We start from the raw sequence: 138,034 nt of genomic DNA, 5'->3' as shown, positions 1-138,034 counted from the left end.
CATTCAATGAAAACGCAAACTCTTTTCGCGATATTTCCGATGAAGTCAGCGCAATTATTGGGAAGGCAGTGCCTGAAGACAGCAAAGATGATCTTCCGCCTCTTCTGCCTGTGAATGAATGGGAAGACGGAAAACAAAGCGGTCCTTCAGCGAAAGGTGAGGGCAAAGGCAAAGACAAAGGCATGGGGGCAGATTCACCTGTCATTCATTCATCCCGATCTGCACATTCAAAGAACGATGATGATGATGATGATGATGGAGATGACTACGATCCAGAAGACAGAAGGCAATACGAAGAGCATTTGGACTTTGATGTGCGGTCGAGTCTTGGCGAGGAAGTCGAAGAGGCAGAACGAAGAATGATGCAAAAGATTGCTTCAGAAGAAGAAGAAGAAGAAGAAAAGGAAGAAGCAGAGAATCCCACAAAAAGTGAGATGGATAATGAAAATGAAAAGAAAACAGATGAAAAATTCGACTCTGACGAAATGATTATCCGCAAAAGTGGTTCAAAAGAAACGAAAATCAATTCCATACAGAAATCTTCGCAGAAGTCTCTTTTCTCAAAGCCCAGCAATGTGTCATCATTTCAGATAAATTCTTCGTTTTTGAAAGGATCTCAAGTATCTGACAAGATCAACAAGGCTGATAAGTGCAATCCAACTGGATTTGAACCAGCCACATCGCAATCGACGTTATCTTCCTCGTTGGGCGAGTGGAAGTCGCAGAGCGAGCCGTCTTCTTCTTTCGCTCTCTCAAAATTTGATTCAACAGGCAAATGCACACCCTCCGGATCAGCCTCTGCTTTAGCAAAGAAATCTGAAACAGCTTCTGAAATAAGCTCGTACGACACTTCCTTTTCTTCCTTTCCAAATGGAACTTCTTCTCCAGCTGGACAATTTCCGAAGCTGCGTTCGTATAATTCTCTTCCTCGCTCTGATCATTCAGCGCCTGAGACTGCCCAGATATCTGAGCGCCAGTCATATCGCTCGTTTCAGGCTCCTCTTTCTTCCACAACGCTCTCCTCTTGCAGCTCGTCTGCATCAATCCCGCTTTCCAAAGCTTTCCCTTCTTCTTCCACGTTCTCACACACCCCAAATTCTCTTTACCGTTTCTCATCTGCAACAGATCGTAGCTATGCATCTTCTTGCTTTTCACCTGCAGGTTCAGACACCGAATCTTCATCAGCTTGCAGCACATCCGCATCTGATGACGACGAAGACGATTGGTCGCAATCTGCCAGCGGCAGTTCGTGGTCATCGTGCTCTTGTTCGTTCTATTCTCACAGCATAAGCTCAGCTGATGATGCAAAAAACAACAGACAAACAGGAAAAGAACGAGATGATGCAGAGGTTGAAAGCAATGCAACTGCAGAAGACTTTGACGATTCCTGCTGCAGACATCGCAAGCATCAGCTGCACCGCCATTATCATCCGCACCGAGCAGCCACTTGTGACTGCGCCCGCTGTCAGAAAAGGCGAATTCAGGAGGCCTTTCAGGAGGCCATCACGAAATGCTGCGACGGGACGCTCAGTTCGCGACGTCAAACAGACAGCGCGCTGTGCACATATCGCAGCGGAGCAACGATGGACAGATCTCGGTCTGCTTCTTCTTCCTCGCTGCTAATGACGCCTGCGTCAAATTTCTTTGGAAGAACAGCATCTCATCCATATTTCTCGCCACCACCTTCCATCACTTCGTTTGCTGACACTGCTGATTCTTCCTCGATGGCTGGTGGATTCTCATCCGCAACATCGCCCTCCAAAGAGTCTATTGGAGGTACTTATTTCTCTTCAAATGCCTCTGAGGCATCATTTTACACCTCAAACAATTCATCCAATGTTGTTTCTGGAGCCACCTCGTTGTCTCTTCAATCAACCGGCGGTGAATCGAAATCAAACAGCAACACGCAATCCAGTGAAGACGTCACAGCTCGCTACACCAGCCGGCATCGTTGCCACATTCACCACAAACCTTCGAAGTTTTTTTCAGACGAAAGCCGAGCGAACTTATATCAAGAGCAAAAACATGGGCAGACAGATAGGAAGAGGAGAAATTCATCATTTGACAATGAAGGCAAAAGAGCTCACAAGCACAAGCGAAAAGATGGGAAAGGGAGGAGTAGACAGAACAGCGTGCTATCGCTTGCTGGTTATGATGCATCTCTGGGACAACTGGCTTATGTGAGTGACTTGAATGGCAAAGATATACAAAATGCTTTCAATGATAAAGGAGAAAAAGATCCAAAAGCAAACGAAAATGATCTAAAGGTGAAAAACGGTAAGACTGCAGAAGCAATATTGCTTCGACGAAAGCAACAAAAGCAACCCAAATCTCCGAAATTATCAGCAAATGCAATCTTGTCTTCTCTGCTTGAAGGGAAAGGAGAGGCTTCTGCATTGACGCTCAGGCAGAATCAGCTAAGTCGAACTGGAAATGCGATGTTTCAACCAGGAAGCAAAAGGATAGCCAAGATGTCTTCAATAAAAGAAAAAGAAGGAGAAGAAGGGGAAGAAGGAGTCAATGAAGAAGAGAGTGCTGAAATAAGTGTATTCGATCCAATGCTCTTCCAGCCAGTTAACATTGCACAAATTCCGATGGAGCCATCAATGTCTTCCATTCCATTTTCTTCAAAGGGAACACGATGGAACGTGAAGCCTTCTCAGTCAAAGCTCACTCGGCACAAGAAAATCAAAGGGAATGATGAACAACAATTACATCAGCAGCAGTCAAATCTGCTTTCTCCAAATGTTTTGCCACATCCTTGCAGTTTTGGTGCTTTTCCTCCAGAGCCGACATTTAAGGCGTTGCCCAAGCAAAGAAACATACCAATTTCTTCAAAAGCCATTTCAGAAAGATCAACGTCAAACACACCTCAGAAACAGCTTCTGAAAGATGACAATGGCAGATTCAGTCTATTTGACACAAAGCGTTCTAAGACTGCCCTTCCATCACAGAGAAGGAGAATAAAGCCATTTGGTGCAAATGAGCCGAAGTCTCAATTCGGATTGCATCGTCTTCTTTATCCTTCAACTTTATTGTCACAAACTTCTCAGCCAACTCCAACGCAGCCTCGCATCGTTGCGACTTCTTCCATTCCTTCGGCATCTGCATCGTCTTCTCCAGTCATCACATCTACTTCCACACAAGCGATAAACGGTCTATCGCCTCATCTTTCTCCCATTTTGTCTGCAATCAACACACCAACAAACAATAAAAAATTGCAGAAGTCTCGAGATTCGAATAGCGATCCATTTGAAACAAGCCTTTCAATACAAAGCAAGTCGTTGAAATCGCCTGTTTTGACTGCCCTTTCATCCACAGCACCGCCTTCATCATCTGTATCTCTATTTTCTATACCTGGGAAAGCATCAAACGATGCTGCGAACTCTTTAAAAGAACAAGACGCCGATGATATCTTTTTGAATCTGCGATCTCTGTCATTTGCTCCTTCTGCACAGCCAAACATTTCAAGCTCACAAAACCATTCGCACTTGTTGTCTGTGCCTTCGAATCCTCCTCCTTCGCTAATCCCTCCACCGTCCCATCTTCTGGTCTCGCCCTCGCGCGCTCTTGATGTGCTTGGTGCATCTGCTTATAAACTGAAGCATTCGCATTCGCATTCACGCCAACATCATTTGAAGGATAAACAGGCACCCAGCGATAGCGATGAGAACGGCTTTGCATTTCGTACGCACCCACTGACTCCTCCTCCACTCACGCCAACAACTCCGATAAGATCGAGATTCAATTCAGCAACTGCTCAAATAATTGATCAAGAAACAGCTGCACCTTTAACAACTGAGGTTTCAAGCACTGAAGCACCTATTTCGCCAACTATTGACAAATCAATCAAGAAAGATACGATTTCTGAAGAAACCGCAAAAGAGTCAAAAAGCAGCGATGAAATTAACAAGGACATGAGTGATATGTTGTGCACTACGCTGGATAGTCACACATTAGAAGCAATCAATTCGAAATTAACAGAAAGTTGTGTTACTGTCAGCGTCGACGATTCACTGACTGAGCTGTCTATAACATGCGGATCAAACAATTTATCGGCAATGCAGATATCTGCGCCAAAACTTAAAACTGTTTCCTCCAGCCAGCTTCAGCAAAAGCAAAATTCGCAGACAAATCTGGGGAAAGATGAAGAGAAGGGAGACGGAATGAATTCTTCTCAAAAGCAGGATCGATTAGAAGATACGAAATTAACTGCAAAAGATACATCCAAATCGTCCTTAGAGAATATTGGCGCGAAAGAGAAGCGCCACCGGTTTATTTCTTACCATAGAGTCCATCCACCTTCATTAGATTTCACGAATCCTGAGAATGTGACTTCTCAGCAGCATCTTCCAATGGAATCATCAAGAACTATATCGGAGTATTTTATGGATTCTCCTTCGATTACTTCCTCTTCTTCAAACAGCTCGCTTTTGCAGAAGCCACATATGACTCGAGATTTCTCAAGTGGCATTTCGTTGGACAGAACAACGACTTCATCAACTCTCCTGTCAACATATTCGACATTTGGATCTCAGATGGATCTTGACTCAATGGATTTTTCAACTGAAAGATCGCTTTGCAGTACAACCTACTCATCTTCCTTTGATGATGATAAAGAATTTTTAATGACCCCTTCTCATTCTTCTCCAAAGCAGTCAAAAAGCAAATTGGCTGATCAATCTTCCAGTGCAAAGATTCAACTATTTTCTAAAAACGAAGCATCTCCAGAGCCTCAACAAATGCAAAACACAGGAATTTCTTCTCTTTCCCCTCAAAATCCGTTTATTTCTACTCCAGCAGAGCGCATTCAGCGTGTTCCACTGCTTCCTGTTCTTGTTCAACAGGGAATGATAAAAACAGAAACTGAGCTGCGAAAAGAAAGGCGCGAAAAATTGAGAGAAGAAGCTGAGAAGAGGAAATTTCAGAGGAATACCAGTCCTGATCACGGCAAACATGAGAGTAATAGATTTGCAAAAGAAGGCAATCAGATGCAATATCCGTATTCAGAAAGGCAAAAATCTCCTTCACGTGAAATTGCTACCAATACGTCCAAAATGGCTTCACAAGAAATTTCCTGTGTAGCAAATTATTCTCAATCCATTTTGTCAGCAAATGAGCAACTTGAAATGGATCAGCCAACATTAGAAGATTTTTCAAATGTTGAGTTGGAAGCAATTGATGAGAAAATATGTGATAATACTGCGATTGACATGGACGAAAAAGAAATTCAAAGAGATTTCGCTGTCAGTCCAATGAATAGTTTTCAACAGAAAAATACTTCACTTCCATCTCTTCAGGAACAAGAATTCACTCAAGAGAAGAAAGAGGAAATTGTATTTTCGCACAATAACAGCGTTGATGGAGTTGGTAGCACTGAAAATAGTGACATTTTTCAGTCGCATGTCAACATTTACAGAGATCAGAATGAAAGCGATGAAGACAGAGTGGAATTGGAGTCTGTTGGAGAAGATGGAAGAAGCATAGGAAAAGCAAAGATGAAAAACCGCTTTGTCGATTGTACAGGTTATAGCGATGAGCATATTTACAGAGATTATGAAGAGAAAGATGACTTTATTGACTCAATATCAAAAACTTCTGAAAGTGGAAAAAACAACGTTAATGAAAAAATTGATGAAGAGAAGTCCAAATTTTGCCAGATAGAATATCATGCTGAACAAAAAGAGCATCCATTTAACGACGAACTCGCTTCTGGCAATCCTGGAAATTTTTCTACGTCAACTTCAGCTCAATTTAAAGACGAAGAAAATCCATTCTCATCTCCGAAGATCGACATATCTTCTTTCTTGGAATCTTCACTCCCTCATTCGTCAGCAACTGTTAATAGTCCTAAAACATATAATACACACCCAACTTCTCCAAGTAGTATTCATTCAACTTCTTCAGACATTGACACAGAACCAATTCAACCAGCAAATGATTGGAGCGATAATCGCTCCAATTTATCTCCATCATCTTTCAACTATTCAACTCCAATTCAGAACTCACGTTCTTCTACTTCTGTTCCTTTTCATAAGCCAAAGCCAGCCAGCCTTATTTCTCCTACAGGAAACTCCTTAAAGAAGTCGTCCTTTGCATTTGACACTTCAGCTCATTCATTTTCTTCTAATATCACTTTTCCTTCAAATAATTTTCTATCTTCACCAAAATCGCCTCTTTCGCCTTTGCCTCCTCTTCCATCTCTTTCTATCATAAGAGGAACGTCTCCAATGCAAGACATCAGAACAACTCAGCCAAAGATTATATCATCGCTAAAGGAAGGTTCTAATTCGCTAACTTCCTCTTCTAGTTTTTCAGAAGTGAGTTCATTCAATACAGTTTTTTCTGATTCTTCTCAAAAACAAAATTCAGCAAAGGATGAGTTTTTCTCTGTTTCACCTTTTCTTTTGCCTCCAAAGCAGGATTCTCATTCCACTCAATCTCCATCATCAAAAGCATTAACTTCATCTCCAAGTGGCAATGAAACATTGGACTTTGACGAACCGAACAATGAGAATCCTCATCAAACAAAGAGGGCTGTCTCAGCTAACAGCATTTCTTCGTGGAATATTCCTCCATCAACTCCTTTTAACTCTGAGGTTCTTGCAGCTCCATTTTTTGGTTCAGAAGAGCTTTTTTCTTCGATGCCTCCGCTTCCTCCTCCTTCGTCTCCGGCATCTTCGTCTCCTCCGTCGCGTTTTCATACTCCTCCTCTTTCGCAGAATGAAATAAGTTTAGCTCCCTCATCTGATTTGTTAGCCGACAGTTTGCATTCAAAGATGGAACAGACAGGAAGTGATTTTCTGATTGCTGAAAATTCTGTTCCCGAGAAATCTTCCGTTCTTATTCCACAAAAAGAATCAGACCTTCAATTTTCGAACAACAATGTTGAGCAAGCAAGTGATGATAGCCGTAAAATTGGAGGAGATGGAAGTGTATCTTGTTCGAAATCTAAAGTTGGGAATCGAGAGTTTAGCAAACAACGAAAGAAAGATATGCCAAAGCCAAAATGGGTTGCGACAAAAAGAATTGGCCAGCTGAATCCACATGTGAATATTCAAACTTCTTCTCCTACTAAACCAAAATCTTCTGCAATTTCTCAAAAAATGCCCTTCGTTGGCAGTTGTAGCCCTCAAAGATTTTACAGAACAAAGCAGCAAACAAGTATTAGTTCTTCTCCAACTCCTCTTGTTTCAAAGAACTCTTCTGATATCACATCAACACCAATTAACTTATCAAATACTCACCATTCTTTAATTTCAGCTTCAATAAAGTCAGCTTCTTCTCAATCAAAAACTTATACTCCGACTCCTGAATCGATCTCATCATTGCACAATACCACATTTCATTCTTTGCCTCAACAAAATTTTTCTTTCACGGGGAAAAATAGCGATGCTCATTCTTTCAAAGTTCACATGCCTTCAGATGTTCGCGAAAAACAAAGCATCATTGACAAGCGATCTGAAACGAATACTCTTTCTCTAATACAAAAAGTTGTTAATCATTCTCCGTCAAAGCGTCATTCTCATGTTCAGCTTCGCGACATTCAGCCTTTGCAGATAATTGGAGATTCCATTGTTCACGCTTCATCTTTCTCAAAGAGAAAATGAACTCTGTTTTTGTGCGAGGTGGATAGTGAATGGCGCATCTGTTTCAATATTTCACAAATTATCTGTTTGAAAAAAATTCGATTAATACAAATCAACAAAAATTAAAGGCTTTAAGAAGCTTACAACTTCAAAAAATTGCCTACGTATTTTTTGTTAACTTTCATTTCGTCATGAAATGAAATTATGAAATGGAAGGATATCCAGTGTTCCTTAGAGTTATTCAAATTTCCGAATTACCCATTTGTGCAAATCAAATCCCAAAAAAATTGTTCAAATGAGAAGCAAATCCTTTATGTATTGCTTCAATATACTCTATTGAGTTTCATTGTTATATGTTCATTATTTAAAAAATTCAATATTTCTGTTAACAGTTTTTTAATAAGAAAAAATGATCCAGACTTGTATTTTTTTTAAAGATTAAAATAAAATGTTTCAAGCAAGTGAGAAAGCAAAATGTTACAAAAATATAAATATTCAACAAGCGATACATACAACAACTTGCTCCCTCTTATCTCATCAAAGAAAATTGCATCAAACAACAGATCAAATGTAGATTCAAATTTATTTTCTGATTTCGATTCTAATTTTAAATTCGAATCTGATTTTGATGAAGATGCAGATGTATGTGACAGACCACAGTAGGTATCATAGGCTACAATTCAATTGATCATCAGCTGATTATCTTTCCTTCAAGACGCTTCCTTCATTCCCACAAACGCTCTCGCCTTTGGAGCAGCTGATGCAAAAATCACTTTTGAAGATGGACTTATTCTCACTCTTGTGTGATTTCTACCATTTTCTGAAAATGAAATATTTATCTTTTTTCATTTGTTTCATTATTTAATACTCTATTATATGGGGGGAAATATGCAACTTCAAGCTTTTTTATTGAAATATTATTCACTTTCCATTGACTTTTTGAGATCAAAAAACACAATAATAATGACTCCATTTTTTGACAATTGAAAAAAGTTGGAAACTTTCTGTTTTGATTTCAACGACACCTGTGTGCAGATATGAACATCAAATTTATTATTTAATTTGAGTAAGTGAAATAAAGTTATGAGTGAAGCACTTTTTCAATGCCTTGTACAAAAAAAGCTTGAAAGTCCATATTTTCCCCCATTTCTTTCTCTCTCTCCATTCTCAGAGAGGATAGCCTCCAAACTCTTCCGCAGTGCACCGGCGCAATCTGTTCTAAGATTGAATCTAGTATTCTCGGTGCGACTATTTGCAATATCTCTGCAACTTTCTTCCCCCTCAGTGCATAGTCCGGCTTTCTCGTCATCCGGCTGAGTGCTTCTGCTTCCTTGTTCTGCTCTCCCGGGATGGGTTCCGTTTGTATTGTGATGTCCAGGCTGTTCAATTTCTTCTCCAATGCTCTCAGTGTTGGAATGAGCGATGGCGCTCCCCTCTTCTTCTGTATTGTCCATCTCGTGGACATGTTGTCTGTCCTCAGACGAATATGATCTATCTTCTGCTGTTGCAGCCATGCTCCCTTTCTCTCTGGTGTCATCAACACTGCTCTGGACTTTTTCTTGTTTATCGCTAACGCACTCTCCTGGTGTGTCCGACTTCCATGGACATATATCTTCTCCTCCCTGTTCTCTTTCGGTATTGTTAACGCTGCACCCCATCCCAGCTCTGACGCGTCCGTTATTAACTCTGATGGTCTCATCCTTCTCTTCAGACACCTTGGTCCATTCTCAGCAGGATTTACTTTCAATATGTTAATTCTCCCAACTTTGTTGGGTTGACTATCACCGTTCCATTCCAGCCCACCACGGGCTATCTCCTGCCTCAGCATGTATTGCATTCGCCTCATCCACAAGCTCGCTGGCGGGTGTTGTAACCTCACATAATTCAATCTCCAGAGGAGTGCTGCTAAATCCCTCTTCCTTTGTCTCCTCCTCTTCTTTGAATGTGCCATCCAGGTTCGCACATCCTCCAAGAGCAGCACTCCCTTCCTCTCTTGGAGTGTCGCCTCAATCTTCTCCGAGTTCCAAAGCCATTCAAGAAACTCCACGCTCCTTGCGGGTTCCAAATTCAGTTTCTCTTCTGACAGAATCCAGCCCAGATTTCTCAGGAACTGGGCTATCTCCTGTAAGATCGATCTCAATGCATCTCTGTCTGGATGCATGAGGAGAATGACGTCCAGATATATTATAAGCTTCACCTTCCGCTGTTCTCTGATATATGACGCAGCCCATCTCATTATCTTTGTAAATATTCTGGGCGCATCCTTTGCACCAAATGGCATCCCCACGAAAGCGTAGCATTGACTTTGAAAGCTGAAGCACAGATAGGGACTGAATTGCTCGTCTTCCTTGACATGCTGATATGCTCACGATATGTACAGAGTGGTCATCCAATCTTTCTCCTCCAGGAGTTCCACCACTGTCTCCTGGGTATCCATCTTGAAGTGCTTTCCCTGCACTTCCTCGTTTAGCGCCCTGCAATCCAAGATCTTTCTCCACTTTCCGTTCTTCTTTCGAATCCTGAATGTCGGGTTGAACCACTTCTCCTCCGAGTCTGATACGGGCTTCACCACTCCGTCCTTCAATTCCTCCTCCAAGAGGCGTATATGACTGTTCATCATTTCTGTCGTCCCCCGGAATTCCTTCTTAAGTTTTCTCTCCTGCGCGATTGGGAATTAGGCTTCATCCATCGAGCTCTTTTACCACGGCTCACTAGTTTGTCTCCCACAATCTTCTTCCACTTGTTCAGTCTGTTCACTAGTCTTCAAGGCAGCGATTCCCTCAGTGACCCAATCACTGTACTCCTCTTCACTTCTGGCGTCTTGTGGCCAGACTGTATCTGTGAATTATCTTCTCCTTTGAGAATATCTGCAGTAACTATCTTCAAGCTCTCCTCCAGGGTGCTCCCAATTGGGGACTCGATAGCAGTACCAAAAGCTCTCAAGACTCTCATCTCTTCCTCCTTCCCGGATTTCCGATCGTTCATCTGTTCTATCCTGCGGAGATATACGGAGTCTCCTTCTGTGTTCTCTCTCCCTGTTCCCATCTCATGGACTCTCGAGATACATTGATTTATCCTCTTCTCCCGATTGAATGGGCTCAGTGCCTCTTCGATAAACTCGCAAACTCTCACGGGTTCCATTCGTGACCATCTGTCGTTTGAATGGGACACCACGTGGTATTGTCACTTCCTCTAAATTCGAAAGCATTCTGTCCGTCTCCGTCTCGCGGAAAAGCGCGGCTCTCTCTTCTCTCTCTGCTTCTTCGAAGCGCATTGGCTCGATCCCGTAGCTGTTCCGGTTGCTGATCCTCCCTGTATCCTCTGGGGAGCAGGGGGAAGGGGAACTGTAATCGGGGGCAAGTCTCCCAACTGACGCTGGGGTATTTAGTAGTGGAGCTTGGGTTGACTTCCTCCTTTCTCTGAAATTCGTGAAGCTCCAATCGATGCCACGTTTCTGGAGCTGTCTGTTGGCAAAGTACTGGGCATTTCTGCCCAAACTGTATCTTCTCGGAAGTACACTTCTGGCCATGGTGAGGCAGATTGCTGTTGGAGAAATGGGGGATACTCCGTACCCTGGGTCATCCCCCTCTGATCGAAAAAAGCTAGTGCTCTCCACCAACCTTTTGAGGCTTTATGGGACGTCCCTAAACGTTCCCCCTTCAAGGAAACCTTTTACGTTCTCCCAGTTTAACTGGGGGATAACCTTCAACTGATTAATGTGGCTGATACAGTCTGCAATCAGGGCGTACGAGCAAAACAGCACTCTCAGTCGCTTTTTCTTTTCTTCTTCAATATGTGCTTTGCTTTTCTTCTTTGCTGTGATGGCTGCAATCGCCTAGGCAGTTTCAAACCCCGATTCGAGCGCGGGTTGGAGCAATTCAATAACCCGAACAGCTTCTGGTGAGTCCTTCCTTCCTTCAGATGTAACCACTGTCACAGCAAAGGTATTCCAGCTCGCATTCGAATGTCTGGTGAAAAAGTTCTTTTCTGTCTCCGGGATGAACGCATTTAAAATATCATCATTTATCCTAATTGATACAGCCTTTCTGAAGTCCATGAATCTTCTCAGCTCACCCGCCTGTCTCCTGGGCGTCAGCCATTCGTCTGGGAAATTTCCTCAAAAGTCTTGTGATCTTTCTTCTTCTTTCCGCTCTTCTGTTTTTTCAAAATCACTTTCGCTTACTTCTTCATCATTTTGTTTTTTCATCTGGTTACGTCTGCGTCTGCCCCTCTCCAACTGTCTGTGTTACTTCTTCGTGATCATTTCTGTAAGATCAGATTCCGACTCCGATTCGCTCGATCTCGACTGAGATCTCTTCCTTTGTCGTTCTCTCTAAACCTTTTTCATTGGCAACATTACCGTAGCTCCCGAACGGGTTGGCCATGTTTGGCTTCTCGTAATTTCTTCAATCATATTTTCTCCTCTTGAAAGTCTATATGCAAGATCAAATCCTCTCTCCTCGCTGTTGCTGTTTGCCATTCTAACAGGATCTTGTATCATTTCCACTGCGGACAATGGAACGTAAGGAAAGTTTATTTGTTAGCGAAGTTTAATCTTAAACCACCCATTCTTTATCACTAATACTCATTATCTCGGAGCAAACCTGCTCCTTGTGTTCACAGATTCGCTCTATTGCGAATTATGTTTTCAGTCAAAACCGGATATAATCTCATCGGGTTTTGCACAACTTTTTGTGACTTCATCCGATTGTGACAATATCCGATCCTTCTTTCCACAGAAAAAAATAAAAATAAATTAGTTAATTAATTATCTGAAATTGTGTTAATTTTTTTATTTTTGAAAATTCTACACAAATTCACTTTTTTCACTTGTTTGAACAATTTTGATCATAAATACACATTATTTTGACTTATTTGAGTTCATTTTTGAAAAATCAAAAAATTAAAATTTTTGATCAAAAAATCGATTTTTCAATGAAAAATCAACACATGATTTAACAAAATGAGATTATATGGGTAATTCTTTTTGAAAAGTCGCAAATGTTTAATTTTCATATGAATCAAAAATTTCATATTTTGTTCAAATTTCTGTTTCTGCTCACGAATATTCTTTGGAATGAATAAAATAGCATTATCCAGAAATAGATTCTACATAAGAGAAGTTTGTTGTATGTTTATAAAAATTTGAGCAATATATGAAATTTTTGATTTATTTGATAATTAAACATTTGCGACTTTTCAAAAATAATCACCCATATATATTTTGCCCTGTGATAATAGACGATGGAAATGAATAAAAAAAATTGGACAAAAATTGTCGGTGCATGGAAAAATGTGATAATAAACGAACGTGATTGTATTCGATGTGATTATCTCCGTATTGAACTGAATATTCTGTTTTTCAATCACACCATATCGGAATATATCTATAGATTCTGATATTTTCAAAATAATTTTATTTTTGAGAAACTGTTTTCCTAACCACAAAATTATATTAAAAATGAATTAAAAAAATAATTCAGTATGAAAGATGCAAAAAAGCAAGAATTTGTGTTGACCGATATAACGCAATTACAGATATCGCATTAAATACCGTACATCGCACAAAATACTGGACAAGATCGATTTCACAATAAGTGTAAGAGGAATAATTCTGACAAATTTCCTCAAAATATATCTCATCAATACAAACTCATTTGATATACAAAACTTTCATTATAGCTTCATTCGTACTCAGAAAAAAATGATAATTAAAATCTCAGAGAAACTTAAATCCAATTTCTCCGAGAATTATATAATTATTTTTTTTCTGAGCACAAATAAAGATGAAGTGAAGTCTTGTTTTTCAAATGAGTTTGTATTAATGAGATGTATTTTGAGGAAAATTAACAGAATTATTCCTCTTGCAGTTATTGTGAAATCGATCTTGTCCGGTATTTTGTGCGATGTCCGGTATTTAATACGATATCTGTATGCTTAAAACGCATTATCAAGCTCAACTCCGAACAATGATACCAGAACAACAGATACAAGCAAATACAATTTCAGTGTTAAAAATCAAATGAAGAACGTGTGATCCGAACATATAACCAACATTATGAAAAATTGATCAAAACTCAAAATAAATTTAAATTTGAAATTTAACATTGTTTTGTGCGGCAAAGAGAGAGCAGGAACCATGCTTTTCACGAGCATTAGTGTATCAATAATTATTTCTACTCTGTCATGCACAGAAGATATCTCTTGGAAAGGAGATGAATTTGTAAAGAACGATTTACAGGAATATGGCATTGGAGAGTTAGGAAACGTCAATGAGACATGCAAAAATGTATCTTCCATGCACAGTGTGGATGCAATCAATACGGTGAAGTCTAATGAGCTACAGGTTTTTAATTCATCTAGCTGGTCACCAAATACAGAAAAAAGCATAAATCAATTGCAGGAGGACTTTGAGAGGGCATTTAATCATAACTTTCTTGCTGGAACACTCAATAAATGCAAGAATAAGCGGAGTTGGATTTGCAGCAGGATGATGGTTCTGAACGCATCGTTGGCCGTTGAGCGAATAAAAATTGTTCAAAAAAATACATCTTCCATTTCTGTGAGAAATGAATTGTCCACATTATCTGTAAGCAATTGCATCATAAATGTGATGACAGAGACGGAATTATCTCCTTTTGACTGTGCTGGAGGAACGATAAGATTGACGAATATTTCTTTGCAAAGGACTTTTCAGCAACAGACATGGCCATCTCTTGTCTCAGCAAGCTCTCGCTCACAACCTTTGACGGGACGTGTTCATGTTTTGTGTTGCACATTTTTTTCGTTTTGTGCCTCGCTTGCGAATTCGTTCATTGGAGATGTCGATTTGTCATTTGCCTCAGCTTCTTTTTGCGGCTTCCACAACATTTCTGTTCAGAGCAGCAGCAAAAACTTGCTACAAAAGCATTCTTTGCAGGAGAGCAAAATGGAAGGCTGCATGGTCGCTGATTGTGTTTGTCCATTTTATGGGGTGATCATTTCTGGCTGCCGCGGATATGATTTCAGCTCCTTGAACACATCTTTTATTCGTTCGAGAAACATATATTCTCACCAGACCTATACAAACGCAGCACAAACATTTTCAGGGGGGGACATCACCTTTGAAGATTGCAGTTTTGCAGAATGTAGCGCTTTGCATGGGGGTGCAATTTCAGTTGGCGGAAGTGCCAAGCTCATTGTAGGAAAATGCACGTTTTCCGAATGCACCGATACATATAATGGTCAATATGGTTACGGGGGTGCAATTTTTACCAATGGAAGCGACTGCTTCATTGAAAATTCAATATTTAATAATTGCAGAGGAACGGGAGTACAATCTATCGGAGGAGCATTTGCTCATATTTTAAATAAATTTTCTATTGTTATTGGCTGCACTTTTGAAAATTGCTCAGCAGCTTATGGAGGAAGCGTTGGATGGTATATTGGAGGAAGTGGATCAATTTACAACACTATCTTCAAATGCAACAAAGCTTTTAATTTTTATGCTGGAACTGTATTTCTACAGAATCCTAAAGTTACTTTTGTGATGTCAAATAGCTATTTATTAAAAGGAGATTCACAACTGGGCTCAGGCGGCTTTGATGTTTCATTTAATGATTACAGTAAAATCGTCAACATTCAGTTTTGCTTATTTGAAAACAATACAGTGCAGAAAACGACACACGCAGCAGATATTTATATTGGAAAGGGATATAGCTTGTTAAATAACACAATTCAGATATTGCAAAGTTTTACGCTTTCAACTGCTCCAAGGAAAGTCGTGCAATGCATTACATATGCGTTGGACTGCGGAGATAGAGGTGCTTCATACGATTCATATTTACCAACAGCTCAGCCAGAAATACTCATCAGCAATTCTGGAAGCGACGAGGACACTTGCGGAGGAACAAATTCAGAATGCCAAACGGTGGAATATGGGGTGACGAGATGGAATTCATATTTGGGGCAGAATGTTTTTATGGACAGTGAAGAATTCAAAGAAGACATGATTGACATCGACTGGAGAAATATCGTTCTCATCGGAGCAGAGAACAACTCATCGGTAATAAAGAGTCGCGAAGCCTCGTCAAATGACTGCTTGATCTCTATAGGGAATGGCTCACTGAATGCAAAGAAGATTTCCTTTGCTTGCGTGTTCAACCGATCAGCAATTGCAATTGGCTCATCTGGTTCAATTAGGTTGGAGCTGTGCAGTTTCACCAAAAGCGCCCAATCGACTCAGGCCTCAACAAAATCCTTGATTCAAGTTGAAGAAGGTTCGTTGACGATCGAATTAGTAAATGTCTCTGGATTTGGATTTTCGCAAGGAAGTGCAATTGCTTTGTCGGATTGCAAAACTATTTCTCTTGCCAATGCTTCATTCTGGAATGTTGAGAGCGAGCAGAATGGCGGATGCCTGAATGCACTTTGGTGCGAAGGGTCAGTGAATGGTTGCGAAGCTTCAATAAGCGGATGCAACTTTGAGCATTGTATTATTTCTGGTGATGGAAATGGAGGCGGTGCACTGTTCCTCTCGCTGCCAAACACATGCTCTGCAACAATTTCTGGATGTTTCTTCGAAGAGTGCGAGGCGCCTTTCGATTCGCAGGTGGGATTTGGAGGAGGGATCTTTCTGAATCTTGAGCACTCGGATGCAGCATTTGCCATCACAAATCCTTCTTTTTCATCAGAAAAGCCGAATAAAGCGAAGCATGGAAAGGACTTGTTTGTTCAATCACCAGACCTCAAGAAATCGATCACGAACGAAACGCTTCCTTTTGCTTATGCTCTGGGGCATAGCTCCTTTGATGATTTGTGCGGGTTCACTGGGACTGATTATGAGCATTCGATCCCGTTGGTTCTGTTTCTGGATGAAGTTGGAAGCGCAATCCATGTTGGAAGAGAGGATAGCGCTGATACTGTGATGTGCGGGTTCTCTGATTATCCGTGTCAGTCAATTGATTATTGTGTGGGGAGACTGGAAGAGGAAAACGCAAAAACAATAGCTATCGTCAAATCAGCTATAATTGAGAGCGAACTGAATCATCCCGATTTGATCTTGAGATCATCAAACACTTCAAAAGCCGAAATGACTTGTGCAAAGTCGCTGAATGCTTTGAGTGGAAAAGTGATATCAGCCACGGGGAATGTGTCCATTGAATTAATCCACTTTTTGCTACCATCTTCGTTCGATGCTGAAATAGAAACGCTGATATTCTTGTCTTCTGAGAGCAACATGTCGCTGACAAAGTGCACATTTGGGGTGCAAATGGGAGAGCCCGGCCAGATAAGTTATTGGCTTTTTCAGATGTGCGGAGGAAGTCTCAATATGGACTACTGCCAATTGAGTTCAGCGAATCTTCAGCATACGCCGATTGCAGTGAGCGAGAACACAGCCAGCACCTCAACAACGATCATTTTTTTGAAAGTTAAGAACACAGACATTGGCGATCAGCCTCTCATCGGTGTGATTCCATCGTTAACATCCAAACAGCTGAACGACTATACAACGAGTGACGAGGTTATCTCTCTTTCACAATGCTCTTTTGAAGGGATAACAAATGGCAATGCAAACAGCGCTGCGTTGATTTCGTCCTCAATTTCGAGCCGGGTTGAGTGTTTGAATTGGAACGTCACGAATGCCAAAGGCGCTCAGAGCATCGATGGAGGCTCAATGAAAGTTGCTGTTGAAGCTCAAGGGCAATTTACGATGGAAAACGCCACGTTCACGAAATGCTGCGCGGAAAATGAAACAGATGGTAAAGGAGGAGGCATCTATTTCGACTGTTCGGCTTACAATGCATTCTCCTTCCAGCAGATAGCCTTCGATCAATGCTCTGCAAAGCACGGGAAAAACATGTTCTTTCTCTCGTCAGACCTGAACGTTTCCATCACAAAACAGACATTGGCATTTGAAGTGAGTGAGACAGCAAGCGATACAAACTTGTTCGTGGGGAATGACACCACAAAAACAAACTTCGATCTGTGCAGATTTCTGATTGGATTTGCTTCTCAGGAAATCCATCTCAGCAAGAACAGCGGGTGGGATGTCCTCCGGTGTGGGAGTGGAGAAGAGCCATGTGCAACAATGGAGTATGGGCAGAAGCATTTTCGTGCTTTGGAAGATCCAGCACAACCAAGCATGAACACTTTCGTAATCATCGAAGAAGCACAGGTGAACAGCGAGGTTGACATTTCAAACGTAACTGTGACTTCAGTTGATGTCAAGTCTCACCCTTCCCTGACTTTTGGAGCAGCCATTTCGCCTCAGGCAGGAAAGGAAGAAGAAAGCGATTCTGTGCTGGTGAACACCGGAACATGCACCCTTGTTAGCATTGAAATCTGCTGCGGGGATGGATCCGAATGGAAGCAGACGAAGCTGATAGGCACGACTGGCAACTCTTTTGCTGCTCAAGGTTGCTTGTTTGCCAGCGCTTCTGAAGCAGCCATTCCTTATTGCATTATTGCCTGCTTGTCGGGAACTTGCGAATTATCATTCTGCTCGTTCCAATCCATCAAATGCAAAAGTCACATTCTGATGGCATCGCATGGCAGCAGCATTGATTTGACAAATGTTTCAATGAACAACATGGAACTGATGGGTAAAAGCATAATATCAGCGTTTGCGCAGACTGAGTTGCGAGGCAACTCACATAGATTGAATGAAGGCAACAGTCCAACAGTTCAGCTGAAATGTTGCACACTTTTCTCGCTTCTCCAAAATGCTCCGTCTGAGCCGTCCATCATCAGCTGCACTGGCAGCGAGCCTTGCAGTGTGTCTGTGCAAAACACGTCGATGAAGAACTGTGGAAGCAGCCAAAGCGAGAAAGGTGGAGGAATGGTCATGAAATTGAACGAAGGAGGATATTTCGAGTGCAATTTTTCCACAATCTCTGGATGTTTCTGCTCGGCGACTGGAAGGGGAGGAGCAATATTTCTGGATTGCTCATCAATCAAAAGTGAAGGCTTGCTTCCTTTCCTGCTGAAAAACACTACGTTCATGGAGAACAAAGCATTTGTTGGAAGAGACGTGTATGTGAGATGCACAAATATCAAATCTCAAATCAGCATTGAGCTATTCCAGCTCGATTTCAGACCTCCCTTTGTCCGAGAATTTGCTATGTGGGGATGCACAGCACCAGACTATGGAGACGAGCAAGATCTGTTGCTGCTTGTGGTTGTATATCAGAGCGAGACGATATTTGCATCTTCTTCATCCGACAACACCTCAGATTCACGCCAGTGCGGAGCTATCAATGCGCCCTGCTCTTCCTTGAATATTGCATTGTCTCACATCATTCCTTCTGTTTACAGCAACTTGCTCGTTGACGAGATTTCTCTGGTATCTGGTGAAGCAAGCATCCATGATGTCTCGATCAAGTCGCTGGATGCAGAAGGCGTCAGAGGGACAATCCTCCTGAACAGGATCATTGAAAGAAAGAAGGGTAGTCTCGTTTCGTGCTGGTCGAGAGTGAAAATGGAATCTCTTTCGTTTTTGTTTGGAAGTGCTTTTTCTTCTTCTCATTCAAGTTTGTTATCGCTGACTGATGGCAACTTGTTGATTGCAGATACAGCATTTACTCAAGAAGATTCGAATGGAAACTCCAAATATAAATTGAACTGCTCAATAATTCTTGTGGAGAATGGCAGACTATCAATCAACGGATGCACTTTTGCCTCCCTTCGTCTCATTTCTTCGTGTGTGGAAGCAAGAGGCGGACAGTATTGTTCATTTATGGACTTGAACATTTCTGATATGAATTCTGGTGTGTTGTTGAACTTCCACAATCTGGTGAACCTTTCTATGCAGCAAGTGCTTGTTTCCAGCTGCATGTTTGATCGATCAGCTCTCATCCTTCGGAGCTGCAAAAACTCTCAGCTCCAGAAAATTCAAATCAAGAATGCAGAGAGCAAAGCAAGCTTGATTATGTTTTCCTCAGACAGTCCAGGAGTCCATTCAAACATCCAGTGCAGCCACCTGGAACTCGACAATACACGCGCTTCAAAAAAATCCTTGGTTTCTGTTGAATGCGAAGATGCAAATGTTGAGATGAATTTCTTGGCCATTTGCAGCGCGATGCTTGGAGAAGGATGTGCAGTGAGTGTGACATCAAACGCTACGACATTCCTGCTGAAGCAGTCTTCATTTCAAAACATAACGAGAGATTCGCTTGGTCCGTGCTGTTTGGCCACTTCATCTTCATCTTTGTTGGTGGAGTTGGAGAATTGCACCAACCAAAAATGCATTTCATCCTCAGAAAAGGGGAGAATTGCTGCTTTGATGAATTTATCGGATGTTTGCTTATCTTCGTGCGTGTTTGATGGAGCAGCAAGCACACAAGAGTTGAGAGCCAACAAAGAACCATTTGAAGAGCTATGTGAGTGGAATGGCTCCATGATCGATCTACAAAATTGTTCTGGGCTGATAAAGGATTCAACACTGGTAAATTCAGAAAATGGAGGGATTTCCTTGTCAGGAGGTAATATGGAGATATATGATGGGAAATTTGAGAGCAATAATCCATCAATAGCGAATTATGGATCGGTAAGACGGAATGTTTTGTGTGAAAGCTCCGCTAAATTGAAAGTTACGAGCTTGAAGGGAGGGGATGGAGTATTGCCAAATACATCGTTGTGGATATTGGATGAAGGATGTTCATTGGAAGGGATTGTAGGAGAAAGGGTGTCTGCATTTTTCATTCCAGTGTTAGAGAGTGTGGAAACAAAAGAAGAAGGAGCAGAAGTGGATATTGTGTTCAAAGGGAAGCTGCTGCTCCCTTGCAACTTATCGTTCATGGTTGTGAAACAAATAGGTGATGAAAAGCAGATCGAAAAATATGGGTTTGATGCAAGCGGTTTCATATCAGAGAAAGAGATACATGGGTCTGTTCCTGTCAAGACAATTGAAGGTGTACCAAGTGAAGCAGAAGTGAAAGTGTGCATTCTTTTTGGGGATATTAATAATCCATCTTCAACAGATTCTTTCAACCTGAAGAACAGAAGTGAACCCAAAACAAATGGAGATGAAAGGATTGCTGAAGGAAGAAAAGAAGGAAAATCGATATGGCCAATCATTGTGATTATTATGGCCTTTGTTCTTTTAATAATTCTAATGATTGCGGTGATTTCAACTGTTCGATGGAGAAAGCAAAAGAGAAGAACGGAAGAATTAGAAATAATTGTGGAAGATACAGTGAAGAAAGATCCGAAGGCGATTGAAATGGTGACGATGGAAATGTCGCCTGAGGAGCAGTGGAGGAGAGCAGAGAAGGAGGCGGAGAAGAAGAATGAAGAGAGGATAAAGAAGAGGGTGTATGCGAAAAGCTTGGGACACTCGGAATCATCGGAGCATCTTCTATCTGAGAGTGGATCGACTGAATATATCTTGGGAAGAGATTCAGACAAGATTCCAGAATGGGCATTGGAGAAGGTTGATGAGAAAGAAGAAGAGATAAGAAAGAGAACTCCGTCGCCATCCATTTCATCCACTTCAACCACAGACACTTCAGACACAGAATCCACTTTTGTTCGATCAGAGAGTCTGTGTCCAACCACTTCATCGATGTCGAATCTGGTGGATGCAATGGCCTGCTCTTCACCACATGAGAAACTGATTGTGGACTTGAGGGATTCGCTGTTCATGCTTTTGCATGGAAGAAATGAGAAAAAAGAGATGGCGATTGGCACCTTTCAGGAGAGAGAATATGCAGCTGTCCAAATCCTGTTCTGGGTGGCTAATCTGGCACTGCACTCCTTTGATGAAATGAACAATCCGCTCTCTTCCCTTGCCAATCTGAGTCCACATATTGTGTTGTTCTCAGAACATATGGTTATCTGCATTGTGATGCACTCAGATTTATTGTCCGATGATGATTCAGATTCATCATCCATCTCTTCGTCAACTGTTGTGACATCTGCAAGTGATTGTGATGATGATGATGATTCTCTTCCCTCGTCTGCGTTTGAGGATGAGGATGACTTCAAAAAAGAGTGCCTGAGGTGGAAGGCGCCTGAGCTGCTGATGAACAAGAAGATGGGGGCAACCAAGGAGTCGGTTTCATTCTCAATTGGGATGATGCTGTGGGAGTGCCTGACACTCAAGATCCCGTTTGGGGAGTATGAGGCAGAGGCAGCTGAGCAGAAGATTGTGAATGGAGAGAGGCCAGATATGAAGCTGGTGGAGAAGTGTGGAATGTCGCATGTTGTAAGAAAATGCTTTTCGCCAGATTCTTCGCAACGACCAACGCTGGGCAATCTGAAAAGAGAGTTCATCCAGCGCTTTCCGGCAGGGGCAGTGATGCTGACTGTGACAGATGCAATCGACTTGGAGGAGCCATCAAAAGAGGAGGAAGAAAGAACAGGAGAAGACATAGGAACCATGTTGTCTTGAGAGATAATGGAGAATAACAGTGAGCAAAAATGCCAGAAACTATTTTTAAGTTTCTCAAGAGAATGCATTCCGTCAACGTGGAAACCAGAAAATCAAGAATGACGAATTGTGTATGATGCAGAAGCCTTTCTGTTGCAATACATAATTTTTCATGAAAAATTCAATGAAACATTTTTTGCAGATGATTATTTCTTTTTTTCATTTTCAATTGGATATCCATTAACACCCCCTTGCAAAAGCACGCTTCAGGTTTTGGGCACTTTCACTTTTGAAAGATAGAACCCGAGCTCTCAACCGATTTTCCCCTCTTTTTTTTTTTTTTTTTTTTTTTTTTTTTTCCTTTTTCCTTTTTGTTGAAATTTTGTGTTTATGAAAATGTTTGTGATTTTAAAAGAGTTTTCAGTTAGTTGAGATTTATTTTTCGTTTGAAATATATGTTTTCAATTCATATTCATTTGTGATTCAATTGAAAGATTTTGAGTTTTTATCAAATCAACACCTTTTGAATTTCTTTTTATTTTCCCCTTTTCCGAATTATTTGTTGTAATTCATTTTTTCTTTAATTTCAGAAATGTGAATCTTATTTTGTTGATTTGGGCATGTGAAGTGCATCTTTCTTTTGAGAGAGAATTTGGTTTTAAATTGATATTAGCTGTTATCTTCTCAATTGGAAGATAACTCTTATATTTTTGAATGTTTTTGCTCTGTTAATAAAGCAAATTATTGTTCTAAACAGTTTATAAGACAAAAAATAAATAAATAAATAAAATAAAATAAAATAAAATTTAATAAAATAAAATAAAATAAAATAAAATAAAATAAAATAAAATAAAATAAAATTAAATAAAATTAAATAAATAAAATAAAAAATAAAAAATCATCATCATGCAATTCAATGAAAACAACGTTCAGTCAAAACAGGGTGCAACCTCACGGCATATAGTCGTATCCATTTTAGCGTCAACTTTTTAATGTGACTTTTTCCATTTTGGAACTTTTTTGTTTTTGACTGCCAACTTTCAACAAACATTGATTTACTTTTTCACTTTAATACAATGTTTTTACATATTTTAAACAATTCATTACTAGTTTGTTTTATTATTTTAGTTTGTTTCTCACTGAGTTATAGCGTTTTTGAATTTTTGAAAGACACTTTTCTCAGCGAACTAAGCTTTTCCAAAAATGTGAAACACAGTTTTGTAAACTGTTAACATTTATCTATTTATGCTTCAAATCTCAAGTTCTACATTTATTTATTTTGACACTTTTTTCTCATTTTATTTTTTCACAAACATGCAAACATAAAACTGATTATTTCTTTGAAAATATGATGAAACAATATAAATAAAATTATGATATAAATAGCATATACTTTTTCAATGAAGTGTTGTTAAAATGAAACATTAATTTTTTCTATTTATTTTTAAAGACAAATGGTGCAAACTTAAAATGATCAATGATCAAGTTTTTGAAACAAAGTTAAGTTCTTGACAAATAGAAAAAATTAATGTTTCATTTTAACAACACTTCATTGAAAAAGTATATGCTATTTATATCATAATTTTATTTATATTGTTTCATCATATTTTCAAAGAAATAATCAGTTTTATGTTTGCATGTTTGTGAAAAAATAAAATGAGAAAAAAGTGTCAAAATAAATAAATGTAGAACTTGAGATTTGAAGCATAAATAGATAAATGTTAACAGTTTACAAAACTGTGTTTCACATTTTTTGGAAAAGCTTAGTTCGCTGAGAAAAGTGTCTTTCAAAAATTCAAAAAAACGCTATAACTCAGTGAGAAACAAACTAAAATAATAAAACAAACTAGTAATGAATTGTTTAAAATATGTAAAAACATTGTATTAAAGTGAAAAAAGTAAATCAATGTTTGTTGAAAGTTGGCAGTCAAAAACAAAAAAAGTTCCAAAAATGGAAAAAGTCACATTAAAAAGTTGACGCTAAAATGGATACGACTATATGCCGTGAGGTTGCACCCTGTTTTGACTGAACGTTGTTTTCATTGAATTGCATGATGATGATTTTTTATTTTTTATTTTATTTATTTAATTTTATTTAATTTTATTTTATTTTATTTTATTTTATTTTATTTTATTTTATTTTATTTTATTAAATTTTATTTTATTTTATTTTATTTATTTATTTATTTTTTGTCTTATAAACTGTTTAGAACAATAATTTGCTTTATTAACAGAGCAAAAACATTCAAAAATATAAGAGTTATCTTCCAATTGAGAAGATAACAGCTAATATCAATTTAAAACCAAATTCTCTCTCAAAAGAAAGATGCACTTCACATGCCCAAATCAACAAAATAAGATTCACATTTCTGAAATTAAAGAAAAAATGAATTACAACAAATAATTCGGAAAAGGGGAAAATAAAAAGAAATTCAAAAGGTGTTGATTTGATAAAAACTCAAAATCTTTCAATTGAATCACAAATGAATATGAATTGAAAACATATATTTCAAACGAAAAATAAATCTCAACTAACTGAAAACTCTTTTAAAATCACAAACATTTTCATAAACACAAAATTTCAACAAAAAAGGAAAAAGGAAAAAAAAAAAAAAAAAAAAAAAAAAAAAAAAAAAAAAAAAAAAAAAAAAAAAAAAAGAGGGGAAAATCGGTTGAGAGCTCGGGTTCTATCTTTCAAAAGTGAAAGTGCCCAAAACCTGAAGCGTGCTTTTGCAAGGGGGTGTTAATGGATATCCAATTGAAAATGAAAAAAAGAAATAATCATCTGCAAAAAATGTTTCATTGAATTTTTCATGAAAAATTATGTATTGCAACAGAAAGGCTTCTGCATCATACACAATTCGTCATTCTTGATTTTCTGGTTTCCACGTTGACGGAATGCATTCTCTTGAGAAACTTAAAAATAGTTTCTGGCATTTTTGCTCACTGTTATTCTCCATTATCTCTCAAGACAACATGGTTCCTATGTCTTCTCCTGTTCTTTCTTCCTCCTCTTTTGATGGCTCCTCCAAGTCGATTGCATCTGTCACAGTCAGCATCACTGCCCCTGCCGGAAAGCGCTGGATGAACTCTCTTTTCAGATTGCCCAGCGTTGGTTGTTGCGAAGAATCTGGCGAAAAGCATTTTCTTACAACATGCGACATTCCACACTTCTCCACCAGCTTCATATCTGGCCTCTCTCCATTCACAATCTTCTGCTCAGCTGCCTCTGCCTCATACTCCCCAAACGGGATCTTGAGTGTCAGGCACTCCCACAGCATCATCCCAATTGAGAATGAAACCGACTCCTTGGTTGCCCCCATCTTCTTGTTCATCAGCAGCTCAGGCGCCTTCCACCTCAGGCACTCTTTTTTGAAGTCATCCTCATCCTCAAACGCAGACGAGGGAAGAGAATCATCATCATCATCACAATCACTTGCAGATGTCACAACAGTTGACGAAGAGATGGATGATGAATCTGAATCATCATCGGACAATAAATCTGAGTGCATCACAATGCAGATAACCATATGTTCTGAGAACAACACAATATGTGGACTCAGATTGGCAAGGGAAGAGAGCGGATTGTTCATTTCATCAAAGGAGTGCAGTGCCAGATTAGCCACCCAGAACAGGATTTGGACAGCTGCATATTCTCTCTCCTGAAAGGTGCCAATCGCCATCTCTTTTTTCTCATTTCTTCCATGCAAAAGCATGAACAGCGAATCCCTCAAGTCCACAATCAGTTTCTCATGTGGTGAAGAGCAGGCCATTGCATCCACCAGATTCGACATCGATGAAGTGGTTGGACACAGACTCTCTGATCGAACAAAAGTGGATTCTGTGTCTGAAGTGTCTGTGGTTGAAGTGGATGAAATGGATGGCGACGGAGTTCTCTTTCTTATCTCTTCTTCTTTCTCATCAACCTTCTCCAATGCCCATTCTGGAATCTTGTCTGAATCTCTTCCCAAGATATATTCAGTCGATCCACTCTCAGATAGAAGATGCTCCGATGATTCCGAGTGTCCCAAGCTTTTCGCATACACCCTCTTCTTTATCCTCTCTTCATTCTTCTTCTCCGCCTCCTTCTCTGCTCTCCTCCACTGCTCCTCAGGCGACATTTCCATCGTCACCATTTCAATCGCCTTCGGATCTTTCTTCACTGTATCTTCCACAATTATTTCTAATTCTTCCGTTCTTCTCTTTTGCTTTCTCCATCGAACAGTTGAAATCACCGCAATCATTAGAATTATTAAAAGAACAAAGGCCATAATAATCACAATGATTGGCCATATCGATTTTCCTTCTTTTCTTCCTTCAGCAATCCTTTCATCTCCATTTGTTTTGGGTTCACTTCTGTTCTTCAGGTTGAAAGAATCTGTTGAAGATGGATTATTAATATCCCCAAAAAGAATGCACACTTTCACTTCTGCTTCACTTGGTACACCTTCAATTGTCTTGACAGGAACAGACCCATGTATCTCTTTCTCTGATATGAAACCGCTTGCATCAAACCCATATTTTTCGATCTGCTTTTCATCACCTATTTGTTTCACAACCATGAACGATAAGTTGCAAGGGAGCAGCAGCTTCCCTTTGAACACAATATCCACTTCTGCTCCTTCTTCTTTTGTTTCCACACTCTCTAACACTGGAATGAAGAATGGAGATGCTCTTTCTGATGCAATCCCTTCAAAGAGGCATCCTTCATTCAAAAGCCAAAGTGATGTGTTTTTCTCAAAGCCATCTCCTCCTTTCAAACTGGAAATAGTCAGCGAAGCAGAATCAGAGCAAATAATGTTTCTTCGCACAGATGGGTAATTCTCAATCAAAGGGCTGTTGCTGCTGAAATTACCTGTCTCAATCGTCACGTACCCTCCACTCACACTCATTCCTCCTTTTGAGGAGTTGCAGATCATTGTGTCTTTCATCTCAATTTTGCTCTTTTTCAAATCCACAAGAGATCCATTCCACTTACACAGCTCCTTTTCACGGTTATTATTCAAATCTTTTCCGATTTCATTTAAAATTCCTCCAGCAAACAAGCAATTATCGAAGCAACCTTCTTCACAATTTTCCAAACACAAAATGCTCCCTTTCTCTTTTCCATTCGTATCTCGGCTAAAAGTGCAGTTTTCCATTTTAATAAAAAGTGAATTTGAGGAACTTTCTATAACACTTTCCGAAAAGAAATTTTCTGGAAAATTTTCATTCTTCAAATATAATTTGCATTTTGAATTGTTATCAAATCTTATTATTTTCATTGATGAAGATTTCATCACAAAGGCAGATTCAGATGAGCAATTCGTTGAAAACAACGACATTGTCGAATATAGGTTCACACATATTAATTCATTAATATAAGTTCTTGTGTCAATTAGTTTAAATCCTTTCCCATTTATTTTGACAGATGAAATTTTCAGCTGAGAAATGTCTAACTCACATTCTTCGCAATCAATTAATTTATCCACTTCCATCTCCTTTAGATCTCCTTTCTCAATTGTGATTGTACTTTCCATAGCTTTCAAAATTCCAGGAATCCTATATTCAAGACTTTTTTCGTTTCCAAAACAGCTGGTTATGATATTGTTGCCAAACGAACAAAATACAATCTTCAACGAGCCATTTTGAACTCCAAAAACAAATTGATGAGATTTGTTTTCCGTCACCGAAACAAAAAAAGATATTCCTTCAACAACAACATTTCCCGCAACATCAATAACCCATTCAAGTTCTGAGTTCATGCTTTCATCAATATCTATTCTTGCCTTTGTTTGTGTTCGCCCACGTAAAGTCATCTCTTCTAGCCTAATCTCCATTTCTATGATACTTGCTTCGTCCACAATCAACATTAAAAACATATCCCCATATAAATGTCCAAGGCCATATTCAACACTTCTGCATGGGAAATTGATTTTCCCGCACTGTCTTTCATCACTTCCTCCTTTCCCTTCAGAACTTGAAACAATAATCATGTTCTCTTGCAAATAGGTAATAAATCCAATCAAATCAACAGGTTCGTCTATGTATTTTGTGTTATCTATCCCAAAAATTGCATTAATTCTGTTATATTTCTCTTCATTCAAGTCCATCTGGAACTGTTGCTCGTGGATCTGCCTCTCGATATCTTCACATTCAACAAATATATCTCTTCCCTTCCAACCACTGTTCTCCGTAAATTTACATCTATCAAAAACAAAATCCAATTTTCCTGTCTCAAAACTCCTCAAATATATTCCTCCGCCTTTTCCTTTCGTTCGACTACACCCGCACTGATTCACAAATCCACCTTTCATTTGAAGCGACCCTTTTTCACTCAATTCAAAAAATCCCATTCCTCCTATCTCAGATTCTGCTGATTGACATAGAATGAAAGTTGTTTCATCGATCAATAGCTCAATATGTTTGCAAGAAGAAGGATAAAATGTGCATGCCCCATTCGACTCTCGAATAACATTTAAAAACCGACTTTCATTAATCTTCATTTCTGTCTTCTCTCCATCACTTCGATCTATAAAAGGAACCACTCGAAAAATACTTCCACTTACGATTTTCACAGATTCGATCTCCACTTCTTTAACGTGAACTTTGCATCCATCTGCAATATAAAATAAATTGTTTCTCACATTTATCTTCTCAATTACAGTACACTCAACACTAAGTTCACCTTTGACAATCCAGGCAATGCTGCAATCCATCGTTGCTTCTGTTAATCCTGTCCATCCGATCCTGCATCTTTCCAAATGTGTCTTTCCATTTTCGTTCGCAATAAGCCCTCTTTGCTCACTTCTCAGTGATTCTGAGCCCCACAATTTTAACAATGTCAATGTTAATTCTTCCTTGTTAATCATCTCTGGGTCCTCTTCTTGTTCTGTTTCTTTCAAGAAAGTTATTTCTCCATATCCTTCATCTTCTTCATCCCTCTGCCCAGATGAGATGCAAAATCCTGAAAGATCAAATCCATTTCGAAATGGAATACAACCCTCAATTGTCATCTTTTTGGTTATTTCTTCGACATTGAAATGCTTCATTCCCTCTATAAATGTTTGGCATGGATCTTTCTTGCTCCCACATCGCTTAACATCGAAACCTCGAGATGATATATGAACTATTGATGAACTGTATGTAACTAAAAATCGAAGCAGATCGGTATCAGTATGAAAAGCGTCTGTTCCACAATATAATGATTCATCATCTTCAAATCCTTCATTTCCAAACGCAAATGTCTCCGTGTTTACAGTTTTATTTAAGTCACTGCAAAGAACAAAAATGTTTTTCCCTTTCCATGCTTTATTGTTCCTAAATCTCACTCCTTCAAATATAAACGGTTTCTCTGATCTGGCTTCAACACAGCTCAAGAATAGACCCCCACCTCTCCCTTCATTTTCATTGCATTCGCATTCTTCCATCGTGGTATCGTTCACAAAAATTATTTCTTCTTCTTTTATAAATGCTTCCATAATTCCTCCTTGCTTGTGCTGCTGACTCAAAACATGTTCAAAAGTACATGTTTCAAGAACAGTTGAAGATTTTCCTTTTAAAGGAGCACTCAAATACATTCCTGTGCGTATTTCGCACTCCACTAAATGCAATACTCCACACAAATTTTCAACGACGGAAAACTCTTTGATTTCATTTGTCAAACTGTGAAACTTGCATTTCTTCATTTTTAATTCATTTCCTGTTGATTTAAAAACTATTTTATGAGGATCATTTAATTTTGATGGAAAGTTAATCACAATATTCTCCAATCGCAACACTTTGTCATTTTGAAAAACGTAATCTTGATCCTCACCTTCAATGCCTTCATTCACTTCGATAATTCCTGCTTCTTCCTCATCAAATGATACAATCACAAACTGAGATATGCAAAACTCATTTGTGACTGGAATCTTTCCCGAAATGATCATCTTCTTTTCGCTCACTGATGCATCAATATTCTCATATCCCTTTCCAAATGTTTCGCACGGATGTTCTCTTTTTCCACAGCCATACACGTCCAAGCCCGATTCTGACACAAGAACAGACTCAAATTGTCCTTTTATCAAAAATAATGTGAGTTCCACATCATCGTTTTTAAAGTTTGTTCTATCTTTTCCTTTCATATCTGTAATTAGAAATCCATTTTCATCAAAAATTTTTATTACAAATCGATTTTTGTTAACAGTATCATTCAAATTTCTGCATTCAATAAACATATCTTTTCCAGAAAATGCATTATTCTCTCTGAATGTTGGGTTTTCCATTGAAACATAATTTTTCGAATCATCGAACATGTATAAATACATCCCTCCTCCTTTCCCTGTATCTTCATTGACGTAGCATTCTTCCATTTCTGTTTCTTCCACTTCAACCTGCTCATCTGAAGAAATGCTGCATGATAATGCTCCTCCGTTTCCTTCTTCGTTTTTGCATCCCCTGAATGTGCATCTTTCTTTTATATCCACTATCTTTGCATTCTCAAGATTCAGCACTTGCCCTTTTTTCGTCAAACATCCATTACATGAACAATTTCTCAACACAACTTCCAATCCATCTCTTCCAATTATTAGTCCTCTTCCCTCCATTTCTATTTCTCCAACTGTAACATTTCTCAAGGTTAATTTGCCGCCGGTAACACTCGCTATTCCCGAATCTCCATTGAAGTTGATGCCATTCAGTACAACACTTGCAAACACTCCTTCGGATCCTTCAAATCGACAGAGTAACAAATCTGTATTGGAATTAACCTCTCCAGCACAAACTTCACACTGCTCCACGCTAACACGTCCAACACATGAATAAATGAGCTCATGTTTTTCAGATTTATGTGGTAAATCAATTATTAGTCTACTTAGCACAAGTTCTGTTGTGCTAATTCCTCTCGCAATACGGAAATGCCCTTGTATCCCAATTTCAAGTTTTGACTTATTTTCCTCTGTATGTCCGCGAACTGTCAGTCCAATTCCGTTTCGATCGATCTCTCCATCAAGGTTGTTGGAATTATTGAGATGAATTGTTGTCTGATTGTTCTTCATTTTTGAATATCCTTCAATCAAACTTGAACAAGGCAGATGGGCATACCCACAATCATTCTCTGATTTTATTCCACTCATCACATAAACAACAGCTGTTGACGGAGGATAAATAAACAAAATCAAAGAATTGCTGATTACCGGACTTACAGAGTCATCATAAACCCACTTCGAATTCAGCTCATCTTCTTCATTCACTGACCCTTTCCAACATGCTTCATTCACCATGAAGCTTGGAGATAGGCAAACGAGATATACATCCTTTCCAATATGAGCCTTATCCTCAGTATACTCTGTATTTCTAATCCAATACTCCAATGAAACATCGCTTAATCTAAGAAACATTCCTCCTCCAAGGCCTGACACTTCATCGCAAAACAGTCGTGCACGGTCCCTTTGTCCCAATGAAAAATTCCTCCTTTCTTCACCTCAATAAAAATTCCTCCTCCACGCATCTGTCCACTCTCCATGCACTTGCAACTTCGCAAAGTATTATTCTCCATTTCAAACGTTTTTCCTTCTCCAACAACCCCAACAACAGTTCCACCACTTCCTTTAAAGCGATCCTCGTTTTCGATTGTAACATTATGCATACTCAATGATGAATTTTCGTTTGAACATATCATCCCGCAATCAACAACTTTAACATTTTCAATCTCCACATTCCTCAACTCAAAAGTTGATCCAGATGCTGATAAAAGCATTCCAAAAGAAACGTTTCCTTCTAACAACCTCAAAGCACATTGTTCCATCACGCATGTTGTTCTGTTTCCCTTTGAATATATTAACCCTTCTCCACATGATAATTTCAGTGATTCAATTTGCATATTCTCTATTATCATCTCCCCGTTTGTAATCCATATAAATGATATCTTCATTACTCCATTTACGCACTCCAGACTACACTCATTTAAATGTGTTTTTGACCCACTGCAGTGAAGCAAGCAGGATATCTCTTCGTTCACAATCGAATCGACACTAATCCGAATTCCTGTGATAGTTACTTTGCTTTGCATTTCAATGATTCCATTTCCATTCAATTCTCCTTCATATCCAAACAGTATTGTTGTGTTTTTCTCTTCGACGTCCATCTGAATGGAATTTTCCCAAAATACAAGTCGATTCCGGATGCAAAATTGTGGAAGCAATCGAATTTGGGAAAGGTCTATTCCATCACATAAAGATATTCCATGCATAATTGTCTGGCATGCAAAGTCTTTAAACCCGCATCCTTTCACATCATTTCCGTCATTTCCCACGTAATAAGGAGGTACGAATTCTCGAAGAAATACCACTAGTGGCAAAGCATAACTTTGATCTCCATTCTCATATCCATTCATTTCTTCAAGGTCTGGAATATCACTCACATCAAGTTTAAAATCAAATGCAAAATGTTCTCTTATAACTATCCGAGAGAGAGACTCTCCGCACACAAATATATTCTTTCCTTTCCAAGCCTCGCAATCTTGAAACTGTAAGTCTGCAAGATTAATTCCTGATCTCCCTCCATTGCATTCAACATAGAATCCTCCACCAAGACCTTTATTATATTCCAGTCCTTGTCCAACTTTGCACCCCGAAAACGTGCAATTTTCGAAAGTCAACCATCCATCTCCTTCAACACTTGTCGCGATCGCTCCACCAACTCTATTCACTCCTCGGGATTCGCAATCACAAAATGAGCAGTTCTTCATGCTTGCTCCATCTATCTGACTCACTCTTTTCAAGTCAATGCACGAACCATTTCCGTCCTTCTGCACACAGCCGAAAAAGTTCCACTCCTCTAATTTCATTCTTCCGGAAACTGATATCAGATTATGTCCCGTTTCAACAACAGTTTCAAAGAGTTCAGAACCAATTATAACGCACTTTCCCTCAAGTGAACCTCCTTCAATTTCAATTAATGAATATCCTATCGTTGTCCCTTCTATCAATTCGAACATGCAATTTGTCAGCTCTAATTTCGAACTACTCCAGAATAATTGGTTAATTCCTTCCTTCATCACATTTGGAAGTTGAAAAAAAGTATTTTCGAAAGTTAACACAACATTTGAATATATAATTGATGTTTGCTGATCGACTCCAATTGCATTTTCAACAGAAATTGAAGTTAATTCTTGTTTTCCGATGATTCTATAAGCAGTTTCTGTTGAAGAAACTCTGAAACAAATGGCATTTTTAATAACAATTTCAGTTTCCATTAAAATTTGTAATTCATTTGATGGTGATAGATCGCACCATATTCCTACAGCCCAATCAACTGAAGAGCATGGTGCCACTTCATATCCACATCCGCTAAAATCGAAGCCTCGTTGTCCATTTACATGTACTGCTCCGCTGAGATTATGCCACAGATACACAACCAGTGGGATGACATACTCTTCTCCAGTTGTATCTCCTTCAAATCCATTAAGTTCGTCCAGTTTTCTTTTTTCTTCATCATTCATTATCCATCCAATGTTTGCCTCATTTACAATTCGCTTCAAATTTGCGCTTCTCAAAAATATTTTTTTTCCTGTCCATGCTTCACATCCTTCAAAAAACACATTTTTCAATTCAAATCCGCTCTGATCATCACCAACATCAATAAATATCCCTCCACCTTTTCTTTTTGCTTCCTCTTCTATTGACACCTTGCACTCTCTCATCTTGACATTTTGAACGTTTCCCATTCGCATCATTCCGCTTTTCTCCACACGCACATAAACGGCTCCTCCATTACCGTTCTCACACTGACAATTTTTCAAACTTATGTTATTCAATTCCCATATCTCCCCTTCTCCTATGATTGGATCAAATATTGCTCCATTTCCTTCCTTGCGGATGATGTTTGATATTTCTGTATCTTTAAGCAACACGTTTGTTGCTCCTTCAAAAAGCGCAACTCTTTTCAGCTGTAATCTGGTAATGCAACATTCAGAAAATTGTATCTGTCCATATGCTGCGTAGAAAGGAGATTCTTCAATAGCTGTCTGTGAAGATTCCTCCAAAAAACCAATTTGAACTCTTTTCAACATAATCACTCCTTGATCATCCCCAGTAACAAGAGTCCTCCCAGAACCATTACTACAATGAACAATCTCAATATCAGTTATCTCTAATGTGCATGAAGTTACAGTGAACATTGAACGCCCTGATTCTATCCCTGTATTTAGCAGTTGTGTGTGCTCACCTTTCAAATTCTGTCCAGTAATGGACATGTCTATAGCATTGAAGCTCATACCGTTCATATTAAACAAGTTGTAATTTCCAACAATTATCAATGCTTTCACATGACTTTCTCCAGTATTATTGAGCAAAGCATTTTCCAAAGTTTTGCACCCTTCTTCTATTGAAAACCCACACATTTCCATGCTTGATCCATTTTCTCCAACAACAAACTTTCGTATAAATCCATAAGGCAACCAACTAAGTTTGTTCCATCCATGATTGGAAAGAAATAAGTGGTTTCCACCTTCAGTAAGTGTGAAAGATTCCACAAATGGTGACTCAGTCAAACAGACATCACTATTTTCAAGATAAACATCCTTGCCATTACCGCTATTTCCTTTGAATGCACAAAAATAAAACAATTTTGGATTCAGTTCTGTTATTCCTGATAAAGATGCTGAAATCCCTCCTCCATTTCTAAAAGAACTGCATGATTCAAATGAGCAACTTCGAAGTGTGAAAAATTTCGATGTATATCCATATGCTTCAATTCCCCCACCTCCAAGTTTTCCTGTTTTGCATTTAATGAATGTGCAGTTGTGGTGCTGAAACATTCCACGATAAGAGTTGTCCGTAAACATGCATAATTCACTCTCAGAATCATCACGTTCCATCATAATACCTCCTCCATAAGTTTGACAAGAGCAATTATCGAATTTTATGCAACTCATAGAAAAGCATTCGCTTGTATGATATACACATATTCCTCCAGCTTCGTTTGTCAAAGCATTGCACAATGCAAAAGATGAATTAGTGATTATAAAGCTCCTGATGTACAAGCTCAAAATAGCTCCTCCATCTGTGCTTGTGTTGCAGTCCATAAATAGACACGAATCAATATTTAGTGAAGCAGACAGTTGTCCATTGATAAAAATTGCAGCTCCGCTTGAACTTGTTGTTTTACGATCATTTCCAGTTAAAGCAGTACATGAATGCCATTCGCATTCTTTGAAGATGTAGTTTTCATTTTCTTGAAGAATTTGTTGCTTCATAGTTTTATTATTTGACTCACCTATTTGTCCTGAGCGGAAGTCATTCAGGAATGTGGTATTAAAAGCACAAATAGAGTTTCCTTCGTCAATTGATGACATTATTCTTCCATACATTTCATCCTCTACGGTGTTGAAAGTGCAACAAGAAATAAAATTATCGCACTTTGGCTGTTCCCACTTTTCGTTTTCTTTGCAGCATGATCCAGAGATGTTTCTAAAGAAACAATTAAATAATAAAGCTCTTGACAACGAATTTGAACAAAGGAGTGGATCCTTTGAGATTGTTTGAAATGAACATAGTGAAGAAAATGCAATAGTGATGTATCCTTTTGCTCTAAAATTCGCGCAACTAACAGGAGAATCCACAAATGGACGAATCTTTGAGCATTTATTCATGACATTTGCAGAGACATTCAAAAGAAATAAACTACCAGAACTTAAGGAAAACGGTGAATTCTGCGAATCGTTTTGAATTTCAAATATGCAATCCTCAATGTTCAGATTTGAGCACTCGTCCATTAAATGCATTGAATTCTTCTTTATCAACAGTTTGCATTTTCTCCACGAAGCTGTCGAATTTGATATACGACATTGTATATGAACTGCGCCTGAGGAAAAAGGTATTGTCCATTAAAAAAATTTAAAAAACATAAATAATGACAGAAACAAATTTCGTTGAAAAGGAAAAGAATGTCACATAAAAAGGAATCATAAACATTAATGGTTTATTAAAGTTAAAAGAATGATTTGAGAATTCATATACTTCTTTTTTCAATCAAAGCTTGTTCATTTTTGTTTGCATTTTCAAATCTTTGATAATTCCGAAGAACTTTTGAAATGTGATTTATTTCAGAAGCTTTCCGTGTTGATGAAAATTTCTCTGGTTTGGATTCGATTTGTAAAAATTTACCCAATAATAATGCATAAAGTAAAATGAGTCTCCGAAATAATGCTGATGTTGTTTTCATCTTTTGAAAAAAAATCCCAAATTATTGCCTGATCTTTAAATTATATAATTATAAATGCTTGATGTGATATCTTCTAGAGATTTATTAATGGAATTATTCAAGAATAAATCATAATTGTTTGAGACAAATTTCTATCTGATTTTGATAAAAAAAAATCAGCTGTAACTTTTGAAGCCAAACTTAAAAAAAATTAATAAATTGAATAGGGAAATTTTTTAATCTGAAATGTCATACCATCAAATCAAAATATTGCTGTCAATCAATCAAAAGAAAGATATGTGAAGATCTAAATTCTTAAATAGGTGGAAAAAAACATCACATTGGAATATTCAATGTCTTCATAAACAAAGATCATGTAATCATGATAAAGCACATACACTGTGGTTCAGTTCTTGTTTTCGGCTTATTCCCCGTATTTTCCAACAAAAGTGTGATTCTCTTCTATTTGTCAATTTTTTATTTTTTAAGATGAAAATTCAATTTTTCTTCAAATGCAACAAATAATGAGTGTTTCCGTTGATTGCAAATTGTTGCTAGCATCGGTTGTTGTCATCTCTTCAGCATAATGAATTTTTATGAATAAATGGATTCTGGCGTTATTGTTCTTTTTCTTTTGTGAATATTAATAATAATCATACAACAGTTATATGCGCAGTATTTCCAGATTCTCTCTGAAGAATTTGAACTTTCATTACTTGTGAAAAAGCCTGACAAGAGAAAACAAATGATAATTTTTTTAATAATCAAAATCCAATCGATTATTCCATTTTTATCCTCAAAACATTTCTTAAATGAATGTACATTCACACAGAAGTCATTTTTCTTCGTTTTTTACTCAGAAATCTTGTGATTTAAAACAAAAAGTTTTTGGAACCCATTTTTTATTATTTCTTTTTTTGTTCTGCTCATTTTCCGTTTTGTTTATATAAATATATTTTATCAATAATAAAAATGTGGTCAATTGCAAACTCTGTAAAGTATCAATTAATTCGTCAAGTTTAAATAATTTTTTAAAAAAATATTATTTCCGGATAAAAATTTAAAATTTCTTGTTCAGAAAGGAAATATGTAAAAAAAATTTATCAAGTTTCAGTGATCCATAATTTCATTGAATCAAGACTATTAAAACACGATTTGAAAAAATTCCTTTTGTCAGACTGCGTGAATAATTATTTTTTGAAAGGTCCAATTATTGAATAAGTTTGAGTTTTTGTTGAAGCCAGTTTTAAACAAGCATCGAAAATTATTTTTGTCATCTTTATTTCGTTCAGGCATGCAAACCAGTAATAAAGCATGACTGAAATCAACAAACAAAAATGAAATTGTATTTCAAATATTTTTTACAAACAATCTGAGTCAAAAAATTCAAAATTTGTGACGAAAAAAATTTGATAAAGGTTTTCCTTGTGTTTTATTAACTGGTTGCAATTGTTTTTTTTTTTTTTTTTTTTTTTTTTTTTTTTTTTTTTTAAAAAAAAAAAAGAATTTTCTGAAACAACTTTATGTATTGGGTTTATCAATTGTTCATTTTTGTTTTGATCCAAAAATTATGTGAATTTTTGCATTATTCAGTTTTTTTAATATGGCTGATACTTTTTGAAATCATACTTTCGTTCGAGTTTTGATCAAAATTTGATTCTCAATGGGATTTTGGGAATAAATGAGTTGAAATAGTGAACACTTATTGTTTATGATATTGCGATTGGAAAAACAAAAATTAACAAAAATCCCATTGAGATTAAAATTTTGATCAAAACTCGAAAAAGAATAATAACAAAAAAAAATCAGCCTTATTATGATAAATTGAGCAAATGTTTTTGTATTGAAAAAAAAAGAAATAAAAATGAAAAAATTATTTTTTTATCATCTATTTTTAATAATTGTGAATGTGATTTATATGACATTTTTTCCATTATACAGAAGAACAAAAATCAAGCTTTATTAAAGAAGAATATTTAACTTTCCATTCAAAAAATGTCAATAACAAATCTTAAAGAATAGTTTTCAAAAAACATTTTTCAAATGGAATGCGGAAAATGGAGAATCAATCGATATTTATTTTGATTGCACTCATTATTTTTATATTATATTTTGTTTTTGTTTCTAAAATGAGCTCTGATTAGAATATTTTTCAGGGAAATGAAATTAATTATTTTCGCATAACAATTGCCAGTGGTTTGAAATGGTCAAAAAGTGATGGTTTCACTCCAAAAATTAATTGTTTGAGACAAAAAGAAAAAAATGAAGATAATTTTTCGTCTTTGCATATGGCTATTGTTCTCAAAAATTTTTGAACATGTTGAATATTTATCATTCACACGTTGCGAATTTGATTATCTTTTTCAATTCAAGGGTGTTTGTTGAGTCTCCTTTCACAGAACACACTTCGTTCGAATTGGTAAAATAAACAAGACAAGCACAAGATTTTCTCCGTTAACATACAAATTATGCCAAATTATTTTCTAACACAAAATTCTCTAAATGGGGCAAAATATTGTGCATCAGGCATTTTCATAGAAAAATTTTGCACTTTTCATTGACTTTTTTGATCAAAAAACACAATAAAAATTTGACCATTTTTTGACACTCGTAAAATGTTGGAAAACTTGATGTTCTGATTCCTACGATGCATGTTTACGGATATGAAAATCAAATTTATTTTGAAATCTGATAAAGTTATACAATGTAATGAGAGAAGCAATTTTTCAATGCTTTGTGCAAAAAAAGCTTGAAAGTCCGTATTTTTCCCCAAATGTTCAATTATGAATGATATGACTCTTCTTTTCAAAAAAAAAAAGTGAATGAAATAATAAAAGAAACTTCGAACAAAATTGAACATTTTTCAATGCATGTGTGGATATTTTTGAGTCCATATTATCTCCATCACAAAATTCTGATTGAGAATTCAGTTTGAGCATTGATAAATGAATTCTGAAACGTTGCAACACCTTTCTAAGATCATTTTTTAATAATAATAATCTTTATTATCATTCTTCAAAACAATTATTATTTTTTTTTTCTATTGAATGAAAAAATCTTCACATTCATTATTGAACATTCGAAAAATCAACACTGTGTGAACAGTAATGATTTCAAAAATTTTCACCATTGCCCTATTGTGATTAGATGCATTTTCACTTTTCGGTCAAAAAAAAACAAATAAAATAGAGAAATAAATAGAAATAACAATTATTTATTTATTTTCCTGTTTTGAATTTTATTGTTTTTTTTTTGTTGATTTCTATACAGCAGGAAAAAAAATTATATTAATTATATCATATGGGGGAAAATACTATCTTTCAAGCTTTTTTTGCACAAGGCATGAAAAAAATTGTTTTTCTTATAACACAATAAAACGTTATCAGATTACAAAATAAATTTGATTTTCATATCTGTAAGAAAACATCATTAATATAATAACATTATGTTTTGTGACCTCACATGTATTTCAAAAAATAAGCCCATTTTCTTCAAATTATTTGATCACAAAAAGATCATCCAAGATGCATAATTTTTCAAGGAAAATGCTTGAAGCCAAATATTTTGTCCCATATGAAAAATAATCGTTGAAAGGAGAAAAAACTTCACAATATTCCGTTATTTGCATTCTTTGAAAATTCTCAAATTGATATTTTTGATAGAGAAAACACGAATTCAAAAAAAAATCACGCATATAACTTATTTCAGTAAATATACACTTAATTTTCTATTCATTTTTTTATTCATTTTTTTGATTATTTTTCGATTCTTATTTGAAAAAAACCACATCTTGTAATAAGTGTGGTGTTATTTTTTTATTTGATCCTGTAATAACATTCAACAACTATGAAACATAAGTTTACGAAAAAACATCAGTGAGAAGAAACAATAAATGACATGGATTTCCAAAAACATGATTTTTCCAAGTTTTTGGAGTGTGTCTCTTCTTATGAAACATAAATCACTCATCAATAACAAAGTTAATAACTTTTTTCAATGATTGATAATAGTTTATATCTTTTTTCCTCTCTCCTTCGAACCTTTCTCTCTTCTCTTTTCTCCCTATTTGAATGGTTTTTTTCAAATTATAACTGCTCAATAAAAAAAAATATCGATCATCAAACTCACCAAATTTTTTCTTGAATTGGAATGTGAAATGAGTTACGATTCATAAATGTTTAGCTTATCACTATTTGTTGACTTCACATATTTGTTTGATAATAATTAAAGAAGCATTAAGAACAAAACGATTTCATTAATTATGATTTCAAAAAAAAATTTTTTTTTTAATCTATATTCCGAAAACACTTATTATATAAAAAATTATCTTCTATCTTTTTTCACCTCATTATCTGGTTTCTTTTTCTTTTTTTTGACTTTTCCTTTTCTTTTTTGGAATAATTAACAATTCCATTTTCTGATAACAATAGAAAGAAGCAATCTCAAATTAAAAACTTTAATGAAAATGTTTCAGATTGATTTCTGCTTTTACTTTTTCAATTTCTCTGATTAAAAGAAAACATTATTTCAATAAAAAATAACTAATAGTAAATTATAATTCCTTTGGAATTGATCAATCAGATGATATGATCAGTGATCTTTCATCATTATGAGAACAAATATTCGATGGTGCATCAAATTAAAAAAAAAAAAATAAATGATCAAAAATTGTTCCATAATTTCTGTTTTTTTCAATCACTTTAAAAAAGATGATTTTGATATTTTCTTTCTTGGTGCTTGGTGGCGTTTGCAGCAGCGAAAAGGCTGGATTTTGCACGGAAGATGAAGCATTGGATAAAATGGACTTTAAGAAAGGACGGATTACGAAGATGAGATTGGAACACCCTCTCGAGAAGGAAGGAACCAAAAACAAAGAATGGTTGTGCGCATTGGGAGAAACAGGTTCCAGGAAGCAGATGGAAGAGGATTGGAAAAATGATCTTTCTTGTTTGATGTCAGAGGTGGCAGGCACATGGAGGGCTCAAAATGCCTCAAATCTTCTGGTTGGTATGGTTTTCAAGCAGTTGAAGACAAGAAGCCTTTTCGTCATTGAAAAATGCTCGGCTGTTAGCATTTGCTCAAGTATTTTGGTGAGAGATGCAATTTCTCCAATTTCTTATGAAAATCGAGAATCTGTTCTCCACTTTACCAATTTGACACTTGAGCACGAATCGCAGAACGAAGCTGTGCAGTTCATTTGTTTTGCAGACGGGAAAGAGTCATCAATCTCAATGGATAATTGCTTGTTCAACGATTTAAGATTCTGCGGAAGTGGGTTGATTTGTGGGGTTGACAGCCACTCTTTTTCCATCAAAAATACAATCATACGCAACATCACCAGAGAAGGAAAGATATTACAAACGGACAAGCCCGGTGCCATTGGAAGAAAAACGGAGGAAAGCCGCATTGAAAACTGCCTGTTGATTTCAACAGAAAATGCATTTTTTGGCTCTGTTATTTTTGGTCTGAAAGGCACTGTCCGTTTTCATTGCAAAAATACATCTGTAATTAGAAATATTGATAACAATGACGGTTATGCAAGCCAAAGCAGGATCGACACTTCAGATTCAGTGTCATTGAGTAATTCTGAATGGATTGGTTGTAACTCAACAACTCATGGAGGCGCCATTTTAATAGCAGGGAACACTGCATCCACTCTCACTCTTTCAAATTGCTATTTTCAAGGAAATATTGCGCAAAACGGACGGGGAGGAGCAATATGCGCTACCTCAATTTCTCAGATTTCCATTTGTAACTCTGTTTTTTTGAACTGCCAAGCACAAGGAAGTTCCAACGAAGCTGGCGGTGCAGTTTGCATCACAAGACCTCAGACAACATACATCGTAAGAAATAATTCATTCAGAAATTGCTTTGCTGGCAATGATGGTGGGGGGATGTCAATTGATAGAAAAGCTTCTGTTTTAGCGGATGATATCATATCTGATTGCTTGTTTGAAAACTGCTCAACGTCAAACGTTTCATCGCCATTAGGAGGAGGGATTCAGATTTGGGATTTGAGCCTTATGCCTAACGTTTCTAATTGTCAATTTATAAAGAACAATGCTTTTTTGGGGGGTGGAGGTATTTCAATAAGTGGTTGTAAAAATATATCGATAAAGGTTATGTTTTTTTGTTTTTTCCATGAAAATACCGGAGGCACTGGAGGTTGTGATGCTGTTCTTGAAGGTCAGGTGTTCAATTTGTTTGATTCAAGCTGTTATTCAACTCGCCAGACTGGAATTCGCGTTGGCACAAACTCTGTTACCGTTGCTGATCATAGTGAATGGCTTAGGAATGATGGCGGAAGAGTCAGATTTGTCTCATCGAATGAAACCCAACCTCATGCGATTGACGCATTTGTATGTGGAATAAATGAATCTTATCCATGTAATACTATTAGCCATTGTTTAACTCAACTAATTCCAGAATTTGTGAAGGATATCAAAATACTCACAGGAACAATAATCGTAACAAAAAATGTGGATTGTGGAGCAGATGGTTTATCAATTTATGGCCAAAGCAATATGAGCACAGCAATCCAAACAGAATTAGAATCAGCTGGCTTGTCTCTTTTTTCAGTCTCAACAGGCACATTAACTGTAAGTGACCTTTCACTTGTGCATGATTCAATACATCCGAACAATCGTGATTCAAGGTTATTTGAGATAAGTGGAGCAGGAGAAATACATATTAGCAGACTGAACATATCTGCTGGAAGCGGATACTCGGTACAAACAGGATTTTCGACTGAACTGATAAATGTTCAGAATGGTATGCTGCAGATGGAAAATGTGAATTGGGCAAAGACTATTTCGACAATTTCGCTATTTTCGCTTTCTTCAACAAATGAGATTTCGTTGACACTTTCAGAATGCGCTTTTGATGGAATAGAAATAACAACGAGCGGAGCAGCTGTGATGTCATTTTCGAATGACAAGGCCAACATTGATCTGAATTCTTGTTCATTTTTGGGATGTGGAAGCACAAGTTCAGAGAATGGAGGATCGATGATGTTATGTGCAGGAGAAGCAAATGAAGTGAAAGTGGAAGGCGGGACGTTTGATGGATGCTTTTGCTCTTCATCCAACGGAATTGGGGGTGGAATCCTTCTTCGATTATTAACTGAAACTCCAGATTTCCTGATCTCCTCTTCATTCGAAACAAACACAGCCAAGTGGGGAAGTGATGTCTTTGTTATTTCACCAAATCTGGAAGAAATCGCAAAGTCACAAAAGATTACGTGTGTAACAAATTCGTTGGACTCATTTGACAAAGTGCTGGGATATGATAATGGAAATACAACTTTGGCTATACCCCTGTGCATATATCTCCTTCTCATCCCAACAGAAATCTATGTGAGCAATATTGAGGCATCTGATCATTCACATTGCGGAATTACTCAATTCCCTTGTTTGACAATGAAACACTCCCTCACACGTTTTACAGGTGAAAAGAAAGTTGTTGTGAAGGGAACAATTTCTGTTTGTAATGAATTTGTTTTATTCAACAAGAAGCATGAAATACGAGGAAATGATGAACAGAGTGGCTGGACAGTCTCTGATGCAAGCACAACATCAAACTCAGCTTTGATAACAGTAAGCGTTGAAACTGAATTGTCAAAACTTATCTTCTCTCTTCCATCTTCACTTCCTCTTCATTCCAATTTTATTTCTTCTTCTTCTTCTTCGTTGACTCTATCTCAGTGTTCTCTTTCGCTTCAAAGTCCATCATCAGAATTAGCATGTCTATTCTTATCTGTTGAGTCTGGCACCTTGTCCGTTGATTCGTTTTCAGCTTCATCAATCACTTTGAGTGGAAATCCTCTGATCTCTTTGTGTGGAAGTGGAACAAATATCGAGTTGATGAACACTCTATGGTTGAACATGACAAAAAGCAATTACACAAAAATCGAAAGAGAAGGTGGAAGTGGAGGCTGCATCAGCATTGACAACAGCAATGATGAAAATTCTAATGCAGAAATTAATATTGAAGAATGTGATTTTGACGGATGTTCTGTGCTTGCTGATGAAAGCAGAGGAGGGGCCATTGATGGTCAGTTGAAAGGGAGCATTCAAATGAATGTTATTTCAAGCACATTCATAGGATGCACAGCACCAGATGAAGAAGAGAAGACTGGCTTTGGTGGGGGAATGGCACTGAAGTTGATTGATGGTAATCCTTCGTTTGTAATCTTATCTCCCATTTTTGACGCAAACAAGCCAAATATTGCGAAATATGGAAATGATCTGTTTATTGAATCATCCAACTTGACAAAGAGCATCACAAACACCTCTCTTCCTTTTATATCTGATCATTTTGCTGATATTTCATTGAATTCTTTGAGTGGCTTTGATGGAAATGATTCAACGAATGCCATTCCATTGATCTATTTTTGGCGAACCTTTGGCTCAGAGATAGTTGTCAGTGATGATGGAAAAGATGTGTGCATTTGTGGTCTTTCAGATTATCCTTGTCTGTCAATTGATTATTCATTGGATCGATTGCCAGAAGGAAACGAGAGGATTATCAGCATCATTGGAAATGGAATTCTTCAGAAAAGTGTTGATGTGAGTGGAATATCAGTGAAATCTGATGAGAGCAGCATGTGCTCATTGGAATGTAACTCTTCGCTTGAAGGAGCAGAGGAAGCAGCAATGAAGATTCGGGGTATTACCAATTTCGAACTGATAAAGTTTGTGTTTCCATCGTCATTCACGAGCGGTGTTAATGCTTTGTTGAATGTTGACTCAAGCGAAGGATCGTTGACTCTGAAAGATTGCTCATTCACCAAAAAAGGAGAAGATAGAGAAGAAATCATAAACTTTGGGCTTATCAAAGCAAATGAAGGTGTTGTTTTGTTGAATTTTGTGTCCATCCAATCATTGCGCTTTTCACATGATGTTGTTTCTGTGTTGTCAACATCAACAATAAACATAAAAAACCTAACAATGAAGAATGTTCAGCTGCAAGGTGTGAGCGGATTGTATATTGAAAAGAGCTCAAGAAGAGAGAGAAATGAAGCTGAACAAGATGTTGTTATTGAGTGGAGCGTATTTGAAGAAGTCACCCAGAACACAACAGATAATATTCCAGTCATCCGAAATGACAATGATGATGAGCCATTGAAAATTGTGATTCGAAACACAACAATGAGGAGATGCGGCGGATCGAAATGTGAAAAGGGAGGCGCAATGTTTCATGCATTAAATGAAGGAGGAAGCTTTGACTGTTCGTTTTCAACAATTTCTGAGTGTTTCTGCTCCATCGCAGGAAGAGGTGGCTGGCTGTTTCTGGGATGTGCTCCAACAGTCGAACAACCGCTGCAGTTTGTACTATCGAACATCACATTCAGAGACAACTCTGCTTTGAGGGGGAGAGATGCGTATGTGAGATGCCACTCAATAGAAAATCAAATAGTTGATGAGCAATTCTTGCTGGATTTCAGAGCACCGTTTGTGAAGGAGCTCGCGATATGGGGCTGTACAACAGATACATTTCTTGATGAGGAGGATCTTCTGCTGAAGGTTGTGAAATATCAGAGCGAGACGATATTTGTGTCTTCAGTTGCAGATAATCATTCAGATAGCAAGCAATGTGGAGAGTTCAGTATGCCATGCAAATCATTGAACGATGGAGTTCCACACATCATTCCATCGCTATTCTCGCAGCTGTTGATCTTAGGGGAAACAGGCATCGTTGAGAAATGTGATGTGCATGATGTTATCGTACGCTCACTTGAATCTCCTTCAGCTGCTTTGATATATCTGAATTCAACAATAACCAACGAGGGAAGTCTTATCACAACCACAGGGAGAATTCGTATCGAGAGCGTAAAGTTCACCTTTGACCAATCGTTTTCTTATTCAGGAAATTCAGTCATTCTTGAATCAAGCGGGGAGCTTTCTTTATCATTTGTTGATTTTTCTTCGGTTGTAGAGCCAGAAAGCGTTGAAGCTGTCGTTCTCAATTCTTCATTACTGAGTATAGAAAATGGAATTCTTCATGTTGACAATTGCTCAATATCGTTCCTTTCATTCAATAAGCCTTCTTTTCTGTTGAGTGGAGATCATATTTCGTTGGTAAATGTGAAACTGGAACAGTTTGAAGCTTCAAAAAATGTATTTGAGCTTGGAGAGTGCAAAAATGTTATGTTTGATAGAGTATCTGTTGATGGAGCGAATCTATCTGAAGGTTGCATCTTATCAATAAACGATATAACTTCGGAAACAATATCTCTTGTAAGCGCTTCATTCAATAATTGCACTAGCAATTCGCAAAATGCCTCCATTCTTTCAGTGTACCATTCGTCTTTCACTCATGCAACGCTTTCAAATTGCTCTTGTGAATCTTGCATTTCCACAGCAGATAAAGGGAGCATTTTAAATATCTATGACTCGGAAAACATTTCGTTGAGCTCATGCAGTTTTTCAGGAGTGCTTGCAAATCAACAAGAGTTTGGAAATAATATTGCTGCTGATGGAATTTGTAAATGGAATGGATCTCTTGTACATATGGAAAATTCCAATCTTCAGGCAAAAGAAATAATGATAGAGAATTCATCGAAAGGAGGAATTTCGATTAAAGGAGGAAAAACATTTATCGAAATGGGGATGCTGGCAAATAATAATCCTTTCATTGAAAAATATCCCTCCCTTCGCCGAAACATCATCTGCTCTGGTGGTGCAGCTCTAACAATTTCGAGTTTGAAAGGCGGGGATGGTGTTATGCCCAATTCTTCTCTTTGGATCTTGAATGATGAATGCACACTTGATGGAATAGCAGGAGAGAGAGAATCATCTTTTTTCATACCAAAACTGGACTCTGTCCTGGTTGTGGGATCAGAAGCCTATGAATATTATATCATAAGGTTCAAAGGAACACTGCTTCTACCGTGTGGTCTGTCTTTCAGGCTGACATACACAACAGGTGATGAGGAGCTGATTGAGAAGTATGATTTTAATGAAGACGGATTTATCTCGGAAGGAGAAGTTGAAGGTGTAATTCATAACAGTAATTTGACGACAGTATTCGCAGAGACAGAAGTTCGTGTGAGCATTCTATTTGGTAATCCATCATTTCCATCAAGAACTGAATCGTTCATATTGAAGAATCGAAGCGAGTCTAAGCAAAAAATAGATGAAAAATCTGTTGAAAGTGGAAAAGAAGAAAAATCAATGTGGCCAATCGTTGTAATAGTGTTGATCGTGATATTGATTGCGGTGTTCGTTGGATTGGTGATATTCATTGTTCGATGGAGAAAATCAAAGGAAGAAACGAAAAAATACAAGGAGATTCTTGATGACAACATAAATAAGGATCCGAAAGCGTTTGAGATGGTGTCGATGGAGATGTCGCCTGAGAATCAGTGGCGAAGGGCAGAGAGGGAGGCAGAAAAGAAGATTGAAGGCAAGACAATGAAGAGGGTGTATGGAAAGAAGATGGTGCATTCTGAGTCTTCAGAGCATTTGTTGTCTGAAGGTGGCTCTACAGAAAATATTCTTGAACATGATTCGGATAAGAATGCAGAATGGGAAATGGATGATGTTGATGATGAGGAAGAGATTCAAAAGAGATCTCCGTCTCCGTCCATTTCATCCACTTCAACCACAGACACTTCAGATACAGAATCCACATTTGTTCAAGGGGAAGATCTATGTCCAACCACTTCATCGATGTCGAATCTGGTGGATGCAATGGCCTGCTCATCACCTCACGAGAAGCTGATTGTGGATCTGCGGGATTCATTGTTCATGTTGTTTCACGGAAGGAACGAGAAGAAGGAGATGGCGATTGGAAGTCTTCAAGAGAGGGAGATGACCGCTGCACAGATCCTGTTCTGGGTGGCAAATGGGGCACTCCACCCGTTTGAGGATGAGGAAGATGAACTTCCCTCTTTATCAAACTTGAGCCCTCATATTGTTCTCTTCTCAGAACACATGGTTATTTGCATTGCTCTGCACTCCGACTGTTCATCAGATTCGGATTCATCATCCATCTCTTCCACTTCGACAATTGTAACCTCTTCCTCAGATTACTTAACCATCAACAAGAATAGTAGAGGCTCACCACCTCCCTCGTCCGCCTTTGAGGATGATGATGATAATTTGAAAGAATGTTTGAGGTGGAAGGCGCCTGAGCTGCAGATTAATAAGAAGAAGAGAGCAACAAAGGAATCTGTTGCATTCTCCATCGGCATGATGCTGTGGGAGTGTCTGACGCTCCAGATCCCATTTGGCGAGTATGAAGCAGGAATAGCTGGAGATAAAATAACGAAAGGCGAAAGACCAAAATTGGAGGTTGTCCAATGTTCTGCTTTCTATAGCCTTGTGAAGAATTGCGTTTCGCAATCTCCGTCTGCTCGCCCCTCTCTTTTTCAGCTCAAAAAAGATTTTATTGCACATTTTCCGCCTGACGCTGCGGTCCTCACAGTAACAGATGCAATTGGATTTGAGAATGCCACAGACGATACCGATGGAAGTGATACGCTCATCGATTCGGAAATCATAAGCACTCAAACAGAAATGTAAATTCTATCTTTTGCGCTTTATTTATTTCTTCTGATAGCTTATTCAACCTTTTAACAGAAATTAAACTCATGTTTTCTTTCTTGCCTTCAATTTTTCGTGTATTAGTTGTCGTTTTCACTCATTTTCCGTTTGTTTTAATCTCAGAATCTCAGCTGTTCTCAACGATAGAGCTTCGCATATATCCTTGCTTTTAAATTTTATTATTGCGAGAAAAATCTTGCAATGAAGAAAAAAAATAACGATGGATTTTCAAAATGTACATTTTTCCGATTCCTTTTTGGCGTTTGGACGTGAGCATTCACATTCGTTCATCTAAATTTATTGATGATATGGAGCGAGCTGTCAGAAAATGAAATGCTTTTCCAAAGATAAATGAATGCGTTTTCCAATCAAGCAGCACAATCTTTTCGATTATCTCCTGCCTTTCTCATGAAAACAATAAATTTTTAGCAAATCCTTCTCGGATGTCTCTTCGTTTTTCATATTGTTCTTGTCGTGAACCCTGTAAATGCGCCAGTAAATCAAAGTTAACCTTGCTCTGCAAATCGTGTGTTTTGTTAATATCGAAATCGGATTTTTTTCTGATCCAATAAAAATCGAAACAGCAGCTCAGGTTCATTAAAGCGGATTATTTGCAATCTGCATTTCTTTTGATCCTCCGATTCTCCAACACTCACATGGAAAAGTGAACCAACACGGAGGAATAGTATCTTCCCTAACTTCATGGAATTCTTGCTCATTTCGTTCAAAATGCATTCCATCAAGCAAAATAATTCTAGTAAATTCAGCGCTGCGCATGATAGCACGATCTTGCTTCAAGCTCAAAAAAAGTGTCGAATATTTTGTTTATTGTTTCTTCACTTTTCCTCTCCAAAAAAAACAGCCTTAACGATGTTTCTAACCGAATAATACCTAAAATTTTCAGATCTTATCCGTGGTAACAGTAGATTGGATAATATTTGTCTAAACGTGCGCGGATTTAGCAGAATAAGAATATAATGATCAAAGAACTGAAAATTTTTTCAATCGAGAAAAATCTATCTAGTACAATCGCAAAATTTTTCGCTTCATCACCTCTGTAGCAAAGGAAATCTATTATTCATTCTCATTACATAAAGTATGGGCCTGCCAAAAACCAGACATCCATAATATCAATTACTCTTAGAATCATGAAACATTTCATTTATCATTCAAATGAAATGATGCATCGGAGTTATAAATACTTCTTTTTTCTGATCCACAATAAATATTTTTTGTTAATTATTAATTCAAAATGAATTTTTCAATATTTTTGCAACTCGAAAAGTGACAAAAGAAAATGTGAATCATAACGAAAATATTTTATGAAACTGATTGGTTTGAAGCAATTCTTTTATCCGGGAAATTAGATTTTTGGAAAAAGATTGAATGAGAAAACAACTTTCAATTCTCGAAACACAGAAAAAACACAAATAAAAAAAATAATGTCACTGATATTTGTTGTCGTCAATGAAAAAAAACAACATTTATTTCACAAGTTTGATTGAAGTTCTCTTTTTTCAACAGTTTTCACAATTTTCATTTCAAAACTCCATTTAAAACAAGTTATTACAAGTTAACAACAATGGCATGCTTGGGTTCATTTAATGGAATAGTTTGAAATGTTGTTGGGGTTATTGATTTGAAAATGAATAATTATTTATAAAATCATGACTTTTTTCATAATGTTTATTGTTTTGAAAATTCATTGTCATTTGGGGAAAATTTAGTGTTTTCAAGTTTTTTTTGCATAAAGAAATTTATTTTTTTTCCTCTTATTTCTTTTGCAAACAACCACAGATATCAAAAGAAATTTAATTTTCATATCTGAAAGCGAACATAATTGATATGTCTAAATTTTTTTGAAAAGTTCCTTTTGTTTAATTTTCATATAAAAATAAGAATTTTAAATTTCGATTAAATTTCTGTTCCTACTCCCCAAATTTCGCTGTCATGAAAATAAAATCTTAACAATGTTATTATTTCCATTTTTGTGAAGTTTCGAAAGAATGAACAGAAATTTGATCGAAATAAGAATATTTATTCCATTTGATAATTAAACAAAAGGAACTTTTCAAAAAAATATAGATATATAATTACAAAAAGTTTTGTGATCTCACATGTATTTCAAAAAACGAACCAAATTTTTTTACGTTTTTTGTTCACCATTAGTTTATCAAAAGTGCATAATTTTTTAATGAAAATTCATGGAAAAAAAATTTTTGTCCCATTTGTTAAATAATTCACATTCAAATGGGCGATTATTTTTGAAATCTTATTTAAACATTCAAATTTTTCGGTTCGAAGATTTCACTTGAACATTAACAAAATGGCATTGATAAGTGTAAATATCAATTACAGATATCTTAATGTTTATTTCAGCATTAACATTTGTTTTTGAAATGGCTTTGATAAATTTTATTATAAAAATTAAAAATCTCTTCCAAACATCAAACAACCTTAGAGAAATCAACACGCCGAAATAAAATATGAATTCAAAGATAATTCCACAAATGTGAAATGTTTATCAATCATTACGAAAGCGATTGTTTGACTTGAAAAAAAGAAGAAGCATCACAAATGGATCTATCACTTTTTTGTGTTCATTTATGAATATTCATATCAAACATACAAACCGAAAATTTCTACAGAAAAAATTTGATTTAAAAAACAATTACTCAAATGAGATAATCAGTTTAAAATTGAAAATGAAACTTTTTCGTCTTTTTGAAATAAATTACACGTTTGAAAACCAATCATTGGAATCAAAGCTTCATCTTTTCAATCATCTTTCATCTTTCACATTTGAAAATGATTCTTTTCATTTTTTTTTTTTTTTTTTTTTTTTTTTTTTTTTTTTTTTTTTTTTTTTTTTTTTTTTTTTTTTGTTTGTTTGTTTGATAAATATGTTCATCCATTGTGCTTGTTTTTCACTTTGGATAGCCAAATACAAGAAAGGAAATCAGGCACTCTGCATTTTCTTCTCGAAATAATGACGAAAACACTTCTGGACATTTTCATCATCTGCTAAAATCTTTTAAACGTTATGATAATGAACATTTTCATCTTCAGATCACTTTTTTGCCCTCTAAATTGAAATATGATTTTTCGAATTTGAATTATTTTAGATGTTTTAGTGAAAATTTGAAATTGTTCGAATCCATCAAAGAAAATTCTTTCATTTTCATTCACAAAAAGGAATATTTCACATAATGAATGGGAAATGCTCCACAGAGGATAGTTGAATGAATAACTATATTAAAAACAAATTTCATACTCAAACAAAGTGCATCACAGAAATTGACAAAAACACTTCCACAATACAACAAGGAAATATCTAAAAGCAAAATACAGTTTTTGTTTCAAATTAGAAAAGACATAATAATTTGAAGCAAATTTTAAATGCAAAAAGCATATGAGAATCGTAAATAAACAAATAAACAAATATTCTAACAGCGAAAATTCCAAAAACGACGAAACATATTGAATTAGAAGTTGTTTTGGATGAAACTGAAATGAATCCAGCTAAAAATAAAAAGAGGAGGGTGAAAAATACACCATAAAAATTTAATATCATTTTGCGCAGATGAGATGACTGATGCATAAATATTTCTCTTTTTCAAAATTTTGAAATATTGATCAAAACCCATAACCAAAATGTCAACACAACCTGTATCAAAATCTCACATTAAAAAACCGGCTGTTTGTTGCAATTATTGCAATAGAAACATTACGGACAGTACAAGAATTTTGTGTACTGTATGTAAGGAATTTGGTTTGATTGCTCTAATTTTTAATCATTAACATTTCCATTCAGAATTATGTGTTGAGTGTTTTCTTGCTGGAGCTGTTTTAGATCATCATACGCTGAACCATCCATATCGAGTCATAGAAAATTTGAATTTCCCGATACTTGAAGAAAGTTGGACAGCTGAAGAGGAGCTTATTTTGCTTGACGCAATTGAATCAAATGGTGTTGATAATTGGTCAAAGATTCAAGAAGTTGTTGCTTCAAAAACTGAACAAGAATGCAGGCGCCATTATCATGAATATTATTGCGCAACAACAGATCTTGTACCAACTCGGTTTCTCCCAGAAGAAAGAATGATGGTTGGCTTTCTTCGGCTTGATCCAACTATAAAGCATGAATTCGTAGACAAGGACGGTGAAAAAATAGATCTGACTCACTATAAAAGATATAGAAGTACAAAACATGAAAATTGCTTGTTAGGTCATGATGAAAAAGATGATGATTCAGAGTTATTTAACGAAGATTCATCTTCTGCAATTTCTTCTTCAAAAAGCGGACAATCATCAAGACTATCAAAAGCGGAATCAAATCGTAAGCACGAAACAAAAGCGAGCGAAGAGAAAACCAAACACAAAGCGAATGAGCGCTCCGACAGTCATCGGTCGCACAACGAAACATTCAACCCGTTGTCTGCCGGATACCGAGAGAAGCGAGGAGAGATGGATGTCGAATACGATCAGGAGGCAGAGCGGTTTATTGCTGATATGACCATTCTCCCGACAGACGCACCGGATGCGCTCCAACTGAAGATACATACACTCCACGGATACAACAGAACAATTGACGAGCGCATAAGAAGGAAAAACTTCATATTGGATCATGGGCTTTTGGATTATGTCAGGGTTTGTGATATTCATTCAATTTTTTTTATTAACTTAAATTTAATCTTCATTTTTATTCGAATTATCTGCGGATGTCTCGGATATGTTGCATTTACCATTCTTTGATGAATATTTGCTTGCCGTGAATATAATTATTGAAATGGTAAAAAAAAAAAAAAAAAAAAAAAAAAAAAAAAAAAAAACGAAATAAAACAAACAAACAAACAAACAAACAAAACGCCTCAGATTCTGAAAGAAGAGCAGCTGATGGGCCGTTTTGAGCGTCTTGTGCTGCGGCGGCTGAAGCCCTTTGCACGGTTTCTGACACCCGGCGAGTGGTTTGGGCTGCAGCAAGGGATCGTCAGCGAGGCGAAGATACGAAGTCAGATAGCGTTTTGGCAGCGGATGAAGATGAACGGCATAACGACGATCGAAGAGGCTGCGCTATTTGTTGTCGCACTGAAGAGAGAAGAGGTGAGTGGCTTTGCATGAATATATGTATTTTTCTATTGGATTTTAAGATGTGAAAGATGAAGAGGAAGAAAAAAGGAAGAGGAAAAGAAATGAGAATGTGATGAGGAAAATAATTGAAAAGAATTCATATTTTTTATTTATTGCACTAATGTTGCTTGCATAAACACATTTCTATTTACATGTTTCATTTATTTATCTTCATTTTTCTTCATTTTTTTTCCCCTTCCCACTTTTTTTTAATATGTATAATTAAAACCGCATTTTATTACAAACAGAATGAAGCCCCACAGCGCGCTGTAGCAAACCCGTTGTTGCCTGGCTGGAAGCCTTACTCCAAAGTCCTCCCTCCTCCTCCTCACTCTGCTTCTTCTTCCTCCTCCTCATCCCCCCGCAAAGCTTCTACCAGCGGTTCTATCAATACTCGTCTAAAACTAACATCATCATCATCTTCTTCCTCCTCCTCCTCTTCCACTTCTTCAACCACTTCCTTGTCTTCTATTCGCACCACAAAAAGCACTCCAACAAGTCCTGCACCAAAACCATTCACTCTGCCACTTCCTCTCACATCCACCCACTTCACCGACGCGCACACAACCGAAGTCGTTTCACTGACACCACACACTTTGTCTGCCCAGCGCAACCAGTCCTTCATCTTCACTGCACCCCCGATGCCCCAGTTCAAAATGACCTCCAGTAAAGCGGCTGCGAAAGCAGCAGCAAAAGCAGAAGAAAAGAAAATTACAACCACATCACTTTCTTTTCCTGCTTCACCGTTTTCACAATCTTCGCTTTCGCCTTCGGCTTCTGTTTCGACTTCTACCTCTCCCTCAGCTGCTTCTCCTTCATCTGCTTCTTCTTCTGTTTCTTCTTCCATTTCCCCCTCTCTCTCATCATCTGTCTCTTTCCCTCCTCCCACGCCCATCCAGCCGCCAAGCAAAAATGACAGTGCAGCCAAAGCAGACAAAGCAGACCTTACAACAACACCCATCGATCCCAAAGAGCCTGTCACCCGATTAGTGAAAGAGCCGCTTCCAGTTGCACAGCTGCCGTTCTTGTCAGACACAGAAGCCGACGCTGACCAGCGGTTTCCGGACATTCACGAGATGGATGTGACAGACCCCACACTCACACGGGCGTATCGTCTCAGTGCGAGGAGCAACTACAGAGAAGCACTGGACTCGTCGCTGGGAGGGCAGGGAGGGACGGGGATGCTTCCGCAGGGAGAAGATGAAAGGAGGCATGCAACACGGGGACTGCGCAGTGGAAGTGGGAGTAGATATGGCAGTGGAGGTGGTGGAGGAGGAGGTGGAGGAGAAAGGAGCAGGGGAATGGAATCAGGCTATGGTGCGGCGGATTCGGTGCAGAATGTGAAGCAGAGGTCTTTGAGAAGCAGGAACAGGGGGCAGAAGGATGAGTATCCGTGGACGAGTAATGGATTGTGAAAGGAATAATTGAAGACATTTGGAAGTTCTTTTTCTTTTTTTTTCGTTTTTTGAAACATTTATTTCTCTTTCTCTTTCTCAATCTTTTTATTGTTATATGTAATTTAAAGAATAAAATGATGTAAATGCGATATGAAAAGGTTCAGAATGAAAAAATATGCAATAGAATTTAAAAGAAACAAAATATAAAACGAGAAAATTTGTTAATAAAAAGGAAAATCTCAAATTATCATTCCACAAAACAAAAGATAGAGCATATTTGTTAAAACAATAAAAGAAATCATAACAATAAACACTTTCGCATAACTCATTCATATTTATAAACAAAACAATTAAAACCCAATTTACAAAAAATATTTTTTTATTTTAATTTTTTATTCAATTTTGGAATGTTTCTTTGACAACTTCCAACCGAAGAAATAGAAGACAAGACCGAAGCAGCTTAAGACAGCCACAAAGGGAAAAGCAAAATAGATGGCAGCATACAGCGCACACGACACCAAAAAGAAGGCAGCAGCCAATATCAGAAGAGACAAATGGATAACGAAGGAAAGAGTGGACAAACGAAGAGGCGTGACAGAGACAGGCGGAAGATGACGATATTTCAAATGGCTTGAAGAAGCATGCGATGGAGAAACAGATGAATTGAAATCTGCACACAACTGAATTTGTGTGTTGAGCCAGGAAATAAGTGGCTTGTCTTTGTCTGTTTGATTTGATTGTATTGTTGAATAAGATTGAGCAGATGAGGCATTATACGATAATGGCGGAGGTGGCGCGGTTGCTGGGAATTGTGGTGGTTCAGCAGGAAAAGATAACATTGAAGAAGAAGAAGAAGATGATGATGATGACGAGTCAGATGTTGGTATGGACGATAAAGGCGATGAAGAAGAAGATGAAGCAGATTGAGGTACTTCTGTTTCCTGTTCATTTGATTTTGTATTCTCAACAGGAACAAAAGATGCATTCTCCATCTGCAATGGTTCCATTTTCATTTTTTGCCTTTTCTTATTGCAACAGCAAAAAGACAAGCAATTTCTGAAGTCGAAAGGCGCAAAGAGGAAAGTGTAAAGCAGCGGGAGATAAAAAATGATGAAGATTGGCAGAGCAATCGTCGTTGTCCACACGCCAGACACAACAGTCGTGCCTTTGGCTGCAACATACTCTCCAAAGCCAAAGATGGAATAAGGTGAATCATCCAGCAGACGCAGCAGATGAACAGGGCCTGCACTGCAGAATAAACAGACGAAGAGCAGAAAGAATCTGAACAATTAACATTAAAAAAAACAAAAATGAGTATATAAGAAGAAAAAGAAGACGTTTAAAATTAAAAAACATTACAAATAGAATTAATAAAGCAACAACAAAAAATAGCATCATTCACAAACTTAATCCATAGAGGCGCACAGTACATTGGATAGAACTCCACCAGAAAAGCTCTGCAGCAACCAGCAAGAAAATGAGCGAACGAGCGGCAGCAGCTGCCCGCACAGCACATGCAGCAATTGTAATAACCACAACAGCATTTTTGATTCTCATTGAAAGGAAACGACAAAGAATACCTGCCAATGCCAAACACACAGCAGAAGTGGTTTCGCACAGTCTGGAAGAACTGAGTAAATGGCGAAAGAATAGATTTGCATTTGGCTGAAGAAGAAGAAGAAGAGGAGGAGGAAGAAGAAGAAGATATAGCAGAATTTGTACTGAGTTCATTGGAATTTTTTGGTAAGAACATCTCCATCAATACCTTTTTCTCTGTCTTGTCTGCAAAGAACTCCAACATTGCCATTTCCCAGTCTGATACAGAAAGCGCCCAATGACTAATCGTATTCGTCTCATCAACGCCTTTTCTTCGGTCAAGCATCATATCCCAGAAATCACTTGACAGCGCTTCATAATCCCCATCTCCTCTGTTACTCTCTGCGCTTCCACCTTCATAGCCAGCCATCACAAACTCTCTTGTGCATCTCGTTTCTACACTCACTCCATTCTGTGAAGTTTCTGCAGCTGGCACGCTCTCATTTCCAACTTCCACTTTTTCTGCAATCCTTTTCGCACTCCAGTTGCTCCGTTCAGAGCGCATCAGGCAGATGTAGCACTTCCCACAAACTGGATGCAGGCATCCAAAGCCAAGCAGCAAATAGAGCAAAACCAAAGCCCATCCGAAGTAGAAGCACGCAGTGAATACAGTCTGCAGTGGAAAGACGCAGTTGTACAGAGAAGACGAATATGGTGGCATTGTTGTTTCACCACCAAGAGTGAACAGATGTGGGGTGAGTGTGCAGATAACCGAGTCATCATTGGACAGCTTATTATTTGTTGAAGAAGAAGAAGAATATGATGAAGAGGAGGAGGGATCATTTGATGAAGCATTTACACAGACACGCACATAAAACACATGCAGGCCTCTGAAAGAACTCAAAGGCGGCAGATTATCTTCATCGCGCTGTGTATTTGGAGATAGCCATTTTGGATCCCATGGCGCTGTCCACAACGCTTCAGCAGCTTTGCTTCTGTCGCTGTTCTTTTGCTTGGAATCAAATTTGCTCTCATTCTCCAAATTGTTTGTTTGAATGTCAGGTTCATTCGAAAGAGATTTTGAGTAATCAACTTTGTACTGATTTCGATTTTCTTTATTAGCCTTTAAATTCGCCGTTGGTGAATAACTTTGAGATAACTGGACGCAAATGCTTTTTCCATCATTACATTCAACACCCTGAGATCCAAACAGCTTTACAATTCTTTCTTTAGTGTGAACTTTGTTTGCTGCTTCTTTTTCTGTCTCATTTCTCTCTTCCCATCCATTGAGCATCCCACTTTCTCTCGCCTTTGACTCTTCTGCTTCCTGGTCAAGCGGCCACTCGATGGAAGCATTGACAATCCTATCGTATCCTTCAGTGCTGAACACCAGCACACGAATGTGCGTCGACTTAGCAGCATTCCACCATGGCACTCGCGATGAGATCTGCGAAGAAGACATCGGGTTAGTCACAAGAGCAAAGACACGCTCGTGGTTCTCGATAGTTTCACCCTTTTTCTGATGCTTCCATGTGCGGTGTATTGATGGAAGATGTGAAGAAGAAACAGAAGTCTCTGTGCTATCCTCAGAGTTAGATGATTCAGTCAATTGATGAAAATTTGCAGAAAGCGATTCATTTTTCTGCTCTATTGGCTGAAATCCAAATTCTCTATTAGCAGCATTAACAACATCCGGTCTATAGATGGTATTGCTGCTGCTCTGCTGTTTGAACTGCGATGCGCTCATATTCACGCAGACTTCTCTCCACACCACGTTTCTGTTGTCCACAGCCATAACATTCATGCATCCCTGATCCCTCCAACTTGCCGCAGAGATCTCAAACCACGAACGCTCTTCAGTGATATTCAGCGCTTTGTTTGCAGTGGTGCTTCCACTGTCTGAATTATCTGTTGAAGAGTCAGTTGGTTCATAGCTGGTTGTATGGCCAACGGTTATGTTGTGGAAGTGCAGATGGCCAGCTAAAACGCCTAATAACGAGTAAGCGTTGTTGCCGGTCGATGGAGATGTCTTGGAAGCCAAGTTATGAATGTACTTTTCTGTACGGATTGAAAGAGAGCGGAGAGGGAAATGGTTTAGCAAGAAAAGCATTTGAGGCTGAGAAGCTTGCCCTTGATCAAAAGAACCCATTGGAACAAATTTCTTTGAAGATGTGGCTGAGACTGAAAAAGTCTGCTTAGAAGAAGAAGTTGCATCACATTTGGCTTTCCCATTAAAAGAAGAAGGTGCACGAACAGAAGGCAATACTTTTGTTTGTTCAATTAATTTTTTATTATTACTAACTGAACTCAAAAAAGAAGATGAGGCAGTTTCGTTTTCACTGAGAATACGATTAATTGCATCAATTCTCGAGGCTTCTCCTTTGGGCTCCGATAAAAGATCTCCAATTCCACCAAATGGAGAATAAAGTCCAGGTTTTGGAGTTGAATCAACAAAAAGAAAGGCAACTGTATCATTTTCTGAAACATTTGTTGATGGGACTGTGAACTTTCGTAACAAAACACCTTCTGGATAACTGTTAGCACAAGATGCATATTTGTTGTAGTGGTCTTGAGCGTTTCCTGGAAATGTTACACCATATTCTGATTATTACCAATGATAAGCAACAAGAAAAATGATAATTTCAAACGATCATGATTTCCTCTCATATCGATATAGTCATTGCACCCAAGCAAATTGAACGATTTCAAATAGTTGTTATATTGCTCCCATTCGCTTTTTTCTTGTGAATGATGAAACCATCCGTAACTAAAAAAAAATTATTAAAAACACTTTTTCAAAAGATTGATCAAAATAAAATTGCAAATACGTTGATGTACTTGCGCGAGTTAAATCCCCTGTAGCAAATGTTAGATCTGGCTTTATTTTATCCTTTATGAATCGAAACAGAGCACTTTTTTTCAATGAATTAGAAATAATCGAAATCAAAAACAACCTTGCATCTTCTGTTACAAATCCAGTTTTTCCTATATGCAAATCAGAAATATGTGTGAATACCGCAAGTCCATTAGTGGACGCTCCAACTGAAGGTGCTTTTAAGAACTCTTGGTCTGATGGAAATGAAAGTTGAGGCGCGTAATTTGACTTCAGCATGGAAAGCGGAGGTAAAAATGTGCATAATAAGATGACAATAATCCCAAACAAATAAACAGAACGTAACATTGTGAAAAAAAGAAAAAATACGAAAAAACGATATTATTTTGGGTTTGTTTGATATCTGAAATGATGATTTTAAGGAAGACAGGAAAACAATTACGAGATCTAAAAATGCTATAACGAAAAGAAAAGATAGGATAAAAGAAATGAAACAAAATTAAAAAGAGGTTTTTTTCAAGACTATGAGAATAAAGACACTTCATGAACAATTTTTAAATTCAAAAATAACTCATACAAAAAATGTGAAATGTCATGTGAATTGAAGTACAAAGATAAAATTTCAAAAAAAATAAGTTTCGAAATCTTTTTCTAATGAAATGCTCCCCCCTAATAAACACAAAATAATTGGATGTGGTCCATAATAAAAGCAAAAATAGGTGTTGTTGAAAACAAGTTTTGCATAGGTCAACATTTTATCGCTATTAATTTACTCCAAAGAATATAGCACAACTGGAGCCTGTATGGTCCAAATAAAAGCCAGAAAGTCGACATGATCCAGAAACGCCACACCCAATTCAATGAGATATCTTCCTTTTGTTCTTCTCTCTTCTTTCTCCTTTGCACTTTCTTTTTTCCTCTCCTCTGCGCTTCGCGTGATCTTCCCTTTCAGCAAGCCAGACCCCGCAGAAAACCCAGCATGATAGCATTCGTCAGGAGTGCCAAAGTTAGAGTCAAGTGTGGATGGGAAGCGATGGGCATAATTTCTGTTCGAATGCTCTGTCGACTCAAACAGCGGCTTATCCTTCGCAGTCGTCCCGTTTTTCAGTGTGAGCCGCTTCATCAGCTTCTTCGCCACAGAACAGAACCCGTCTTTCGCTTTGTCCTCGTCATCCGCTCCTTCTCCGCTCTCCTTCTCAACAGCGCCAAGCTCAAACACTTTGAAGTACGGGTTGTACAGCAGCAGCTCCGACGTCTTGAACAGGAACTGGATGTAGACTTCAGTGTTCCCCTCCGCTTCGAGAATAAAGTATCTCCTCTTGATCTGCATCGGGTTCTGCTTCTGCCCGTCGATTTTGCCGGCAACGCCAAACCAGCTCAGCTGATATGCAGCATACAGCCATGGTGACAAGATCTGCTCCACTTTTGCTGTGTAACCAGGGGGTGGCACAACAGTCAAGGTGAATTCGTCGTTGCTTTCCAGGTCGTTCAGAGGAGACGGTGTGGCAATCCGCAGATATCGAGGCGATTCCTTGTCAGATGGGGTAGAAGAGGAAGAGGAAGAGGAGGAAGAGGAAGAAGCAGAGGAAGGAGAAGAAGCCTGAGATGATTCAAATGAGAAGATCATTTGTGCCGCTGCCTTGCTGAACAGAAAGTGGAGTGAAGAAGGCGCATAGCGTCGCTCAGTCATCGACATATTGAATGGCGAAGACGACGGAAGAAACGGACAAGGCGCTGCTTTCAGCTCTTCAGCATCGATGTAGAACTGTGTGTTTGACTGGCTGTCCACCACAATTGAGACATCACCAGGCAGATTTGAAGAAGAACTGGGTGAAGAAGAAGAAGAAGATGATGATGATGATGATGCTTGATCTGAAGAAGTACTTCCTTCATTAGGAGTTAGTGTGAGGTTAAACTGTGGAGCAAACATCACTTGTGCAATGCGGATGTAAGGGAGATAAGGCGATTGGTCTGTGAGTGAGGCAAGAAATGACCCATCTCCAGGCTTATCGCAGACAATCGGGAAAAGAGTGTCAGGAGCTGCAGAAGCACGCTGCATGGCTGCGCCTGCTGTGGACGGGGGAGATAAAGGTGTTGTGGGAGAAGAAGAAGAAGAAGAGGAGGAGGAGGAGGGTGATGATGATGAAGAAGCAGAAGATGTCAATTCTTTTAAGTTTATTGACGTTCTCTTCACAACATCCACACCTTCACGCGGTGTAAGTGGTCGAATCAAAGGATACGGCCTTGTCTTCGTGCGGAGCTTGCACTGGTTCTTTTGGATGATCGGGATTCGCGAGACCGCCACTGGCCTGTTTGAGTAGCACGACACGGTGAATCTCAAGTCCCTCTTGCGTTTTGGTGCCTTCATCAGCGACACAACCATTGTGTAGTAACCTTCGAAGTCGTCCTCGATCTTCTCCAGCGCATACATCCAAGTCGAATATATCGTCGGATCGACTCTGTTCTCCACGTTTGCCACGCGGCAGACCGTCGGCACACTCGAAATGGGCCGCGTCCTCTTCTGCAGCATGCCGTCTGGCCCAGTCACAGACACCGTGTGCACGTGAAAGCGCAGCGCAATCAGCGGGTCAATCGGCTCGTCCAGCTCTTCCTCTTCCAGGTCCTCCCAGTGCCGCTGCAGCAGGAACCAGTAGCGCTGCCCGCGCTGCTTCCGCACCAGAAACTGCGGGGAATAATACGTCCGCTGCAGCTCTTCATCGAACTGGTGGTGCGCTGCAAACAGGCAGTGTGACATGCGCTGATAGGGAAATAGGAGAGGCGACCAGGACACAGTCATTGTTGTGAAGTAGCGTCGGAGATCCTCAAAACACAGGAAGAAGACACCGTTGTCTGGACGCTTCTTCACTTCTTCTGGATCGAAGTGCAGTCGCTGCTTCATCGCATCGCTCCATGAGCCGGAATCCTCCAATGAAAATTTGCCTTTCCAGCCTCGCTCCATAAATGGGTTTCTCAGTTTCACCATCCGATGTCCATCGACTTCTTTTGCATCCAGCACAGCATAGCAATGATCGCGAATAAGCCCTGTGCTTTCGACAACTCCGTCCAACATGTCTGGATCTGACCCCACAGTTGCCAAAGTGGTGGCAGTCGCATATCCTTCCTTCAGCTGCTCCCAGAAACTTTCCATTTGCTGCTCTTTTTTCTTATCCTCTTCGCTCATATTCTCTGTGTCATTATCGCCCTCAGATGGATATAGTCTCCAGATGTCCGGAATCCAGCTTGCCATGAAATGAATCGTCTCTCCGCTTTGTATATCGCCTGTACCATAACTCTCTCCTCGAAGTTTCAAATACGCCTTTTCATAAAGAGAAAGCCAAATTTCTTTTTTTCCTGCAATGTGTCCACAAAGAAGCCGTTTAGTTTTTTCTGGACGCACATAAGACGATGGATGACGAGGCAGACGATCATCTATTTCTACCATGCGCCATGCTCCGTTGAAATAAAATCTAACATAATATCTACCGGATGGATTGGGAACGCATCCTACATCTGGAAGTTGAGGATATACATTACTGGTTAAAAATGCAAGCTTAAGACGTTCTTCTGCATAGCCAAGAAGTAACAGTGAAGCAATTACGGAACAATCATCAACAACAGATTGTCTGGCATTCCTCCAACTGAAAGCCCCGAATATACTAACGTCAGTTGGCTTGCACTCAAACACATCACTGGGTCTCGCGAGTACTGCTCCGTAATTCACTTGCTTTGAGTTGTAACGAACAGGGACAGAATCTTCAAATAATTTACTGTCAGGTGGAGCTGGCCCAATTTGATGAAGTGAAGGATTCCAAATTGGAAAAGTTTGACCATTAAGATGAGATGACGCTTCTAAAACTTCTTTTTCTTCTTTTGAAAAATCATCAAATTTTGGCAAAGGAGGGAACTGTCTTTTCGTTTTTGGTCCTGTTTTAAGATTTGAAGAAGATTGCTTTCTTTGCAAATCCGTTCCATGATTTAATGCTGGCACTTTTTTAGTTGATGAAGAACGATTTAAGTTTGTTTGCATGAGAAATTTACACAATTACGATTGAACCGTTCTTCTTTGTTTTTCATTATGGTAAAACTTCTAAATTCAATAAATATCATTAAAATCGATTTGAGAAAAAGATACAAACAAATGAACAACTGTTCATGAGATAAAATCTTTGGTTTCATTTATTTAATGAAGGGTCGCTTCGATCAAATTTCTGCGAAAGCTCTTAGGTTGTATCTATCATGGCACAATCAAGGGCATTCACAGGCAATATTTTAAAAACCAACAGCTCAGCAGATTTTAATCAAAAAGAGGCTGAACAGCAACTCAATCAAATGAATTTATTAACTTTTGACGATAGACAGCCTTATTACTCTATGATGAATGATCGAGTCAACAGAGTTCTATTTGTTGGTGGCTTATATGACTTTTTTCAGATTGATTCTTGCTTTCTAAATTGGGGTTTCAGCTCCTGCCCCAATTTTCAATATTGCAAGCCAGAAAACGCTTTGAATGCTCTTAAGACATCTGTGAATTATGATATCATTATTTCTATGCATTCAACAAATGATATCGCAACGTGGTCATTTGTACTTGAAATGAGAAAACTTAGACCGAACACACCAATTTTCCCAATTGTGCTAGAACTTGATTCGAGGATGCCTATTTTTTCCAAAAGTCGCAATATTAGATTCTTTTTGTGGAACGGAGATCCTATGCTGTTTTTGGCATTGATAAAATTGATAGAAGACAAATGGAATCTCAAATGTGACGTAATTGAAGGATTTTGTGGCATTATTCTTTTTGTGGAAGACACTTGTCAATATTACAGTGAATATCTTCCTCACATTTACACGGAGATTTTCAGAAGGACAATGGTTGCTCCAGGCCTATCGGCTAAACACTCTCTTGCACGAAAAAGATCACGTCCAAAACTTGTTTTTGCAACCTCTTTCGAAGAAGCATTATCAATCATTCATATCTATGAATACAGAGTTCATGGTGTGATCACAGACATTGAATATCCTCTCTCACATCATCAACGTGGTCCGCGAAGTCAGCCCACTCGGCACCTTCTCGAAAAGAATATTATTCAAACATCACAATTTCCTGAAATGGCTGGTCTTGTTTTGAGAGATCTTGTTCCCCAAACAAAATATCTGTCAAAACCTTTGCCACGAATCCCATTCCTGTTTCTGTCTACAGCCACATCCAACAAGGAAATCGCAGAGAAATACAGCAACTGCCTATTTGCGCGTAAGAACAGTGCAGATGTCTTGTCTTCCATTCAGCACTTTCTCGACACCTTCATCTGCCTCTCTCCTCTCTTCTTCGCTCTTTCCCCTACCGACTGCAAGCCCATCCCGGAGCTCCCACCAGCATCCACGCACACCGAGCTGCTGCAGCTACTGTCGCACATCCCAAATGAGTCTCTCTTGTTCCACGCACAGTGCAACCACTTCTCCCACTGGCTGTATGCGCGCGGTGACTTTGGCGTGTCGATGTTCCTCCACCGCTTCCGTGTGACCCACTTCGGAGGCGACGTGGAGCGTGTGCGTCAGTTTCTGAAGAAATGCCTCAAAAAGTACTCCTTCGCCCACACACAAGGCTTGTCGCTGGACTACGACGTGAGCCTGCTGGGCGAGCGGCACTTCTTCATGACGGTTGGCTCTGGCAGCGTCGGAGGCAAAGCGCATGGCTTACTTTTTCTCGACCGCCTGGTGAACGACGTGAACAACTCGATGATGGTCGACACAGACTTCGACGAGAACGCGCTGCTGATCCGCATCCCCCGCACCGTCACTTTGTCCACGTCGGTTTTCCTGCAGTTTCTGGAAGACCACCACTTGCATGTCTTCTCATCGCCGGAGCTCGACTCCGACCACATCACCGACGCCTGCATCGCTGCCACATTCGTTTCCTTTCCTTTGCCCCCGCACATTATGCAGATTCTGACTGAAATCACCGTCGCGTTCGGGAAGCACCCGGTTGCGGTGCGCTCGTCGTCGCTTCTGGAGGACTCGCGCCGGCAGCCTGTGACAGGCATCTATGCCTCGTTCTTCCTGGGCAACAACGACGAGTCACTTGCGGTGCGTGTAGAGCAGCTGAGCAACGCCATCAAGCTCGTCTACGCGTCCACGTTCTTCCGCAAAGCCCGCGCCTTCCGCCGCTCGCTGGGGCTGTCGTGTTCATCCGAAGCAATGGCAGTGATGGTGCAGGAGGTGCCTGGCACACGATTTAAAGAGACGGGGTTGTTCTACCCACACATCTCGTGCTCGTGTCAGAGCTTGAATTTCTACCCAATCAAAATCGGATCGTCGGGAGGAAGGGATGCAAACGCGATGAGCGCAGCTGACGGCGATGCGGCGATGAATGTGGGGCTGGGGACGCACACACAGGATTTTGAGAGGATCATCACACTGCTGCAGGCGAATCCAGACAAAGGAAGTAATTCGAATTCAAATTCAAATTCGTCTGCTTCTTCATTGTCTTCATCCTCCTCCTCCTCCTCTTCTTCTTCTTCCTTCTCTGCTTCATCCGTTGCCCGCTCCTCTCTCTCTTCCCTGGCAAAGAACCCTTCTTTGGCCATTCGGCAGTTCCGCTTCTGCCCATCAAAGCCCTCAATGAGCTATCTTTTGGAGCAAAATGACTACATGTCAAGAACACAGCGCTATTTCATTGCCCTCAACTTGGATGTGGATCAAAAGTGCACAATGCAGGTGAAGCAGATGATTAAAGAGAAAGAAAGTGAGAGGAAGTTCATCGAGCTGTCGAAGGAGAGGAAAGAAGACGAGGAAAGGAGGAGGAGGAGGAAGAGCGAGATGATGGGAAGGTTTAGAGGAAGAGTGGGATTGGGGAGGCAGATGATGGAGGTGAGTGAAGAAGAGGAGGAGGAGAAGGAGAAAGAGAAGGAAGAGGAAGAGGATGATGAAAATGATAAAAACCAAAAAAATAAAGAAAGCAAAGGAAAAAGAGAGAAAACGAAAGGAAAAGCAAAAGAAAAGGGGAAAGCAAGAGAGAAAGAAATGGGAGCTGATAATAAAAACGAAATCGATATTGACATCGACAAAGAGGAAGAAGAAGAGAAAGAAGAAGAAGAAGAAGAAGAAGAGGTGGAGGAAGAGGAGGAAGGAAGAGAGATAAAAATGAAGGAGATTATTCGAATTCAGCGGGAGAAAGAAGAAATGCTCCTGAAGAACGGGAAGAGGGGAATTGACAGCAGCAGCTTCGTAACAGCAGTCACTAATTCTCCGGACGAATGTATTTTCTCCGATCCCATTCCATCTGACACAAAGACACCTCAACTCCTGTCTCCGTTCCAAGGTCAGGCTGGATATTCTTCCCTTTCTGGTGTTTCTGGTGTTTCTGCTGTTCCAGCTATTTCATCTCATTCTTCTCATTCTGAAGCAACAGGAGCAGCGTCAGTAGCCATCGGCGATCTTCAGTTCGTGTCATCGCCTGAAATAACTGCACTTAGTAAGACACTCAACCAAACACACCTTAGTTCAAATGCTCCTCAAATTCCCTCTCAAATTCCATGTCAAAATCCCTGTCAAATAATCTCTCATCCTTCTTCTGCTCTTCCTTCGCCGTTGAGTGTGCCCCCGCTCTATGCAGACACCAGCTGCGCCATCACCTCCACCCCTCTTTCAGTCACCCCCATTTCATCTCCTGTCCTCCTCACAACACAACCGCCCCCTTCGAACTCTGCTTCTTCCTCTTCCTCCTCTTCCTCCTCTTCTCCAGTTCATTCTTCTCTTTTTATTCCATCTCAGCTCCCCGGTCTCTCATTCACCCCGTCCATTTCGTCCTCTCCAACTCACCCTGCCTCCCTCGTCACCATCCAGCCATACAACATTCCTCCTTCTCTTCCTGCCTCTTCTATACAACACCAGAATTCGCATGCTTATGATTCTTTGCCTTCTTCTTCTTCTTCTTCCTCATCCTCCTCTCACTCTGTATTCACTTCAGATTCCTCTATCCACGTCACCGACCCTTCCAACTTCTGTGCCAAAATGCAAACTCAGCCGCTTCTTCCACTTCCCCTTCCCCTTCCTCATCCTCTTCCTTATCCTTCGTCTAATTCTGTTTCTATTACTTCTTCTTTGCGACCAAAGCAATCTTCATTTGCTTCATCATCATCATCTTCTTCTTCTTCTTCTTCTTTTTCTCCCTCCTCTTCCTCTTATGTTGCCTGCTCACCCATCCCGTCCCCTTCTCCTTCACTTTCCCCTTCTCCTTTCTCCTCTCCAGTTCTTTCCTTGGTCCAACCTCCCCTCTTCTCTCAAACTGACTCTTCTCTTTCTGCTCTGCCTCCATTTCAGCATTCTCCCTCAGCCACTCTCTCTTTTCCTCCTCAATATGCTGAGCCCACACTGCAAGAGGTGTCGCAAATGCCCATCCCATCCATCGTCCACACAGCATCCCAGTGCTCTTCTGTGCTTCCTTCTTCTATTGCTTCAACATTGCAATCATCATCATCATCATATGCTTCTACTCCTTCTCCTTCTTCTCCTTCTTCTTCATTGTCTTTTTCCTCTTCTTCTTCAATTCCAAATTCAACCCCAACAATCTCCTCAATCAACACGTCGGCGCTACCAGGACTCGAACCCGCGCGCAAGCCGCCGCTGTCCCCCGCCCACCACTTCCTCCACCAGCACCGCGTGCACCATCCGCACTGCTTCCGCCCTTCGGCCACGCCTTATCCAGTCGACCCTTCCCTCGACCCGCTCATCCACACAGAAGCTTTTGGCATTCCGCAGTTTCTGACTGTCGCGTCTATCGAAGAGATGGAGAAAGACGGCTTGCTTTCATTACTTGGAGCACAGTGCTTGAACTTTGAAGATAATCGATTGGTTCCCTTTTATCCTGGCATAGACGAGCTGGCGATCCGCTGCCTGACCTACGACAAGCTGATGAAGGAGACGAAGCAGTTCAACTTCGCAAAGACGGTTGACCACATTTTGAAAGTGGCAGCAAAGGCGATGGGGTCCCCAGTGAATGTGTCACTTTCAGTGAATTTGGCTACAAATCCTGTGGAAATCGTGCTGTTGAAGCTGCGCCCGCTCATCGTGGACGACTCGGCAGACTTCACGGTCCCTGCAACTTTCCTATCGGAGGGACTGGAGGAGGAAGAAGAAAAAGAAAAAGAAGAAGATAGTGGAAGTGAAAGAGAAAGAGAAGAAGGGAGAGAAGGAAGAGTTAGAGGAGAAGTAGGAAAAGCAGGATCAGGTGCCATAAGGAGGATTTCATCGACTTCCTTTTTCACTGCAAAGCTATCATCTGACCAGCTGCCTTCGTCTGCCTCTTCTTCTCTCAATTCAACTGCCTTTTCACGTGCCAATGTACCCAAAAGCATCTCCGTTTTCTCTCTTCCTTCTTCTGCGTTGCTCTGCCGCTCTGTAAAAGTGCTGGGCCCTCCTCTGTTTTCACCCCCGATTGCTGACATAGTCTACTGCGACCCCGACGCCTTTGTCAGCACGGACACACACACAGCAGCGAGCGAAATGGCGTTTCTGAACAGCACATTGCACAGCCAGCATATTCCCTTTGTGGCAGTTGGATTGGGCCGATGGGGCACGAAATCAGCGAGTCTTGGTATTCCAGTGAAGTGGAACGACATCAAGTATACGTCAGCAGTGGTGGAGACTGGGTTGTATCCGCAGTATGTGATCGAGCCGTCGGATGCGTCGCATTTCATCCACCAGTTTGTGGAGGCGAAGCTGCCGTTTCTATATGTACACCCGAAGAACGACTGGTTTAACTGGGAGTGGCTGAAAGGGAAGAGCAAGTATTGCACGCGATGGAGGGGGAAGTACTTTGTGCATTTGTGTTTGGATAGGAAGAAGAGGAGGAAGAGGAGGAAGAGAGAGAAAGAGGAGGAGGAGGAGGAAAAGAAGAAGAGAAGGAAGGAAAGTACAAAGGGAAATGCAAATGATAATGCCAATGTTAATGATAAGATTAAGAATGGAGGAATGGATGTGGAAGAAGAAGAAGAAAGTAATAATAATAATAATACTGGTGATAATGATGATGATGATGAAGATACAGATGAGCACTGCTATCTGCGTGTTGTGGTGGATCCAGTGAATGAAAGAGGGTTAATTCTGATTGACGCCAAGAAGAAACAGAAAGTTTCATCGTCATTGTCTTCTTCTTCTTCTTCTTTGCAAAATGAATTTTCGTGCTATTCGAACAGACTTCATCTGAATCCACCTCTCATGCCTTCTAACAAAATGGATAGTCAATCAAGGAACTTTGATTATTCTTCCTCTTCTTCTTCCTCTTCCTCTTCCTCTAATTCCAATTCCAATACTAATATCAATTCAAGCAATCTATTGAATCTTCCAATCGCACAACCATCCACCCAATCATATCCTTTGCCTCTTCCTCCCTCTCTTCCTCCCTCCATGCCTCCTTCCCTTCCTCTTCAGCACCCCTTGCATTCACCAGACTCCATTTCCCCTTCTTCTCATTCTTCTCGTTCTTCTCCTGCCTCTTTGTTTCCTGTCACCACACTCACACCCACAACCTCTGTTGGCCCTGCTCCGACTCGTCTTGTTCCTTCTGAGTCTGGCAAATCCCCTTGTTACAATCATGAATCTCTTTCTTCTTTGGCTTCATCATCATCGTTATTATCTTCCTCTTCCTCTTCTTCTTCACCTTCTTCTTCTTCCTCCTCCTCCTCTTCTTCTTCCTCTTCTTCCTCTTCTTCCACTTCTCCGTTCAACCCCTCCTCAACCCCTTCCTTCCATAATCGACCAAGCTCCTTCATCTCCACTCACTCAAACAAGCAGCCGTCACAGCAGACCACCCCAATTATGATCATTGCGCCCACAAATCATTCACATTTAGCTCTTTCCAGCGATTCTTCGTCGAATTCTGCGCCAACACGAATTGTTTCTGAGGACACAGGCCATTCGATGGAGTGTGGGCACAGCATTTCTCTCTGTCAGGCAAGTGACGATGATCATAACACTACAAGTAAAACAGCAGCTGCAATATCAAATAGAAATACAAATACAAATACAATGAAGGCTTATGATGCTTCGAATGCTGATGCTGATGCTACTACTGCAATCACATCGGAATCTTCTGGTTCCTCCTTTTCATCGTCTGTTTTTCCGTCTTCTTCTTCCTCCTCTGGTTCTTCTTCCAGTTCTTCTTCCAGTTCTTCTTCTTCTTCTTTCTCGTCTTCTCTTTATTCCTCTCCTCATTTCGGCATATCCCCCCAAACTCCTCCTTCATTCATGTCTTCCTCTGCACCTTCTGTCTTCATTCAACCGCAGCAGCAGCAGCAATACCCTCCTCAACAATATCAGCTGCATCCTCAATATCAACCACAATTGCAATCGCAATCACAATCACAACAGCAGCAGCAACAGCTGAGCCTTTCAACCTCTGCCCCACACAACTTAGCTGGCTCTGACGATTTTTCCTCGCCTTCCTCTGTCCGTTCACGTTGTTTGTCTTGTCAGAACAAAAATGCGCCTTCTCCTTCTTCCTATTCTTCTTCTGGCTTGTCTTCTTCTTCTTCCTCATTAGGCTCTTCTTCTTTGAGTTCTGTCTCATCTCCTCAGATGGCTGTTAACTGGCCTCCTGATTCACCTTGTGCAATTGAGCCTTCTTGCATCACTGCAAACATTGGATCGGGTATAAGCTCGTCCCATCCGTTGTCCTCTTTCCCCTCCTCTTCTTTCAACTCTCGCCTCCTTTCCTCCCCTGAAAAAGTAACAAAACAGCTGATTTGTCCAGTAAAGCCGTTCTCCAGTGCTTACAGCCTAGCCATGTCTGCTCCTTCTACGCCAGCTTCGTTTCTGTTTGCGGGGAATTCATATTCAGGTGGCAAACGTATTCAAAATGGAAAAGTGGAAGTTGGAAGGGTTCAAGCGAATCTATCACAGGATAGGATTTCTTCTTCGTTCTCTTCCTCTCCTTCATCATCATCATCTTCATCTTCTTCTTCTTCTTCTTCTTCTTCTTCTTCCTTCTCGTCATCTCAACTTCCATTCAACAAACAGTCCAATCAAAATGACCAACAAAGTTACATCAATTGGAGTGAAGAGTCTTCTTCAAAGGCAGACACAGGCGAAACAGAAGTCAGCGAAGACACACAACACATGTTTGACGAGCTGTTTGGGCGGGTGGGCAATAAAAAATTCCATTTTTCTCCAAACAGAGAAGGGTATGGTGGGAAAGGGAGAGGGAGATGGGTGAGAGAGAAAGAAGGAAAAAAGATGGATGGAGAAGAAGACGATAGTGATGATGAGTACAAAAGCAGTGACCGGATTTCGAGGAGCTGCAGAACGAAAGGGAAACTGAGCGATTCGCGGAGTAGGATGGAAGAGCGGATGATTATGAGGCCGTTTGCGATGCAGACGTCGTTTGGACCGCCTGCATCAACAGCATCAACAGAAGCAGTAACAACAAACAGAAAGAATTCAGATATTACACAGCAATTGATATTACAACCACAACAACAAGAGCAGCAATATCAACAATATCAACAATATCAGCCCCAACAGCCTCTCAACATGACTCCATCTTTCCTTCAGCCAGATTATGCAACGGAAGCATTGAACACTCATTCTTCACGCCATTCGCGCACACCAAGCAGCATTCCCTTTGGCAACAGTGTCGTCACCATCCACAGCGACGAGTGCGAAGGCGAAGAAGAGCTGGACTCGTCAGATATGACTGATTCATCTGGTTCTTCTGATAGTTCTGATAATTCTGATACTTCTGACTCAACTATCTCTTCTGTTACTTCCATCTCTTCAGCCTCTTCTGATCAAACTGAACTGACGGGGTCTGAAAGCAGAGACGGCTGCTTCGGCCAGCGTGTGGATGCGCTGCAGAACCGCAGCGCTTCTGACAGCTGCCGAAACAACAGCGACAGCTCAGAAGGAGCGAGTGACGAGAGCAACGCGATGGAGAACGGGATGGAGAATGCGACAGATTCGAATGAGATGAATGAAGGAGAAGGGGAAGGGGAAGGAGAAGAAGGGTTGGGAGAAGAGAGCGAGAATGACAGCAGAAAGGGGATGTTTGTGGGGGACGTGAGGAAAGAGGGAAGAGGGGCGATGCTGCTGTCTTCCTCGAGTGTTGTGCCGAATACGCTGCACTCTCCTTTTCTCGCAACTGGCGCTTCGATGGAAATTGATCCAGACTTTAAGCCTTCTTCTTCATCTTCCTCATCTTCTTCATCTTCCTCAACTTTCCCCTCCTCCTCCTCTTCTACTTCTTCTTCATCTTCTTCTTCAACCTCCTCTTTCTATGGTTCTCAGATTCCCTCTGCCTCTTCCTTTTTACCAGTGGCAAATGCTCCGCCTGTTGTGAATGAAATGCCTTCTGCAAACATTTCTCTGGAGCCTTCTTATTCATCTGATCATTTCGAAGCTCCCATGAAAAAATCCAGTCAATATTCAAAATATCAAAATTCCAGACAAGAATCTGTGCTTTCCCAGCAGTCGCCGTCTTATCAGACTGCCATCAATGTCAGCCCTTTGCATTCATACAGCACACTTTTGCCTTCTCCTCCAAAGGAATCTTCTTCCAATCCATTTGATTCATTCTCTTTGTCTTCCAAGCAATCACCTCCTTCTACAACGTTTTCTTCTTCAACGTTTCTTCCAACACCAACGAGCCAAGGTGGCTTTGTGCAGAGAACCTTAAATAAGAGTTCTCCACAAAAATCATCACCTTCAACATTTTTGCCAAATGCAGCCACGTTTCAACAGTCTCCTCCTGTGCCTTCGCTTAATGACTTTGTTGAAATGTCTTCACTCATTGCAGATAATTCATATTATCTCGAGTAAATTTACATTTTTCTTTACGTTGCTTTTAAGTAAAATATAGTTTTTTGTCAAATTTTTTCGTTTCATGGAGTTTTTTTAATTGATCGTTTTTTCCAACATTTTTTGTTTGTTTTATGTGTTTTCAGGAAACGCAATAGATTTTCCTGCTTATATTTTTCTTTGGCATCCGATATGTTTATAAAAAAGGATGAAAAAGTCATTTGTATACACATTTTGTTCTTTTAAGTTGAGATTCAAATGTTGAATCGTCTTTTAATTTTTATTTCAATTTTCATTTTCATCTAATAGATGGTGTTATAAAGGAATTAGAACATCTCTCTTTATGTACAAATGCACTGGTTGAAAATGTTAATTCAAAAAGCCGATTTTTTATGCAAACTTTTCCAAAAGCTGGCGCTTTAAAAGATCCAAAAGTAATTGAGATTTGGCATCAGCATATGAATATTTGGAAAAACATTTCAACACCATACTTGGAGTCATTATATGAATGCTTTGAGGATAAAGAAAATTATTATGTTGTGTTGTGGATTTATGAGAACAAGCCACTCAAACTCTATCTTGACCAAGATAAAGTTTCACGAAATTTGACAGAATTTGTATGTGTTATTATTCAACTGGCATTTTCAAAGGTATAAAGTTTCTTTGGAGTTTAGTTTCTGAAATTTCGAGTGGCTTGAATGCGCTTCATCAAAATGGTTTATTTCTTCCACATCTGCAAATGGACTCGATATCTGTTTTTGGACGAACACACTTTAAAATTCGTATGAAGACAAAATATAAACGTTCACTAGACTTTTTGTTGTGATTAATTTCTTGTTTCAATTTTATATTTTTTTCAAAGGGAATATTGCTTATCTTTTGTTGGAGCATGCCATCTCTTCTGCAAATAAGCAATCGTTTAGTCCTCGATGTGATACGTTTGCGCTTGGAAATATAATAAAGAGTCTGATTGAGGAACCCATTTCTTCCTGTACACCGTGTAGTCCTGAGTCATCTTCGCAGCCTTCTTTTGGTTTGTCTCCATCTGCTTCTTCTTCCTCCTCTTTCCTTATTTTTTCCTCCCCATTTTCTTTCTCTTCTTCCTCCTCTGCTTCTTCTGCTTCTTCTTCCTCTTCCTCTTCCTCTTTCTCTTCTTCCCCCATTTCTTCTCCAACAGCATCAGCAAAGCGCAGCATTCCCTTTCCACATGGAAAGTTCTCTGCTTCCTTTGAGTCGCTGATTGAGCGGTGTGTCAGCCCAGACGAAGAAGAGAGGCCGACAGCAGCTGAAATCCTTCAGCTGGACGAGTGCTCGTTTCATCTGGAACAGTCAGACGCATTTTTCGCATTGCTTCAGAAGACTGCGGGAGATAGAGATGCTCCAGGTGATGTAACGCTGCATTCGCTTCAGGTGGAATCAAAGAAGTCAGTGAGAGAAGATGAGAAAGAAGAGAAAGAAGAGAAAGAGGGAGAAAAGAAGAAAGAAATAGGAAGTGACAAGGACGATGAAGGAAAAGGAAAGAAGGTGATGGGTTTGCAAATTTTTTAAAAAAAATAATCTTTCTTCACTTCTCTTCTTTTTCTTTTTATCATCATTTGTATATTTTATGTATTTGGTACGAACAACTTCATTCTTTATTCTTTCCTTATTTAACACATTCATACATACACACATACACACACACATTCACAATTTCCCTTCACGAAAAATTTTACCTTCTTTTTTTTTTTTCAAATAAGCTGATACATCCGATCTTTCAACGCTTCCAGTGTCTTTTATCAGTCCGAATTTAATTTCGTGTCGAGGAAACAGCATTTATCACTGTGGGCGCACGGGCGACTGGGGAACTGTTTTGATTGGCTCTCCGCTGCCGACTGGAGTTCATGAATTGTTTGTGGTGTTGAGGAATGAATGAGTGAATGAATGAATGAATGATTGATTGATTGATTGATTGGATTATCTTTATTTGACTGTTTATTCGATTAATATATGAACTTATTTATTTATTTATTTATTTATTTTTTATTTATTTATTTTATTCACTTGTTGGCTTGTGTTCTTTCGATTTATTAATATCTTCTTTTATTATTTCTTCTTCTTTTTCTTCTTCTTTTTCTTCTTCTTCTTCTTTTTTTTTTTTTTTTTCTTTGTGAATCTTTTCTGTTATCAGCACGTTTGAGTTGGAGCAATTAAGTGGGGAGTTCAGTTTGCTCATTCTTAATCTTTTTTCATTAAAAAAATAATTTTTTTTCCTGTTTTTGTGTAATGAAATTTTGAATAATTTTTTAGTTATTGGGCTTATTGAACCAACAGACGCGTCGCTTTCCTGCATTGACAGTCATTTCTTTTTGGGGAAGACGGGTCATCCAAGTTGTGGATATGACATCTTCAGGTTTTTTTTTTTTGTTTGTTTGTTTGTTTGTTTGAGAGATTAATATGTTTACTCGATGTATTTGTTTGATGTTATTGCTTCGCGTTTCTTTCTTTTATGAAATCTTTTTGCTTCTTTTTTTTTTTTTTTTCATTATTTTTTTCTCAAAAATATATTTATTTTTCCTTTTTTTTTTTTTTGATTGTGAAATGCATCCATTTCCATTCTCAAAGCGCTGAGTTTTCTCATCGTGGGCGCGATAATAACTTTAACGAAAGAAGAAAGAGAAACGATGTGATGGTCTTTGAAATCGCGATTTTTTCCCACAAGCGCTCATTCTGTATGTTTGTGAACGGAAAGCAGCAGCTTGTGTATATGTTGGACTTGCCAACATCGGTTCAATTTGCGGTGTGATATTTCTGTGATATTATTTTTTATTTTTGTTTTTGTTTTGTCTTTTTAAGAAAATTGCTTTTATTGAAAATTTTGCAGAATTTGTTGTCTTTGAAGATAATTTGAATAGCCTTTCATTAACATATTTATGAATTAATTTGATAAATTGATATTTGTAATTGTTTTATTATGTTATGTTAGATTTCAATGAAAAACAGGAACGATTCTCTGCGCTTTGTATCATATTGTGTTAAAAAAGAGAGCAATCTCAAAAATATCATTCATGAGACTATCAGATATTGGGAATATTAATTTTTCAGTTTATGTTCATTGAAAATGTTTTGGTTTTATTTTGTAACTATGTAATTCCTTCTATTTTAAAGTCTTTCTTGGCCTCCAAATATTTGAGCTTATGTGACGTAAGTTCTAATTTTTTTTTTCAATATTTATCATAAATTTTCTAATTGTTCTTTTTCATTAATAAAGATCACAAAAAAATTGGTTTTTTTTTAATGCGGATTATAATTTTTGAAAAATCTGAAGATGAAAGATGATATTATAATACTTCAAAAACTCTGTTCAGATCTGAAATGATCATGTCACCCATGATAACTGACTGAAAATAATCCGCAGTTGAGTAAAAAATACCTCTCCTCTGAAAATGGATTCTAAACCAACAAAGAGCGTCGAGAAGTCTGTTAAAAAACCAGCACAGAGCGTTAATAAAATTAGAGTTACTCTCACTGGACGCAACCACAAGGATCTTGAAAAAGGTATTGATTGTTCTTTACTCTTTTTAAATATTTTTTTATTTCCTTTATTTAAAGTTTCATCTGATTTGTTGGAAAGAGCAAAACACAACCCAGCAAAGCCAAAGGTTAAGGGACCAGTGAGAATGCCAACTAAAGTCCTTCGCATCACCACAAGAAAGACCCCATGCGGAGAAGGTTTGTTTTAACTGATGCTAATAACATAGAGGCATTAATCTTTGTGTTTACAATAATTTGAATTTCTGACGTGAATAGGTTCAAAGACATGGGATCGTTTTGAGATGAGAATTCACAAGCGTGTTATTGAATTATATACTGATGTTGATACTGTGAAGCAAATTATCAATGTTAACATCGAGCCAGGTGTTGATGTCGATGTTGCTTTGATTAAATTCCAGACAAAAGCACCTGCAAAGAAGAACTAAATACTTTGAACTTTGTTCACATTTTTTCTTCTCTAATTTTGAATCTCAACGCTCAACTTCACTAATGTTTTTTTCAGAGTCTTAAAAAATAAATTCTGAAACTAACAATTTCTTCTAGTATTTGCAGTTGTATTTTAGTGTCTTGATTCAAAATAAAAGATGGGGGAAGTCAGAAGAGGGGTATGTGAGATTATTCATATAAAAGGTGAAAAAAAACAGAATTTTTCAGAAATTTTTTGTAAATAATCAAACAACAAAAAAGTGCTGCAAGTATAAGTACAATTGTGCAAGTGGAAAAAAATTAATGAAGGATCTGATATATTTTCAAGATAAAAACTCAAAATCACTTTCTTCTGAGAAAGATCAAAGTTAAATGTTAAATTGTTTGATAAAAATTCTGCAATCTTCATCAAGTCAATTGCAACAACAAAAGGGAGACTATTATAACAAAAATGCTTTTAATAAAGATTGTGAACTGTGTGAAATGATATGAGTCTAATTTTCATAAAGTTATTAGTGCCTTATTATGATATCAGAGACGTTATGTTTGTTCAACTTGAGATGACGAAGACGATGAAGAAAGATCTGAAGTGGATGGAATGAATGTTTTCTGAGAATGGTTATCGTCTGTGTGTGAAGAAGGACTATCCGTTTCACTAACAGAAAGATGAGATGGCTGAGATGGTAAAGAGGATGAAGAAGATAAAACTGCATTTTTCTCTTTGGAGCAAAATGTGTGTTTGCCTTCAAGAGAAATTGTGGAACTTTCTGTTTTTGAATCCGAAGTTGAAAGTGAACAATTTTGTTGATCTTTATGTTCCGCCTTCGATAAATCTGAAATGTTTGATTGCTTTAACTGTTCGTTGATGTGTTTGTTTTTTCTTCTTAATGATAATCCAAGTGATGGTCCATCTCTTTGATCGACTTCGAATATAGCTTGATCAAAACGATATGAAGAATGCCTTTCACACGGCATTATACGATACAAAAATGAATTCAGCTGTTGAGGATCAAAAAACAAAGAGTAATCAATTTCTGCGAAAAAAGCTGCTTCAAGATCATAAAGATCTTTTGTATCAACTCCACTTTGTGTTGCATAATATTCATTGGAATAATACATGTCATCAATATACTTTATTGCAAGAATAAGACTGAAAACAATCATCAAAAAACGTAAAAATATAAAAATGTTACAAACCTGGCTAAATACAATCTATGTCGGGAATCTTCTGTCAGCCTTATTCTTTCTTTTGCAATTACTTTAAATACATAATATGCTGCAACGAAATACGCATTATATGAGCAGCAAAATGTCAATACCAATCTAAATTTTCGAAATAGCATTGCAAAAAATAGTTATCGATTTCCGTATATACAAACCGTTTTATAAAACGATTGAAATCGCTTCCTTTTGCTATTTCAGCCAAGTCAAAAAGTTGTTGAATAGAAGAAGCTTTTCTTGGTTTTGGAGAAGTGGTCATTTGCGATTGAAAAAATAACAACAAAAATTGCTCTATATTTTGACTTTCTTTATTTGTCAAAAGCCAATGGGGCTGCAGTCGCTTTTCTCCAGTTGCTTCCGCATTTCTGGCCATTATGAATTAATCAAAAAAATAATATGGTCAAAAATCAGATCAGTTTGTTGTTCTTTTCAATTGACCAACAAATATAAAGGGAATCTATCAATTTGGAAGGTTTGTACGAACTATTTTTGCTAAATTTCAGAGCAAAAAATTGATTGTTTTGTATTTTCATTTTAGTGCGTTTAAAATGCAGTACGATTTACACGAAAAGCATCAAGATGCTTGCGATCTTGAAGATATGCCAATGTTTTGTTATCAATGCGAGCAAACCATTAGGCCAACGGGTTGCGTCAGAGTAGGTGTTTGTTCAAAGGCGTGCATTAGTTGACTGTAAATTTTTGAGATGAGAATCTTTAATGTTTTCTATGAAAATTAATGTTATAGAATCCTTTGATTGCAAAGAAGCAGGATTGCATAATTGAAGGAATCAAATGCCTATCACTATTCTATATGAGAGCAACTGAACTTGGACTTAATCCCCCAATTGGTATTCCAGAGCATATTGCTTTCTCACTTTTCCTCACATTGACAAATACTAACTTTGATCCTGGGCAGCATGATCAATGCATCATAGGCATTGAGACTCTTCTTCAGGAATGCAAAAATCTCATTGCCAGAAAAGCTGGAACGGATGCTTCTCATGTTGTTATAGAAAATGGTAAGATTCGATTTATTCATCCTTCATTGTTCATTTCTTTTGTTTCTTTTTTCTTCTTAAGAACACGCTTTTTGGACTCCTTCGTGGCCAGAAAAAAAGTGCCGAATTGATGCTCGTCGTTTGAAATATGGAACAACTGTTGTTGGATTGCAAGAGATGATTGTTTATGGTCTAAAAGGTCTATCTGCTTATGCCTACCATGCAATTCGTTTGGGAAATCCACCGACAGAAGTTCTGAATGAATTGCCTTCAGTATTGGCTTTTATTGCAAATGATCCAACAGATGTTGATGAATTGCTGAAAGAAGCAATTCATGTTGGAATGCTGTCTCATAGAACAATGGAAGTGCTTGATCATGCACACACCAAGACATTTGGAGCTCCTGTGCCAACAAAAATCAAATGGGGTCCGCAACCAGGAAAATGCATTCTTGTTTCAGGGCATGATCTTTTGAACTTGAAAGAATTGCTGGAGCAAACAGAAGGGAAAGGAATAAATGTTTACACACACGGAGAAATGATGCCGTGTCATGGGTATCCTGAGCTGAACAAATACAAGCATCTTGTTGGGCACTATGGAAGCGCCTGGCAGAACCAAAAGAAAGAGTTTGCAGACTTCCCAGGGCCGATTCTGATGACGACAAACTGCATTGTCCCGCCCACTGACGCCTATCGCCACAGAATCTGGGCGACGGGGCCTGTTGGATTCCCTGGTGTGGAGAAGATTGTTCCGGACAGAGAAAAAAGCGCTCCGTCAGCGATGGGCCACGAAGCAGAAAAGAGGGTGTGTGAGGAGAGAAAAGTGGAAAAGGAGATTGAGCACCAAAAGGAAATGCAAAGAATAGCGGAAGGAAAAGCCGACAAGTCAGAGACTGTGGAAGATGTTGCTGCAAAAGCGCGTTCTTCTCCTTCAATTGCATCTTCTTCCGCTGCTCCTTTGACTACATTTTCGTCGCTGCCCCACACAAATTTCAGAAAGATCATCGAACAAGCGCTTTCACTTCCAGGCTTTCCAGACACTGTCAATCAAACAGTAGCCCCGGCTCATTCTGAGGCTGATATTTCTGACCTGTCGCACGAGATACCTTCTGTTCCAAACCACACAGAGCTTCATGAGGTGACTGTAGGGTTTGCACACGAGAGCGTTGTGGGGATGCTGCCTGAAATTGTGAATGCAATCAAAGAGAAGAAACTGAGAAGGATATTTGTTGTCGGAGGATGCGACGGGTACGAGGTGAACCGCAGTTATTTCACTGAGCTTGTGCGTCGAATACCTTCAGACTGTGCTGTTTTCACGTTGGCGTGTGGCAGATTCCGGTTCAATCATCTTGGCTTGGACCAGCACTTTGTGCCGGGCACCAAGATACCCCGCCTGATGGACTGTGGGCAGTGCAACGATTCTTATTCGGCTGTTGCGATTGCTGCGGCGCTTGCTAAGGAGTTCGGGGTGGATGTGGTCAGCCTCCCACTTTCTGTGTGTCTGAGCTGGTTTGAGCAGAAGGCTGTGGCTGACTTGCTTGCGTTGTTGGCAGTGGGCGTGCGGAACATCAAGATTGGTCCGAGACCGCCTGCGTTTTTGACAGAAGAGTCGATTAAGCTGCTGAATGAGAAGACAGGTTTAACTTTGACATCAGATTCGCCTGAGAATGATCTGAAAGAGATGATGGTAGCTGCATAGGCATGCTATTTTTTTTGGATGAAATGGGTTTTTGAGCGATGAAATTAGCCCCCGCATTGGCATGAAAGCGTAGGTGCTTGTGTGGTTCTTGTCGTTATTTAATTTTTAGAAAAAGAATGTATTAGTCTTAATTACAAGCAAAATATTATGTTAGGTTTCGGTATTCTGTATTTCTTTGTGTTGTTTTATTTTTTATAATTACAATTATTATTATTATTATTATTATCGGATAATATTTTGTTTGGCATAGCATTTTGATAGTTGTTAGATCTTGTACGATATGCATATGAATTTTATATATATATTATTTTCGTTTTAGAAAAAATAACATGTATACATTTATTCCTCGAAAATAAGATTTTTTCTTATTTTTTTTTTTCGCTGTTCAATAGATAATATGAATGCACAAAGAGACCTCCAATAACAGCGAAGTGCATCAATAAATAAAATTCAAACAAAAGAAATCTTTAAAAAACATAAGGAAAAAGGAAAACTATCAAATTGCAGAAAAGTTTATAAAAATTAAAAATATTGGTCAAAACTTTGAAATCTGTGCAAACAGCAAAATAAATCCATACAATTATTATGATAAATTGATACTTTCAGTTCAATCATACAACACGTGTCCAATGAACGATAATTTCAAAATAAGCAGGCAAGAAAGAAAAAAACATGAGTACATAATTAAAAAATTTAAACACTCGCCTATAAAACATATGAGACACAATTCATCCTCAAATAAACTTCAAGTAATACACTCCAAATTCATTGAATTTGTATATTTAGTGAGTAATGATGCCAAGAAGTGCACTTAAGAACTCCTGGGTCGCTAAAATGGTCACGTGATCAGCATTCTGTATTTGTTTGAAGTCGATTGGCTGACTTTGTTCCGACACCCAGCGCTTTGGAGACAGAAGAGAATCTGCTGTCACTGTTCCATCACCATCCTTGTAGATGGTCTTTGTCGGCTCCTGCTGCCACCACGGCTGCTTTGTAGACTCGTATCTGAATGAAGCAGCAGTTTCGTGACCAAGTGAGTACAACACATGCATCGGAACTCTTGGGGCTTTGAATTCATTGTTGCGCTGCAATGTGCGGGTGATCGCTTGATACATCGAATCTCTATTTGTCAATCTCCACACCTCTGTCTGATTTCGAACAGTAAATCTCATTCCTGTTGTCGTTACAAATCCAAGTGTCTCATCAGGTGGATTAGCTGCAGGCTGTGGCAACAACCAATGTAACTGGGCAAAGAATCTTGCCAAGTTGTATGTATCCTTTGCTCCAACTGTTGGCAAAACCCATTTAGAATAAGTGGCAAGCATCCTAAATGCCAAGGCCGAACCAGCAAATGGACCGCCGACTGCGATAAATGATTGAACATAACGATCTTTCCATTCCTGGTTTACATAATTGACTAAGAAATGTCTTAAAAATGGTGCACCCGCACTGTGTCCCAAAATGTGGACTTTCTTCCCTCCGTTAAGAGATGAAGCCTTTTCAATAAGTCCCTTCAATCGTGAAAACATTCCGTTTGTAAGAACCTGATTTACACCGGCAATTCGAAAATCATACTAAATAATTTTCAAAATATCAATTTTTTCAAAAAAATAAAAAGCAATAATCAAATAAAATCAAACTGGAGCAGCAAATAAATCAACTCCTTCTTTGTATCCGACTTTTTTAAGTGCTTCAAAAGCTGTTGCAAATACAGCAGTCTTTGAGCATACTTGAGGATCAATGCATAACACCGCCTAAATAAAAGGTTCGAACATCACTTATTTAAAACATATAAACAACACACAGTCATTTTTCCGAATTCTACAGGTTGGACAGTTAATCCAGGCTTTGAAGCATAGGTATCATTCTCAGGATAATAGCGAGGACTCACTTCATCAATATATGTTCCAAGCCAACCAGGGATAGTTCTTCTAATAACCATCCATAAATTTGAAAAAGATTTATCATTTTGCTTTTTGTACTCGAGTCTTGAACTTGTAACTCCAGGAACAATTACAAGTGGATCATGATTTGGGTTTGCAGTAAGTTTCTCAATAAAATCAAGTGTTTCATCAGGTGGAGGAGTGCTCATATAAAATTGTTGAGCAGCCACACTAGAAATAAACAAAAGCAAAAGCTGCATTGTTTATTTGATGGAGTTAAAAATTTTTATAAACTATGGTTAGACGTATAATAAAAAATATTTTTTTAATAATAATTTTTTGCTTTAAATATGGTTTCGTTGAAAGGCTTTCTTTTCTGTCAGCAACTATCGGATTAATTAATTTATAAAATATATGCGATTCCCCAATAAAAAGTTCCTTTGTGAAATGACAAACTTGAACAAAATAAATTTTTTATCAAAATCCATTTTTCAAAAAGAAATATTTTTTTTTTTTTTTTTTTTTTTGCTTTATTGTTATTTTTTTTTTCTAATTGAAAAAATTGGGAAATTATATGTATATGGGGTAAAATTCTAGCAATCATGAAAAAAATAACAATATGTTTTAATTAGTTCCACAATCAAGTCATAATAAATCTATCATAATAATAAAAAAGAAATAGAAAATTTTTTGTATAACAAAAAGAAAGTCAAAAATGTTGGATGAAACAAAGTTCAGAAAGATTAAAATCATGTCCCATATGGAAATGCAATCGGATCTTTTAAATTTTTGCCTCTTTTTGATTGAAATTTCACAAAGTAAAATAAATGGAATATCAAGTTTTCTTTATAAAACCATCAGAAAAAAGTCAACGCACTCTTGTGGAATCATACATAATTAGACCTCCATTGCAGACATTATGCCGAAATGAGAAAAGAAACAGAAAAAAATGTTATTTAAAATATGAAAGAAAAAAAAAAAAGAATAAGAAAAAAGAAAGAAAGAAAGAAAAATATCAAGAAAAAACAAACAAAAAATTCAGAACAAAGAATAAAAAACTTAACTGTACACCAAATTAAAATCATCAAAATCTGTTTGTAAATAAAATCAGCATTCCTTCAATACATTTGGTTTAGCAACTGCAAAATACACAAATAACAGATATTTTTTTTTCGCCATCTTAACTATCATCAAAGAAAAATCGTAAATTAAAGCAAGAAAATACATATAAATATCACAGGGAAAAAAAGGCTTTTATTTGGCATTAAATAAAACATTCTTATCAAAATTTCTCTTATGTTTGCAGGCATGATAGATATCACAAGCATATACAACAGAAGTGAATTTGCGCTTTCAAGAGAATAAATGAAGTTACAATGAATATCCGACCATGTCTTGATTCACATCATCACTTTCCATCTGAATCCTTTTTCTCTCCTCATCCAGAAGAGGTTCTCTTGCCACAATGCTTTGAAAACGCGACTTTTTCCACTTGTTTTTGAAGCGTCCACAACATATTTTCCCGCTAAATATAAATTCCATCACTGGAATCAGCTTCCCAATGTAATTCAAGTACACAAATGTGCCTCCTAATGCAGTTATCAACCCAACCGCTGATGTCTTAAATGACCTCGTCGTTACAACCACCGTCTGCGACAGCTCCACAACCACATCCACTCCCACGCTCAGCGCAAGACTTATTCCGCTGTTCTTCACTTGAGAGCCAGGTCTGATTGAAATCCTGCTTGCTTCGTGGCCCATCTGCACAATGTGCTTCCACTTGTTTTCCTCATATTTACTAACCATCAGCTCAGCAACAACTTGCGTTTGATCTCCACCTTTGAAGACATGTGCTGGATCTCCATCTAAATGACTTTCTGCTTGAGATTTGTATGTTGTATCAAGGAAGAAGTAGCCTTTTTGTTGTGTTATTCCAGAATCTACAGAGATAAATGCATCTATTCCATAGAATAATGCATCTTTCTCTTTTGAATAGAACGAAAGAAGTTTTACACGTCTATCAACTGCATCAATGCCGATATTCTCTGCGGAAATTGAAATTGTGCAGTCTGTTGTTTGTGTGAATAATTTGTTTGGAGACGGCGATTGATGACATCTTGGCTCTATAGCAGCCGGTTCAGTAGGATAAAAATCTGAATGTTTTATTTTGAAACGAACAAAAAGACAGATCAAGTTTCAAGAAATATGAAAAAAGAAAAACAATAAAATAAAATAAAATAAAATAAACAAAAATTGAAGTTTAAAATAGAAAGCAAACTTAATGGGTCATATGAACTTTTTCCAATTCCAAGAAGCGGAGAGCATTCTCCTTGTGCTTCAACAGACTTGTCTTTCACACCCTTTACACATTCGCCTGAATAATCTCTTAATCTTACTTGAAATTCCATCTTTTTGTTGATGAATTTATCCAGCGTTATGTTCTGAATTTTTGAGTCAATATAAATTCGATTCTCGAGTGTGTTTATCTAAAAGAATAGCACAATCACAGCAGCTGCTGCACCAACCACAAAACAAAAGCCAATAATCGAAATGCACCCGCCATAACTCGTTTTCCTCACAATCTTCACTGCCTTGTGTGTTTTCTCATCAAGATCATCTTTGTATGTATTTGAGAATTGATCCAATTTGTACAATCTTTCGCGAGTTGGCAGGCAAAAACACACAACAGCCACAATCAAGCCTAGTGCCAACGAAACTCCATAAAACAACACTGTGAACATTGTTTCTTTGTTCGAATTAGGATCATACGATTTTGGCTGCTCTGTGCACTCAAATTGCTTTCTCTGCAAAGTGTTGTTGTCAGCAGCTGATCCAACAATACAACTGCTATTCGATTCGCAGTCAATGCAATAAAAATGGTTTATTTCTGACATGAATGTGCCTTCTTTGCAGGGAACACATGAATAAATCGATGTTCCAGATTTCCATGAATGTGAGCCAATAGGGCATTTTTCACATTTTGTTTGATTCAAGTGCGAAGAATATGTTGCTTCCATACAATAATCGCATTGCTTTTTGCTTTCATTGAAGAACGATCCTGGTGAGCAGCCAGAAAGATGATTCTTTAATTTGATTCTGGTTAGTTTATTTGTTGCAATGGGCAATGGAGTCATTCCTTCACTCACCGCATATCCACCGAAGCAATAAAGCGAATCGGTAAGAAAAGTGCAGCTTCCATGAGCCAAAGGGAAATCTGTTTCCTCTCTGCCTTCATCAAATTTGTGGGTGATAATATCCGCCTTTCCGTATTCATCAAAGGTAAACATGGCTAAATACGATTTCTTGGCAATTCCGCATTCTTCTCCTCCAACAACAAATCCAACTTCTCCCTCTCCAATAACAACTCTTGAGCTGCCAATTGGGAATTCAAGTTTCATTAAATCAAGCCATTCTCCATAAATTTTTGCAATAGTGATTGGATATGCAAAGCAATGGTCTATTGAACTTTCTCCGTCATCTCCTCCACAAACAATTAAATGAGGAACTGACTGCTGACTATCTGCTACTTCCTTTTCTTTCACAGCTTTTAACTTGTCCATTTCATTGTTCAAATATTTGCTTTTGCTTTTTTTATGATTTATTAAATTTTTTCTTGGAATAATGCTTTTCACAAAAACAGTTGGCCTCTGAAGTGAGGAGAGAGCGAACATAATTTTGTGCCATTCTGATGTAGCAAAATTGAATGTCCATACTTCATCACGTATATTATTGTCGATATCACAACCTCCAACAATGTACAGTATTGATTCATATATTGTTGCACCAGAACGGCACATTTTCGGTGGTTTTTCCTCTCCTTTCACTTTTATCTTCTGCCAAGACTGCGTGGCTCCATTGTATTCAAAAAGATCATTGCTCATTGATGCAAATCCTCCATTGCTATTGTAAGTTGCACCACCAAATACAAAAATTCTTCCGTTCGACTCAGCAATTGCAGCTTCGCCAACGAAAGGCACTCCATCGGAATAATGACTTGTTTCAATAAGTTGATACCAGGCACCTTCTCTTGGTTTAAACACTCTGCTTGTTTCCATCATCATTTTTAATTCTGGGTTGTATCCCCCAATAACAGCTATAGATCCGCTTAGCCGAGCAAGTTGGTGCTTTGTCACAGGAAGTGGAACTTCAATAGCATCTTTTGTCAGTTCAGAAAAAAAATTTCTTTCATTATTTTGTGGAAAATTTAAGGCTACAGATTCACCGGCAGTATATGAACATATATTGTTTCGACTTTGTGAATCTAACCAATTTTCTTTTGACATATGAAAAATTCTGTTTGATGTGGAATATTTGTCTTTTCCTCCAAATGCATAAATAGTTCCTTCTTCATCCATCGTGCATGATGGTCCAAATTTTCCAATGTTCATATATATAAGATTTTCATCATCCATCGTTGCATTTTTAACGTCAGAGTCAAATCCAGCAGCTGTTAGATTCAAGATAAAAACATAATTTATTGGAGTTTTCATCAAACCTTCCTTTCCGCCCCACATAATTCCGTAGCACTCCGTTTCTGAAACATAACTCATAAATCCAGAGTGAAAAACAGCTCCAAAAAAACGAAAAGAAGAAATTAATTCAATGAACTGGCAATCATCAGGATTTGTCAAGTTTATTCTGTAAGTACATGGTTCTTCTTTAATATTACTTGTCAATCCTCCATAAACAAATAAATAACCTTTGAACACGCATGCTCCCCCATCGCGTAGCGGGGGTGGATTTTTTGAAGCATTATTTTCTCGAATGCAACGCCACAAAAATGTCTGTTTGTTTAGTTCCCATATGTCATTTAATAGTCCATGAGATCCTTGTCCGCCAAAAATATAAACATGAGTTGATGTTTCTGCCTTGCAAGGAGCATATCTTTTGCAAGGTATTCTTCCTGATTGTGGAATAGCTTCCCACGAAGCCCTTTCAAAATCATATGAAAGTAACTCTTTTGTCAACCCACAACAACTGAGGCCTCCCCAAATATATATAACATCTTCTGCACAAAATGATATACACATATATCGATCAGGAAGAACATCAAGAGAATAGGTTGGAACAATATTCCATAATTTTTTGTTTAAATCAAAAAAATATGCATCTTTCATGACATTTCCATCATAATCCATCCCTCCTCCTATGAATAATCCTTTTCTTTTGGAATTGTTAATGTACTGGATGAATGAACCTTCGCGTGGATATGGAGGAGATCCTGTTTTTTGAGCACTTTCGACTGCTTCCACTAAATCCATATCTTCTGAGCAAATGTTGTGGATGCAATAAAAAATAATTAATAAAAATTTTTTGATTTGTCAAAGAGTCACAAAATTTCCAAAACTCATCTTTAATTGAATTTAGAGATTTTTATTAAATTTTTATGGGAAATATGATCGGATTTCCGAATAAATAACTTTGTTGTTGTTGTTGTTGTTGTAGTTAAGACAAAATAAGGCAAATTGTAAATATAGCGGAATTCAAAATATAGCAATAAAACACAAAAAATCACAATACAGCAAAAAATATATTGGAAATGATATTATAGAAGCATTTTGAAATAAAAACTCTATTAAAGGATTTTGAAAAAACTTTGCTGAATGAATTTATCATTTTTAATGAGTGATCATTTCCCTTTATAATTAAATATTTATTTGTTTTTTGTTTTATTTATTAAGTTTTAGGGTTTCGATTAGTGAAACAAGCTTGGAATGGATTAAATATTGATTTAGGGTTTGATGGAGCAATATTTGGGTTAGGGTTATCCATGGAAGCAAAATTAAAAACGAAAATTTTTTATGAAATATATCTGGTCTCCTTGTGTTTAGGATATTCTCCACTTTCCAAAACATGATATTATTATACTCTTTTTCTGATTACACAATTGTCATAATATAATCTTTTGAAAATGTGGAAAATTTTTTCATTCCGCTATTCTTATAATTTACCCAAAATTATTCATTAATAAAAAATACAACAATTTGTTCCAAACTTTTTGAGCATAGCCTCATTCAAAGTCCAACATTCCAATGCATAATTTTGAAGAAAAATTACAATTGATTGTGTAAATTATAGATATTGCATAAAATACCGGACAAGATCGATTTCACAATAAGTGTAAGAGAAATAATTCTGACAATTTTCCTCAAAATATATCCCATTAATACAAACTCATTTGATATGCAAATCTTTCAAAGCAGCTTCATTTGTACTCAGAAAAAATGATATTTGAAGTCTCGGAAAAATTCAAAATCCTATTTCTCCGAGAATTCAAATATCATTTTTTCTGAGCACAAATGAAGCTGTCCTGAAAGTCTTGTACATCAATTGAGTTTGTGTTGATGAGATGTATTTTGAGGAAAATTGTCAGAATTATTCCTCTTACACTTATTGTGAAATCGATCTTGTCCGGTATTTTGTGCTATGTCCAGTATTTTTTGCACAAACTGTACAAAAAAAACATATTTTTTTTGTATATGTTCTAAAATATCGTTTTTTTTTAACAATTTTTCTTTTCCAACAAAAAAATAATTCATCTTCCAAGAAATAATAATTTGATATAAATTTACACCCAGAAAAAAGTTATGATTTCAAAAATAATCACACATACACAGGTTTTCCATATCAAAAAGCAGGAATCATAGATATGACAACAAAATGTCTTATGACCTCACTCATATTTCAAAAAATGAACCTATTTAATAAAAATTTATTAATCACAAAAAGTCTTCAAAAAGTGCATAATTTTTATTGAAAAAGTTTCAAGTGACATCTTTTTCTCCATGTGTCAATTTTTTATTGAAAAGCTCCTTTATAAAAATATCGGATTGTTATTTCAATTTCATATTTTGATCAAATGTCTATTCCCAGTCACCAAATTTCACTGTTATGAAATCAAAATCTTGGCTATGTTAACATTTCCATTAAAGTGATTTTTCGTGATTGTGTCAAAAAATTTGATCGAAATTCGAAATTTTTATTTTATTTGAAAATTAAACAAAAGGTAGTTTTTCAAATAATAACAGTCATATGTTCGGATAAATGTTACATTCGTTGCTAATGGAATAAATAATAGTTAACAGAAATCAACAATTCAAGATCTGCAAAACAACAAGTTATTTCTTTTTTTATTATCACTTTATGAGTGTGATTTGTCGTGAACCATTATTAGTTGTCTTCACACTTTCGTTATTATTCAAAAATAGAAAATTGAGATGTCTTGAAAAATATAAAACATTTTTATTTCCTTCTCATTAAAAAACTTTATAAAGAACTTTCTTTTCTTAGCTTTTGATTATTCTCTTCAGCTGTAATATTTTTTTTTCAAAAAAATCACAAAAAAAATGTGACATTTGGACATTTTGAACTTCAAACAAATGAAAAGATGAATTGAGGGAATAATGATAGGTACTTTTCTTTCATAACAATTTCAAAATTCAGAATAACAATAAAAATATTTTTTCCTTTTTTAATTGTTTAATAAAAAAAAAAATAAAATAAAATATTTGTCTCTCTTAAAAATACTTCATTTTCAAGAATATGGCACATTATAAAAAATACTCAACACAAAAATTTGGCAAAATGAAATTCAAAAACATAGAGGAGTGATACGAAATATAAAGACCTGAAAAAATGCAGAAAAACTACAAACATAAAACCAAAGATTATTTTAACAATACTAATAAATTATACAGTTATTCATTTAAAAAAAAAATTGTAATGAAATGCAACATTTTTATTGCTAAGTTTAGGTATTTTGAAACGGAACATCAAGGATCAAGTTAGTTAACAATCCTTCTTCTTCGCTAATGTTATGTTACAGAGATTGCTCTTTCAACAGAAATTTCATCAATTAGAAGAGAAATAGGATCAAGAGTACCTTGGCTGAAATGAAGAATATTGTTCATTAATTGCATTTGCAGCTTTAACTGATTTTCTCGTTCTAGATATTGCAATGAGAAGAATTATCACTCCCACAATCAAAGCAACACAAAAGCATGAGACTCCGATCATTGCCCAAAAATACGGATTATTGACGATATTTTTATTGTTCAAGTAAGCATCATTATCAGGAACCATTTGCTCCGCTGCTGTTTCAATTCCCAGCGTGTTATTTCCTTTATAAATGCGAGCAAATCCCCCTTCACCCCATTTTGTTCCTTTGCTATTTTTGATTTTCCAATAAGGCCCTTCTTTTTCATCTTGTCCGTAGCCGACGACAAGCACGCTTCTCGTAAGCCTTCCAACTTTTTCATCATCTTTCATCTTGTAAACCCCGCTTTTATAATCCAGGAATGAAGGAACTGTATCATCAATACGAGCAACAATTGGACCTTTTTCCAGTGCCTCTTCCATATGAGAAACAGAGCACCTTCCATAGAATCCTCCAACGTAGCTGTAACTCTTCACAAACACGGTTGCCCTCGGATACTTGCAACGGTCGCTGCATTTGGCATCTGTCTGATTCAACGAGTAATATGGAAGGCACTTTTGATCAACGAGTCCATGATCCATAACATACATTCCAATTTCAATTGCATGCCCTCCTTTACATTCCTGTGAATAATCATTACAGCTTATAAGCTCTTGCACAGACAAAGAATAATCTAAAGAATCATTACTTCCAATTGAAATACGTGATTCGATCATTCCAGCAGCTGCAATGGCATAACTGCTTTTACAATTTCCTTCATCAATAAAATATGAAACATAATTGTGCCCATTTTTATCGCTCCAGTCAATTGTCATTGAGTTCGATGTTTCATAACTTTTTTTTGTTCGACGTCTTAGTGAATCAAAGTCTTTGTAATCATTCTTGTAATAATGATGCGATGCGGGATCAGATTCGTTTCTTGGCATCTTTGTTGCTGTAAAGCATGCAATTTCGCTTATGTTCCTAATGTCAGGACGAACCCAACCTTGAACAGTATTGTGGCAATCAAAAGTTTCTGTGTTATCTTCAGAAGATGTCCAATTAAATAAGGTGAAATATCGATACTTTCCAATCGATAATTCAAATCCTTCGACATAAATCATTGTCCATGTACCAATTGCTTTGTTACTTGGATCTGTTACAAGATTTGGTTCTGCTAAATAAATTTCCATCGTATCTTCTGTTTTTACCTTATCAATCTTTGAACAATGTACATTTGTTTCTGAAGTGAACTTGCCTATTTCTAGCTTCCATTTTCCTAGAACATCATCTTTTTTACAATTTGCGGGAGTGTCTGAGCTGCACAATAATAATAATAAAAAAATGCTGGATAATAACGAAGCTGAAAAGAATATCTTTGTTGAATCAAATTATTTATTATTATTTAATTTAAAGAACATTTGAAATAATTAAAATAAACCATTCTCTTAGGCAGTAGAAAATGAATGAAATTCACTTCAACCTTAATAATTTGGAAGAAGATAATTTAAAATGGCATTAATTTTATAATTAAAGTATTTTTTTGAAATTAAAAATTAAATGTTGCATGAAAATACACAAACTCACAAAGCAAAATGCATCCAAGCATTTAGTCACAATTTAGAGGTTGAATAACTTTTCACAGTTAAGAATTTACATTTCTATTTAACATTAATATTCTAATTATAAATGCACATTAGGAAGCAAAAAAACCAAATTATGATGAGAGAATAAGAGTGCGCAACATTTCTGATGGGCAAGAACATTGTGGACAATGGGAAAATAATTTGTTTGATATTTTTGAAATATTCGTATTTATTTCATTATTTTTGAAAATTAGGTTTGATGGTCATGGCACCCTAGTGCTAGAGGACGGCACATGCTTTGAGGGAGATTTTATTCAAGGGAAAATTTCTGGTAAAGGTTTTTTCATCAATGTTAATCATATGACTTGATAACTTTTTCCAGCGAAAATATCTTTTTCAAATGGAGATGTGTACGAAGGCATATTGGAAAATGGTTTAATAACAGGAGTGGGTGCGTTTAATTCGTTTATTTATTTTTTTTTAAATATTCAAATTACACACCAATTCAGGACAACTCAAACTAAATGATGACCAAGGCATTTTTGAAGGAGAATTTATAGATGGAAAGTTCCACGGCATGGGAAATTATAGAAAAAGATGTCTGAACAAAACTGTTATCGAAGAATATTTGGGCGAATTTGTGGATGGTTCGAATATTTGTTGATTTTTTTTTAGATAAAAATTAAAATATGATGATTCAAATATAATTTTTAGGTAAAAGATGTGGAGAAGGACATTTGGTTCGAACTGATGGATGGGAATACAGCGGGACTTGGTATAATGATATGGTATGCTGATTATATGTCAATTAAGAAAATCATGCAAACTTTTGAATTTATTCATCTAAACGTTGTAGTTTCATGGAAACGGGACGCTAACTCATCCAAGTGGACTGAAGTATCAAGGCTTGTTTAAAAATGGAAAATTTGAAGGAAAAGGCAAACTTTATCAACCATCATCATCTTTGGCAATTCAATCCTTGCCCGATAATCCATCAGCTGCAATGGATGACACACTTTACATAGAATGTGAGTGGAAAAAAGGGAAACCAAGCGGATTTGGTACTTCTACTTGCGATTCTGATTTGGTTTATTGCGGATTTTGGGAAAAGGGGAAGAGGAGTGGAAGTGGAATGTGGAGAAGAAAGCAATCAAACGTGATTCTTGACCATTCTCCTCTGAAGATAGATAAATACCATAATAAGAAATTCACTTTGGATGACGAAATTCGATTAATTAAAATGAAAGTGCTTATAATGACGTGCAACTGGGAGAACGGAGAAAGCAAAGGGATCGGAGAAATTCAGTTTGCAAACGGAGATTTTTACAAAGGCGAAATTTGGCGAGGGTTGGTATGAAAGTATTTTTTTATTGTATTGTATTTTATTTTTTTTTGCTTTTCTTTGAATTAATGTTAAATTTGAATTCTTTTTGAAAACAAACAGCCTTTTGGGAGAGGAGTGTATGTTGCCTCGAATGGAATACGATTTGAAGGAGTTTGGCATCTCTTGAGGGGAAAAGGGCGGATTGTGCTTAAGGAAGATCTGGAGCATGCAATCAGAGAAGAGGTGTCAGTTGCTGTATGGGAGATGAAGAAAGAAGAAGAACTTGAGAAAGAAGAGGAAGAAAGGAAGAAGCACGAGAAAGAAAGAGGATACGAGCGATTGATGATGCGCAGGATGAAGAAAACACCGGAGCTGAAAGAGATGAATGAAAAAGGAGAAGGAAAAGGAAAATTGGATAATGAAGAAAAAGAAGGGGAAGAAGAAAAAGAAGACAAAGAAAAAAGTACAGATACAGAAGAGCTCAGATGGGGCACTTCACTCAAATGGAAAGAAGTTATGGATGAAGCGAATGAAGTCAAAGATCGTGATAAAGCAGCGAGAATGAAAAGCATGGCTAGAAAGATTGGAATTGACGGAAGGGAAGAACAAGAACAAGCCGAATTTGCACAGAAATTAAGGAGCGATGGGGTCTTAGATTCAAAGCAGATTGCAAGGAGCGGGAAGATTTATCGTATGACTTTTTGTTCTTTTTCTTATTTTATTCACTGACAAAACAAAATTCCTTCAACGAATTTAAAAAATGCTTCTGTAACTAAATATTTTTTTAACCAATTTTTTTGATTTCATTCTTATCCTCATGATATCAGACACTACAGATTATCCAGTGCGCCAAGAAATGAAGATTGACATATCAGCACTTGGGGGTGGTGTATCTATTGGAAGAGGAGGGTTTGGAGAGGTGTTTATGGGCCAGTTTATGGGCGCCCCAGCAGCGTGGAAGAAATTGTGCGGCTTTGCAGACGAAGAAGCCAAAAAGGAATTCTTCAGGGAAGTTGCTTTGATGAGGTAGGAATTCAATATAAATGTGTTGGAAATGGGTTAAGTTTTTCTCTTCACTTAAAATTTTCAAATGACTTCATTTTTTTAACAACATTTTTTATTTTTGGATTATGTTCTTTTTTTCATTTAATTTTCTTTCTTTTTTTGCTTTATGATTTTTCAATGAAATATGAATGATCTTCCACTTTCATGTGAATAAAGTACATTTCGACATCCAAACGTTGTTACACTTTATGGATACACAGCTGAACCTGATATGAGAATTGTGATGGTATGAATTACTTTTTTCTTATCAATATGTATTCATTTTTATGTGATAATTCCATTTGTTTTCTTTTTTCTATTAACTTTCTTCTTCTTCTTCTTCTTCTTTACCAAATCTGCTTTTAATCCTTCTGATGAAACAGGAGTATTGTGACAGAGGCTCCTTGGCATCTTACATCAAAAGCGACCAGCCTCTTCCGCTGCTGACGATGGTTGATTTCGCTTTGCAAATAGCTTGTGGGATGCAGTACATCCATTCAAACCATGTTATTCACAAAGACTTGAAGCCTGCGAATGTGTTGGTCTGGAACTTTTTTCATAAATTTCTTAGGCTTTTTGAAGTTTTCTTTATTTTTTCACTTTTTGTTTGGATTATTATGCGATGATGTTGCAAATTTAATGAACAATGATTTATTTGTTGAATTTTCATGATTATGAATACCATTTCTTCAGCTTTCAAGTGAAGCAGACGGATACTTACGTTGCAAAATCTCTGACATGGGTGTGATACAAATGAAATAATGATTAAGCATTTGTCTCTAAAAATTTCTTTTCTTTTTTCTTTGTTTCACATGATTTTGTTTTTCATTCTTTTTTAATTTTTTTTGAAATTTTTTTCCCCCTCTAACCACCCAATTTCTAACAGGTATATCCAAACTGTCTCATCACCCTCAGACTCTCGTGTCCAAAAGCGGGACGTGGCAGTACACTCCACCAGAAGGCTTCTTAAAGGACGTTGGCGACGAGAAAATTGATGTCTTTGCATTTGGCATCACAATGTGGGAGCTCTGGACAAGACTGGGGCCTTTTGCGAGCATGTCGCACAGACAGGTCAGAGACGCTATTGTTTCTGGTGTTAGACCTCCAATTCCAGTGTGTTGTGTTGTGTTGAAGGAGACATCTGAAAAAAAAATGTTCTTTTTGAAATTTAACGATTCAATCGAGAAAATTATTATTTCTGTGAATGTTGTGCAGTTAGTTCATTATCTTTCTTTTTTTTTCACTCACTTTTCAACATTTATTTTTTTCTTAAAATTTTCTTTCTTATTCTTTTTCTTTTTCTAATTTTTACAACCTTCTTCAGCCAATTCCTGCGTGTGCCACACCTTATCTTTCTATCTACTCTGTGCTTATGCAACGGTGTTGGGATGGAAATTCCGAGAACCGCCCTTCGTTTGCAAAGTGTTTTGAATGCCTTTCAGCACTGAAAGATGCTCTGATACGCAAAAAGGAAAGATTTGAAAGGAAAAAGAAACTGACGAAGAGCACTTGATGAAACTTTGTTGAATTGATTGTTTAAGTTTCACTTTATGTATTCTCAATAAATGTGTTGTTTTTATAATATTATTAATTTTTTCTTATTTTTCGGATTTTTTCTCTTCGGAAAAGCTTTTCGTTTTGATTCCACTTTCAATTTTTTTTATTCAAAACAATTTGAAAACTGTATAAAAATTGTCTTTTTGTAATTCAAAAAGCAGATGACAAAATACAAAACCAGGAAATAAAATGAAAAGAATAAAAGAAAATGAAGATTCCTTTATGATGACTTACTCATCATCGTCATCATCGTCATCGTTGATGTCAATGGACTGCCCCACCACATTCGAGGCACTTGAATGAGAAGTATCGCGAATAACACCAAGCTCATCCTTCACCTTCACATCAACATTTGTCAGCTGATTTCCCTCTGCATTCCGTTTCTTCCTGGATCTGTTTTCTTCATCTTCTTCTTCTCCTTCTCCATCATCATCGTGTTCCATTCTTATTCTTTCGTCCGCATCTTCTTTCAAATACTGCGATCTTCTTGGTTGTCTCCTGTCTTCTTTCTCTCCACTTGGCTTTTCGTCCTGCTGAATAGCACGAGAAATATCAATTTCATCATCAATGTCATCTTCTCCTTCATCCTCTCTGTCTCCAAGCATCCTCCTCTGCTCTTCCCCAGGCCCCACATCCTTCTCCATCTTCCCTTCAAACAGCTTCTCTTCAACTCCTCCTCTCATTCTATCTCCCTCTCCCTCTCCTTCTCCTTCTCCTTCTCCTTCTCCTTCTCTCTCTTCTTCTCTTCTCATCTTCCCTTTCATCGCTGCTATCCGCGCTGCTGCCTCCATCAGCGACTTCACTCTGTCCCCGCCTCTGTCTCCAGGGAACGAATACGTCTCTACTTCTTCCATTTCTCCCTCTCCTTCCTCTCCTTCCTCTCCACTCAACCTCACCCGCTTCCTCTCCACTTTCACCTTCGGCATCATCCTCTCCACTTTCTGCACATCCGCCGCCGAGCCAAACGCCTTCTCGAAGTCCAGCCACGTCGCCAGCAGCATCGCCCGCTGCTTCTCTGCCTCTCTCTGCTCTTCCTCCCGCCTCTCTTTCTGCAGCTGCTCGATATTCGCACCCAGCGCTTGGTCTGCTGCGGCAAACACCTTTCTGGCGTCTGAAATGCACGTGGAAGAAGGCACAGATATCTCTGCTTCTTTCGCTGCCTCTTTCGAATCAGCTTTCATTCTGTATTCATCTTCTGCTTCGCTCTCGTTTTCGACTTTGCTTTTTTCTTCTTGTGGACGGTGCTGCCCTTTCTCCAGCTCAAACATCGCAAATGAGACCCAAACACGCACATCGGGCACTTCCTCCAAGAATCGTCGATAGAGTGCTGCGATTTTTTATTAATTTGGTTAATAATGATGAAGAAAGGAAAATATTATTGTTTAGAAATTTGGAAATTATTTCATAAAAAGATTAAAAGAGAAAACAAATTGTTGATCAAGATAGAACAAAAAATGAATAATCCAGGAAAAAAGCAATGCAAATGAATAAATTTCACAAATGAAAGAAGATTTCAAGTGTGCACACCTCTAACACTGTCATCATCGCCGTATTCAATTTCGAACTCCACAAACGATTTGAGAAGAAGCTCTCCTCCTTCGTCCATCGTCGACAGATGGTCAAACGCTATGTTCAGGATACCTGTTAAATATATGGATGAGAAAGAACAAAAGAGAGAAGGAAAGAGAAGGAAAGAGAAAGAGAGAAGAAAAGAGAAAAAGAGAGAAAAAAAGAGAAAAAAAGAGAAGATAAGGAGAGAAGGAGAAAAATTAAAAAAATATGGATGAATGAAGAAGAAAATTTTTATAAAATAAATAAAATTATAAAATGTTGAAATTTTTTTCAAAAATAATCAGAATTTCAATCAAAAGAAAATGAACCCATAAAAAAAAAATAAATAAATAAATAAATAAAATAACAAAGAAAGAAATTAAAGTTTAAAAAAAAGATCATGACGAATATAAATATTCACAGCAGCGATAAAGCCACATGCTCACTCACACACACCTCTAGCCCTGTCAATTTCTCCTTCTTCCTCCTCATATCTCGCCCACTCCAGCCAGCCTTCCACGTCCCCTGTCCTCCACTTCACTCTCTTCTCCATCAGAATCCTCACCCTTTCGCCTTCGCCCAGCTTCTTTTCCATTTCGATGTAGTGTTTGTACAGCGACCGCGTCGGATGCAGCCCCAGCCCTCTTCCCAGCGTCATCCGCGCTGCCTTCAGCTTTCCCAGTCGAAGCTCCAGCTGCGCCTTCAGCTCCCACACACGGCTGAAAGTGAACTTCTTGTGGGGGATAAGAGCAATGCACGTGTCGTAGACGGAGAGGGCGCGGTGGGGGTCCTGAAAGAAAAAAAGAGAGAAAGAGAAGGGAAGGAAAGGACAGGAAGAAAATAAAAGACAGAATAAAATTAATTAACATATGAATATAATGAATATTTTTGATAAAATGGTAAATATCAGAAATGCATAAATAAACAAATTTATAATAATAATAACAACAAAATAGAAATCATGAAATTCAATAAACAGATTTCCTTCATAACAATTCTCCATTCATTCATTTTTTTTTTAAATTGATCTACACACATCGCAGTCGAGCTCTTCAAACAGAGCATATCTGATCCAAAGATGAATATATCGCTTCCACAACGGCTTTTCTTCTGCCGGTGGGACACACCCAATTGCTCGCTCGTATAATTCTCGGATCTGAAAATTTTAAGAAAAATTGAAATGAATTAATGAATAAAAATATAAATAAACAAATATGAAAATCAATAAATAAATAAATTTTCATTCGAAATATATAAAAGATAATATCCAAATTTCTTTCTTTCTTTCTTTCTTTCTTTCTCTCTCTCTCTCTCTCTCTCTCTCTCTCTCTCTCTCTCTCTCAATTTTCTTTCTTCATTCATTCCATCAATCCACACACTTTCTCTTTTTCAATGCCTCTGCTCTCTTCCATTGCGATGTAGTCAAACCACGAGTCGTAGTCCCCCCCATCCACTAGCACAGACTCCTCATACTCTCTCTTCTTCTTCTCATACAGTACTCGCTCCATCTCCCCCACAATGTTCAGCCCTCTTCCCCTCCCTTTCCCTCCTTTCCCGCCTTTCCCTTCTCCTTCCATCTCTTCCTCTAACATCAGCCCGTGCCGCTGCTCAAACGCAGTTAGAAGCGAAAACAGGCGCGCTGTTGCAGAAAATGCACTGACACTATTCAAATATGTGTTGAAGGAAATTTTTTTGTGTTTTCATTTGAAAAGAGATTATTCAAAGGATATCAGAAAGAAAAGAAAAGAAAGCATTATAAGTGAAAGAATAAATAAATAAAGTTGGCGATGATGAAAAAGAAAGCACGAAAAAAAAGTGATTGTTACAAATAATTGTACAGTAAGGCTACTATTCCCCAGAACATTCATTTACAAGAAAACCAAAGCAAATTAAAAAAAAAAAAAAAAAAAAAAAAAAAAAAAAAAAAAAAAAAAAAAAAAAAAAAAAAAAACTTCCAACAGTTGTTGCAATGCATACGTTTGTGTGGGTGTTGCGAGATCTGCATTGCCTGAAGATAGAGATGAAGAAGACGAAGACGCAGCTAGTGTTTTTCTAGTCAAGGCGTCGATTCCTCGTCTAAAGACATCCCGTGATTTTCTGATCTCTTTTTCTCTTTCTTCAAATTCAGCGTAAGCAACCCAGAAATCTTCTGAAACTTCGTCTTCCCCAAGCATCCCTATTCCTCTTTCGTATACTTCTCTTGCTGCTTCGGGATTAATTCCTTTTTCTGCCCATTTGGCATATCTCAAAAAAGTATCCTCTGTTGGATGATATCTCACAAATGCTTCAAACACTTCTTTTGCTTTATCTTTCTCATTATATCGCATTTCCATCCGAATAAAAGATTTCCATGCATCTGCTTCTGGACCTGTGGCCATCCATCTCCAAAATATTTCTCTTGCTTGCGCAACATTTCCCAAATGTTCTTCCATATTCACATATTTGTACCAAAGAATGTTATGCCGAGGTAAAAGATACGTAGCTCGATTATACACATTTCGTGCATGATTAATATTTCCGTTTTTCATTTCCATTTCTGCATATTTCAACCATATTGTCACATTCTTTTCATCAACTTGAAGTGCTCGTTCGTATATTGAGCGTGCTCTGTGAATCATTGTATAATATTATTTTGTAAATTAGATAAAAGCAAACCTTTCAAAATCCTGTTGCTCTTCTTCGAATCTCGCATACATCATCCATCCTCCAATTCGAAAACGATGAAGTCGAACTTTATCTTCAAATTCTTTTCTCTTTCGTGTTCTAGATTTCAATAATAATTAACACAAGATAAGTCTAATTAAAACGAAGTTGTTGAGAAAGTTAGTACCTAAATTCAAGCAATTCTTCAGCATCAATGATCCTCTGTTCAGGGTGAATGATCTCGCGCTCTTGAAGTTCTTTTGTTTTAATTAAAAGATGCTCTGCAGTTATTTGTATTGGTGCAGGCGTTTTATTAAGCACTTTTGAGCCTGATTTCTTTTCAATGTTCATTTTTGATTTTCTTCAATTGATCATTAATCGTTCCATAAAATTTTTATTCGTATTTTATTTGTTAGATTATTTAAACAATCAAAATCATTCAAAAATACAATAATTCCAATTGTATAAAAATAGTGATAAATTTCAAATTAACATATTTATGTTTTTTCACAAAAAATAAAAAAGTTTTAATCTATTTATAGCTTTAAGGAAGAAAAATTATTGAAAAACAATAAATGCTTTCAATTTCGATTTTTCAATTTTTGAAATTGAATATTCTTTCATTTATATCATTTCAAAGAAATACACTTTTTCGAATTTTTATTTTTGAAAACATATTCTTCAAAAAATTCATTCCATGAAAGTTTTCTCATGATGCATGAAATATTTCTTTCTACTAGTCACAGATAGAAAATTTTAACTGATTGTTATTTTGAATTTTCGTTTATAAAAAACTGATAAGTCTTTTATGTGGGTGATTCAATAGAAATATTTCTCACTTTTGAGAAATATGAACAAATTACGTTTTTTTTCGTGGAATACACCAAAAATTATTCAAGATCGAAAAACTTTAATTCAAGATCGAAAAACTTTAATTCGAAATCGAAAAAGTTTAAAACAACATCGAAAAACTTTAATTCAAAATCGAAAATTATTATTCGAAATCGGAAAACTTTAATTCGAAATCGAAAAAGTTTAATTCGAAATCGAAAAAGTTTAATTCAACATCGAAAATTCTTAATCATCAAAAAATTTGAAAAAAATTTAAAAATTCATGCTCATGTCAGTTTCTTTTATTTCGAAGCAAGATCTGAGAAATTTGTCAATTTCAATAAGAAAAATATTTTTTGATGTTTTTTGGTGTTTGATTGTGTGAAATAGAGGAAATAGGATAAAACTGAATTTTGATTAAACTCTTCACATGTATTCAGGAGATAATGAAGAATTTTTGTAAAAAATAAAAGTGATATGATAGTTCATGATCTTGTTTTGTGCACAAAAATACTTAAATCAATCTAATCCATTTGTTATGAAACGTTTGAAATTCATTTGTTGAATATGAAACAGATAAATTAAAACATTTTCAATTTTCAAAATGAGAAAAAAATCAACGGATATCAGTCGAAATTATCGAAAACCGTAGTTCAAAATAAAAGGAAAGTATTTCCAATAAATGAACATTTGTTATGATTTTCATTTGTATCAAAAAAATTTCCTTGGTTTTGACTTGAATTGAAATTTCAAACAAATTAACTTCTTTTTCGATTTTGAATTAAACATTTTCGATGTTGAATTAAATATTTTCGATTTCGAATTAAACTTTTTCGATTTTGAATTAAAGTTTTTCGATGTTGAATAATTTTTGGTGTATCTGGATGAAATGGAGACTTGAACGAAATGTATTCTATTTTCGATTTTGCTTTGATATATGAATGTTTTTGAATAAACACTTAAAGGATTTGATTTTGATTTAAGCTCGAACGAACGTATGATTTTTTAAAGGATCAACCATGTGAATCAAACAATTTTCAAAATGATGCTTGATAGCGTAAAAAATATCCTGCAAAGTTTGTAACATGTGAAAATTTTCCAAAAAGAAATTAATAATGACATTTGGATAATTGTTTTTAAAATCATTTCTAACAATAAACATTCTTCCATTTGGAAAAAAAAGAGAAATAGAAAAAGATATTTTGATAAACTGAAATGAAGCAATTCTTCAAACCTGCTATTTTCATTATTGTTGTTGTATGTTTTGTGAATTAAATTTTCGAAGAAAACATAAAATAATGAATCAGTTAATTGAAAACTCAAAAAAATTAAAAACCTGTCAATTTCATTTCTTTGAATTTCAAATTGTTTTTTCTTTTTTTTATTAAAATTAACAATTATTTTTTCTGAAAAGTTTCTTCAAGTCATTTTTCGAGTTTAAATAAAAAACTCAAAATTTTATTAAAAAACATTTTCCCGCTTATGAAAAACATTTTTTTATGACAATAGAAACATTGTCAAGTAAAAAAATTTTTATTCCACTCAAATTTCATAAATGGGAACAAAATTTTTTCTAAAATAAGAAATTAAAATTCACTGGAATCTTTCATTGAAGCAACTTTTCAAAGAAAAATAAAACACCTTACAACAAATTATATGTTTATTTGGGTGATTATTTTTGAAATCATGACATTTTTCGGAGAATGAATAATTTTCTGATTCACAATCACTTGCAAAAGAATTTTCATAAAAGATTTTCATGTTTTCAAATTAATGTCTCTCAGATTCATGTTGTCATTGAAAGACAGAAAAGCACATTGACGATTTTGATCAAAACATTGATTGATTTCTTAGTATTTGCCACAAAATGTAAATTCGAATATTTTGATGGGAAAAACATTAAATCAAAAAGAATCACCCATTTGAATACATGTTCATATTGATGATTATTAATGAAAAGATAATTTTGGTCGATGTTTTAATTACAAAATGGTTTTGTGTCTTTGGAATAACTATTTTTCTATCAAAAACTGCATTCATTTCAGTTGTCTTATGAGTCATTTTGGATTTTTAAAAAAGACAAATTAAATCTTGATTTTAATGTGTCACTTGACAATTTTTATATTTGAACATTCGAAACTAATTTTCAAAAAAAAATTGAAATATCTATCAGATTATTTTTTCTTTTAAAATAATCACACATATTGACATTTTTTTCGATTTGCTTGTGAAATTTTTAACCTATGTTAAATCGAAGATACAGTTTGTGCAAAAAATACAGGACAAGATCGATTTCTCAATAACCGAAAGAGGAATAATTCTAACACCTTCCCTCAAAATATATCTCATCAATACAAACTCACGTGACATTCGAGACTTTCAGGACATCTTCGCTTGAGTTCAGAAAAAATTATTATAAAAATCTCAGAGTATTAGTGTTTTGAGTTTCTCCGAGATTATAATCATTTATTTTTTCTGAACTCAAGCGAAGATGTCCTGAAAGTCTCGAATGTCACGTGAGTTTGTATTGATGAGATATATTTTGAGGAAAAATGTTAGTATTATTCCTCTTTCGGTTATTGAGAAATCGATCTTGTCCGGTATTTTTTGCGATGTCCGGTATTTTTTGCACAAACTGTATCTGAGTATTTTTTGTTATAAAAAAATACTATTTGAAAGAAAAAATATTTAATTATATTTGTCAATGTGGAAAAAGTATAAAAAACTGTGATTATTTTTGTTGTCATAATTATTCGTCAAAAATATTTGACAGAAAAAAATTTTTTGAACATTAACAAATGAACATTGAAGAACGAAAAGGCTTATAAAAAACATCTTCATCTTTATTAATTCAAAAACATTTGTTTTAAAAAACAGTTTTTGTTAATTATCAATAGAAATACAAAATCTCTTTTCAATGATAAATAGCCTCTGATAAATAAATACCACGAAAAAAGTTATAATTTCTAAATAAATCTCACAATTTTAGAAAAAAACTGATTATAAGATAATATTGTTATTATTCACATTATATCCAACAATGATAAACAGAAAAGTTTTTTGTTTTCCTAATTATTGATGAAAAATATGAAATTTGAAAAAAAAGATTCACTGAAAATTCTCCCCTACGTTCACATTTCAAATTTGTCATTATGCCAATATTATTTTTTCGAAAAATAAAGGTGTATTTACCAAAAAACAGTCATATGTTGAAAATCTATATCTATGATTATTTCGATAAATAATCCCGTCCTTTCTAAATTCTCTATTTAAAGCAAAAATGAAGTCATCAGATTCATTTTCATGAAATTCAAAATTAGCAAATAATTGAAACCATTATTTTATGCATTTTCTTTCAAAGAATCATTGATTAACAAAAATAACATCAAAAATTGGACAGATTAATCAGTAGCCTAACTTTTCATTCAATGCTTTTGCATCATCAATCAATTTTTAAATATTGTGGAAAAAAATAATACATGTTATCTTCACTATTCACATGTTTAGATTAACGAACCTCTAAAACTTTCCAAAAATTTACAACGATTTGAAAAAAGATTATTTTAAAAAAGACAGGCAGAAAGAAATGTGTATGCCGCCCATCAAATTAAGAGAGAACGATAATTGATATGCACTTATAAAAAAACAACAGTAAACATTCTCATTTACATTATAAGTATTTCTATCACTCTATAAAACTCTATTTACAAAGCAATAGGCTTGAACTGGCAGCCTGCATTCTTATATTGTTTCACAGTTTGGCAGAACCCACATGGCATAAGGAAAGTCACGTGGATACAATCGCTGCATGAATCGCCAGCAATACCTTCCTTCAAACGAATTTCATATCTGACCAGTGCAAGGAAGGGAATGAACATTCCAATGCAGCAATGCTTGAATCCACATTCTTCTCCATAAACATGTGCAATCATGCTTCCAATTGTGCATGGAGCAGTAATATATCCTAATTAAAAAATTAAGAGATTATTCATAATAAAAACATAGATCCGACAGAAAAAAATTAACAAACCCAAGCAGCACGCTTTAATATCTCCAAAGCATCCAAAAGTACCTTGTGCCCATTCACCCATGAGTGTATTAGTTTTTTGATCGAAAATAAATTAGATCTGTCCCTTTTTAAGCACCAATCAATGATCACACAGTGAATAATAGAAAAACAAAGTGATGTTGGTCATTAATCAAAATCATTCAATTTACTCGTTATATGTTATTCACCAATTGAATTATTAATAAAATAATAGTGTAAATTCGAAGATTGCAGTTATTTCTTTTGATCGAAACGAAAAACATTTTTTTAATCAATATTTATTTGCCCATAAATATTTGTTTTTTAAGCTTTTTTTATAATTGCTGGTTTTGCGTTTAAATGATTCTTGTTTTTTTATTCCAATTTGTAATTTATGCTGCGCAGAACGGTTTATCATTTGGCCAAAACGCTAACTCTGTTATTGAATTTGTGAACCGAAACAAAGAAAATCAAGAATATTCGTTTTTGTCGGCTAATTCTTCAATTAACTTAAGCAACATAAACATTAACTTTAAAGAGACTATTTATCCTTTGATTCTACGAAGTAATAGTTTTGCTACTATCTGCAATTGCACTGTTACTGTGCCAAATGTTGAATATCCTTTGGTTATTAACTATAACAGTAATACCTTATTAATACGGCTAAAAGTTGATTTTATGCTTACACGTGCGCCTATTTTTCAACGTGCAATTCAGGATGGCAACGAAGGAGATCTTTCAATGGACGAATGTGATTTTTCTAATTTAAGAAACGATTCTCCCGAACCTTTAATTTCTTCATCGCTGGCAGACACAATTTCTCTCACAAAATGTACATTTTCGAACGTTTCAGCGGGTTGCTTGAAAACTAAAATTTTGAAATTGTCAAAATTTCAACAAATGAACGTTAACCAATGTAATTTTTCAAGTTGTGAAAGTCCAATTGAAGGAAACATAATTCAAGGAACAAAAGGCGGAATTATTCGTGTTGAAAACTCGACATTTGTTCGCTGCTTAAAAACAAAAATTTCAGAACAGCAGATATTTGATGGCGATGCGACATTTCGAAGTACTGATTTTGATTCATGCACTGACAAAAACATGGGAGGTGGAGGAGCAATATGCATGATGAATGGAGGAGACTTAAGCGTATTCAGCTGTAAATTTGTTCAATGTGTCACAATGAGCTCTTCTGGAGTGGGAGGTGCAATTGCAATGAATTGTAATGAAAGTTACGCGGATTACTTAATGAGCATATCTTCTTGTAAATTTTCGCTGTGTTCATCTGCACATGGAAACGGAGGAGCAATATTTGCTTCTCAAGAACTGCGTATACTTGCAAGTACGTTTGATAATTGCTTGGCACAGCACTGCGGAGGGGCGGTTACAACGGAGTATTTATATCATGGACTTTTGGTGAATGGATCGACATTCAAAGAATGCGATAGCATCACCGGAATTGGGGGTGCTATGGCTATTTTTGATTTGGCTTCAACACTTTTCTTCGGCTCGGACACTTTCAGAAAGAATACTGCTGAGAGAGGAGCTGGAGGGGCAATTTCTTTTATGTATCGACTTTACGATGGAGAAACTCCACTTCCATCAAAAATTCAATTTGAAGTATGCTCATTTCGCTCAAATAAAGCCAAATCAATTTCAAAAAGACAAGATATTCCGAAAGAAGCATTTTCTTATGCACAACAAAGTCGTTCTTCATTTTATTCTCTTTTAGAAGCGCTAAGAGGATCTTTACTCTCTTCATCTTCTTCAAACGATTTTGTTTTTGAATCAACCGAAGTCAATGACAAATACTTACTGTCTTCCATTTATGCAGGTGGAAACGATGTGTTTGGATCTGTTACAGTCACTGGACTGCTTACGAAAAAATCGTTTCATTACTGCACTTCATCATCAGAGGAGCCCACAGTCACAGTTGACGACACTGGCGACCAGAGCGGGTGGATGAGTCTGCCGTTTGAGATGACTCCTGGATTCATCGTGCTGATGGTTGTGCTGGGAGTCGTAATTATCACAGTCGCCACAGTGCTGATTATCTTGTGTGCGTGGTGTGGCTGCTGCTGTTGCGGCGGCGGGACGTGCTGTGCGTGCTGCTGCTGCTGCGGATGCAATTGCGACCCGCTTGGTAAAGTCTCCAAAAGGATTAACCGTCGCAACAACATCATTTTTGGCAATTTGCAGCAGCAGGTCAATGAGCAGCCGATGTACACACAATACCCCACGTCTTTGCCAGTTGCTGATGAAGCCCAGCCGCAGCACATGCAACAGATGTCATACCCTGCCCAGGGCCCGACGGTGATTCCTATGCAGCCAGTGCAATATTCTCCTCAAGTTGGCTCTGCAGAAAACAACATAGACAAAACAGCTGAACAAGCAATGCCATCTCCTCCGAAGGAGTCTGTTGCACCAAGCGCACCTTCTGCTCAGCTCAATCAACCAAATCCTATTGATCAACTTCCTGCTGAGGAAATATCACTTTCATAAAATTGTATTTTATTATAGGAAATGAAGCATTTTTCATTTCATTATTTCATATAAGTTTTTTATTTTTGTAGGTTTTTTTAGAACGTTTATTTTGATATATTATGATTTTTTTTTTCAATTTATTTTTTTCCATTTCGTCGAAGGAAACATCATTTTTGTAAATGTTTTATGTCCACCACCGATTATTTGCATGAATTATGATTCAAATAATAGTGGAAATTTATTAATGAATTATCGTTTTAATAATTCAATTCAAGATTATCTTTTCATTTTTTGAAATTTAAGAAAACATATTATTTCTCATTCTCCACTTGGAACAAGTGACTTGCTTATTGGATTTGGGTTGATTAAAAAAAAATTTTTTTTTTTATTCCATGAAATTGACAGCTTGAACTGGAATTTAAGTTCATTTTTTTAATGTTTGGGAAATTTATTAATAAATCATTTCATGTCTTTCAAAAGAGTTTTGGGGCTATTCTTTTTCAAAAAATATCTATACAAACAAAGATCTTTCTTTAAGATTAAAAGAAGTTCATTGAAACGCTTATCGATTTTTCCCATAATCACTTACATGATAATTTTTTGGTTGATCAATTTGAAAATGCTTTTTTCAGATAAGTAAGGGTGAAGATCATACTTTATTAAATCATTTGGGAGCATATTCGATGCAATTTTTAATATTTTCTTTATTTATATGGGCGCATGCATTTGATGAATACCTTTCGCTTGATAGGGATTTTAACAAGATTATTGATGAGTCATTATCAAATGCAAATAAAAACATTAAACTAGACAAAGGAATTTATCATTCTTTCGGAACGGAAATCTCGAATACAAAGACAACTATTAAAGGAACCGATGCAAAGATTATCCTTTCGGAAGGAAGTTCTATTGAATCACTTTTCAATCTTCGGAATTCAACAATAAATGTTGTTTCAATGGCTTTGGATCTTTTGAAGGAAGGACTCTATTACATAAAAGTTGATGAACTTTCAAGTGCAATTTTAGATCGATGCTTAATTTCTGTGCCAAATTTACCTTTGTCTCCGTTTTTTGTCGATGGAGGGTTTATTCACTTAAAGAATATCTCGCTGGATACAAATATGGTTAAGGATGTTCCATCTCTGATTAATTGCAGTTCAAAATTTGGAAGCGCATCATTGACAGATTCAGCTTTATGCTCGCTTAATGTTAGAAGTTATCATCCGCTGTTTGGGCATTCTAATATCGATTTATTAATTTTATCAAATTGCGAGTTTTCTAACATTACGGATTCAACACCCTTTGAGAGAAAAGTTTATTCAAAAGAAAATCAGAAAACGATTGTCGAAGGAAATCATTTTTCATCTTCCATAAATGTGTTGTATGGAACTGTTACAATGGGAATGTTAAGCTCAAAGCTAAATTCTTTTAATAACACTTATTTCAAATTAACTACCGCAATATATCATGAAACAAGAGAGCACAGAAGCAATGCTGCGTATGCTTCTGATCAATTTACTGATTGCGTATCAAAAACACATGGAGGTGCTATTCACATGCTGTCCAATAACGCTTTAAATGTGTCATCTTGTCGTTTTGAAAATTGTAATGCATCTAACGGTGCAGGAGGTGCAATATTTGCAGGATCTGATGCGTTTGGTGAACTGAGAATATATAGTTCATCTATTAAGAATTGCCACGCAACAACATACGGAGGAGGTGTTGTCATCAATGGATCAGTAACACTTTCTTCTAACAACATATCGGACTGCAAGGCAAAGATAGGAGGAGGTGGCTTAGCCATCTATTCAACAATAAGTGAATGCACGCTTAGCTCTAATGTCTTTTCATCAGACTCAGCAACTAACAACGATGGCTGTGGAGGTGGAATTTTTGTGTTTACTCTGACGACCGATATGAGGGTTACTTCAGTAACATTTTCGCATTGTGAATCCAACGAGAAAGGTGGTGCAATGTATTTTAGTTCAAACCATGTTTCAAAACCAATTCGAAAGTTGACATTCATGAGTGTTGTGTTTACGGATAACAAGGCAGCTTCTTCTAGTACGATCGGAAATGATCTCCACGCAGAAAGAGAATGGTCAAGCACATTTTCTTCGTCTGAATGGACTTCTTGCGTCTCCTCAAGCTCTTCTCCACGCATATATATTGAAGGACTTGGCTCAAAGGATGATTTCCTGGCTGTTCAGAAGATGGAAGCATGGGTCATTGCAGTGATTGTTGTGGGTGTTGTTCTTGTGTTGCTTGTTCCGATTATTATCATCATTTGCTGCTGCTGCTGTGGCTGCTGCATTGCATTGCGAAAGCCAAAGGCATCTTCGACTTATATGGCTGCTCCTGCGCCAGTTGTTGGGCCGACTCAGGTGGCTGTGTATGCGGCGCCAGGGTACCAAATGGGGCAACAACCTCTCTACCAGCCAGCAAATACCGCAAATCCGTACACTTCCTATCCGCAATCCTCTTCAGCAGGCCAATCTGCATCAGCGTCCTACGATCCAATGTTCTCATCGACTAAATTACCAGCGGATGTGACAGTTGGAGAAAATGCTAAATAAGAGTTTTTACCCGCTTTTAAATAGCGAATATCTTTATTTTTTTTTTCAGTCAGGAATACGAGTTTCTTTTTCTTTTCAATTTGTAAAATTATTGTAAAAATTTGTTTTTCAAGTTTCAATTGAATTTTTTGAATATTTATGAATTATAATTTATTTGTGGATTTTGATAACTTAATTTCATGTGAGAATGCATCCTGTTTTTCCAGTCTGAACAATCGCGACAATGCTAATAATTGCTTTTTTTCATGAAGAGAAATAATTCATTGTTTCATAATTGTTTGAATATATTCATGAGTATCTTTGGAACATCATAAATTGGATAAAAAAAACTAACACCAAGTCCGACCTTGAAAATTTGTTGTTTCGAAAAAGAGAACAAATGGTTTGTTCCTTCTCAATCCACTTTTCCTCCAAAAGCTAAAGACAATTTCTAAAATTTGATTGAATCACTTTGCATTTCTTTCATTGAATGCTTTTTTCAAAAGACAATATTTTGATGAAAATACAATCAAAATTTGTATGGAATAAATGATGTCAATTGAAACATGTTCATTAAAAATTGAATTAAAAAACAAGCAAGAAAATGATTTGAAACAATATGGAAGACACGTTCGGAAAAATCGGTAAAATATTTTAAATATGGTTATTTACCATTAGTCGAAAGAAAATTTATTATAATTATGTTTAGGATCATCGAACAACAATCATGTTGTTTTTTCTTTTAACTTTTTCGTCGATCTTTGCATTAAATTACAGGGTTGGCGAAACCTTTGGCTACAGTTATAATACTGTAACTAAAACTTTGGCAGTGCAATCGGCCAATGAAGAAGAATCCACACAAATGTCACTTTCTTGTGACGTGAAGTTCAAAGTTCTGAAAGTTGATTCGCAAGGAGCGTATATGGAAATGACAGTCAGTAACGTTAGAGGATCAACAGGAAATTCTGTTGATTCAGGAGCAATGCTATCCGATCCAGATGTTCAAGAGGTTTGAAATTCTTTCAATAAAGACAGAAAGAGAGATTGATTTTCATTTTTTGTTTTTTAGGACTTTTCCGATCCCTTGTATTTCACACACAGACCAGATGGGACAATTACAGGCGTAATTGTCAGTGAGGATGATGAACCTGATCAAGTTGAACTGAAAGTTGGAATTGCCTACGCTCTTCAAACAAATACTCAAACAAAATCTAATTCTGATTATGAAGCTGTTAGCGTAATATCTCCTCAGGGAATGCATCTTCAATATTCATCGGTTGAAGTTGAAGATGACTATGTTGAAATTAACACTCACTACACAGAGGAAGATTTCATCGAGTTTCTTGATAGCAAATTATCTGTAAAGGATATTGCTTTGGATGCAAGCTCAAACGTACGTATCCTCAATGGAAAAGTTGCAACATCAACATCACAAACAAGCGTTAATTTGAACAAACAATATTACGGTTCAAACGATGAAGCTGCTGTTATCTATGGTGAAGGAACAGCAAATCTGTTTAACTTACGAATGGGTAATTCCGAGGAAGTTGACTTTAATTATGAATCACCTGAAGCTTTCCTTCAAGCTAATACAAATTATAAATATGTTGAGTATCTGACTCCTTCATTCTATGAAGATCGTGAGCATCCAGAAGAAGAAGAAGATCTTGAAGATGACGACATCACCGATGGGAAAATGGCCTGCCCTTCTCAAACTGATGTTTGCAAAGGATTCGATAAGTCGTTTACTCTTGGAAACAAAAATTTGGGTCTGAGAATGTCAGCTAGTGCCGTTGCAGCAATTTCAAAGGGATGCAAGCCTGAACTGAGAAATTATATTGCAGGAAGTTATGCAAATATTGATGTGCTCGTTCTCGGAAAAACATACTCTGCTGCTTCTGCATATGCAGAATATGGACAAATTGGAGGATCTCCAACTCGCAATGGAGTTGAATTGAAATTATTTGGATTACCAATTTACAGCAAATCATTCCCATGGCTTGATTGTGTTGATCGTACAATCAATTTGGCATCAAAAAGCAAAGACATTTCATTCTCATATTTCATTATGGTCTACATTGTGAAAATAACTTTCAGTGTTGGACTCACTTTCCAACTTTCTGCTGATTTGCATTATTCTTTATGTGCCCAACAGTTAACAGCATCTGTTCAGCTTATTCCACGTGGAGCAGCTACTGTTCATGGAGGTGCTTCTGCTTCGGTTGTTCTTGCAAAAGCAGGTATTGAATTGTCAGGAACGGTTGCTGAACACTTTGATCCAACAGCTTACATTGATGGAAATCAATGCAGAGTTGGATTCTATATGTATGCAAACCATGAGCCATATGATGCAAGATTTATTGGTTACTGGCAACTTAGAACAAAGTTGAAGGTCAAGATTAAGTGGCGTGGATTCAAAACAAAGGTTAAGATTACATGGGGATGGGGCAGCAAGCACTCAACGACTTTCTGGCACCATTCTGGAGGAGGGTCACGTTCAAAATTGGTTGATGTGTACTATCAAGGAAAGTAATTGCTTTTTATGTAAAATTATCTTGAGGATAATACTCAACTAGTTATGTATGTGAATGTTTACTGTTGATGTTTTTTTTTCTTATAATCATAATTTTAAAATTTACCTTTTAATTTTTTTGCATTTTTATTGAATATAATAAGAGTTCTGCCGGTTTAAAGGCAAATGAATGAAAATGATTTTTGCTTTTTTTATTTGGGTTCTTTTATTAAAATAATACTTAAAAAGCATCAATTTAAAAAGTCAATCTGCAAAGTAATTAGAGAGACGATAGAAATAATTTATTTTGCGAGTTCGAAATTTCGTTTGAAAATGTTCGTTTAGTACTTAAAAGAATAACAAATTGTATTAATTTTGATTTGTTTGTAGCCTTTTATTCAGAAGAATCATATAACAATGAGTTGTGGATACGAAATGGTAACATGTCAACATATTGAAATAAAAGAGAAGACAAAATAAGTAATCATAAAAACAAAATTATATTCTTCTTACCTGAATAGATACATGAAAATTCCTGGAAATAAAAAATGAGAAAACAGAACCCCGAAACTCGATGAAAAAAATATAAAGCGCCTAAAACTGAAACATTAACAAAAATACTCAATGAGAAAAAGATATCCACTCGATGAATGAAAGGATAAATCTATTCACTCACTGACTTCAGGGTATGTGACAAAAACACTGAAAAAAGAAAATGAAACAATAACAAAGGAATAATATTACAGTTAATATAAACAAAAAGTGATACATACAATTCCATAAACATTAACATACATACAGCAACAAAAATTGAAACATAATAATTTTTAACCGACTAACACATGCATTATCAAAAATCCAATATTACAGTCATAAACTTAAATGATAAATAAAAATGTAATCAAACATATAGTTAAACCTAAAAATTATCAAAAAATAATCAGAGTTGACATTTAAAAATTTAATCTGAACCAGCATTACGAGGAAAAACGGTGAGCAAAAGAGATCCACTTTCAATTCAAGGGAAAGCAATACAACATAAAATAAAACGAAAGAATCACTCCTTTTTCAAATAGAAGTTGTAACATGCTCTTTCTTTCTGCATTTGATTATATAAGAACGAAAAAAAGGAAAGTTCTGATATCTTTTAAAGCTCAACAAGCAGAATCCATTCGGAAATCAGAAAGGGCACAAATGAGCTTAACTTCCTTTTGGACATCTCCTTGCAAAGCACTAAACAGACATTGAAAAACTGAAAGGCTAGAGCATCATGCTTCATATACATACAATAACTTTACATTCAACAACAATGAAAATACACATCACATTGTTTGCAATCCCTGCTTTTATTTACACTTCATATGCTCCCTTCCCTTTAACAACAATTGGACTTTCCTCGTATTGAATCATATCATTCCTCCATCTTCATCTCGATCTCTAAAGTTCCTTCTTCTCTTTCACCGAAATTTGTTCTGATTCATTTTCTTCAATTACTCCTTCAACACGTTTCACTTGAACCACATCTTCCATATTTCCCATCCTACGCACACTGTTCCCATCTTCACTTTCATTCACTCTTTGTGATTGTCCAACAAGCTCATTCTGCTCTTTTTCGTTTGTTGCAACCATTTCAACCACTGGAACATCGCTTCTCCTTCCCATTTCTATCTTCCCATTTTCTGTGACTCCCTGATTATCTGCCTGTTGTTTGACACTTTTCTTCCTCAATTCTGAACCCGCTTCTAAATCATCATCGTCATCATCTGAAATTCGCTTTCCTTTTGTTTCACGCAATACAAAAATACAGAAGAGCAGCTGCAGCACACAAATACCCATCAGAAGGAAGAAAAAGCCTCCCATTGTCATTCCATTGGCAATTGGCTGGAAAATAAGCAAAATCACAATATTACCAAGCCACATGAGGCATTGAGATATTGATGAAGCCATGGCTGTTATCGAAGGTGGGAATATTTCATTGATAATGACAAAAAACAAAGGAGCAAGGCCAATTTCTATTCCGGTCAAGAACACAAGAATGCCTATGTGAGAAGTTAAGAATAATTAAAAAAAAAAATCATATTTATTGAAAATAACAAATAAAACACATTTATTAAAGAAGATGATTAATATGAAATCAAAAAACAAAATAAAACACTTTGAGCAATTCTTCAAATAAACGTCGATATAAAAGTTGTAATTCAAAAAGAAACTTCATTGTTTTTTTCATTTCAAATCAATTATTATTTCAAAACATCATCGCCATAACAAACCAGGAAGAGCTAATGCAAAAGAATATTCACCAAGAGTTTTAACAGTGTAGCTTATTGCAACCAACAACATTCCAACAACCTGGATGGCAGAACCAATGATAAGCAATGCTCTTCTTCCAAAACGATCAACCTTAAAAATTGGAAAGAAATTTGAAGAATAAAAGATAGATTTGATAACACAAAAGCAAATAAATAAATAAGTTATATTGAAACAACAAAGAACAATAGAATCACACAATAACCAAAGGCGCCAGACAGCAAATGGCGTTCCATGCACCAATGACAATTGTTAACCCAAGTGACAGTATTCTTGTTTGCACTCCTGCTTGAGACAATAAGCTTGGTGCATAATACATTAAAATGTTTCCTCCAGTAAACTGATAGGACAGAGCAAAAAATATTGCAACAATAATCCCACGAGGATGCTTTTTGAACACTTTCAAATAATGCTTTGCGACTTGTCCCACTGACAACTTCGGAACTGCCGAGGCACCAGAAGAAGCTAATGCATCCAATTTTGCTTTTTCTTCCTTCTTATTGTTTTCCCAGATTGGAGATTCTGGCATTAAAATCGACCCAACTGCAATTAATAGTGGAAACAGAGAATTTATGCCAAGCTCATAACTAACAAAATGTCATTCAAAAGCAAAGGCGAGACATTAGCATTATAACGATAACAAACAAGAAAAAATATTTATCCATACTGCCACCCGTCGTTGACTTTGCAGAATATAATATTTAGCACATATCCAACAACAATTCCAGTTGCAGTAAATCCCTGAAACAATCCAACCAATAGTCCTCTCCTTTTATCTGAAGCTAGCTCTGATGAATAAAGAGGCGTTATGGCTGCAATCATTCCAAAACCAAGTCCATTTAGCGCTCTTATCACAATCATCGCATAAATGTTGGACATGAAGGCCATAATTAAACTGAATACGAACGAAATTAAAGAAGCAATTAAGAGCATTTTCTTTCTCCCAAAGGTGTTTGTCAACGGAGATGAAATAAGATTTCTAAAAACCACACAATTCTTAAATAACAATAACTAAGTTCCTTTCAAACCCAAGAACGACCCCATAAAGCAACGAAGAAGCAAATACAGATGATTCATCCGATGAAAACTGAGCCCAGTGAGGTTCTGAAAAAAATTGAATTGGATATAAATTATGGATACAACACTTACCTCCCAAAACGCCAGATATAACTCCGATTGCAGATCCAAATGTACCTCCACCAACAAAGCAAACAAATGCAGCCCAAGCGTCGGTGTTTTTGGTTTTCGCTTCAACTTTAAAATTCTTTTCTTCTGTTGATGGCACCATTTCAATAGAACGAGATCCAGATGAAATATTGGAGGTTGTATTTTCTGTCATTATCTCAATGCTACTATCAAAATTTGCGGGAGATATAATTAAAGGATGAAAATTTGAACAAAATGTCAAACTGATTTTTTGCTTGCATAATAGAATTTTTGGAAATTACAAATATTAGGTTCATTCTTTAATTCGAAATTTTCGTGATCGTAATTTGTTTTTCCATGAATGTTTCTTTATGTGATTTCTCTTTATTTTTCAAGCATTTCAGTGAGTTTTTATATTCGAGTATGTTGCTTATTTTTTTAGAAAAATCAGTTACAAAATAGTTTTTGTTGTTTCACACATATTTCTTGAGAAAATTTTGCTCTAATTAATAATAATTATATATCGAATGCTTTCAAGTTGAATCCCTTCATTTGAGATTTAATAATATTTTCCTGGTATTTATCAACAACAAAAAGAAGAAAGCATTGCTAGCGTTTGTTAATCAGTTAAACAGATTATAATGAATCTGCACACGTGATATTGAGAATATAACATTCCATTGGTTTTATTATTATTGCAATTATCGATGAATAAAATTTTTGCAAAAATGAGAAATAAAAAATGATTATTGTTATGGCTAGACAAAATTATGATCATATTTATTTGCTAATTTTTGAAAATAATGATCACAAATTTATCTCCTCATACTTCAATAATTACTATACGAGGATATAAAATTCTGGTGAATACATTTTCATTCGTTGAAACAACGTCATTGCCATTTGTATCTCAATTTACAAATGAATACCAAACCATTGATTTTGCAAATGTTGACTTAATATTATTAACAAGTTACAGGTTTTGCCAAGCAATTCCGTTAATTTTAAACCGAACTTCTTTTGATGGCATTGTCCTTTCATCACTCCCAACTCGTTTTTTTTTAAACGATACTTTACTGTCCTTATTCTTTGATATACAAAAATTATCATCACTTCCTTCATTAAACTTGGGGAAAAAACATGCATCAGAATTTGAAGAACAAAAAAATAAGACAAAAACAATTTCTTCATCACTTTTAAATACAATAAGCAAATTTTCGAATTGTAATTCTCTGCTTTCACTCTTCCCAGAGCTTTCAGAACCTAACACGCAACAGAATGCACGTGCAGCTTTGGAACAAACTTCGGAGCCGTTGTTTTTTAGAGAAGAGCTGAAAAAAACAATTTCGCGTATTGTTGCATTGTCCTTCAACGAAGTGAAAGAAGTTTTACCGAATCTTTTTGTGAAGAGCATTCCCTCAGGCGCTTCTGTAGGTGGATGCATATTTCAGATAACTTGCTTTGGAGAAAAGATTAACATAATTGATGAATTTACATCCCAAAATATAAGAAGTATCATTCCACTTTGCCCAAAAGATGTAATTGTTGATCCCGTATCTCGCTTTGTCGGAAATGCAGCGTCAAAAAAGAGAGAAGGCCCAACAACTGCTACAGATTCTTCAAGACCAACAGACCTGCAAACTTCTATGAAGCAAGCTACATCAATTGAACAAGTTAAATCTCCGCCCAAGCGAAGACTCATTGCTGAATCAGGCGTCACATCCCCTACGAAACACATCATCACTCCGCAGAAGTCATCTATGGGGGCCTTCACATTCAGCATCGAAGAGCCCGAGGTCATCGAGTTGAACGCCCCAATAGCGCCCCACTGCATCATCACGCGCTTCAGCGGGTCGCTCTCTTCTTCTTCTTCTTCCTCAATCAGCCTGCCTCTGATCGACAAGGCGGTCGAGCTCATCTCCTCCTTTCTGCTGGAGAAGTGCCAGAACTTCCCACCGCGCATGAAGTACAGCGAGGGAGATTCATCGTCGTCGTCTTCGTCTTCGTCTTCGTCGTCTTCTTCTTCTGCCTCTATCTTTTCAGATGATCTGTCTTCCTCCTCCTCCTCCTCTGCCCTGCCATCTTCAAAACCCCCGCTCTCCCCTTCTCTTTTCTCCCCTTCACACATCCGCACCTTCTCCAAGCCGCCACAACCACCCCGTTCGCCGTGGGTGATCGTGCCATACGACGACCCGCTGTTTGTCGACGAGCTGCTGCGGGAGCTTTCGACGTGTGTGACATTCACAGGCGTCTCCTCCTTTTCTGCCGATGACCCTTCCTCTCTGTCCTTCAAGCGCGCCCTCACCGCCTCGTTCCTGCTGCCCCCGTCTGCTGCACAGAGCCGCCTGCTGTCTGTCCACTGTGTTGTTGTTGACCCACTGCGGTGCTCGTTCTTCGAGCAGCTCGAGACACTCCCTGACTTCGTCTCTGCAAAGCTGCACAAAATCGCTATGGACTCTCCTGCTGCTGATGCTGCCCCTGCCTTCTCCACTGTTCTCTCGCTCATCCGACAGCACATTCTCACTGTCTCCCCTTCTGTGGAAGACGTCTTCTCTGCTTTTGACATACGCTCAGACACTATCAGACTGTGCTCTGCTTCGCCTGTCTTGTTCTTTGTGCGCAATGGCATTCTGGGGCCTGCACTGGGAAGAGTAGATGACAGAACAGAGGGAATAACAGAAGGAATAACAGAAACCAGAACAGAGACTGTTCCAGTTGCCGAAAGCAACATGGATCTTCTGATCCGCCTGTGTCTGCAGTCAGCCATCCCCACAGCTGTTGTTGTTGTTGGAAACCAATGTCAAGCTACGCTGGCTGACCGCAGCGTGCTCGCAGAGCGGGTGGCGGAGATTATGCTGCACTATCACATCGCAGCGCCTGATGCAGAAGTGCCCTTTGTCGTGCTGGATGTGCCTGACCAGGATTGATTGATTGATTGATTGATTGATTGAGTGAGTGAGTGAGTGAGTGAGTGAGTGAGCGAGTGATTGAGTCATTCATTCATTCATCTATTAATTTAGTGAGTCAGTCAATTAGTTACAGAATGAATACATTTTATTCACTTTTTTGAAAGGAAATTAGAATTACTTTCTTCTTTTCATTCGAAAAAAAGTCCGCATTCATCTCAAACACGCACCGCCTCTTTTTCTCAGCAGATACTCAACCAGCAGCTGGTTTGTGAGGACCGCCTCAGGCGTCGCCATGCAGCCGTCGTACACGCACGACAGCTCACACAGCATAGTCACACGCTCTTCGCAGTTCTTTTCCCCTCTGCTTTTATCAGAAGTCGCGCTGATTTCTCCACTGAATGTGTCCATGTTGAGTGAAACAGTATCATTTTCGCTCTCTCTCTCGTTCTCGCTCTGGCTGGTTTTTGCCTTTCGGCGCATTCTTTCTTCTCTTTTCAGTCGTGCTGCTTCTTCTTCTTTCATCTGCTTGGCCAGCTTCTGACTGCGGTAGGCACCTGTGGCTTGCTCTGCCCAGTCGCCTTCTGCTTGATAGGAATTATAATCGGAAGAATTAGTGAAATTATAAAGATTCGTAAGATTAGCAGAAGGAAGAGGATTGTGTGAGCGGATGAAGACAAACGGAGACGAAAGCGAAGAAGGCGGAGAGGAACACGAAGAGAAAGACTGTTGCGATGTTGAGTCTGCAGAATCGCATGTTTTGACTTTTCGGCTTTTTGACTTGTGGGTTGGATGAAGCAAGGCAGAAGAAGAAGAAGAAGAAATTGAAGAAGAAGATGATGAAACCGCATCAGCGTTTTCATTTTCGTTTTCGTTTTCATCTGATTCTTTCTTTCCAACTTTTCGCATTTCTTGTTTCTCTCTGCGTTTTCGTATTTCTTTCTCTCTTTTCCTTTGGAGTCTTTCAATCAGCATTTTCCTTTTCAGCATCGATTTCTGCTGCTTAAACCACACTTTGTATTTTTCTCTGGTTTCCCACAGGTTTCTGGCAAGGCTTCCTCTCACCACGGACACTGTGACGGAATGCAGTGTGTGAACTAACAGAAAGGGAGGATATCGAATAGCACAGTGCGAAATCACCGGAGAATTGCGAGAGAACGGAGAAATGGAAAAAGAAGGGCAAGAAGAGGGAGAGAAGGGAGAAGGAGATGAAGAAGCAGCAGCAGCAGTAGTTGATGATGATGATGATGACAGAGATAATTGTCCTGATGAATGTGCTGATGAATAAGGAGCATTGGAAGAAGAAAAGGCTGATGTATCTGAATGCGTTGAACCTTCCGTAGCTGAATTGGTTGAGCGAAATATCGTTAAAGATGACTGGATACGAGAAATGGGCTTTTGCTGGCTGGAGGAATACACTGGAGGAACGAAGTAATCAGGAAATGCGACTGAAAGAAGAAGAGCCTCATTTAAAATATCTTCGATTCTTTTTGGTTTTTTCGTCGTATTCTTCTTCTTCTTCTTCTTCTTCTTCGCTTTCTGCTTTTTGTTTGGAAAAGCGTTTTCTTCAATCGTTTCATTCTCAAAATCAGACAACTTTGTTTGGGCTGGCGACTTGACAGGCAGCGAACCACTGTTCGATGACTGGGTATGCAATTGATCCTCTTTATTTGTCTGATTAATTTTCTTCTTCTTTTTGGACTTTTTAACCTTTGCATCTTCTTTCTCTTTTTCCTTCCCCTCTTTTCCTTCAGACAGCCAAGCGAAATGGAGTTTCATGTAATCTTGTCTTCTTTGCCTTGAAAACGGCAGATCCTTCTCCATCTTCTCCTTCTGCCCATCTCCTCCAAACCACTCTTTGCTTCTATTCATCGGCGGTGGTGTGGACAGCGGGGACATCTTCGCCTGCCTCAAAGACGATGCTTCAGACATTGTGAGTGTGCGAACAGGCGCTGCTGATAACGCTGATACTGCTGATAATACTGATGATGCTTGTACTTTTGCTGTTCCTGCTGCTGGATTGACAACTCTATCAGGATTAAACGGCATAGAATGAGACTGAACAGCAGATGAAACAAAAGCTGTGCCTCGTTTTGGGCGCGGGTCTGTGTGAAGCCCTTTGAAAACAGCTGTTTGTGTGGTTGTGGGTGTGACTGTGGTTGTGCGTGTGGCTGTGGGTGTCTTTGGCTCAGCGTGCAACTGCTGCTTAATCCACTCCTTCTCACTCATCCTTCTGGTTTTTCTCTGGTTTTTCTGATTTGACAAGAAAACAGCCAGTTCTGGTAAGTCGAGGCTGGGCGTGATTAAAGTGTTAGTGGTGCGGTTTACAAAGGAGAAGTGGAGAAGGCGGCGGAACGGCTGCTGCGAAGAGACAGTCTTCATTGTGCGGGTGTATTTGTCAGAGGCAGTGGGAGGGAATGCGAAGTGGGCAGAGGGAAAGGGAGAGAGAAAATGCGGTGTGTGGAGAGGAAGAGAAGGGTCTGATGTGAAATGGCTTGAGGTGCTGTGGGAGCTTTGCATGGATAGAGGGGAAGAAGAAGAAGAAAGAGAAGAAGAAGAAGGAGATGATGAAGCAGAGATGGGTGAAGGAAAAGAGATGTTCTCTTTCATTTGGAATTTGTGTGATCGGATGCTGTGCTTGTGCAAGACGTATGAAGACAAAGTGTTGCGCTTCTCGCTTCAGGATGAAAATATGTTCAAAAAATAAAGAATAATGTTGATTTATTTGTTTGTTTTTTCATTCGCAACAGAAAACAGAGAAAAATGCTTTCAAAATAAAATAAAATAAAATAAAATAAAATAAAATAAAACCAAATTTTTTAAGATCAATTTAAAAAAAAGTCAATGAACTCGAGCCACAGCTACATACTGCTGTTGAACAGCCAGCAAGGATTTTGCGAAAGACGGGTGAGAGCACGAATAGAACAAGTCTGTGCGAGCAGAAAGATGCTGTGGAAGAACCGACGGCTTCAATCCATCAAATGGCAATGCTGTTGTCTTTGATAGAAATTGATCTTTCTGTGAAGAAGAAGAAGAAGAAGAAGAAGAAGAAGAAGAAGACTTGGCTGGCAGATGATCAATAGAAGATGATAAAGACGGGCTTTTCATTGAATTTTTCTGTCTTGAAAATTCATCTTTGTTTTTGAGCATTGATTTAGTAGAACGATCCATTGACTTCAACACAACAACAAGAGAAGTGCCTTTGTGCAAGCGAAACAACTTGACGCAACGCTTAACATAAATTATTCTTAAATTTTCAAAAATAAAATAAAAATGCTAAAGAGGAAGAAAATGAATAAGGACATACTTGTTATGCTTTCCATATTCTCGAAAAAATAGAATAGAGCTGCTTGTTGGGAGAGTTGTAAGATCATCAATATACTGAAAGTCATGTTGCGATCGAAAAGACATAACCGAAACTCCAGGGCTTGTTGCTGCTCGTAAGATAGTTGGAGCTTCCATCTGTTCGCTTTCGTCATCTTGCTCTTTTTGCTGAAGAAAATCAAGAGACAATTTTGCATGAATCTGCAGCAGCAAAATATCTTCAACGAACATCTTACCATAGCCTTTTTTGAATCGTTCATCAAGGATATAAGAATCGTGAAACAGAAAGGCATGTGTGTAAGAGGGAAATACTGTTTCAATATAATCAAGTGGATTTTCTGATGGCGAAATGACAACTTTCGAAAATCCTTGAACAACAAATGAAATATTTGTGAAAAGCAGTTTACAAAAGGTTGAGACATGATTGGATAATTGAAGTTGCAATTCTTCAAAAGTTTGCACAGATCTGAAAAAATTAAAAAAAAATGTTTTTGAAAACATAGAAAAGAAAAATACAAATAGATGTATGTCCTATACAAGTTATTTACATTGGTTTTTGAACCGAATATTGCAAAAACAATTTGTTTTACGATGTGAATTTGAAGAGGAAGAAGTGGAATTGAAAGTTTGTCTGAAGAGCATGCCATGAAATAGTACGGCTCTGAAGTTAAAAAAACAAAGTTGTATCCCCCTAAAACAAGCCTTCGACATTCACCAATTACGTCAGTCTTTAGAACATCTTGAATGATTGAAATATATGTTGAAAAATTGAGCAGCTTTGGATTTGTATTCAACAGTAAATTCTGAGTATTTGTTATTACTATAAACGAAGTTTTGAGTCTATTGTTTGATGAACTTTGTATTTTCGAACATTTCATATGAAAATAAAAAATAAAAAAATAAAAATGGTACAAAAAAATTCACGAAAAACAAAATCCAAGGTATGAAATGAGCATGCCATAAATACACAAAAGTAATTCTTTCCAACATTTGATCTAAAGCTGTGGCAATCCATCTGAACTTTCATCAGAAACGCTTATAATTTCACTTGGTGCTCCATCGGGAATGTGAAGTGCTTGCCGTTCTGGTCTAACCGGTCTAGAACGTCTTATTATTTTTGAAGCATTAATTACTGGGACGTTGTCTTCTTCGTCTTTGACATGAAAATCAGATCCATCGCCGTCACTTTCACTGCTGCTGATTATATCGATTATTTCAATGATTTCGTCTTTATTGCTCGGTTGTTGCTTTTGTGAAGAAGAAATGCGTCGAAGTGATTTGTTTTGCGAAGTGGATTTGCGTGAAGTGCTTACAAAAGAAGAAGAAGAAGGAAGCGAAGCAGAAGGCAAGCTGAATGGATTGAGCTTCAGTGAAGGAACGCTATTTTTCTCTGTTGTGTTCTCGTCGAGCACAGGCAAAGAAGGAATCTCTGATGCAATTGACTGTCGATCAACAGAAGGGAGGCAGGAGATGGCTGTGAGCTGCTGAAGAAGCTGAAGTTGACACGCGTCCAAATGAAGTGTGCAGCGCGAACGTGTCACCTGCGGACGTTTTGAATCAACTGGAACGCATTCTGTAGGTGTTATTTGTCAATTGACAGAAAGAGAAAAAGAAAAAGAGAAAAAGAAAAAAAGAAAAAGAAAATAAAACAAACAAAATAATTTGACAAACAAACAAATAAATAAAAATAAACAAGAAAAGAGATAAAATTGAATGGAAACGATGCGTTTTGGCAAGTTATAATATTACACATTAATTTTTAAGATAAGGAAAACAAATAAAAAGAATTCAAAATTAACAACATTTTCATCTCCATTTTCACCATTGCCTCAAGCAACACAATCTCATCATCTCAATAAAAAAACATATACAAACCAATTAACGGCACAATTTCAAAACGATGTGCTTCCAAGTTGCTCACGACTTTATCGCCATCTTGTGATTCTTTTGATTCCTTTGATTCTTTTGCTTCTTGTTGATCCTTTCCTTTCTCTGAGATATCACCATCGCCTTTGTCTTTATCTTTCACATTGTGCCTTTGCCCACCTGCAATAGACTCCAGCGACTGTGTCTCTATTAGAGCATGCGACGGGCGTATCTCCACCTGCCCCCGGAACGCCAAGCTGGACAGGTCAAAGAACGTCTCAACAGTCGACGTGAAGTCGCCAGGGATGATTCCGAAGTCAAACAGCCCGCAGCCGCCTTGGCTGGTCAGCTTGTCGTATGTCTCTTTCATGCGTGTTAGAGCTGAGTTGTCCTGTGCCGAGGGGGCGACGTGCTCCTGTGTGTGTGTGTGTGTGTGTGTGTGTGTGTGAAAAGAGGTTTTTTTTAAAAAGAGCATTAGAAAGAGGGGAGAGGAAATGAATTGTATATGAATAAGAATATTTAAGAAAAATGAACAATTCGCGTGTGAATAATTGTAAAATTGCATTGTCATTCAAAAAATCACATTTTTTTTCCAAAAAAAGAAAAAAGAAAAAAAAAATAAATATAGAGATAGAAAAATTATGTAATATAAACCAAACCGTTCCTTGAGTTGTCGCTTCAAGTGCTCCTCCTCCTCTTTTTTTTATCACTTTCTTTTTTTCCAAAGCCATTGGCCCAATCCTTTTGAGTGGATGGCAACAATTGGCATTAAAATGTTAAATATGTTGAAAAAATGCAAACATTTTTTTGAAACAAAAACAAAAAATTTAATTTTATAACAGTGATGCAAAATATATGCATAATATCATTCTTGCACACATTGTATCAATACCACCAATTCTTCTAATAATTCCTCGAACATCATTAGACAGCCTTTTCCAATCAAACTTTTGGTCTTCACTTGAATCTCTAACTTCGTTTTGAAAACTCATATTGTCATCACTCTGTAATGATTCATCAATTGGATCAATTGTTTCTGCTTTTAAATCCATGTTAAAAGGTGAATCAATTGATTGTGTTTGCTGTTGATGCATCCTTTGAGCATTATTCCTTGCATTTCCAAATGAATACTTCTCCAAAAGTTTGGTCATAAAACCTCTTGGAGTGTATTTTTGAGGAATTAGACGCTTTCTGAATTTGCAATTGGAGCAACAAAGAACGAATTGATTATTAATATTTTGTTTTATTTGATATTTTTAATCTGAAATTAATGATAAAATTAAAAACCCTTGCTCTGCGCATAATCTGGACATAGACGATAAAAAAGTTGCATCAAGCATTCTATCAGCAGGAGAGCGATCGGCAACTATTGAAAATGCATAATCAGAGGAAAACAACCAAAAAAGAATGAAATAAATAATTGCATTTTTTCCAAATAATCAAGCCTTTCTCCCCAAGCTGGAGACCTTTGACTAATCGCTCTTCTAGATCAGAACGCTGTGGATTTATTAATTTTTCTCTTTCATCTTTAAAACAAACAATGCCAAATAGTTTTTCTTTCAAGCAAACATAAATATTTATACCTAGTTTTGGGTTTGTTAATTCAATAAGATTTGCTCTTAAATCTTCGAGTTTTGGCTTGTTTTCAAAATTCATTATGACCATAACTTTTAAAAAAAGATGAATTTTTGATTTTGGTGAATGAAACTTTTTTTTATTATGATTGTATTATTTGTTTTTGTTTTATTTATCATAAAACTCAATGTTTATAAATTAAAAATTCATTCAATCATCCCCATAAATACGTGCATTATGTCAAATGAAAGAATGGATAACAGGGTCAAATAATTATTGAGAGTTTAATAAATTGTATTAAATTGTGAGATATTATTCAATGTTTTTATTTTCTACAAATATGTTTCGAAATGCATTTTCATGATTGTTGAAAGTTGATTTATCTCTCGAGGCAAACGCCTTAACAGAAAAGTTTTCACGTTTGATTTTGAATAAATACTAATCAAATTAAACGTTTTATCTATGATGCTTATTCAGAAATATGATTAGAATTGAAAAATTTCTCTTCAGAAGAACAAAGACAGAAAATTAAAGAAATGAATGAACTCATAGACAACATGAATGATAGTGAAATGGAAAATACTTGCAATGAAGAAACGTTCGATGAAATTGACAAAATAATTGAGGAGAGGAAAGTTTCAGTGGGGAATATTTTATTTCTATTGAAGCACTTAGGATATTGTTCCCATATGAAAGAATCCATCAGGATTTCTTTTGATGGATAATTGTAAAAAAAAGATTCGAGAAGATGATGATCGATGAAGGGGAGAAAAAAGATGAAAAGAATGAAAAGCTGCTTATTGATCTTTGTGAATGCTTTTAAATGCTGCACAACGAAATCTATTCTAATTGCTTCATTTCCATTTGTGCACCTTGTCTTCTGAAAGTTGCGTTAAGCAAAGATGATAGTCAGGAAACACGAAAAGAGACGGAAATAGCTTTATTGACTTTGAGAAATTCAGACATGTTCGAAGTCTGATCCTGAATAACTCAGTTTATATGATGCTAATTTCATTTAAATATAATGAATTCTATTTCACTTTTTTTTGACAGAAACGAGAAAAAGACTTGTTTCTGAAAGATGTCACAGAAATAATCCAATCCCATCAGGGGCATCGCAACCTCGCTCCACTTGCCTATCAATCTGCTTGGGAATTTTTGAAAAAAAGAATCTCTTTTGAAGAAGGGTTTAAAGATGAAACTGTTAGTGAGTTGCATTTTGTGAAAGAAGCAATAAGAGAACTAGAAGAGCTAACAAGAATCATCAACTACAATCAAAAAGAAGAGGAATTTCCAAAAGCGAAAGAAACGAAAGAAGAGTTCATCGTTGTGAGATGGCTTTATTCATATGCTTCAACGCAACAGGAGAAGAATATGATGAGCTGATTGCATACAATAGCAAGCTGTATGAAACAACAAAAGATTACTTTAACGTGGCTTACGTAAAGTGTATTGAACTTTTTGAGATAATGGTATCTGTCGAAAAAGTTAGCGTTTCTAAGTTGCTGGAAGGAGGGGTTATTTAAGCCATTTTGGAGGAAATTAGTTCGCCTTCACAGGATCAATTGTCAAACCGTTATTATCTCTCATTTTTAATTCATCTGAAAGGAAGATTAAATGAAAGGAATTGCAATGAAAGAGAAGACATGGAGAGAAAAAAAACTTGAAAATAAAAATGTATGCAAAGTCAGAGGAAGAAGGCTGTGAAGACATCATTTTCTGCTATATTCATAAGATTTCAAATCTTTAAACCCTAAAAGAATATGAAAAATTCTCCACTTATTTTTTTTATATATGCTTAAAATGTGAATTTCATTAAATATCAAGTTTGCAAATCAACCCTCACAAAGCCCACCAGAAATATTGAATTTAATCTTTCAAATTTTATATTTGTATTGAAAATTTGGCATTTTGTTTTTTTCTTCATTGAGGATAATTTTCTTTTTGATCAATTCAACTTTTTGATTAATCCTATTTGAAATGTTTGTTCTACTTTCACTGTGTTAAAATAAATAAACTGTTTATATCAAATATGTTCTTTTCTTTTTCGAAAACTTTTTTTATTAAACTCTTTTCAAATTTTATTAATATGGTCATGCTTGATCATAATGGTGAAAGCTTTCTTAAAATATCAGCATCAGTGCAATTTTGGCCTTTTGACATCAAATGGAAAGGTTCTATATGATCGAACGGGTAAATATGTGATTGCTGCTGTGTTGGAAAATGCAGTGATTTGGAATATGAAGCTCGGAAAAGAAGTTTTTTCTTTTTATAAATAAATATACTTTAATTTATTGATTTGATTGATTATTTGAATTAAATGGCATGCTTTGGAATTATGATGTGCGTTTTCTAACATCATCATGTATTCTAGATTCTGATATTGAAAGGAAAACTTGGAACAATTGTTGATTCTTTGGCTGTTTCAGCAGATTGGAAAACATGCGCCTTGGGGTATGTGTTATCGTTGATTTTATGAGAGACATTTCTTAAATCAAATTTATATAATTCAGTTGTTCTGATGGTTCTGTGCGAATTTATGATTTACCTTCATCATTTGACAATCTCGAGGAATCTGATTCATTTCCTTTGAGAGTTCCATCCTTGAGTGATACCGCTTCACATGTTGATTCAGTCGTTCCGAGTAAAGATGTTCGTGCAATATTTCATGGTCATACCTCTTCTGTAACATGCTTATCATTTCACCCAAATGGATCTCTTCTAGCATCTGGATCACTCGACTCTGACGTGGTCATATGGGACATACTTGGAGAGCGTGGAATTATGAGGCTCACAGGCCATGTTGCTGCGGTCACTTCACTTATTTTTGCTCCAAAACTTGGCATTTTAATTACTTCTTCAAAGGATGGATCAATCAAATTGTGGGATATAGATACTAGACACTGCATTCAAACGTTGTTGGGCGCTGCGAGAGAAGTATGGTCCATTTCTGTTGATGCAGACGAACGGGTGCTCATCGGAGGAGGCATTGAAAATGAGGTGAGAGTATGGAGATTGGATAAAGGAAAGAGCAAAAAAAATCAAGAGCAAAAAGGCAAAGGATCATCCAAGGCACAAGAAAAAGCCAAAGAAAACTCCGACGAAGACGATGTGAACTGGTCTTCCGAGAACAGCCTTTTTAAGCCAATTGCTCACTTCATCGGAACTCTTCCTTTGACACAGACAAAACTTGGCAGAATCAACGAGATCAAATTTTCGAAGTCTTCAACCAGCGGCAATTCTTCCTCTTTATCAACAGCTTCCTCCTCCTCCTCCTCTTCTTCTTCTTCTTCTTCATTGCCAGGAATGCCCACTGACCGTTCCAAAGGCCAAGCACAATCGCTTCTTGCCATCATCGGAACGACAAACAAAGCAGAGATTTTCCGTGTTCGTGAGTGGTCTGATGCACTTAAGCATATCAACAGGAGAGAAAAGCGAATGAAAGAGAAAGGCGGATGGGATGAAGAAGACGCCGATGGAGTGAAGAAAGAAGAAGACGACGACTTGTTGATTAAAAAAGAAGAAGACGATTCTCTTCTTTCGTCAGCAAAGTCAAAGAAAAAAGGCAAAAAATCCGGAAAGAAAACTGAAAATGAAACTTCTTCTTCTTCTTCTTTACTTTCTACTCCTTCATCTGGCTCCACTGAGCAAGGTGACACATCATCCGCTGCTCTTTTTCTTGCTCCTTCAGATCTGTTCGTGTTCCACTCAGTCATCACCACAACTGGCAAAACAGTCTCTGTCGATTTTTGCACAAGCCCCACAGGAATTGCCCATTCATCTGGCACTCATCCCCCGACTCTTATTCTCCTGGGCTTAAACAACAACTCCATCGAGTCATACATCGTCCAGCACCCGAAGCAGTCACGTGGCGCTGCTGCTGCTGCCCCGTCTCTTCCTTCTCTTCATCTGAGAATGAGCAACGTGGGACATCCGTCGCCCGTCCGTTCTGTTGCACTCTCGTCCGGCGCTGCGCTGCTCGCTACGGTCTCTGCACAGCAGCTGTGCATCTGGAACACCAAGACACACGCGCCCATCCGCACGCTGCCGTCTTCGTCTCCGGCGTGTGTCATCTTCGCGCCTGGAGACCGCTACGTGCTGTGCGGCACGACGGAAGGGCTGATTGAGGTATTTGATATCGCAACGGCGGAGAAAGTGACGGTGAAGAAGGACAGAACTGGGGCAGTGTGGAGCATTGCACTGCAACCGGATGACAAAGGCAGCACTGCGGAGTCCAAAGGCATTGCATCTGCAGGCGCTGGTGGAGAGATACACTTCTGGGACTTTGCGTTGGAAGTGAAGAAGGCAGAGCCGCTGGAAGCAGATGCGAAGGAAGAGCAGAAAGGGAAAGAGAAAGAAAAAGATGTGAAAGAGGATGTGAAAGAAGAGGAGGAGCTTCTGTCGAAAAAAGGGAGCCAAAAGCGAATCTCGCGAAATTCTGCTCAGAAAGGCAAAAAAGGAAGTGCTGGTGATAACACATCCACCTCGCAATCAGACAAGCCCTCGTCCTCCAATGAACAATCTTCTGCTTCTGCTTCTATTGGGACAACGTCCACAAAAACCGTGCTGAGTCTGAAGCACCGCCGGACTTTACGTCTGAACGACGACATTCTCTGTGTTGCATTCTCACCAGACGGCAAGCTTGTGGCAGCTGGTCTGAGCGACTCGACGATCCAGCTGTTTTTTGAGTACACGCTGAAATACGCTCTGAGCTGCTACGGGCACTCACTGCCTGTGACAGCTCTGGCTTTCTCGTCTGATTCACTTCTGCTGTTCTCTGGCGGTGCTGACAAAGACGTGCGTGTGTGGTCTGCACAGCGGGGAGATCTGAGAGGGAAGATGCGCGGGCACACGGCGCCTATCACAGGAATTGTGCCTCTTAGAGGGACGCACTACTGCCTCAGCTGCGGAAGAGAAGGGGACATCAAAATGTGGGACGGAGACGATTTTGACTGTGCGCAGACGCTCCGAGGAAACCCAGCTGGGTCTTTGCTTGGCCTCGCTGTGTCTTCAGACGGAGGAGCAGTGTTTGCTGCGGGGACAGAAAGAGGAGTGCGGCTGTGGATTCGGACACAGGCGCAGATTTTCAAAGGGGAAGATGAGGAAGACAGGGATGAGGAGATACTGGAGAAGGAGATGATTGAGATGATTGACGAGGCGCAGACGTCGACTGGGGAGAGGGGAACGGGTGCGATTGTTGAGAAAGGAACAGCAGAGACGCTGAAAGGCGTAGATGCTCTGCTGGAAGGCATTGAGCAAGAGGAGAGGTTACAGAGACAGCTGTCGTCCATTGCTGAGTCTGAGAACGAAGCAAAGAAGATGAAGAGGAGCAAAAAAGAAGGAGAGGAAGGGAAAGACGGGGAGAATGAGGAGGATGAGGAAATGGATGAAGAGAACGAGGAAGAAGATGAAGAAGACATGTATGTTGTCACCACTTCGGCTCCAAAGCAACCAACAGAATCGCCCCTGCTCCGCCAGCTTAAGTTTATTCCTCGGGCTTCGCTTCCGACAGTGCTATCTGCACTTTCCTATGCTAATGCAGGGCGTCTTCTTTCGCTGGTCCCAGCAGTGCTGTCGTCGCACATGGAGGAGTCTGAGCTTCTGCACCGTGTGGCGCACACGCTTGTCACCATCCACAACTCGCAGCTGACGGGGCCTGTGCACAGCGCAGCAGACACAGCGGCTGTGACGGCGGTGGCGTCAGCGTTGGAGAAGTCGCTGGAGCAGAAAAGAGACGAGCTGTCTTTTAACTTGGCTGCGCTGGGCTATTTGCAGAGGAAGATTGAAGAGGATACGAACAAATTCTTCAGAGTTGATGAGCGCTGGAAAGACATTTCAGAGAAGCAGAAATCAGGAAGAAAGAAGAAGAACTCGAAGCGGCCGAATTCATTAACGCAATAACACCTCATTCTTTAAGTTTTTATTATTATTTTTTTCTTTTTACCTCAGCTCGCTTAAATATTTCCATTTCACATAACTTAATCCAAATAGCGAGAGGAAGTGAAACTTGAAATTGTCATTTTTTATTTACGAAGCGAATGAATCATTATTGCTCATTGGAGTATTTTCTGCAATCTGTTGAAAAGGTAGCTGTTTGTTGCGAGATTTAGAGGAAGAAGAAGGAATAAGCATGTTAATAAAGTATCAGAAATTTCGAAAAGGTAAGTACCCTAGTTCAGAAACCCGGGAATTTTTCGAAATCCCGGACTTTTTATTAAAATTCATATTTCTCGACGAGTTTCTAAAGAAAAATTATAGTAATTCACATTGTTATGCATTAGCATATAACACATCTAGCCATATACAAATTTTTGATAATTGTGTTGTATTGATGAATAAATAAATAATTTTTATTTTTGAAAATCTGACTTATGATGAATTTTTCTATTCTAATTAAACGATTCAGTTCATCTTTTATACATATAACTTATTTTTTCTTTGTTGTGAACTGTTCTGGTTATTTTTTATTTTCCACAATTTGCTCTTTCTAATGGAATGAAAAACCGTCATTTTTGAAAAATCATTGCCAATGGGATAACTGAAAAAATATTTTTTGCAAAACACAAAAACATCCAAGTGAATTTAACACATGCATCAATAAATATGTTAGTTATGCAAAATTACTACATAGTTGAAATTTTTAATAATTTTATATTCATTTCAAATAATACAATTTGGAATAATATTCAATAAAAATTTTAATCAAAAATCGTCAAAAAAGAAAATAATTTTTATAAATGAAATGAATATGGAATAATTAAAAATTTCAACTATGTAGTAATTTTGTATAACTAACATATTTATTGATGCATGTGTTAAATTCACTTGGATGTTTTTGTGTTTTGCAAAAAATATTTTTTCAGTTATCCCATTGGCAATGATTTTTCAAAAATGACGGTTTTTCATTCCATTAGAAAGAGCAAATTGTGGAAAATAAAAAATAACCAGAACAGTTCACAACAAAGAAAAAATAAGTTATATGTATAAAAGATGAACTGAATCGTTTAATTAGAATAGAAAAATTCATCATAAGTCAGATTTTCAAAAATAAAAATTATTTATTTATTCATCAATACAACACAATTATCAAAAATTTGTATATGGCTAGATGTGTTATATGCTAATGCATAACAATGTGAATTACTATAATTTTTCTTTAGAAACTCGTCGAGAAATATGGGTGATTTTTTTTGATATCATATAAAAAGATCAAAAATCGAAAAAATAAATACTATTGTGGTATTACTGATCAAAAAATCAAATTGATTTTTCTTCAGCATTTAGCTAAAATATCTGTAATATATATTTGTTTTATTGTTATATAAAAAAAACATACATTTTTGAGGTTTTTGTGGAAAAGAATTTTTTTGATCAAAGAAAAATAATGTGAAAAATAAAAAATAAAACTGTTGGATAAAAATATCAAGTTTCTCAACTTGCTAAAACTATCCTAATAAATAAAAAATACTTTGAAAAACACAATTGAAGTAGTTTGCTATAAATTTGTTTCAATTAAAAATTATTTAACTTCAAACTTTTGAAACCAATTTGTTTTCTTGACTTTATCTATTTCTTCGACGGAAATATCATTACAATATATCAGTCCTTTCTTTTCGATTCAGTTTCTTCATCAAACGTTGAATGAAATACAATGAAATCGAAAATCAATGAATAAAACTTATTCGAACTAGTCTTTTTACTCTTTATTCTTCTCATCACTTGTCCTTCCCTCTTCCTTCTCCATCCTCTCTCATCTTCCTTCCATTTCCACTCTGCCCAATCAAAATTCTCCCTTCGAAAATACCTGTGGTGTTGTTGGCTTCCTCTCCGGTTCTTTCTGCATCATTCTTCTCGTTGAATTCCTCAATAACTACAATTGCTTGTGAAACTCTTCTGGTAACAAATTTTCCTTTACACAAAGTTCATTGGCCGCTGTGTGAGCGACGAGGTGAGCAAAGGAGGAGGATGAAGAAGAAGAGGTTGATCCATAATTCGAGTGGGAAGAAGAAAAAGAAAAAGAAAAAGAAGAAGAAGAAGAAGAAGAAGAAAAATAAAAAGAAGAAGATGATGAAGAAGAAGAAATTAAAATAAAAATAAAAATTCAAAAATGAAAAAGAATGAGAAGAAGAAAATGACGACGATGACGATGATGAAGACGAAGGATGAAGTGATTGATTAGAATGTTTGTCTCTCACAGCACAGTTTTCTTTCTTTTCTCTTTCTCTTTCTTCCATTCTTCCTTCTTCTCTTCCTTCTTCTCTTCCCTCTCTCTCTCCCTTCCAATGCGTTCTCCACCACCTATTTTATCCTCCTCTCTTTCTCTTCTCTCAAAAAATACCTCTCGCAAAACGGTTTCACATCCTCTTCCAAACAGTCCCCTTCAAAAACACGAAAAGAAGCTGGACCGCTCGGAAGCGAAACACTCACTTTAAAGAGAAGTTCTGCTTTTGCTTCTTCTTTTTCTTTTTCTTTTTCTTTTTCTTCCTCTTCCTCTTCCTCTTCCGATCCCTCTTCTTCTTCTTCTTCTTCTTCTTCTTCTTCTTTTTCATTTTCTTCTTCTTTATCCTCCCACCAAATCCATCTCTTCTATCAGCTCCATTCACAACAAGTGCAATGAAGAAATCAACTTCTTTTTGTTTTGGAAGAAAAGAATGACAAAAGATGGAATGCCTTATTTGTTCCCAGAAGATTGGAAAAGATTGGTTGATGGTGTGTTGGCTTAGAAGATAATGCTTTAATGTTTTCTTTTTTCTATTTTTTCTTAATTTCTTTATGTATTTTTTTCGTTTTCTTTTTCTTCTCTCTTTCAATCCAATCTGTCCCTTAGTAAATAATCGGATGAAACGTCAATTCTTTCTCGTTTTCCTTCGTCTTTTTCGCTTCTTCGGCTGCTAACCATTCCGCTTGTGTGTTTATATCGTGAAAATACAGTTGGAGAATTAGCGGCGACGGAGAAATTTCTTTTTTATTTTTGGTTTCCCACTTCTTTTTCATTTCTTCTTTCTTTTTGTCTTTCTTTTCATCATTTTTATTTTTATTTTTATTTTCTCCTTTTAAATACCCTTTTTCGCCTTGTTTTTTCGAATTATTTTTGCCAGCAAAATAATACCCAACAACATCTTCTTCTTCTTCTTCTTTTCTCAAAGCCAGCATTTTTGTCAATTGCTTCTTCTCTTCGATTTCTTTCAGTCTTTGCTGAGTGAAAAGAGAAGTTAGCTTCAAAAGCAAAAGTTCATCTTGATAGTCTTCATCTGTATTTTCTTCTTCTTCTTTTCTTCTTTCTTCTTCTTCTTGTTTTCCTTCCCTTTCTTCCCTTTCCTCCTTTTCCTCCTTCTTTTCCTTTTTTCACTACCAAATCCTTCCTCTCCTTATTCTTCCTCTCCTTCTCCTTTTCATTCTCTCTCTTCTCCTTCTCTTTCTTCTTCTCTATCCATTTTTTCATTTCTTCTTCGTCTCATATTCTCTTTCTTTCTGCTAATTCTTCCGATTTGTCGTTTCAAATCACATTTTTTCTTTCTTCTTCTTTTCTTTTCTTTTCCTCTTTTTCTTTTTCTCTTTTCCCCCACAAAATTGCCATTTCGACTACTCTTTTCTGTTTGTCTTCGGTTCAACGCTGAAAAACAGCTGGAATTTCATTTGGTTGATTGGAAGAAGAAGAAGAAGAGGAAGAAGAATTTTAATGAGAAGAGGAAGAGGAAGAGGAGGAAGAAGAATAAGTTCCATATATTCCCAATGACGATGACACAGGTGAAGAATGAATACCTGAACGAGGTATCTTGAACAGATTGGATTGATTTGCCTGTATCTAATTGGCCGTTGGAAGAGGAGGATTGATTGGCGTCACTTGTAAAAGTGGATGATGATTTTGAGGAATTTCTTCTATGTTATTTAAATGAATCAGGTGAAGAAGAAGAGAAAGAAATGATAAATTGATGAAAAAACTAGAATAAAAGAAAAAATAAGAACAAGATTAAGTAGTTGAAGCAAAAAAGGATGGTGATGAAGTTGGAAACGAAGAAGTTGAGAATGAAGATGATGCGTTAGCAGATGAAAATGTTGAGAAAGTGAATTGTTTTCCAATATTTGTTGCTGTATCATTCTTCGATTTTTGATTTCAGGCAGAAAATCTGAGCAAAGAGTGGTTAGAATCGTTACAGGCTTATTCTTCTCTTTTGTTGTTTTTATTTTTTCTTTTGCTCCTCTTTCTTTCTGAGCCTTTCTAATGTGTTTGTCAAATCCATCTTCTTCTTCCTCTTCTTCCCCTTCATTTTTCTCATTATCTATGCATTTATCTGTCAGACACAACGATCCCTTTTCATCTTTATCATTTACAAACTCATTTGCACTCCTCTTCTCATCCTTCTTCTCTTCTCTTCTCTTCCCTTTCCCTTCTTTCTGTTGCTACCTGTGCAAGTCTTGTATTGAAAGTGTCAATTTGCGATGTGTGAAACTCGTCTTTCTCCTTCGTCTTCGTCTTCGCCTTTGGCTCTTCCTGCTTTCTTCCTTTCCTCTGCTCTGCGCTCAATTTGCTTCTGAAATCCGCCTTCTTTGCCTCTTCCATTTGAACTTGTCCTCCTCTCTCTTCGCTTCATGGAAGTATCATTAACCGAGCAGATGAACGCAATGTGCCTTGAAGCTCCTTCCCTCTTCCACTTCCATTTGTAGTGATATGCCCATTCACCTCATTCACCTTATTTAGCACAGCCGGAGCGCGGAAGCCGATCCAAGTGCTGAAGCGGAGCGGAATGTTCCTCTTCGGAAGAAGAAAATAGTTCAAAAGCACATTTCGTTATCTCACAGAAGGCTTATACAGCGACGAAGACACTGTAGAGAGGAAGAATAGTTATTGAGATTTCATTTTGGAAGGCAAACTGGTGATGCTGATTGAACAGCTTACAAACATCTGAAGGTTGAATGTGATGCAACACAAAGTGAAAAGAGGAACCAAAAAAGAAGGTCAAGAAGGTGAAGAATTTGGAGAAGGTGAAGAAGAAGGAAATTATGAGGAAGATGAGAAATAAGGTGAAGAAGATGAGATGATGATGAAAATAAATATTTATGGTGATTGAGAAATCCATTTATATTCCAATAAATTTAGTGAAGAGGTTGATATGTTTCATGTGATGTTGGCGATTGATGCAATGCCGTATAAAACAAGTTAACTTCACAAGGAAACAAAAATCTAAATTGAAGAATTTCTGGCTGTTGTTCTGTTATTTATCAATAAAGTTGAATTTCTTCCAATCAATTCACTTTCTTTTTGCAATGCCCTCTCCTTTCCCCTCAAAAAAAAAAAAATGAAAATATCTCTCAATTTTCTTTTCATTTCTATTTTTCCTCTTCCATTCAACCCCCAAAATCATCAGAAAATATCAATCCCCTCCTTTTCTTCAGAATTCTCGGTCTCTTCCATAAAATATTCTTCTCCTCTCATAAAAAATACCCCTCTTCCATTTGAATATTTCTCATTTTCCCTCTTCTTGCACACTTTTGCCCTCTTTTCTTTCTTTTCCAAATCCATTTCTCCAATCAATAATAATCACCTTCTTCATCATCTCCAATCACTTCTCTTCATATTTTCTATACTATCTTCTATTAATCACCACTTGCTCATCCCCATCCCTTTTCCTCAGATTTTCTTTCAATCAAAAACACCTCTTGAAATATTAACATTCCAAAAAACACTCAACTTCCACCCCCTGCTGCAAATAATTCTCTTCCATCTCTTCCCTGCAAAATATCCCTCCTATGCATGGTGTTGATGAGATAAACATCAAATACTTT

General features: G+C 37.2%; 31 protein-coding genes across 31 annotated transcripts in view; 13 read left to right on the top strand and 18 right to left on the bottom strand.

The window, feature by feature from the left end:
- The window catches only part of MONOS_13349 (uncharacterized protein), a gene marked incomplete at both ends in the record, with an annotated part of 9,925 nt that extends 2,315 nt beyond the window's left edge, over positions 1–7,610 (top strand). The window contains one exon of the mRNA XM_067866042.1: positions 1–7,610. This exon is cut by the window's left edge and continues 2,172 nt beyond it. Within this exon, the coding sequence (XP_067731186.1) occupies positions 1–7,610 (7,610 nt within the window).
- Positions 7,611–8,689: 1,079 nt separating this feature from the next.
- Positions 8,690–9,247, bottom strand: MONOS_13350 (uncharacterized protein; the record flags this gene model as incomplete). Its single annotated transcript, XM_067866044.1, has 1 exon — positions 8,690–9,247. The coding sequence occupies one exon, from the start codon at positions 9,245–9,247 to the stop codon at positions 8,690–8,692; it is 558 nt and encodes a 185-aa protein (XP_067731185.1).
- Positions 9,248–9,622: 375 nt separating this feature from the next.
- Positions 9,623–10,730, bottom strand: MONOS_13351 (uncharacterized protein; the record flags this gene model as incomplete). The annotated part of the gene is made up of 2 exons (XM_067866045.1): positions 9,623–10,211; positions 10,423–10,730. 2 exons carry the CDS (start codon positions 10,728–10,730, stop codon positions 9,623–9,625), a joined length of 897 nt encoding a protein of 298 aa, XP_067731184.1.
- A 243-nt stretch (positions 10,731–10,973) lies between these two features.
- MONOS_17313 (uncharacterized protein) lies at positions 10,974–12,090 on the bottom strand (the record flags this gene model as incomplete). Its single annotated transcript, XM_067870223.1, has 4 exons — positions 10,974–11,218; positions 11,259–11,424; positions 11,476–11,667; positions 11,950–12,090. 4 exons carry the CDS (start codon positions 12,088–12,090, stop codon positions 10,974–10,976), a joined length of 744 nt encoding a protein of 247 aa, XP_067731183.1.
- Positions 12,091–13,728: 1,638 nt separating this feature from the next.
- On the top strand, positions 13,729–21,960 carry MONOS_13352fu16604 (uncharacterized protein; the record flags this gene model as incomplete). Its single annotated transcript, XM_067866046.1, has 1 exon — positions 13,729–21,960. One exon carries the CDS (start codon positions 13,729–13,731, stop codon positions 21,958–21,960), a length of 8,232 nt encoding a protein of 2,743 aa, XP_067731182.1.
- A 2,945-nt stretch (positions 21,961–24,905) lies between these two features.
- Positions 24,906–35,155, bottom strand: MONOS_15736 (uncharacterized protein; the record flags this gene model as incomplete). The annotated part of the gene is made up of 2 exons (XM_067868629.1): positions 24,906–31,347; positions 31,464–35,155. 2 exons carry the CDS (start codon positions 35,153–35,155, stop codon positions 24,906–24,908), a joined length of 10,134 nt encoding a protein of 3,377 aa, XP_067731181.1.
- A 5,656-nt stretch (positions 35,156–40,811) lies between these two features.
- Positions 40,812–48,629, top strand: MONOS_15705 (uncharacterized protein; the record flags this gene model as incomplete). Its single annotated transcript, XM_067868597.1, has 1 exon — positions 40,812–48,629. The coding sequence occupies one exon, from the start codon at positions 40,812–40,814 to the stop codon at positions 48,627–48,629; it is 7,818 nt and encodes a 2,605-aa protein (XP_067731180.1).
- A 3,668-nt stretch (positions 48,630–52,297) lies between these two features.
- On the top strand, positions 52,298–55,325 carry MONOS_11739 (putative transcriptional adapter ADA2b). The gene is made up of 4 exons (XM_067864302.1): positions 52,298–52,422; positions 52,465–53,300; positions 53,526–53,753; positions 54,029–55,325. Exons 1-4 carry the CDS (start codon positions 52,305–52,307, stop codon positions 55,193–55,195), a joined length of 2,349 nt encoding a protein of 782 aa, XP_067731179.1. The 5' UTR covers positions 52,298–52,304; the 3' UTR covers positions 55,196–55,325.
- Positions 55,268–59,894, bottom strand: MONOS_11738 (uncharacterized protein; the record flags this gene model as incomplete). The annotated part of the gene is made up of 5 exons (XM_067864301.1): positions 55,268–56,458; positions 56,584–59,314; positions 59,362–59,480; positions 59,542–59,625; positions 59,668–59,894. 5 exons carry the CDS (start codon positions 59,892–59,894, stop codon positions 55,570–55,572), a joined length of 4,050 nt encoding a protein of 1,349 aa, XP_067731178.1. The 3' UTR covers positions 55,268–55,569.
- Positions 59,895–59,906: 12 nt separating this feature from the next.
- On the bottom strand, positions 59,907–63,612 carry MONOS_11737 (putative CRE-CLP-2 protein). Its single transcript, XM_067864300.1, has one exon. The coding sequence runs from the start codon at positions 63,571–63,573 to the stop codon at positions 60,316–60,318; it is 3,258 nt and encodes a 1,085-aa protein (XP_067731177.1). The 5' UTR covers positions 63,574–63,612; the 3' UTR covers positions 59,907–60,315.
- Positions 63,613–64,256: 644 nt separating this feature from the next.
- On the top strand, positions 64,257–73,573 carry MONOS_11736 (putative phosphoenolpyruvate synthase; the record flags this gene model as incomplete). Its single annotated transcript, XM_067864299.1, has 1 exon — positions 64,257–73,573. The coding sequence occupies one exon, from the start codon at positions 64,257–64,259 to the stop codon at positions 73,356–73,358; it is 9,102 nt and encodes a 3,033-aa protein (XP_067731176.1). The 3' UTR covers positions 73,359–73,573.
- A 503-nt stretch (positions 73,574–74,076) lies between these two features.
- On the top strand, positions 74,077–75,252 carry MONOS_11735 (uncharacterized protein; the record flags this gene model as incomplete). The annotated part of the gene is made up of 3 exons (XM_067864298.1): positions 74,077–74,119; positions 74,200–74,868; positions 75,077–75,252. 3 exons carry the CDS (start codon positions 74,077–74,079, stop codon positions 75,250–75,252), a joined length of 888 nt encoding a protein of 295 aa, XP_067731175.1.
- A 1,477-nt stretch (positions 75,253–76,729) lies between these two features.
- On the top strand, positions 76,730–77,448 carry MONOS_11734 (putative 40S ribosomal protein S20-1). Its single transcript, XM_067864297.1, has 3 exons — positions 76,730–76,874; positions 76,929–77,048; positions 77,127–77,448. Exons 1-3 carry the CDS (start codon positions 76,763–76,765, stop codon positions 77,294–77,296), a joined length of 402 nt encoding a protein of 133 aa, XP_067731174.1. The 5' UTR covers positions 76,730–76,762; the 3' UTR covers positions 77,297–77,448.
- MONOS_11733 (putative Cyclin) lies at positions 77,405–78,905 on the bottom strand. The gene is made up of 3 exons (XM_067864296.1): positions 78,677–78,905; positions 78,495–78,620; positions 77,405–78,447 (listed from the first exon to the last, which is right to left on the bottom strand). Exons 1-3 carry the CDS (start codon positions 78,889–78,891, stop codon positions 77,838–77,840), a joined length of 951 nt encoding a protein of 316 aa, XP_067731173.1. The 5' UTR covers positions 78,892–78,905; the 3' UTR covers positions 77,405–77,837.
- Positions 78,906–78,932: 27 nt separating this feature from the next.
- MONOS_11732 (Hybrid-cluster protein) lies at positions 78,933–81,568 on the top strand. The gene is made up of 4 exons (XM_067864295.1): positions 78,933–78,990; positions 79,057–79,192; positions 79,264–79,537; positions 79,599–81,568. Exons 2-4 carry the CDS (start codon positions 79,067–79,069, stop codon positions 81,212–81,214), a joined length of 2,016 nt encoding a protein of 671 aa, XP_067731172.1. The 5' UTR covers positions 78,933–78,990; positions 79,057–79,066; the 3' UTR covers positions 81,215–81,568.
- On the bottom strand, positions 81,553–83,393 carry MONOS_11731 (putative Group XV phospholipase A2). Its single transcript, XM_067864294.1, has 3 exons — positions 83,019–83,393; positions 82,855–82,968; positions 81,553–82,788 (listed from the first exon to the last, which is right to left on the bottom strand). Exons 1-3 carry the CDS (start codon positions 83,355–83,357, stop codon positions 81,997–81,999), a joined length of 1,245 nt encoding a protein of 414 aa, XP_067731171.1. The 5' UTR covers positions 83,358–83,393; the 3' UTR covers positions 81,553–81,996.
- A 1,075-nt stretch (positions 83,394–84,468) lies between these two features.
- MONOS_11730 (uncharacterized protein) lies at positions 84,469–85,505 on the bottom strand (the record flags this gene model as incomplete). The annotated part of the gene is made up of 2 exons (XM_067864293.1): positions 84,469–85,250; positions 85,376–85,505. The coding sequence occupies 2 exons, from the start codon at positions 85,503–85,505 to the stop codon at positions 84,469–84,471; spliced, it is 912 nt and encodes a 303-aa protein (XP_067731170.1).
- A 78-nt stretch (positions 85,506–85,583) lies between these two features.
- MONOS_11729 (uncharacterized protein) lies at positions 85,584–88,358 on the bottom strand (the record flags this gene model as incomplete). Its single annotated transcript, XM_067864291.1, has 1 exon — positions 85,584–88,358. The coding sequence occupies one exon, from the start codon at positions 88,356–88,358 to the stop codon at positions 85,584–85,586; it is 2,775 nt and encodes a 924-aa protein (XP_067731169.1).
- Positions 88,359–90,276: 1,918 nt separating this feature from the next.
- Positions 90,277–92,456, bottom strand: MONOS_11179 (putative dipeptidyl peptidase 1; the record flags this gene model as incomplete). Its single annotated transcript, XM_067863685.1, has 2 exons — positions 90,277–92,388; positions 92,454–92,456. 2 exons carry the CDS (start codon positions 92,454–92,456, stop codon positions 90,970–90,972), a joined length of 1,422 nt encoding a protein of 473 aa, XP_067731168.1. The 3' UTR covers positions 90,277–90,969.
- Positions 92,457–92,572: 116 nt separating this feature from the next.
- MONOS_11178 (putative Kinase superfamily protein) lies at positions 92,573–96,479 on the top strand (the record flags this gene model as incomplete). The annotated part of the gene is made up of 13 exons (XM_067863684.1): positions 92,573–92,638; positions 92,713–92,801; positions 92,853–92,935; positions 93,108–93,245; positions 93,313–93,386; positions 93,455–93,949; positions 94,043–94,613; positions 94,750–94,948; positions 95,144–95,213; positions 95,350–95,508; positions 95,660–95,708; positions 95,853–96,079; positions 96,291–96,479. The coding sequence occupies 13 exons, from the start codon at positions 92,573–92,575 to the stop codon at positions 96,477–96,479; spliced, it is 2,409 nt and encodes an 802-aa protein (XP_067731167.1).
- Positions 96,480–96,604: 125 nt separating this feature from the next.
- Positions 96,605–101,068, bottom strand: MONOS_11177 (crooked neck protein; the record flags this gene model as incomplete). Its single annotated transcript, XM_067863683.1, has 8 exons — positions 96,605–97,850; positions 98,051–98,164; positions 98,531–98,864; positions 99,111–99,230; positions 99,454–99,736; positions 100,052–100,681; positions 100,730–100,837; positions 100,905–101,068. The coding sequence occupies 8 exons, from the start codon at positions 101,066–101,068 to the stop codon at positions 96,754–96,756; spliced, it is 2,850 nt and encodes a 949-aa protein (XP_067731166.1). The 3' UTR covers positions 96,605–96,753.
- Positions 101,069–105,024: 3,956 nt separating this feature from the next.
- Positions 105,025–105,682, bottom strand: MONOS_11176 (putative PLAC8 family). Its single transcript, XM_067863682.1, has 2 exons — positions 105,579–105,682; positions 105,025–105,512 (listed from the first exon to the last, which is right to left on the bottom strand). The coding sequence occupies exons 1-2, from the start codon at positions 105,637–105,639 to the stop codon at positions 105,253–105,255; spliced, it is 321 nt and encodes a 106-aa protein (XP_067731165.1). The 5' UTR covers positions 105,640–105,682; the 3' UTR covers positions 105,025–105,252.
- Positions 105,683–105,873: 191 nt separating this feature from the next.
- Positions 105,874–108,581, top strand: MONOS_11175 (uncharacterized protein). The gene has a single exon (XM_067863681.1). The coding sequence runs from the start codon at positions 105,936–105,938 to the stop codon at positions 108,075–108,077; it is 2,142 nt and encodes a 713-aa protein (XP_067731164.1). The 5' UTR covers positions 105,874–105,935; the 3' UTR covers positions 108,078–108,581.
- A 74-nt stretch (positions 108,582–108,655) lies between these two features.
- Positions 108,656–111,081, top strand: MONOS_11174 (uncharacterized protein). Its single transcript, XM_067863680.1, has one exon. The coding sequence runs from the start codon at positions 108,743–108,745 to the stop codon at positions 110,633–110,635; it is 1,893 nt and encodes a 630-aa protein (XP_067731163.1). The 5' UTR covers positions 108,656–108,742; the 3' UTR covers positions 110,636–111,081.
- Positions 111,082–111,287: 206 nt separating this feature from the next.
- On the top strand, positions 111,288–113,323 carry MONOS_11173 (putative lipid transport family protein). The gene is made up of 2 exons (XM_067863679.1): positions 111,288–111,623; positions 111,684–113,323. Exons 1-2 carry the CDS (start codon positions 111,342–111,344, stop codon positions 113,145–113,147), a joined length of 1,746 nt encoding a protein of 581 aa, XP_067731162.1. The 5' UTR covers positions 111,288–111,341; the 3' UTR covers positions 113,148–113,323.
- A 176-nt stretch (positions 113,324–113,499) lies between these two features.
- Positions 113,500–116,772, bottom strand: MONOS_11172 (putative Sugar Porter (SP) Family MFS Transporter; the record flags this gene model as incomplete). The annotated part of the gene is made up of 6 exons (XM_067863678.1): positions 113,500–115,165; positions 115,397–115,526; positions 115,633–116,020; positions 116,101–116,412; positions 116,462–116,537; positions 116,583–116,772. 6 exons carry the CDS (start codon positions 116,770–116,772, stop codon positions 114,564–114,566), a joined length of 1,698 nt encoding a protein of 565 aa, XP_067731161.1. The 3' UTR covers positions 113,500–114,563.
- An 861-nt stretch (positions 116,773–117,633) lies between these two features.
- On the bottom strand, positions 117,634–119,310 carry MONOS_11171 (uncharacterized protein; the record flags this gene model as incomplete). Its single annotated transcript, XM_067863677.1, has 1 exon — positions 117,634–119,310. One exon carries the CDS (start codon positions 119,308–119,310, stop codon positions 118,027–118,029), a length of 1,284 nt encoding a protein of 427 aa, XP_067731160.1. The 3' UTR covers positions 117,634–118,026.
- A 388-nt stretch (positions 119,311–119,698) lies between these two features.
- On the bottom strand, positions 119,699–123,715 carry MONOS_11169fu11170 (uncharacterized protein; the record flags this gene model as incomplete). Its single annotated transcript, XM_067863675.1, has 4 exons — positions 123,347–123,715; positions 122,793–123,275; positions 122,355–122,732; positions 119,699–122,162 (listed from the first exon to the last, which is right to left on the bottom strand). The coding sequence occupies exons 1-4, from the start codon at positions 123,685–123,687 to the stop codon at positions 119,699–119,701; spliced, it is 3,666 nt and encodes a 1,221-aa protein (XP_067731159.1). The 5' UTR covers positions 123,688–123,715.
- An 89-nt stretch (positions 123,716–123,804) lies between these two features.
- MONOS_11168 (uncharacterized protein) lies at positions 123,805–126,331 on the bottom strand (the record flags this gene model as incomplete). The annotated part of the gene is made up of 6 exons (XM_067863674.1): positions 123,805–124,382; positions 124,685–125,090; positions 125,335–125,416; positions 125,555–125,866; positions 125,963–126,041; positions 126,259–126,331. 6 exons carry the CDS (start codon positions 126,329–126,331, stop codon positions 123,805–123,807), a joined length of 1,530 nt encoding a protein of 509 aa, XP_067731158.1.
- A 2,014-nt stretch (positions 126,332–128,345) lies between these two features.
- On the top strand, positions 128,346–132,263 carry MONOS_11167 (putative Transducin family protein / WD-40 repeat family protein). The gene is made up of 3 exons (XM_067863673.1): positions 128,346–128,508; positions 128,625–128,704; positions 128,764–132,263. Exons 1-3 carry the CDS (start codon positions 128,359–128,361, stop codon positions 132,149–132,151), a joined length of 3,618 nt encoding a protein of 1,205 aa, XP_067731157.1. The 5' UTR covers positions 128,346–128,358; the 3' UTR covers positions 132,152–132,263.
- Positions 132,264–136,604: 4,341 nt separating this feature from the next.
- MONOS_15837 (uncharacterized protein) lies at positions 136,605–136,811 on the bottom strand (the record flags this gene model as incomplete). The annotated part of the gene is made up of 1 exon (XM_067868738.1): positions 136,605–136,811. The coding sequence occupies one exon, from the start codon at positions 136,809–136,811 to the stop codon at positions 136,605–136,607; it is 207 nt and encodes a 68-aa protein (XP_067731156.1).
- Positions 136,812–138,034: the final 1,223 nt, after the last annotated feature.

The sequence above is a fragment of the Monocercomonoides exilis genome, assembly GCF_001643675.1.
Source record: "Monocercomonoides exilis strain PA203 chromosome Unknown scaffold12-1864167, whole genome shotgun sequence".
Classification (NCBI taxonomy): Eukaryota; Preaxostyla; order Oxymonadida; family Polymastigidae; genus Monocercomonoides; species Monocercomonoides exilis.
The sequence above is the reverse complement of the archived record's forward strand: the minus strand, read 5'-3'. Positions and strand labels throughout refer to the sequence as shown.

Excerpts from the sequence above, each read along its gene's own strand:
- MONOS_11739 (XM_067864302.1), top strand. The coding sequence starts at position 52,305 with ATGTCAACACAACCTGTATCAAAATCTCACATTAAAAAACCGGCTGTT. Across the intron at positions 52,423-52,464 it reads TACTGTATGTAAGGAATTTG|AATTATGTGTTGAGTGTTTT; the intron begins GTTTGATTGCTC and ends ATTTCCATTCAG. Across the intron at positions 53,754-54,028 it reads TCGCACTGAAGAGAGAAGAG|AATGAAGCCCCACAGCGCGC; the intron begins GTGAGTGGCTTT and ends TATTACAAACAG.
- MONOS_11737 (XM_067864300.1), bottom strand. The coding sequence starts at position 63,573 with ATGCAAACAAACTTAAATCGTTCTTCATCAACTAAAAAAGTGCCAGCA.
- MONOS_11734 (XM_067864297.1), top strand. The coding sequence starts at position 76,763 with ATGGATTCTAAACCAACAAAGAGCGTCGAGAAGTCTGTTAAAAAACCA. Across the intron at positions 76,875-76,928 it reads CCACAAGGATCTTGAAAAAG|TTTCATCTGATTTGTTGGAA; the intron begins GTATTGATTGTT and ends CTTTATTTAAAG. Across the intron at positions 77,049-77,126 it reads AAAGACCCCATGCGGAGAAG|GTTCAAAGACATGGGATCGT; the intron begins GTTTGTTTTAAC and ends TGACGTGAATAG.
- MONOS_11733 (XM_067864296.1), bottom strand. The coding sequence starts at position 78,891 with ATGGCCAGAAATGCGGAAGCAACTGGAGAAAAGCGACTGCAGCCCCAT. Across the intron at positions 78,621-78,676 it reads TTCAATCGTTTTATAAAACG|ATTGGTATTGACATTTTGCT; the intron begins GTTTGTATATAC and ends TCGAAAATTTAG. Across the intron at positions 78,448-78,494 it reads CATAGATTGTATTTAGCCAG|TCTTATTCTTGCAATAAAGT; the intron begins GTTTGTAACATT and ends GATTGTTTTCAG.
- MONOS_11732 (XM_067864295.1), top strand. The coding sequence starts at position 79,067 with ATGCAGTACGATTTACACGAAAAGCATCAAGATGCTTGCGATCTTGAA. Across the intron at positions 79,193-79,263 it reads GAGTAGGTGTTTGTTCAAAG|AATCCTTTGATTGCAAAGAA; the intron begins GCGTGCATTAGT and ends TTAATGTTATAG. Across the intron at positions 79,538-79,598 it reads TCATGTTGTTATAGAAAATG|AACACGCTTTTTGGACTCCT; the intron begins GTAAGATTCGAT and ends TTTCTTCTTAAG.
- MONOS_11731 (XM_067864294.1), bottom strand. The coding sequence starts at position 83,357 with ATGCAGCTTTTGCTTTTGTTTATTTCTAGTGTGGCTGCTCAACAATTT. Across the intron at positions 82,969-83,018 it reads TAGAATTCGGAAAAATGACT|GCGGTGTTATGCATTGATCC; the intron begins GTGTGTTGTTTA and ends CCTTTTATTTAG. Across the intron at positions 82,789-82,854 it reads TTGATTTATTTGCTGCTCCA|TATGATTTTCGAATTGCCGG; the intron begins GTTTGATTTTAT and ends AAAATTATTTAG.
- MONOS_11176 (XM_067863682.1), bottom strand. The coding sequence starts at position 105,639 with ATGGGTGAATGGGCACAAGGTACTTTTGGATGCTTTGGAGATATTAAA. Across the intron at positions 105,513-105,578 it reads TATTAAAGCGTGCTGCTTGG|GATATATTACTGCTCCATGC; the intron begins GTTTGTTAATTT and ends TTTTTTAATTAG.
- MONOS_11175 (XM_067863681.1), top strand. The coding sequence starts at position 105,936 with ATGATTCTTGTTTTTTTATTCCAATTTGTAATTTATGCTGCGCAGAAC.
- MONOS_11174 (XM_067863680.1), top strand. The coding sequence starts at position 108,743 with ATGCAATTTTTAATATTTTCTTTATTTATATGGGCGCATGCATTTGAT.
- MONOS_11173 (XM_067863679.1), top strand. The coding sequence starts at position 111,342 with ATGTTGTTTTTTCTTTTAACTTTTTCGTCGATCTTTGCATTAAATTAC. Across the intron at positions 111,624-111,683 it reads CCGATCCAGATGTTCAAGAG|GACTTTTCCGATCCCTTGTA; the intron begins GTTTGAAATTCT and ends TTTGTTTTTTAG.
- MONOS_11167 (XM_067863673.1), top strand. The coding sequence starts at position 128,359 with ATGGTGAAAGCTTTCTTAAAATATCAGCATCAGTGCAATTTTGGCCTT. Across the intron at positions 128,509-128,624 it reads ATATGAAGCTCGGAAAAGAA|ATTCTGATATTGAAAGGAAA; the intron begins GTTTTTTCTTTT and ends CATGTATTCTAG. Across the intron at positions 128,705-128,763 it reads TGGAAAACATGCGCCTTGGG|TTGTTCTGATGGTTCTGTGC; the intron begins GTATGTGTTATC and ends TATATAATTCAG.